The sequence below is a fragment of the Enoplosus armatus genome, chromosome 5 (genome assembly GCF_043641665.1).
Source record: "Enoplosus armatus isolate fEnoArm2 chromosome 5, fEnoArm2.hap1, whole genome shotgun sequence".
Taxonomy (NCBI): domain Eukaryota; kingdom Metazoa; phylum Chordata; class Actinopteri; order Centrarchiformes; family Enoplosidae; genus Enoplosus; species Enoplosus armatus.
Genome location: NC_092184.1, coordinates 11680553 through 11824731, shown reverse-complemented (window position 1 = coordinate 11824731; position 144179 = coordinate 11680553). Strand labels below are relative to the sequence as shown.

The following is a 144179-nucleotide window of genomic DNA, read 5'->3' as shown; positions in this document are numbered from 1 at the left end:
GTCCTCTCTACTATACCACTTCTAGTCTATTAAGCTAATGGTTTGAACTTTAATCAGAAATGTGTTTTTCCTGCTGATCAAAACATGTAATCTTTATCAATATTTCTCTGTTAATGTATAACGGTCATTGAGTCATGGTTCGCTGCTGCCGAGTCAACAGATGAACAGCACCTCTGATATAAACGTATTTCAACGTTTCCGTTTTTGATAGGAAAAAATTGGCCAATATAAATTGGTCGGGCTCTACTCGAAATAAAATTAGTGTATAATTTAGGGTATTATTGAATCATAAATCTTAAAATATTGCTGATATAGCAGCAGCAGACCCACCTTTAAGACTACACCCATGGTAGCACTTACATCTCATTTCTTTAAAAAATAAAATAAAATAAACCCTGAATGCTTGCAAAGTAGCTCTCTGAACATGCTTGTTGTTCATGTGGGGGAGTTGTACCTCCTGTTCAGTTTGAATGTACTTATTGTAAGATTTGGACAAAAGCCAAATGAATGTAATATAATAGTGATATTGCTCAACCATGCCAACACAAAAAGGTTATTTATTTTTGCTGTAATGGCTCTTATCGCTGCAGAAGACTGAGCACTGACCTGCGCCAACCTTTGTTTCATTTCCTGTCATCTCTTTACTGTCAGTTATCGAATGAAGGCGAAAAATAATACTGATTTTTAAAAATCTTTTTTGGTTTGGTCTGGTTTATTGACAATATTTTAGAAGATTGAACAATTAAGTCCTGGATTTCTTTCCATCGTTGTCGTTGTAAAACTACAGTGACAAAATACACAATGCTTCTTAAAAGTAAATATTTGTAAACCTGTAAGTACAAATAGGTTTATTATCTCTCTGTATGCCCTGTCAGATATTACAGGGAGCATCCTGAAACCGACTCTCGCCGGCTCAAACCAGCCGTCCGGTCAGCAGCCAGAGAAGCTGGTGTCAGATGACCTTGACTCCTCCCTGGCCAACCTTGTCGGCAGTGAGTATTATGCTTTGCTTTCAGCCGCACTAATTAAAGCACGTGTTCATTTATGCACAAACTGACAAAATATTTGGGGATAGACATCTAACGCTTGCCCCATGAATTTTCCTTTTTAGACCTCGGCATTGGGAACGGCACGATGAAGAAGTAAGTGATGGATCAGCGCTTTACGCCCACTCCGCTGTACAGAAACAGCTTTGTGCTCTCAGGGCAGTTACAAGCTGGTGCTAACATCAACTGTCTTAATCCACAGTGACATCCACTGGAGCCAGCCAGGGGAGAAGAGGATGACCGGCGGCACCAACTGGCAGCCCAAAGCGGCGCCGACCACGACCTGGAACCCCGTTTCCATGGTGACACACACAGACTTTTCACTGTAGTGCTCATGATTTCTGCTTCTGCTGTATTCCTGTCGTATTTTACTGCCAAATAATAAGCAGTGCTCTGCTTCTTTGTACATATTATTATTATTATTATTATTAGTAGTAATTTGTGACGAACTATTAACTGGCCTGTTTGTGTCTCTTCAGCCACCGTCAATCATGGCCTTCCCTGCCACCACACCCACAGGCATGATGGGATATGGCATGGTCAGTATTATGGCAGTATATACAGTATGCACAGATCTAGTAGCATTTTAGAACAGGCTGTGTAGCTTCTGTTTGGTCCTTTTTTTGAAGTAAAACAGTGAATCAGATATTAAAGTGTGAATGTTGCTGGAACAGTTCATGTCAGGTAAATTCCTTTTTGTCTTCAACCTGCTCCTAATTATTTAGAGAATTAATTAAATGCACCTAAACTGGGTCAAGTGAGCTGTTGTTTTGCCGTTATGAATATTCTCTCAAGTTTTATAAATGAACTGAAGGGTGGAGAATTCTCAATAGTTTTTGTTTAAAGTCATTGAGCTTGTGGTCTTGAGATGCATATGTGATCAGTCTTCATATTGACTTGTGTGTAACGTCTAATAGTCGCCTATGCTGTGTAAATTGTGTAGAATAAAAGCCAGTATGTGTATAATTTGAACATTTTTGAGTTGGGTGCCCTCCAGTGGATGTTTAAAAATTAAAAGAATAACAGATAAAGCTGAAACAGAAAAAGAATCTGCAACCATTTTAAATGCCAAATTTTGCTGCTTCTCAACTGTGTCTCTTAGTCTATTATACATTGAATATATTTCGTTTTTTGAATGTTCATGCAGCAAAACGAGCAATTTAGATATGTTATCTTGAGGAATCACTATTTTCTGGTGTCTTACACACCAATTAATTGATCAATAAATCAAAAAATAATCAGCAGATTAACCAATAATGAAAATTGTTTTTGGTTGCAACCCTAGTCACATAGGAATTCTACACATAGTGGCCTTTATATTTGTAAAGCAAATGACTGAAATACACGTACTCTCCTCTCTGTGCAACATGCTACAGCCTCCACAAATGGGCTCTATGGGGATGATGAATCCACCCACCATGATGTACTCCCAGCCAGTGATGAGGCCACCCAACCCCTTCGGCTCTGTGTCTAGTGCTCAGGTGGGTGCACTGCAGTCTGACAACTCCACCGAGCTGATGCACAATGAAGTCAGTATCTATTTACACAGTTATCAGGTTGAGTAAATAGGTGTGTCCATTGTGCTGTGACGTGTACCATGTTTAGTCACTGTGTAAGCTTTGTTGTCGGTGTGAATACGGCTGAAGATGATGACAGTTTTAACAATGGACCCTTCACTCTCTTGAAAGGGACAAAACTGTGAATCATCTCCCTTGTTTTGACTCCCTGTTTTTCCCCCAACAACTCCTTTTTATTAACCCTTCTTTCATACATCACAGCTTCTCCAAACTAATCTCATCCCTCCTTCAGTCTCTGTACTGACTCTCTGACTTCTCCTCTGGTCCTCCTACTTCCTGTATTTCTTCCTGAAATAGCCCTCCGCAGCCTCTAGTCCTTCCAGCCAGAGTCCTCTCCGAGCCCCTGGACAGGACCCGTTTGCACACCTCTCTCTCAAGGATTTCTTGTAGAGCATCTCTTTAGGTACAGCATGCTCTTTGCTTGCGGGTGCTCCTGCATGCCCAATAATACTGTAATACCCTTTTTATTTATTTATTTATTTATTTTTTTATCCTTACATACTTGATGTCTTCTCCTTCTGATTAAATGCTACATGTACTTTTCTCATTTATTGTTTTATCATGACCTTTTGTTCCTTGGATGTCTTGCTTGTTTTGACAGATTTATCGCGTCTTTGACATAGCCAGACTCATTCTGATCCTTTGTTCTTCCACTGTCATCACATATTGCTCAAACCTGCTTTCTCTGAACCTTGTTGCCATTGGTGAAATTAACTAATTGACAGTTCGCTAAGCTCTGTCCCCTTAAGATTCTGTTGCTACTCCTGTCAAGCTTTCGGGTGTCACGCGGCCACATGCAGTTCACAATAATGACAGCAATTTTGCCAACGATATTCACAGTAATTTTTAAAACAATGGGACACAAGTGTAGATAGAAGTAGTCTTCTCATTTTTAACCACCAACTGTCGATTTTGCTGGCTTAAATGAAAATTGATAGTCTACATTCTAGCTGAATATGTACTGTTTTCAGTAAGTATGATGAGGAAAAATGTGAGATCAGACTGTTATTTAACTGTTTGGCTGCTTATTAGATTATATGTTTGTTTTTTTCAAACCTTATGTTCTCACTTTTAACTTTCCAAGAGAAAAGGCTGTTAGGAGAACTAACCAATGCGTTTGACAAATGTATCTCTAACTTGGATAACGTTGGCTGGGGGTTTCAGGAGGAAACGTCCTCAGATCCAGTAGACAGAGCAGCTAACATTAGCCTAAATTCTGTTAGCATCCAGGACTAGCTTCCATACAGTAGGGAAAAATGAAATACTGCACAGTGGATAGAATTGTGAACAGTTTTTTTTGTTGTTGTTGATGTTTTTACGCTTCCTTTAATCCCACAAAATAATGTAGTCAGTTGATGTGCTCCTTGGCCTTGTAAGTAATGCTAGGTTGCTACTGTTGGTAGTAAGCTAGCTAGCCAGACATGCTAACACACTGCTAAATCCTAAATTCCTTATACTTGTGTTTTTGGTTTTAAAAGGCTAAAAAGAACACACTCTGACCAGTATCGCTCTTACTACAGCCCTGTTATCACCACTTCAACCTAAATTCAAAGCTTGACAGATGTGCCGTTACTGGCTATGGTTGCTAAGGCTATGATTGGACTGTGCCGTTCTGGGGAAGGGTTTAGCGAACAGTCAATTGACTTGTTATTAATTTCTATTCACATTTTTTAGCCTTTCACTAATATTGCCTGTTGCCTTTCTTGCAGATGCAGTTCATGTAATTTGAAGAAAAGTGTCTCTCGGAAGATGAAGCACTTAGCAGCAAAGCTTTGTCCTCGTTGCAGTCTAACTCTTCAGAGAAACATTCACACACCCCCAAATACAGACATGTCAAGAACACAATGGTGCAACGGCTGTCAGAAACCATGGTAACCATGTCCAAATGACGTTTGGCGATAGCTCACACCCATTATTCTGTAACTTGTCCGAGACGTCGAGTGATGCTGCTGTCTAAACCCCCATAAAGAGGATTCCTTATCCATTTTACAGTGTAATCTGTAAAGATAGTTATGGGTGCTGAGAAACTTTGATGTTATGTATTTGGACATACTGTGGTTGGATGTAAAGGCTTGATGTTCAGCTGGGAGGGGGTGGAAGGAAAAAGGAGAGCAGTCCTTCCCTTTCTTGATCCGACCATCAGTCATCCATTCCCTACAGTTATTTAACTGTCACTAAGTAGTGATGCTAATGGCGTTTACACCTGTTTAGTTTTTGTCTTTTTTACCGTGTTTACAGTAGACATTCCTTGTGTGTTGTTTGTATTTATTTATGATTATTGGTTTTAAGATTGGGGGGGAAAAATAATGTAAAATCTACAGTACATTGAACACCTGTGGGAGTGCTTCAGCATTAAACAAGGATCTCAGACTATCATTGAGAGGTAGAGTTAAAAAAAATAGCTATTATATAAATTACACCTATTAAGCGGAATGATAGAGCACTAAATATTCTATGAGTTTTGTGTTAAGAAATTTTTTTACTAGATGAAAGATTTCACAATCTCCGTTGTACTTAAAGTGCAGGGGTTAGAGTACGAGTCAGTTAACAGTATATAGTCGATTCTGTGCCTAGGGTTTTTTGCAATGGATCAGTTTCCTGTCTAGTTGAAAAAACACTTCATCCACAAATCTGAAGCGTCGCACTGGGTGGTGGGCTCCATTTGCTTTAAGCTTGGCATGCCATTGACTCACTGACCGTATTCAAGGCTGCCTTTACTCTGAATGTGAAAGAGTTGTCTTCATGTTGCACACATCTTTCCACACTAGTTCCTCAGCGGGAGTTGGGGTGGGGGTGGGGGTTTGAGAGGACAGAGTGTGTCTGCTTGCTGGTTAGCCATTGCTACGCTAATGGGGGGAAAAGGGTCACAGATTTGATGTAAATTAATTGTATAAAAGATTCAGAGGACCAGGGTGGAGGGGAGGAGCGCTGTTGATCGGTGCTCTGTGTATATAAAAACTGACTGTTCTTTGAGTTCAAAAGTGAAAGATGTATGAAATATGAAAGCAATTCAATCAAATTTGACTCTACCTAAGTTTGATTCAGGATATTCTCTGCGTTTGTCTTCGCAGATATTTTCTTTATGTAATTAGAACGTGTAGCAGACAATGACTGAAGTCTTTTCTTTCTTTTACAAATAAAGAGCAGCTTCCACAAACGATTGTTTATGTATTTCTTGAATTCTAACTGTCAGCAGTGTGGCATAAATACAGATGTGATATATTACTAGATTATTACTAGATTAAAATAATTGCTGCCTGTGTAAGACACTTTTTTTCATTGTATGTATGTAGTACAGTGGTTTCCAAATTAAAAGTGTCCTAAAATAAATCTGAGAGGCAAAAATGAGCGTTTAGCCCCCTGTTGACCCCAAGTTTCTCCCCTTTGATGTTCATTTTGTAAATCTTTCCAGGAATATACATTGTCCCTGGTTTGCTGCAGCAATTAGATTAAATATTGAGATTTTAATCACCAAATAGATGAAATACTGTAGGTTTTAAAACTTCTAACACAGGGCCTGTCTTCAAGACAGACTCAAGATCGGGTAGTAACCCTGGACCCACCTTAAGAATCTCATTGTTTCAGTTGGTAGTATGCTTTAGTGGTGCACATTCACAGACAAAGTTTCAGTTAATCACACAACCACAAACCAGTTGCCAAAAAGTGAATGTGAGGTTTGTGAGGACCCCTGGAGGACTGGGGCCCCGGGCCAGATGCCTGCTTTGCTGAGGGGGATCACAAGATGATCAAATGAGAAAACAATGATTTTTTTTTTCTGTGTTCTCAAATAGACATTGCCTTATTTTAATTGGTCACAATCTAAAATGATGATTCAGTATAACCCAGAGTTCTCATGTCTTCCAACCACATTAACTGTTAAAATCAGCATAATCTATGGTTCTTCATGGTAGACAAAGACGTCTTAATACAAGAATTTAGAGGTATTCCTCATAGAGTTCATGATACAAACTGGTCCCCTAAGATATCCCAGAGCGGATTTTCCAGTTTCTGTCACATTCTGGTTTCTGTCTGAGCTGATCAACAACAAACCAGGAGGAAATCAGGTGTTTAAAAAAAACAACTCTGACGTGTTATTTGTATTGTGTATTGTGAGCATGTAATAGCTGCTCGAGATGCTCCAGGTTCTCCGGGCCTGCCTGTGGGGATGTTCACACCCTTTAGTCAAACACACTGATGATGTCAACCTGTGGAAACTGAGGACACCTGCTGGACGCTGCCTGCCACTACAGCACAGACGACGTACCTCAGTTTGATTTTAAAAAAAATACAAACCTTTAATTTAATTAAGTTCATAAGCGTCTACACCAGCCTGAAATCAAAACCTGGACACAGTGAAAGAGGCATTAAACTTTTCAGCTGGCTACTGCTGCACATGTCGGGTCCTCCCTCCTCATCCTCTCAGACTGAGTCCGCCCTCCTCTCCTCGGCTGCGGTCCGAGGAGTCCAGCGCATCCGGCGGCGGCGGCAGCAGCAGCAGCAGACCTGTGCTGGAGGTAAACACTTTTACTCTTTTACTTTTTCACCTTGGTGTCTTTTTTTTTAAAGCGACACGTCCGAAAGGGAGGACAGCCTGCAGGCGTCCTGTAGGTCAAGCGACATGTTAAATACTTGTAAATGATACCTGAAGACAAGTTGTCCCCAGCGCCTGAGAGTAAAGAGAAGGACGGAAGTGGCACACTGAGTCTTTAAAGGTAAACTTATGTCACTTTCATTAACGTTTGCTGACATTATAACGTATTCAGAAAAACAATAGTGTGGGTTTAGTTTGCTTTATAGAAAAACAACATGTAGACCAATACACATTTTCAGCAGTGTCCTGCTGCTTGTTCATTTTTTATCTCTGAATCTAAAGTTAAACACATGACTAAAGGTATCATTTACTGCCAATTACTGTATAGCAAAGTCAACGTGTTGTTGCTTTCAAAAAATAAATGTTCAGACAGTCAGTGAGTTTGTCTATAGAGCTATTTTCTTACCTGCTGTGTCAACAACCAGCTCCCTAAATAAACATGTGAGAGGAGCTCACAAGATAGATTTCAATACTTTATGGTGCAGAACTAGTGGTGGAAGAAGTACTCGGATCCTTTACTGAAGTACCCATGCAGCAATCAATCAATCACAAGTAAAAATCCTGCATTCAAAATTCTGCTGAAGTAAAATACAGAAGTATTATCAGAAAAATACGCTTAGTAAGTAAGTATATACTGCAAATAAGTAAGAAAGTGTCACAAGTAAAAGTATTTGTTCTGCAGTAAAGTTATTGTGATTGATATTTACAGTAAATGTGTAAGCAGCATTTTACTGTTGTTGCTGGTTAAAGTGGAGATAGTCTAACATACTTTATACAGTCAGGTTGTTTCGTCGAGTGGTTTCCATTCTCGGGGTCATGCAACTCCCAAGGATCCCCCTGATCAATTCTGTTAATAATGTAGTAAAAAAGTACAATATTTTCTTCTGAAATGTAGTCAAGTAGAAGTATAAAGTAGGATAAATTGGATACGGTCAAGTAAAGTACAGTTACCTCAAAATTTTACTTTAGTACAGTTCCTGAGTAAATCTACTTGCTTTGTACGGCTGTGCAGAAGCTGCAGAATTGTTGAAACAGATGTTTCTGATTTAAATGGCCGCTGTCTTTAATCAGATGCCTGTTACTGTTACTATTTACTGAGCAACAGGCCACTTCACTTCTCCTTGGCATAAACAAGGTTGTAAAGTAACACTGAACAAAAACATGGCTTTTTGGGATGTGACTATGTGAATTTGTTGCTATGTGATATGTCTGGCGGCGACAGACCCAGCTGTTTGCTGCCACCGAGTGTCTCCACACCTGCCCGCTGAGAGAAGCAGGAGGAGGAGGAACCATGATCGACCTGAGCCACCTGACGGAGGAGGAGCAGGGGGTGATAATGACGGTGCTGAGGAGGGACGCCGAACTGAAGAAGGCTGAGGAGGAGAGAATCAGGTAGAAATATATGCGTCTCCTCTGTCAGGCAGTCAAAAGAAACCCTTGAACAATTGTTTTTCAAGGAAGTAAATGTTTCAGATGTTGACAGCATCCCACTCGGGTTATTTTACATGAGCAGAAATGTCATGTTATTCAGCTAATGTCATTTTAATGATTTAATAAGTCCTGTTTTGTGAGAAGAGGCCTTTGTGGGACAGTAAACACTTGTCTGGCCATAATGGGATAACACAATAACAGCTTGTCTGGATACAGACGCTGCCTCTATTCTCGCTGAGAAGCCTTAATGTGAGGATGGGCAATTAGATTACAGCCAGTCCACCCATGGGAGAGGATCATGCTGCTCTGACAGACAGGAATAGAAACCCTTAAAGGCCGCGATGATGAGAGGCACCTCACCTGTGAACAGCCTGATGACCACACAGTTTAATTTGGCAACGTGAATCCTGAAGCCGCCTCCTCTCAGCTTGATATCAAAGAAAAATGTTAAATGTTGCAGCTTAAACTTAAAATCAGTTGTTTCTAAGCCATCCGTTGAACCTTTGGGAGGGGTCAAACATTCCTCACAGTGTATATTCAAGGCTTGTTAAGACAAACAAGAGGCCTCGTATCTTTTCTGACCTTTCCCATCTGCTGAAACAAAAGGAGGAACTTCTTCTTTCCCAATCAAAATGCATTCATGCGTTGAAACTAACAAAAGAGAACACCCAAACGTACCCTCTTTGAAGATGTGTTTCATTTCATTTTCAAGAGTCAAGAATGTCATGAAACAATGTGCTTTTCATGGAGTTTAATGGAGTTGGTTGGCCAACTTTTTTTATCAGCGAGAGGCTGAATGCTCGCTGTGTCTCGCCCAGTCTAGTGTAAAAGGATTAAGCCAACAGCCTGTAATAATGTGCTACCCTTTTTTCACATGACCGCCGTGGTTCTCCATCAAGAGGAAAGATGAGTTGGTTGTTTTAAGTTGCAGGAATTTCTTTTTTTTTTTTTCTTCTTTGATTCAATTTTAACTTGATGGAAATGTTTTCTGAATTCCCTCCTTTAAGACAGATCATGTGCGACTGTTATATAAAGCTGATAATGAAGTCTGGCGTCAATCGGTGACGCAGACGAAATATAATATAATAAGAAATTATATTAAAGGGCTATATTTTAATTCTTGGACTCCACCAGTGTAGCTTTGCATGATTTACAGTTCAAGTCCTTATTTATCTTATCCCGGCCCTTTATGCATCCCCTCAGTTCACCGTCTGGCTGAAACAAGTCGTTTTAGACTGAACAACCTCCAAAAAGAGTAGTCCTGAGCAGAGCGGTCGAATAACTTAGACAGACTGAGCGGGTGGATGAGTGTCCCTGTACTTGATGGCCGTGCTGTGCCTGGAGCAGATGACCTGCTGGGGGCGTGGCTGAGTATGGTGACTATATAGTTGTGACATCACAACCTTATGGAAGTGCTGACGGTTTGTTTAAAGTCACAGTTTCTGAATATGGGCTGTGTGCATTTCTCCGTGGACTGAGCGTTTTGATACTTTCACAGTATTTATCACCTAGACCTGCTTTATAATCAAAAGAGACATGGAGATCTCACTTTCTACAATGTGGGACCTTTAAGCAGCAGAACAGAATAAAGTTCAAAATAGAATAAAATGTGACAACCGAGAAGAGAATCGCAGAATCATAGGAAACCTGATGGACCTCATCTCCTCAGGTACATTGTATCAGCATTTCTAAGCTTTGAAATCCCTGATGAACTGCATCTTGTACATATTAAATTAGAGCATTTAGTATCACCAGCTGAGCAGAAATGTCTTCGTGCATATGGCGGGAACAACTTCAAAAACACCCTGTTGTGGTTTGTCTCCTCTTCGTCTGCCCTTGGTTTTGTATTTCACCTCATATTTAGAGATTAGTGCTGCTCAATATGAATTCAAACGGTGTCAGATTCTCCATTCAGTGCAGCTTAAAGTAAGCTTGTATTTGTTCATTCACAAGAGAGTGTCTTTTTATGTCTCTGTAGTCACTGGGCTGGAGAGGTTCAATGTCGTGTGTGTTCTTAATAACTTCTAATGAATGACAATGGATGACAATACAGAAAGACCTCTTGACTGAAGCATGTGTACACGTCTCCTTTGTGTTTCCCCTCCAGCAAACTGGAGAAAATACTGAACAGTGGCTCACAGTCTGACACCAAGCGGAAGTACCTGACCGGAGAATGGTTTTACGAAGCCAAGTCTCGCAGACACATGGACAAGATCCACGGCTCGGAAATCATCCTGGCCTCCATGAAACCGAGGAAAGCTGGTTTAGGTGTGTTAGTTCTACACTTTTGATAAAGGGCTTGTTATTTGTGACCTCTCCTGCTCTGTGATTCTGTCACAGACTTTATTTTTTCACCTGTTATCCAGCAGCAGATTATGTAGTCAGAGGTATTTTCATGGTCCCTCAGACGTCTACTGTCTGGCCAGAGGGATGAAATGTTTTCATCGGGCGAAACCAAAGTTTAAACCCAACCTTTTCACAGACTTCGCTGGCCACTGCAGATGTCTGCACAGTGGCCTTGGTGTATCTTACAGAGGAGAAGAAGATCAGAGTAAAGCGGCACAGTTTGTGAAAATATTGGTTTTAAACTGTGGTTTCGCCCCAGGCAACATTTTATCCTTCGGGGCAGAACGTTGATAACTGTGGGATCACAAAAATACCTGCTGCGTACAGGTGAAAATATAACCATATGATTTTCCCTCCAAAGTTTGCAGAGGGATCACCATGTGACTGAATCACAGAGTTATAGCCGGAGTGCTAAGGTAAAAAAATGGGGCTAGGAAAGAATTCAACCTAAACATCTGCCCAAAATCAAAATAATACAGCATTTTAAAGCTGGCTGATATGATTGTACAGTGTTGTTGTTCATAAAACCCTGTAAACTCAGCTCCTTTCCCCTTTCTGCTGCAGAGGGGTCGCTAAGAATTGAAAGATCCAAGACGCCCAGCAGCCGAGGTTCAGACATTGTAGCTCCACCAAAACCTGCCAGATTTTTGGAAGCACAACAGCCACAGGAGATCAAGTACACAATCCTCTCTTATTCATAAATTTACCCACGTTTTGTTATTTTCATGTTCTTATTCAGCCTGCCGCCGCGTTGACTCGGTTCAATGTGCTCTGAGAAACAGTCATAACTTTCATTGGCCTTACACATATCTCACTGCTCTTAAGTCATTCTTGTGTGGGTGTTTCCACTCTTAAATCTCATAATGAAGGTTGACCTATCACAATCAACCACCTACTCTATAAATCCCCTCCAGGCTGCCTCTCTGTGTGCCAATACAGATTACATTCATTAATTTGATCCATTTGAAAAGTTCCCTCTCTCTCTCTCTCTCTCTCTCTCTCTCTCTCTCTCTCTCTCTCTCTCTCTCTCTCTCTCTCTCTCTCTCTCTCTCTCTCTCTCATTGTATATTTGTGTATGTGCAGTGTGTGTGGTGTAATGTGACTCAGCCTGTGTAAACATAGGTGGTGCTAACTGGGAGCATGTCTGTTTTATAGCCCAGCAGCAGCTAACTGCTCACAACATTGCAGGATGTGGTCTGACAGAAGGTAAACAGGCCGACAGTCTAACTCAATAGCACTCTGAGCTTAATTACCCTTAATGAGAAGTTGTTGCTCTCAGGTGGAATACCAGTAGTTTCTTACCTATTGGCAAACAACACAAAAACGTACATTTGAGTAACTTTGTGCCACAGCTGAGACATATTGAACACCCTTCTATTACGTGGTGGGTCAATATTTGACTTGGCCAAGCTTCTGTACTTGTGCAAGGGGCTACACAACATACAATACACTCAAGAATGACACATGCACATACATTTGAAATGCAATCAATAAATGAATTAAAGAGTTGCTCTCCTGTAATATGAATCCTCTCATTCAGCCACAACCTACCAGATATTATCTTATGGAGCGTTCTCTCGTACTTTTGTGGAGTTCCTTTGATATTTTGGTTGTTTCGGTTGAGTAGACATCTTTCTCTTTGATATCAGCGTTATATATGAGTCAGTGAGCCTCAGTCATGCACACTACAGTATACTTAAAAAACACAGACTTTGTGGCTGAGATGTTTTTGCAACAGGCACATCATGTTAAAATGCACTTCACCTGTGTAACCTCGTCTGATGCTTTATCTTATATTTCTTTTAGATTCTCTAATTTCTAATTTCTCTTTTAAATGTAACTAAACATTTCACTTGTTTTTCTCCACAGTGATGCTGAAAAAGAAAATCTAAATTCAGCGGCCTGCTCTCCAAGAACGGTACGCATATGTGTTACAAAACAGCCCTTTTCAGTACTTTTTGTTCAGTTCTTTTCTTTGGGGAATCTTGTTACTGTAAAATTACAGATATTGTAATATAAAACATTAATTATAGTAATTTTCCTTCAAGCCAAGGCACAACCCTTTCAACCGTGCTTCCCTTATTGTTGTTGAGCCACCTGAAAACAATAATGACATGTCAACCAGTCGCGACCAGGAGTCATCTGAGACAGGTTTGAATTGAAATTTAAAACAGACAAACAGATTTGTGAAATAGAGATTGACCACATGATGATTGTACTAAAATAAATTTGCAAAGATGATAATCTGTCATCTAGACTGAGCCTTTCTTCTGTGTTTCCCTCAGAGCCCATATCTCCACTGAAGAGCCACCCAGCAGGAGAAGCCAGTCAGACTTCAGGGGGCTCGGTCACATCCGAGGGCTCCTCTCTAGGTTTTAGGCCGGTGCCAAAGAAGAGGACATTTCTTTCAAGACGTACTTCCAGTCAGTCAGAAAGCAATAGCCCAGGGTTAGATGCTCAGGTGGGGTCGGCGGGGGTTGTTCCTGCCCCAAGACAGAGCCTCCAGGGAGGGTCCAATGGGAGCTCTAACCAGTCCTACCCGACGGGCCAAGATGAAATGCCTCAGAAAAGTGTAGTATCTAATAAAGTATCTCAGTCTGCTCTGCCATCCAAATCTCTATATGAAAACTCCCAGGAGCCACTCTGTGATGTATCTCAGGTTTTGTCTCGTCTGCAGAGAGAAAGAAGCCCACCTTCTATAACAAGAGACAGGTCGGTGGATGATTCCTACAGTGACCCGAACATCAACAACTAAACTCTCTTATACTTCCACTGCAACTCACATCCTGTTCAATTTCAGACCAGCCACGTACACCAGGAGTGATGCGTCCACTGACAGAGAAATCCCGCAGAACAGTGATGTCAGAAATGGTCAGACCCAAAGAGAACGTGCAGAGGTGAACGCTGTCATCCTGCCCCCCGGCAGCATTCAGGATTCAGACAGAGAAAACAGCGTGGGAACAGCAACGAGGCCGGAAGAGCTGAGTTTCACCCAAAGCACTGTGGGTGAGTTCAGTAACAAGAAATAACTTGTAGTTAAAAGTATCTCCTCTACAACATTTTGGCATAAAGCTAGAGAAAGCACTCGCTGATTCACATGTTGTTCCACTAAAATCTTAATAATCTGTATATTAATTATATTGTACATGTGCTGGTTTTGATGTCAGTGCAGCAGTTTGTCTCTGAGCTGTACTGCGTTTTTAACCGAGTGAGCAACACAACTCTTTGGATGGCAATGTTGGCTGGTCAGTCCAACACTTTGGTCCAGACTGAAATATCCCAACAGCTACTAGACGGACTGGTACAAAATTTGGTACGTTTGGTAATCCAAACTAATCTCTTTTCATAACTTTCTTTTCAGATGCAGATCCTCCAGTTTCTTATGATCTCAACTTCATTGATAAGTCCAATCAGAAAACGCAGAAGAAAACAAATCAGAAAGATGTGTTTAAATTATCCACTCAGACCACCAGTCCTACTGGTGATGAGGACTCCATTGCGAAGGTGCTGGACTGGTTTAGCCGCAGCACAGACAGCAGTGACTGGCTAAATACAGAAGACAGTCCAGAGGCCACAAAGAGCTCAGACAAACACGTAGAAATCAGCAAATTAAGAGATGAAGATTCATTAAGAAAAGATGCTGGGGATATTATAAGGGATGGAAGGAAGGAAACTCTAGAAATGAAGAGAACTCACTTACAAAGACAGACCAATGAGGCTAAAGAGTTAAGGGCAACTGACAGAATAGGCAACAAGGAACTAACAGAAACACAAAAGTTGAACAAGGAGAGAGTGCAGTCACAGCAAGTTAAAGATAATAACAATGAAAGCCAACCACCCCAAATCTCTCATCTGAAGTCATTCTGGGAGAAAAGCAACACAGGCCCTAAAATACTTATCAGCAAATCAATCACACCCAGCGACAAAGGACAAAAACCTGCTCACCTCTCGGCAGAGAAAGACGAGGAGAACAAACGCCACAGAGTGTCTGATATGGCCTCTGTGCCTGGAATACACAATGGGAAGGGGAGATATGATAACTTCGCCTCAAATCATGGGTATGAAATAGAACAACAGCTGGTAATCAGTCCACAGAAAGATGCTGGAGACAATGTTCGCTTAAATAATAACCAGGGGGTAGACAGTCTGGTGATGAATACTTATGACCCAACATACAACTCAGATTATTTAAAGTTAGCAGCCAGTCCCCAAGTAGCTGACAGAGGAGGTTCAGACACTGAGATTTTATGTGTAACCAGACTTAGTCCACAGCAAAGGACACCCATCAAGTCCAGACTGAGTCTGGAGTCTGAAAGCGTCTCCTTAAACAAACCAAATCCACAACCTGACAGTATTTCCCAATCTACAGAAACCCAACTGCAAGGCGAGCTGTCCAAGCAGCTGGATACAGATCTCCAAACAAGGGACATACCAGACTCTGAGAAGCTCTATTTGTCCAGAAACAGCCTGTATAGGGACTACAAGCAAGGTGGGAACGATATACAAATTACCCCCAAAACACATGTGCGTAGAAGTTCAAGTGAAGATGTAAGGAGGAGGGACAATGAGGATAAAAGCGTGCTATCAAGCATGTCTCCTAAACAAAAGGAGGGTATGTCTAATAAAGACAGAAGTAACAGTCCTCACTCAAACAGACAAGGTTTGCCACATCTAGAAAGTACTGCAGAGAGGATAAAGCAGCTCAAATCTTTCTGGGAGCAGGAGAGGAACAATCCCATGTTTTACAATGGAAAACCTAAAGCTCTTGGGGATGGTAAAGTCACTCGTGGAGCAAATCCGGTAAAACTGAATACAAGATTTACAAAGTCGGAGTACGACCTGAGGTCAATTGGAAATGATTCAGGCAGCGATGAGGAAGACTCTGAGAGAAATCATCAACATTTTACTGTTCTTCCTTTGAATCAGAGGATAGAAAAGTTGTCTCCTAGCCTGGGCACGAGCCGAACACAATTTAACACTCTGCGTGACTTCTGGGACGAGGCCACGACAGATATGAAGGGATCATTTTCCTTTGACAAACCCAAAAGCCCCAAAAGGAAAGAGCCATTAAGTTCCCAGCTTCCATCTCAGGAGTTAAAATGTGGTGACCCTGAGATTTACCGCGCATATACTGCTTTTGAGAAAACAAGACCAGCTGTCATGAAATCATCTCCTTCTCCTCAGAATCGATCAAAGTCACCTCATGATAGACAGACCGGGTCAAGAGCAACAAATGACAGCAAAAACAACCTGTCTAATTATACGACAGCTGAGTCAGGCCAGCAGAGAGAGTCCAAAAGGAGCTCAAAAGACTCAAATAGAGAGGAGAAATCCATGAAACCACAAACCAGTTCACGAAAAGAGACTCGTTCTCCTAAGAGCAGAAAAGACAGCTTCAGCAATTCGAGCAGTCGTGGAAATTCTATGCGTCGTGCCACCAGCATGTTCGCTCTGAGTGCTCATGATGAAAAAGATCAAAGCCAGCTGAAAATTGATGTGAGTCCTGTCCACTCCCAGAGCCGAAAGCAGAGGCAGAGCCCCGAAAAAGTGCAGAGAAGATCATCCGAAGAGGCAGAGACCATGACACCACGTGCACGGGCTTATGTTCCCAGAGACTACCGGCATTACCTGGGCATGACAGATAACACCAGCGTCCACACCTCCCTTGCCCCGGCTGTGAAGGACGAGGGGTCAGAGGGCAAGTCTGGGTATGGATTTGACCTGGGTGGGCCGGTGAGGGCCAGCACTCCAATGAGCTCAGAGGAGCGTTACAGCAGGAAGGGCAGCAAGACAAGTCTGCACCCTCTGTGGGCAAACTACAGCAGTTCAGACACAGGTCCAGAGTCGTCTGTGAGCAGCACGTCAGAAACCTGGTCCAACTCGAGGAACAGTTCAAACCGTGAGCACCAACTCCAGTTTTTAACAGTATAATAAAAGATCCTTTTAATGAAATTCAAAGCGAAAAATGATCTCTCAGGATACAATTTGCTTGTCAACATGCTATTCCTGCTACCATAACCAGCTAATATTTGAATGTGAGCTATTGCTAACTGCAATTTTCATCTAAACAAATCATAGTCATGTCTCTATGTCTGAAAGTACCTGTCCTCTTCTCCTCAAAACAAGTGAGGTAAAGGTTTTGAACATGGAAGTTCCCACTCTTAAAATAAATATGATAAAAATTTAAAATAGAATAAAAACAACGTTTTGCATAGCAGGAAGTAATTTTTTAAAGAATTAATGAACTGATAGATCTCCTATATCGTCAACATTTAACAGAAATGTGTTTTTTTCAGTTTCATATATACATAGTTCTTACAATGTATTGAAAATCAAGCAGTTTTTGAAGCAGTGGAACTCCTGCTGTTTGCAGACTCATTATTATCACTCTGGGTTGTCTCCAGCAGTATCCTTGATATCATGTCCGTGTCGGGTTATCTGTGTTGGCAGAAGCAAATCTCCGTAAATACTGTGTGCTCCTGCGGTCAGCTGCCGATGTTTGATTAGTGGGCTGGGCGATACATGGCTGTAACTTTACTGACACCACAGAGATAGAAACAATGTTTCACCAACTTACAACTTAAGCAGTTTTCTCATTTGCACATTTGATGCACTGTTGTTTGGTAATTGGAATTTTATGTTAATAAATGTAGACAGGTCAGGGAAAAATCATGCTATTTTGCTAATAGATTTATAAAAGAGCAATCAAATGTTAATGGCAACACAAATTAGAGACATATGCACACTATGTATTACAAAACGTACCATTCTTTGTCTGTATTATCTTTCAGTCCCTACTTCCATACTGTTTGTACAATCATGAATCATTTTCATTTGGGTGTATTGATTATAAGGAGGGCTGCAGTGATTAGTCGATGAATCCATTGGTCAATCAAAAGAAAATGAATCTCCAAAAATGCCAAACATTTGCTGGTTCCAGCTTCTCAGATAAGAGAACTTGCTGTTTTTCTTGGTCTTGCAATAAAGTAAATTTAATATCTTCAAAACAAGACATTTAATGATGTCTCCTTGTGCTCTGGGATATTGTGATGGACATTTTTCACAGGTTTCTGATGTTTTATAGACCAAAAGATTAACTTAATCTTCATATGAATCAATCATGAAAATAATTGTTAGTTGCAAGTATAGACACAAGTTCTGTGAGCAATAGACTTGATTTAGTAAAATAATCTCTGCATTCAGATCACATTAAAGCTCAAAATACAAACTTAAAACACAGACTCAATCCTCTGTTAAACAGCTTTTTCTCTCCAATACGTACTGTAGGTGAGAATGATGACGAGGGCCAAAACCCTGTAAGGAAAGCATTGAGGCGAGCAGAAGCACGGCCTAAAAATCTGGCTAAAAGTCTGGAGGACATCACAGTGTCCTCACCACGTGAGCATGTCCTCAACTTCCAAGTCAAACTGTCCACATACACAGATCACTTTGGGTGACGTTGATTTCTTTCAATTGTTTCTCATAGGACAAGAAAGAAGGCAAGACCCAACTGCTGACATTAGACGCATCACTGATGGTAAGAATTGCCTGATCCTTTTCAGTATGGATATTTATTTAGTGTCAAATTAGTCAAGATTTTGTGTTTTCTGCTTCCTTATCAACCTCTCTTTAGTGTCATCCATCCCATTACCCTCCTCATCCTTATTTTCGGATCCAGAGCACCTGAAGAAGATGAGCAAATCCGTTCCTTCGTTCTCACAGAAGGAGGTAAAACCACCCCTTCATGCTTTAGTCCATTAGGTCAAACCCTGCTCTGTATCCCTGTGCACGGAGCTTTCTGTGCCTCCTGTTTGTGTTTCAGGACGTCCACAGAGACACTGACTCCAACTGCGAGGACAGTTACCACAGAGGAAGACTAGTAACGGGCAACTCTTTGGCTAACCTCACCACCTCCTCTGGCATGGCATCTGTGTCGTCTGTATGTTCACACACAGCAGCAGGCATCGCTTACGCATGAGCATGCTTCACATTCAAACACTGCTGTTTTAAACTGCACCGCTTGTTGGCCTTTAAGCTTAAACTGTGATTGTTGACGGTAACCCATAATATGTTTTTTTATTAGGAGTAGTAGTATCACTGTCATGCCCTTCTCAGTCTCTAAGAGTTTAAAGTGGTGCTAATTAGCTCTGTCCTTGACATCTTCTTCTCGGAGACAGATTAGATTTTAAATTGTCCAATAAAAAAAATGTATGTAATGATTACAGTTATGATTGATAATGTAAAATGTTTGCCTACTTGTTTGTGTGTGCTCCTAGCTCAGTGGAAGTGTGATGACCATGTACAGCGGGGACTTTGGGAACGTGGAGGTTCAGGGAAACATCCAGTTCTCCATCAACTACATTCAGAGACTCAGAGAGTTTCACATCTTTGTGGCTGTGTGTCGAGACTTGGCTGCAGTCGACCCAAAGAGGGGCCGCTCAGATCCGTGAGTACTGTACCTTTTACAATCAACATTTATACACTGTATGTAGTGTTTATTCTCTGTTAAATAAGATGAATGACTGTTTATGTGTTTGAAATGAAGAACCACTGAAAGATAATTAACATGCACTCTAGTATGCCGGTTTTGAGTCTCATCCTGGTTTTGATCATAGTCAGGATGTTTGAACGGAAACATTTTTATAGCAGTTTTTTTTGCTTTTTAAAGGTATGTCAAAAGCTATCTGGTTCCTGACAAAGCTAATCTGGGAAAGAGGAAAACATCAGTAAAAAAGAAGACCCTAAATCCAACTTTCAACGAGATCCTCAGAGTAAGAATCCACAGATATAATGCCAGTAGTACTAAACATACACAGACACTTTCCCACACTGTAGCGCTTACTTGGCTTGCATGACAATCAACAAACAAAGACAATTTGCTCTTCCCTGTCCTCACAGTATCGAGTTCGCATGGAGTACCTCAGAACCCAGACGCTCATTCTCTCCGTTTGGCATAACGACACCTTTGGCAGGAACAGTTTCTTGGGCGAGGTAGACGTAGACCTCTCCAAGTGGGACTTTGACCACACCCAGATGAACTACTTAGCCCTGAAAGCAAGGGTAAGAAGTTCAACACACACAGGCTGCTTTATGAGTTGTTTTCTAATCAAATAGTAGCGGGATATCTAAGAATGTGGTCAGCCTGCTCGTTTCCCCAGTGTCTATTTGAGCTGGTTGTATCACATGCACTGAAGTTATTGTATAACCTGTGTACAAAAGAATTTCGGAGCTTCATGGTGGATTTTGGATCTACTGTTTATGTAATGCATACTCTGTAAAACGTTTCAGACTACGCTCACTCTAGCGCCATCAAATGGTCGAGGAGAGATGAGAGTAGCCATACGTTTCCTGCCACAGATCATCCACAGTGAAGGTCTGGACACGTTTTTTTGTATTATTTAAACAGAAAAGTTTTCTCCAATCCCACCTGTTCTATAGACTATAGCTTCCATAAATATTTTGTATATTTTGTAATTTCTTCTCCAAAGGATTTGCTAAGGAGGGTCCAAACACCGGAGAGATTCACATTTGGGTGAAAGAATGCAAGAACCTGCCTCTAATCAGGGCCACCATTGACCCATATGTTAAGTGGTACGCACAAAACATCCATCTCAGTTACAGAAATAATTCAGCATTTTGGAAAATACACTTATTCACTTTCTTGCCAAGAGTTAGACGAGAAAATAGATATCACTGTCATGTCTGTGCGCTAAATATGAAGCTACAGCTAGCAGCAGGTTAGCTTAGCTTAGCATAGAGATTGGAAACGGGGGAAACAGCTAGCCTGGCTCTGCCCAAAGGTAAGAATATCACCTGCCAGCACCAAAGCTCACTAATTAATACGTTATATCTCATTAATTTAATATGTAGTGAGCTTTAGAGGTGCTGGTAGGAGGATTTTGTTGCCTTCGGACAGAGCCAGGCTAACGTTAGCTGTTTCCAGTCTTCATTCTGAGCGAAGCTAACCCTTTCCTGGCTGTAACGTCAGTATCATATTGTTCAGACAGTACACTGTGTCAATCAACATGTTTCCTTTTCCCACTCATCTGAAGCTTTGTGCTGCCAGACACGAGCAGGAAGAGTCGCCAGAAGACACGCATGCTGCGGAGGACGACAGACCCGGCGTTTAACCACACGATGGTGTACGATGGCATCACAGAGGCTGATCTGGCAGAAGCCTGCGTGGAGCTCACTGTCTGGGACCGAGACAGGCTAGCCAGCACCCTGCTGGGGGGCCTGAGGCTTGGAGCTGGAACAGGTACTGGTGGGAGAGGTCCATGTCATTTCAAAATATACAAACTGATACTGACTGACTGAAGTGAATATTTGCCTCTGAAATACAGGGGAATAGAAGTATAAAGTGGCAGAAAATGGTACAACTAGAAAGTAAAGTACAAGTACCGCAACATTTGAGTAAATTAGTTGCACGTAGTTACTTTACGCCACTGCAGGTTACCAGTGAATAAACACGTTTTTAATGGTTGTATTTGTCTGCATGTCTCCCTATAGGTAGAAGTTATGGAGCAGAGGTGTACTGGATGGACTCAACTCCCTATGAGGTGGCCCTATGGGAGCGCATGAAGGCCACCCCAAATGAATGGGTTGAGGACGTACTCCCGATAAGAATGCTGAGCTCTGCCAAAACTGCTTTCAAATAAGTAATAAGTATAAGTATAATAAGTTTACCAAACTGCCACACTGCAAAGACAGTATATTTTTGGAGGTAAAAAACAGTGCATTGATTTAAATTCAGTCGGGAAAAGTTTTCTATGGATTTCAAAAATCAAATCAGTGTCTTTAGAGTAGAGTGAAAATTGGAATGAACCATGTGGCTGTAATTTTACAGCAACCTAACAAAGCAATGTCCTAAAAAGGGTGGCATTGTGAGCACTTTGGGATCTCTGTTGAAACAGTTAGAAATAATGTTAGAATAACACCTCTGGAGAGCGAGTTGTGTATAAATCCAGAGACTGGCACAGCTGTGAGCTTTTGTTCGGGAAGGAAATAGAAATTTAAGACACCTGCTGGTATCCAGTATGCGTTGGCTTTTGCCTTTTTAAGGGTGTTCAAACAAGAATGTCACCAGACAAAAAGCAGCACTGCGGCACACAGGGAAATGTAATCAAGAAACCACCCATCGATCACACTACAATAAACCTGGGCTACATATAACAAAGAAGCAAAATACAAAAAACACAGGCAAGTCTGGCAGAGCATCTGTTGATAGGCAAGTATAGCTTCAATTCATATCCACACAAAGCATTTTCTTGATTACATTTCCCTATTTACCACAGTTGTACCAGAATCTGGATTTATATTCTTTAACACTATATACAGCATGTCTAAGGTCCACCATTTTATTTTCTAAAGTATTTTGTTAGTTGCCCCAATGTGCAACACATGTGCAACTCCATAAATATCCCATGAACCAAATTGTTAAGATATAACCTCAGTTAGGCTAATATTGACCAACATCAACAGAAAGAGATGTGATAGCAAACAGTAGTAACTTTACTTTGAAATAGAAAAAGAACATTATTTTACATGATCTTACATCAGAATTTCGATTTGAGTGAGTGGGTGATCTCTTTGAATGTCAGTACTTTTAATTTCTGGCATTTTTTACATTCTGGTTCTTTAGCATTTATTTATTTTTTATCCCAGTACCTTAAAGATTTGGCCTTTGGTCCGTACTCCATTAAATAACTTAACTTTGATGTGTCCTTTGTTAAGCAATACGAAGACACTGGGTAATGTATTTGTCATTGCACTGGACCTTTAAGAAAACTATTTTATGCCACCTCAAACTGCCCCAAACGGCATTTTAGTCACTTAAGCGGTTGTATCTTCTGAAAACCTCATCAACAAATTTTGACAGTATTGTTATGAATCTAATTGAATTTGACAGCATATCCAACATGTGATGAAATGTTGCACTTAATTATGTTAAGCACAAATGGGATTAAAGAAATTAAATGCAGAGCATCTTTCATATGTCTTTTTAATCGTTTTGCAAATTCTGATAGATGTCAGTGGTAGCCCGGAGGTTAACCCACATTCTGAATAACATGCTGGTTATTGACGGGAAAGTGGCAGCTCCAGGTCAAAATCTTTGAGAGGCGAAGGGACTCTCTCTCTCTCAACAAATAGTTGACATGACAGACAATTACAGCCGCCACAGGGATGCTGAAGCAGCTCGGGGATGATGCACTTGAGTGAGAAAGGAAGACAAGAAGCATCAAGACTTTTCATGGTATCACGCTACATGTTTCTACTATTAAATGTTTCATATTTAAATTGGCCCACAGGGTTCTGTTGTCTGTGTAAGTAGTCCAACTAAGACAACTTTGTAAAACTGGTCTGCACACCTCATTGTCTTAGCCCACTCATTCTGGAGCACGGCAGGTAGAGCTGGGTAGGAGGTTCAATCCCCTGCTCTCCCAGCCCTCAACCTGTCCACATGTGGAAGTGTCCTTGGGCAAGACACTGAAACCTAAGTTGCTCCCAATGGAGGCCAGCATCTTGCATGGCAGCTCTGTCACCATCTGTGTGTTAATGTGTGTGTGTGTGTGAATGAGACCAATCTGTAAATTACTTTGGGAACCATTAAGGTTGAAAAATTACATTTAAGTGAAGTCCATTTACCTGAGCAGCTCGGTTCATTCGGTCACTGGTAATAGCTGTTCAATAAGTAGCTCTGTTTTCAATAATAGAGTGGGTGGAATATTTGGGATGCACTATTCAGTTAGACGCAATTTAATTTGGTGCATGTTGTGAAATGTATTCGGCCATTTACATTTTTATTTTTTGTATAACATATCTTTATTGATTTTGAACATGGTGCGTCACTTTCCAGAATGGAAAGGTTGGTAAATGTCAAATTTAAGAATTTATGTTATCAGGTCTTAATTCCAAAAATGTAAGAAACGGATCCCATATTTTAGGAAAGATAAGACTTTTTGTTTGATTGTGTAGGTATGCCTTTCTTACTCTACAAAGTCTTGTATGTATTTAAAAATAACCATTTTAAATTGGAAATGGAAAAAGATGAGGGACTCAGCTGTAAATCTTTCCATTTATACTGGCCACCAAATAACAAAAAGGTGTAAGAGGAAACTTTTCAGACAAAAGAGTAACATGAGCTGGGCCTCAACATCAAAACAAGCGGAACTTAGATGTCAAAGGGTCGCTGTCATGAGATGAATGTAGGAAAAAGTACACACCCATTGATACTTTGTATGTGTGAACAACTGTAGACTTATACATTTATACAAGTATACCGCTTTACAACATACTGTATTTGGGTTTATATAACACACTTTTCATACAATTTACAAGAAAAAACCTGAATATTCTCTAAGATTATAAAGCCGTACATTTACCTTAAAAACAAACTGTGAAAAATAGTGGGTGTTTTCTGTCAAGGACCCATGAATGGTCTTAAGACCATGAATGTCTGTTCAAAATGTTGTGCCAAACCATCTGGTAGATGTTTAGATATACTCCTGAATAAGTGATCATTTTAAACTGCAGTTGGCACAAGATAAAAACCCAAAGGATCATCATTAGGATTCATGGTTTCCACAAATTTCCTCAAAGAAACACAATATTTTGGAGATAATGTCAGATCATTCCAGCAGTAGCCTACTTTTTACTTTTTAGCCATGTTATTTCCAGATTGAAATATCTCAATGACTATTGGACCGATTGCCATCAAAATTTGCACACACAATTGTGATGGCCAGGGGGATCAAGCCTACTGACTTTGGGGATCCCCAGATGTTTACTGTAGTGTCACCATCAGGCTGACATTTTTGGTTTTGTGTGGAATTTCTCAACAACCATTGGATGGATTGCCATCAAATGTGATACCAATATTCAAGGTCCCTAGAGGCAAAATTTTAATGACTGTTGACCCTCTGACTTCTCATCAAGTTTTCAATTACCCAGTGAAATATCACAACATCTATCTGATGGATTTGGGCAAAACAGAAATTCATGGCTCCCAGACCCTGTCCCCTGGGCAAACCCCCCCCCCCCCCAAAGCTATGGGTCCTATTGAGCTCAGACACTTGAATAGTGACAAACAAACTGAAACTGTTTGTTTACAAATGCAACTTTATTTACAGCTTAATTAACTCAAAACAGCAGACAGACACAGAGTATTAGTTGTGAACATAGTGGGTTAAGGTCTTAAAACTTATATAGATTTTGACTTGACAAGGTTTCTCTATGAGAGGACGTCAAGATTGGGTAAAAAGATTGTGCTTTAGTGGTGGATATTACAAAACAAATTTGTAATCAATGAAATATACCAAAAAAGTAAATGACACACAGATACCTGGAGCTTTTGAGACTGTCTTGTCTATACAGTGCAGTATATTAAAGTTATTAGTCACCTACCTTAATAATATATTTTAATGTAATTCAAAGTAATTCATCAAAACCAGCAGAAAAGTATAGCAAATACAGTTGTTTTGTATCCAACTTGACTTTTATCAGCCAGTTTTTCATCATTTACACCAATCTTTTAGTTTTCTGTGGCTCACCCCATAAAATAAAAGACAGTCAAAGTTTAAAGTTTAATGGTGTTTTATCAAAGAATAAAGCATGAATACTTTCTTCATCATTCTTATTAAAAATATTTTGATAGTACACCATTTATAACTGACTACAAAAGATGACACCATTCATTTAATACTTAATTATTAAAAGTAACTAACTTAATTATAATACACTACAAACAACACAATAAACAATTATTGTACATATCCTGTGCCCTCATCTCCACATTGATAAACTATGTGATTCACAATGATTACAAAGTTGCAAGCCTAGATTACTGTAGACCACCTTGTTATAATGCTGTTTTTGAAATGGAAAAGCTAAATAGTAGTTGGACAGTATAATATTTCTGACTATTGTTTCTCATGGCCTGTTTTAATATATCTGCGGCATATCGACCATGCTTTGTAGATGATGAACTATTAACCTGGCAGATTGGGAGATAGTTGAAGGGACTCCACTCTAAGTCGGGGGATGTTACTGAATGATTGGTTTTCTCCGTCTGATGTACAACGCAAAGTAAACAGCCATGGCCACGAGGAGAATAGCTAGGATGACGATGCAGACGATTACTGCCACTACAGGGCTGCTGTAGTTCTCAGATGGCATATCTGTGTGAACAGGGAAGAAGAAAAGCATGAAGATATTAGACAATATTTCATGGGTATATTAATTAATGTTGTTAATGACTGACTGAGCAAATGAGCCAGAAATGAGTCCATTGAAGACAAATTTCCTGCTCTTAACATTTCATTGGTCCAGGCCATAACAGTACATTCAAAATGTCACATTGAATGCAGATTCTTACCATACGAAGCAGAGAATGTCTGAGCTTCTACTGAAAAATTAAACAAAAACTATGGTCAGTAATCAACAGGATTAATTTGTTCTATAATTGATAAAATTAACTAATGAAATTAATAATTTGACATTTTGGGAAATGCGCTTATTCGCTTTCTTGCCAAGAGCTGGATAAGAAGACTGACGCGGCTCTCATGTATGTATGCTAAATATGAAGCTACCACCAGTAGTCAGCTTAGCTTAGCATAGAGGCTGGCAACATGGGGAAGCAGCTAGCTTGGCTTTGTCCAAAAGTTTAAAAAGTCCACCAATCAGCACCTCTAAAGCTCAATAATCAGCACCATAGCCATATCTCCTTTGTTTAATTCGTACAAAAGTGTAAAATTGACAATTTATGGTTTTCCTGTCTCCAGTCTTTATGCTAAGCTAAGCTAACCGGCTGCTGGCTGAAGCTTCATATGTTGCATACAGACTTGAGACTGGTGTCAATCTTCTCATCTAATTCCTAATATGAAAGTGACCACGGTTAAGTTTGAGTGTCCTCCCGAGAAAAACAACAGCATATGTCATTTCAGCATCATGACGATGAAAGTGTCATTTGAACCCAAATCATGATCTTTCCCTGAACCTAACCAAGTCGTTTTTGTGTATAAACCTAACCAAACCTGAACCATAGCATTGTCACATCTTAAAACAGACTTATTTGTAACAGTTTTGAAAGGCACCGCTAGGGGCGTCACATCAGAAAACACTTCTATGTGTCGTTCTAGGGGGCGATGAACAACGTATTCTGTTGTTTCATTTGGAGGACTTTATATCGGCCCTATATGAAGTTATTCATCAGGTTTCTCTTAGCAAGAATCCCCACTCCGATTGAATCAACTGAGCAAATCAAAATTTGCACATTTTAAGGTAATATTGTTTAGTTTAGCATTTCTATCTTTATTCACCATGTAAAATGTCATTGTGATGGGATGTAGGGATGTCTTTGTTTGTTATATGTTGCCCTAAAGACGCACCACTGCTCTGTTTTCCCACAACAATGGCCGGCGAGGTGACTGTAGCGTTGGCCAACACCTCCTCGGCTTCTCTCTTTCTTCTTCCACTTCCACAGTCCTGTTCAAAATAAATAAAGACAATCAAAACCCATTTGTGATATCTTAAAATTATGTTAGGACTCTTAAAGGAACTCTACTCACAGGCAATAATCTGCTACATGAGGACACCTCACAGAGTCTGGTGATGCAGTGCAGGTAGAAAGTGGAAATTGTCTGGTTTTTGTGCTCCACAAATCTGAAGGCCTCAAAGGAGAAGTGTGCCTTCTGAGACTCCCCATTGAGCTCCACCTTAGTTTGTGCATCACGTGTACACCTTGGGTAAAAAAAGAGACAGGTGGTGTGACTGCACATGTGGAAGTACAAAGAGCCAGCTTGGAGTTGAGTGAGTGAGTGAAAGGTGGTATATACTGTTACATACATGCAACTCACCCTACAAAAAGGTCATAATAGGTTTTGAGCATGGGATACGGACTTGTTGTGGCGTAGCATCTGTCCAGCAGCACGTTGAACCTTCGAGGACAGACAGGTGGATTTTAAGTGTCTCTTCTTATTAATGTAACTTATGGTTTACCATAAACTGTCAAAACTTAAATACCTCTCTGTTAGATTGGTAGCCTTAACCGCAACATAAATCTTGGTCTTCAGGTTGAGTCCTGTTTGTGGGATAGTAAGCATCTCTTTGTACTGTTCGTCCTGTGCCACAGAAAAGTAAGAACAAAATAAAGTTTAAAAAATGTTAGAAAAATACTCTCTGTCCATATTCTAAAAGCTAGAGCAGGTCTTACTTTGTAGAGCTGCATGCTGAGTGTGCTGATGAAGCTACCATTGTTGTCTCTTATGGCAAGATTCACACCTGATCTGTATTAAATGAAAAGAAATTCATAGTATAATTATTAGAAACCTGGATGAATCAAAATGCAGCTCCGTCCTGCTCATTTCACATACAGGTGTAGGTGTTATTTTGGGTGTCACATGACATACTCACACGCCCAGTTCAGTGTTGTTCAGGAGGTACTGCATCGGGTAGAGGCAGGAGAACTTGTACAGGATCTGCGGGCGATAGGTGATCATACCTGCAGAGGGGTCTATTGACGTAACGGTGCCAGAGATGTTGACGTACTGGACATTTGAGAAGTCAGAAAAATCTCCACTCCCAACCTGACTGGTTATCTATCAAAAAACAAACATATATTTCACTGAAATCAGTTAAAATTAGTTTTTCAGTTTATTCTTTGATGCAGGAATATAGATATAGTCACTTTCCAATCCTTGGGTGTACCAAAAGCAAACTTTTACCACATGGCACTATAGATTCAGTTATATATATAATATAGGCTATTGTGAAGAATACCTGAAAGTTATTATTGCAGGATGAGACAGAGCTATCATTTATGGGGAATCTGAATTTTAAGACGGGCGGGTCAACGCTCCAGTCAGCAGCCCCAAAACACTCAGGTGTGTTGAACTGATTATTGAGGACCATCAGCGTCTCATTGTAAAGAGCTTGGTACACTGGGCAAAGGTAGATGCTCAGGTCCATATGCTCGGTGCCACAGACCACAGTTATGTCCGAGTTTTCTGGGGAGATAAAAAGGGAGGATGTAAACCAAACTGTGATGGAAGTGTTAAAAATAATAGTAACTAAAGAATGTATCAAAGAAAATGCCACAAACCTGGAGGTCTGTTTGTATCGCTAACAATGCAAGCATCTGGTATCTGGGCCTCTGTCCTCAGAATGAGGCCAAGCTGGCACACAAGGATTGCCAGCCACATTGTGTTGAGTGCGGATCTGTGAGAAAACAGCAAAACAATGGGAACCAAAGTATTCGCCATCTTCTTTCAAGAGGAAAGTGCTTTGAAAGGAAACTTTTCAAAAATTGCCAAATCTCTGGCGTCAAAGACAACAGGAAAAAGCCTACAAAGGTACTTAGAGTTACTTAAGCCCATTATGCAACATACAGTAAGCAGTCACTTAAAAGAAAAAGGAAAGACATGCTTCATGTGTTTGTGATTTATGCAGTTATTTTCAGAAAAAAACGTTCCTTGACATGAAATTAGTAACATTCTTCAATTCAGTTGCACCTTTGAAAGACATCTTTCAAGACACAATTAAAGAAAAGACTAGTTGTACTTCCTCATAGACATATCCTGCATTTTGCATATCAAGAAAAATAGAAATAAACTGGCATTATTGATCAGATAAAGACCCTCAAATTATATCTCATGTGTCAGGTTTGATTTAAAGACGCAATGAATGCAGAAACAAAATTATTGTATTTGTAAACATTTTTCTCCACTGTTGATAAAGTAAGAAAAGTAAAAAACAATTACTTTAACCAATTTAAACATTTTCATTAAAGTATAGTCTTTTTCATACAATATATAACCTAAAGTATTAAAATACTTGGAATAACAGGTGATGAAGTTATTCTAGGGACTCACCTGTATGTCTTCATTTTGCGTCTTGCTGTCAGCCACCAGATCTCTCCATTTATACTGTTCCACAGGGGCGTGTGAGGGAAGGTCTCAGACAATACGGCAACATGAGCTGGGCCTCTAGGACCTTTTTTTCTGTATATTTAACATACGTTCTGAATTTGAATAACAATTCCTCTAAAATAACTTCTTCACACAGTTCAAGATATCAGCTTCAGTTCACCTTCTGTTGATTGTATCTGGTAGATTTTGAAGCTTCTTTGGATCCACAGCTCTCTGCCACAGGGAGTTTTACTGGTACTAAGTAATGGTGTGTGATAATAACACGTTCGTTTCTACATATATACATATGAGAAGTGGAATTGGTCTTCAGAAAATGGTAGAATAGGGCTTCAGAATTAATGTGTCACTTCACAAATACCCTAGTTGAGGATTTCATAATCAGCATTTACCATTATTGTATTACATTTCTGTTTATATCTATTAATCTGAAATGATTAGCCATACTTTCTGGATTCAAATGTTGACATTTAAATACATTTCAAGTGATTAAAAAAAGTATGTACAGAGTGTTTCCAGTGATTCCCAGCCTGTTTTTGGTCTTATTTGTTAGTTTGAAATGATCAATCTTCCTGCCATATGTATTATTAATGTGATGGTATTGATCTCTGCAGGGAGGATTTATTTTAGGATTTATTTATCCTCAATGAGGTCAGACAGAAAACCCCACTACAGGAGGTGGTAGCTGGTCAGCATGTTAGACAGACGGATATTGAAACTGGGGGCTTTTCCTTGAGAGATGAATGAGTTCCCTCATAAGTCACGGCATTTAAAACTAATAATTTGTTTCTTGGATATACTAAAGACAAAATAGTGTAATGGGGGTAATAATGGGGTAAGGGAACAGGGATGTTTATCGGCAGGGCATCAGGATTGATTCTGACTCTGTCTCCTCTTGTTTCCACATTTACAGCAGTCAGCTTTAAACTTCCAGTAATGCATTAGCACTCATCTCACATTTGGTCTTAAAATATAACTTTATATGTAAGATAATGCAAGTTTAATGGGTGGTAATGATGCCGTGCAAAGGAAAAACACTTGATTGCTTTCTTGAGTATGGGCAGGGAAAGCGTCGCATAGGAAACCATAATGTATACACACAAACAATGTTTTATTTTTCATTGGCCTAAGAAAGAGCAGGATCAGTGATCTGATCTCAAGTGTTCTCTTTTGAGATCTTATGATGTGATAAGAGTCTCATTATTGTTCTTCAGAGTACGAGTTTTGTTAATGGATCAGTTTTTGTTATGGCCTCAGGCTGTAAACTGTAAATAGAACATTTCTGTGTTGTTTTGTACAGTGTACAAATAAAAGACACACCTATCTGAGAGAAATCCAAAGTCTTTTGTGAAGCATCAAGACACGAAAGGGACTCCTGAGTAACTCGGGTCCCCACAGAACAGCATCACAATACACCGTGAGGATACAGCCTGAAAAAGGTGCCTGTTGGATTACTGTAGACGTATCCAGTGTCAAATGCCAATTTTAATCTCTCCTTTGTTGTCTATATAAGCATTTGTCTGCAAGCCATGCCATCAGTGTTACTGAGGGCACATGTCTTCAAAACTTGAACCCAAAAGCAGTAAATGTGGTCACCCTTGGGAAATAATAACACTAACCTGGTAAAGGCCAGTGGCAGATTTAGGTCATGACCCATGACTAAAAACACAGATGTTCTTTATTAAGCAGGAGTGGATACAGTTCTTTTAAATTCTTAAAAAAAAATCAAAATTATGATGACTCATGACTCAGCCTGAACGTGAAAACTGATGATTGATTCATGATTATATGATTATATAACTTTGATTTTGAGAGTGTTGAAGTTTGAGGATGAACTTAAAAGACTTAATAAAATAATTAATATTTCTTTATTAACAATGAATGGATTATTAATATAATTATTTACATACTTGTCTGTGAAAGGGAATTATCTCCCAACACAGCAATTACCTGCAGATCTATGGAGCTTCATAGCGTTTGTCTCATTGTTTTGCTTTTTCTTATCAGCGTCGTTTTTTGGTCTCTTGATCTTAGATTATTTCCAGAAGTTCAAGAATGAAGTTTGATGCTCAAATTTGGGATTTGACGTGTGCTTGAGGCTTGTTAAGTCAAGTATAACTTAACTTGAACACAGACAATGTGTCTTTCTTTTTAATGAATGCATTTGAAACTTTCAGTAATGATGCATTCTCCCCCACAAGAATCTCTGGACAAACATTTAGAAAAGAGGGATCTTGGTGTGTATATTGTTAAACTCATCAGCACAAACAGCCACATCTGTGCAATGTGACTCTCACGGTAGTGTTTGGGTAATGGCTGAGCTTTACTTTATCAACATGCATCCCTTACACTTTGCAACAATGCCAGACCACTGTGCATAACACTCTCATGTGTCCATGAATGTGAGAAATGTGAGGAATAATAGATTTCATATACTCTCAGTGGGAACAAAGGCATCTATGGATGTTTACATTGAAACAAGAATGACGGTCAATGTCTCAGAGGACAAAACAAGTGTCATGTGTATCTCTATAGGCTTGTGACAGTAACGAGTCATTATACATCCACTGAAGGGGCCTCCAGGGAGCATTACAGTGAAAAATACAGTTCATTAACAGCCTAAGTTACATAACACAAGGACACAGTGAACAGCCAGTGTTTTCATAAAATCTTACATTTTTAATCATGTTTTTGTTGCCACTCTAAACAATGAGTTGTCAGCACTTGATTTCAGCCTTACAGCCTGTGCAGGCATGAAAGAACCGGATAATTCAAAAGTTGACAATCAAGGATAGTTGACATCTTGAGTGCCAAAATAAAAGATGATGTCCACCCTTCTCGTTACAGTTTATCTGATCTTCCTGCCTTTTCACTATCAAACCTGCTAACTACATCCACTCCAAAAGCTCAAAATTGAATGTGAAATATGCTTAATGAATGGTTTTACCCCACAATGCTTTAAAATAAATGACGATGAACACTTTGTTTTCTATTATGTGTTACATGTTATTGCTCTCAATTATATTGTCTATATTTTTTCTTTTCTATTATTCTATTCTATTCTATTCTATGTGTGTACATTTTATTTGTACACATTGTGTGTATCTATCTTATCTTTTCCTGCCTTCCATTTTTTGCGTTGCACCTTCACAGGGTCAAATTAACCGGAAAGTATTGCTGTATTGAAAGTAAAGAATTGTTTAGTTTAATCTTACGATCGATCTCTTTTCAACAGCAGCTACTGACTGTAATTTGACCGTGCTGTACGCTGAGTCACACTGTCATGGCATGCAACACCTGAGCAGTATCATCAACATGTTATGACAGCAACATAGGAGGAGCCCCTTTTTAAAAAAAGTCACATCAGGACACAACTGTTGCATGTAGTGTACTGTAAAAGGTAAACCAATCCCACGGTTCGTTATAAAACTGATCTGTGACCCACTTGTTCACTTGTTTTTTTGTTTTTTTTTAGGGAATCCACCCTAATCTCAGTATCTGTTCTCACATTAATATTTGGTGTTGCACTACAGACCGTGTGTTTTAGAGGTATTACGTTACGTTTCAGCGTCCTTGATGCTTATAAAATGACACTGAGCTTTAACCTGACGTTTACAGGTGTGGTTAAGCTTTTCCTCTCTGCTTGTACTTGCACTAACTGCAAAGAGTATACAGTACTTGAACTGTCCTTCTTCAGTGGTGGAAGAAGTGTAAAATATAGGCTGCTCCATTACAAGTAATGCATTCAAAATCTTATTTACTTAAAGTTTTAGAAGTAGTATTCATATTACAGCTGAATGACTCTCTCACTCTCAGAGTGCAGGATATGCAGTATTATGGGATTGCCTTGACTGATTCACATGTAAGCAGAATTTTAATCTTGTGTTTGGTCGAAGTGAAGCTAATTTTAACTACTTCACTGTTGGGTACCGCAAGATAATGATACATCATATATTATAAACTCACCATATATATTACATCCAAGATCTTTATCTGCAAAGTGACAATAGCTGTCAGATAAATATGGTGGAGTAAAAAGTGCAATATTTCCCTTTGAAATGTAGTAAAGCAGAAGTATCAAGTAGCAGAAAATAGAATATCTTACTCGAGTATTACTTGTTACTTTCCACCACTGTTGACTGCACTCAGTTACATATATATATATATATATATATATATATATATATACACACACACACACACACACACACATACATACATATATATATATAACATAAACTCAGTTATATGGATACATTAGTTGTACAGTATTGTTGTACTGTGGGGCTGCAACAAATGATAATTATTATCATTATCGATTCAGGAATCAGGCTCTAGACTGTACAGGTATATACAGTCTGTATGACTACATGCATTAGCCTGTAACTTATATCAATCCAGCTAAAAACAGGGACAACAAAGCTGAACAAAGGTAGAAGTAAAAATAAACATATAACTATAATTTACATACAAGTTGGTGAGAAAAAGTGTATAGATATATATAAAAAACAACAATGACCAACAACATACAATGTCTATATACAAGTCAAATGTTTCTGTAAATTATAAACAAATACAAATAGTGCAATGGAATAAATTTTGAATGGGTAATGTAATAGATTACTTTATATAGCCTACATGAAGTGGGTGGGTATACATGTATACTTGTCTATATACAGCATGCAGATTTATATTTGACAATGATGGATGAGTAGCCTGCATTGTCCTTATTAAACTTAAACAAGTGACATTTTCAGTGCAGGACTTTTTCTTGTAATGGGGTATTTTTGTGTATTATATACTTACGATAGAAGTACTTTTTCCAGTCATTGCTAGAAGCCACTTTAATGTAATGTATCATCACCATAATCTCGGTAGCAACTGCTGCAGAAATCTACCAAGAGTATTTTTAATTGGACCATTTATGGAGGCAGTGGGATTGATGGAAGGTGATTGGCCAGCATCGCTCCTCCTGCGTTCTAGAGTGTTCGGAGGGGGAATGTTGTGGAGGAGGCGCGGCCGCTCCCACACACTGACAGCGGAGATCAGGGACCGGTCACTCTGAGAGTCACTCAGGGCGAAGCCTGCCTGCTGTATTAAAAACAACCATTTTCACGATAAGCCGATAAAACGACATATTCTGAATTTAACAGAGGTGAGTATAGCTAGGTGAAAATGTATTGTAGTAACTTTTAATGCTCAAGAACTGCAAGAACGTTACATTTAGCTAATTAACGTTACGTAAATTAATCGTTCGACAACTTCATCAGTGTTGACGGCTGCTACATTTACGTTAATAATGAGGCAAACATTTAAGCTAGCTAACAATGTTTGCAGTCGGCATGCATTTGCTATTATTCAAACACAGCTGCACGTCGTAATTTACACCAACTTCTCTTATTAACTGATGCTGTGAGCTAACTTTGTGTGAAATAGCTTATATTTGGCATTTGTTAAACATGGAAGTTATATTGAGAGTGGCTAACAACAAGTATGAAATGATGCTGCGAACGACCTGTTTCCTCTCTGCGAGATCGCACTCGCGAGCCTCAGTCTGATCTGGCAGTTGGTTTGTTTGAAAAGTTGCTAATATGCGTAGAAGTGATGCACATTTGTAGAAGGGGTTATGTAACGCCTTGCAAATTGCGTGCAAGTTTCAAGGAAAGGTCCAGAAAGTTGTCAGCCTCTTAACGTTTGAGGTGACACGCCCTCTTGTACACTGGGGCTGCTGTTGACAGCTAGGCTAATGTTGGAGCACAGCATGCTGTACTCTTGTTGTTCAGTGGCTGTCAAACTTTTTCTTTCATAACCACCTTTTAGTTAAAAGAATCACCTCCCCAAACCCCAAACCAAATTCCTTTTTAACAACCATATAAACAATATGGGGGAAACTACTGTAGTAACAACAGGATGAATTGTATTAACCATATCTAGAACATGAACTTGCGTGTTTCTCTCTAGTTTGTGCAAATTGAAAATGCAAGTTAGATTTAGCACAAACCGACACACAAGGAACTTTAGAGCAAGGTATGTTTACTCATATTTCTGATTTGATTCACGTTTTGGCTTGATGAGCTGTTTTTCTTTTCTTTTCTTCCCAGTCAAAAAACAATTATTTTTATTATCAACTTATCAAATCATCATTTAGACTATATCAAGAGTTGAAATTAACTCATCACAAGTTCCCAAATTGATGCCGACTAATTGCTGACTAATTTGCATTTTGCTAACCTGAAGTCTTTTTTTTATCATCCGAGCATAGATCTTTTTTTACCCCATCATGTGCCCCCCACCCCCACCCAGTGTGAGAGCCATTTTCTAGGTTAGTACCTCCCATGTGGCTTAACATTAGGCTAGCATTACAGTATATTGATGATGCTGCTGTAGCAACAGTAAACATTGGGCCTGTTCCAATGAGTTACTGCATACTGAGTCGTCATGATGACTTGGTTGCAGAGTGAAACTAGGAACAAATCTTTATTTCATTAGCTCATTTTCCAGATTTGATATGGTTTTACTCAGATAACTAGTAAACCCAGCTCTAGTTCCACCTCTGAATCGCTGCCCATTTCTCCGATTGTTCAAATTCAAACAATATTTAATTGAATATTATATAATAAAACTGCAATGTCCCAGAGTTGGCATATTCAAACGCTTAACTGATAATCAGAGTAGTAGATGAATAGTTTTTTGTTGATAAACTTATCAATTAAACATGTAACAATTCAGGTCTATGATAAAATAATAAGGAAATTCATCAAAATGGCAATTCAGTCTGATTAACAGGCTACAGTAAGCCGGCTCCCTGTTGTTGCCACAATAAAGACAGCCGTTTCCAAGCTGTCAAAAGTGAAGAGGCTTGAAAACAGGTGCTGTGGACATTCACTTCACTGAGACAAGTTTGTTTCCACTTACATTTGAGCAGCTCAGACTCTGATAATAGCCTCATTGCCCCATCCTACAACTGTGTATCGTGGTAGCCACCCGCAGTGCTTAGAGAGGACTTCCACTACTCATCTGTCATATACCCAGATTTTCAGTTTAGTGCCAAAATAAGATTAACAGCTGATCATTTTCATATTCTCAGGAATCATGTCTAAGGGACCAGCAGTCGGCATTGACCTGGGCACTACCTACTCCTGCGTGGGAGTGTTTCAGCACGGCAAAGTTGAGATCATTGCCAATGACCAGGGAAACAGGACAACACCCAGTTATGTTGCCTTCACCGACACAGAGAGGCTGATTGGCGATGCAGCCAAGAATCAGGTGGCCTTGAACCCCAACAACACAGTATTCGGTATGAAGCATTTTTCCAGGCAAATCAAGTATGATTCGTTAACTTTGATGTTTCTGCTTATTTATTGCATCTTTTATCGCCCTGCAGATGCAAAGCGTCTCATTGGACGTCGGTTTGATGACAGCGTTGTGCAGTCAGACATGAAACACTGGCCATTTACCGTCATTAATGATGCTTCACGCCCCAAAGTAAAAGTGGAGTACAAGGGTGAGACCAAGACCTTCTACCCAGAGGAGATCTCCTCCATGGTGCTAATTAAAATGAAGGAGATTGCAGAGGCGTACCTTGGGAAGGTACAAATAATATCATAAAAACTGTACATTTAATCTTGAGAATGACATTAATGACCCATTAAAGGCTGTAACTTTCAACTGTTTCCTTGCAGACTGTAACAAATGCTGTAGTGACTGTGCCTGCCTACTTCAATGACTCTCAGCGCCAGGCAACCAAAGACGCAGGGACCATTTCTGGGCTTAATGTCCTTCGTATCATCAACGAACCAACTGCTGCAGCTATTGCTTATGGCCTAGACAAAAAGGTAAAATAAGTCTTACACTACAAGATACAGTTTTTAGTTTTAAGGTTTCTATTGTACTCAGTAGTCGTGAGCAGTCTCACTTACCTTTTTAAGGGTCTTGAAAGTTTGTTACAGTTTTATGTTTATTTTGGGTCTCTAAAGTAATGTAGACTTTTAATGTGAGGAAAAAAGTCCAAATGTGCCTGCTGTAAGTGAATTAAATAATTTCATATTACAGGTTGGATCTGAAAGAAACGTTCTCATCTTTGACCTGGGTGGTGGCACATTTGACGTCTCCATCTTGACTATTGAAGATGGCATCTTTGAGGTCAAGTCCACAGCAGGCGACACACACTTGGGTGGAGAAGACTTTGACAACCGCATGGTCAACCACTTCATCTCCGAGTTCAAACGCAAGTACAAGAAAGACATCAGCGACAATAAGAGGGCGGTGCGTCGTCTGCGCACGGCGTGTGAGAGGGCTAAGCGCACTTTGTCATCCAGCACTCAGGCCAGCATTGAAATCGATTCTCTATACGAGGGGATCGACTTCTACACCTCAATCACCAGGGCCCGATTTGAGGAGCTGAACGCAGACTTGTTCCGGGGAACCCTGGAGCCTGTGGAAAAGGCTCTACGGGATGCCAAGATGGACAAGGCCCAAGTCCACGACATTGTCTTGGTGGGAGGCTCCACTCGTATTCCAAAGATCCAGAAGCTGCTGCAGGACTTTTTCAATGGGAAGGAGCTCAATAAGAGCATTAACCCTGATGAAGCAGTGGCCTATGGTGCAGGTATAGCCTCTTTATGTTCACAAATGTAGCACTGCACTGATAAAAAATCCTGACACGGAGATTGAACTCAAAATCCACCCATTTGTTCTGCAGCTGTGCAGGCAGCCATCCTGTCAGGCGACAAATCGGAGAATGTGCAGGACCTGCTGCTGCTGGATGTGACCCCCTTGTCTCTGGGCATCGAGACTGCTGGAGGAGTCATGACTGTTCTCATCAAGAGGAACACCACTATCCCAACAAAGCAGACCCAGACTTTTACCACCTACTCAGACAACCAGCCTGGTGTGCTCATTCAGGTATGCACAGCATCTTTTTCCCCCCTGTATTTACCTAAAAGGAACATTTAATTATTTCCGAGAATGTCTTAAATTTAAAATAAATCTTTATTGATGGGTTGACCTAACATTATATCTGCAGGTGTTTGAGGGTGAAAGGGCCATGACCAAAGACAACAACCTTTTGGGGAAATTTGAGCTGACTGGAATCCCCCCCGCACCCCGAGGGGTTCCTCAGATTGAGGTGACCTTTGATATTGACGCCAACGGCATCATGAATGTGTCTGCGGCCGACAAGAGCACCGGGAAGGAGAACAAGATCACGATCACCAACGACAAAGGTAACCTGAAGAAGCACTTTAGCGCTGTATCTTAATTGTGAAATTTGACGCATGATCCACAGCCTTGTGTTCATTTGAAATAAAATCCATCCAGGTCGCCTGAGCAAGGAGGACATTGAGCGTATGGTCCAGGAAGCAGACAAGTACAAGGCTGAGGATGATGTGCAGAGAGAGAAGGTGGCTGCAAAGAATGGTTTAGAGTCTTACGCCTTCAATATGAAGTCCACTGTGGAGGACGAGAAGCTGAAGGGCAAGATCAGCGACGATGACAAACAGAAGATTGTGGACAAGTGTAACGAGGTCATCAGTTGGCTGGATAGAAACCAGGTATGAATCAGAGGGATTGTCCAGTTTTGTGGCAGCATCGGTGTTAGAATTAGAAGGCCAGCTTCAGATTGACACTTTAATCTCCTGAATTTCTCTCTTTTCTCAGTCTGCAGAAAAAGATGAGTTTGAGCATCAGCAGAAGGAGTTGGAGAAGGTGTGTAACCCCATAATGACCAAACTGTACCAGAGTGCAGGGGGGATGCCGGGGGAAATGCCAGGCGGCTTCCCCGGAGCTGGCGGTGCTCCTGGAGGAGGAGCGTCCTCCGGCCCCACCATCGAGGAGGTCGACTAAACTGGAGGTTAACTTGTATGAGCTTGTTCTCTTTCCTATTTGACGTTGGTGTGAAGGGTGATCACAGTCGTAATAACACAGAGTTATCTCAATTGTTCTACTCTAGAACCGTTAACCGCGCCTCTTTTGGGATTGTTTTGATCATTTTTGTATATCAGGCTTAAGGCAATACTGGGGGTTTTTCTGGGAGGCGGCTATGTTGCATTCAGTTAAACCAGTTAATGTTTGCGTTACCACGGTGTGTGTTTTTCTTTCTGAGCTGGTCATGTGGTCGATGTTGCTCAACACTTAACATGACACTAAATAAAAGATTCTTTTGAATTTCGACTTGTCGTTCATTTTTTCATTGCTTTAATTAAAACAGTTACCATGACATCTTATTCTAATATTGTTTTTTAGGTATTACAGTATATATATTAAATATAACATGTGCTATACTACACACATCATTTTTTTCAGAAATGCTCCAGAAATGTTAAGTGGATTTGTATGATGTTGAGTTCAGAATGATTAGTGTAGTTGTCTGAAAACTGTACTACTACAAACTTTAATACTTAGATCTGTCATCAACATGTTTCTATCTAACAGGAGATTTTTGTCACTATAATTTTGTTGTGGTTTTAAAATGACAAATGAATTTGCTGATCCCAAGTACCAGGAGCTTTATTAATGTAGAGGGACAACACAGACAACAAATGCATTCTTTTGTTCTCATTTATTTTGCTTATTCATGCATGTTTAGGTTAACAGGAAGTGGTTGGGTATTGGTTCCTCTTGGCCATATATTATGCTTGATGTGTTTGTGTGTGTTGAAGTCTTTGGCAGGTCAGCGTGAGTTAGAGTTTCTTGGGCATTCATGCATCCGGTAGGCACACATGTAGAAGATACCTGGAAGAGAATAATCAGGTTATTTAGAAAAGAATATGAACATGAGATCGAATTTCTTTGGTTAGTGTTGTAGGATGCTGACCTGAGAAGAATGTGAGCACCACTGCCACCCAGCCCATTATATAGGACCAGGAGAATCGCCAGCTGCCATAGCGTTTACCGTAGTAGTTCACTGTCACTCCTGTGTAGACAGCCATGGCCAGCAACACAAAGAAGCCTGCACGAGAGATAAAAGCAGGTTTAACTGACGGAGGGCCTCACTACATCAGAGAGGCTTGCGTGTAGCTGCGGCCGAGGGGCTTACAGGAGATGAAGAAGAGGATGCCGGCTGCAAATGTCTTGTCAAACCCGTCGAAGGAGGAGTAGTGGATGAAGGCCATGACGCCGATGACAATGCCGATGAAACAAGCCAGCAGGGAAAGGATCATGAAGGCACGGGTGGCATCCCAGTAAGCTGTGGGTGAGAGGAGACGAGGAGAGTCTGAGACCTGAGAGACCAGACTTACAAGTACTACTTACTTGTCAAGTACTAAAGGAAGAATTCAGGATCTTTTTTCTACACCAAACTCATATAGTGTTGGTATGTTTCATTTTCACAGTTATTCATGCTTTTCTGCAGCTCTAGCCTGCCGTCTAGTGTTTGTCTGAAAATGAAACCCTTTTTTACCTTAAGCATGTGCTGCATGAAAGAACAAACTATTCCTTAAAAGTCACAAAAATAACCTTCATACGTCTGTGTAGAAATCTCTTAACACAGCACCAATGCAAAAAACGGAAACATCTGGGTTTTTTTTTTTTTTTTTTAAAGATTTCTTGATAACATTCACATGACGGTGACATAATTTCCAACGTCTTTGCACTTGAATCTCAGCCATATTTTACCAAACAGCGCCCCCCCCCCCCCCAAAGGGAAGTAACCCCAGTGTTGCTCAGGGTAAGTGCCGAGGTCACGGACTGATTGTTAGCAAACTAATAAATATAAATGAGGATCTGCCTGCCTGCCTGTCTGCACATGCAGTGGAAGACACCCTCTTACCGATGCTGTCTGTGTGTGTCATGCATTTCCCGGGCACACAGTACCGCCACAGGCCCTGGTGCATGTAATTGCTGGAGTGACGGTACTGCATCCAGTAGTCAGTTGCCGTGGAGACAATGAGGAGTATGTTCCCGACTCCGGCACAGAACAACCCACCTCCCATGAAGCTGTACATCCTGCCAAAAAGCACTGACTGACACACGGAGAGAAAACAGAGCAGGTCAGGGCCTCGCCAAATTTGGCCCCTGCTATACCAATTATAGCAGGTACTTCCTGTCACAGCATGGGGCAGCACTGGATATGAATAAAACAATTTCTAAATGCATTCAGCAGGATGCCACAAATGTTAAGCTGGAGCTAGACAGATCTGATTATAGAAACATTACTCGTTAGGCAGTAACACAGAGAGGAAACTCAGCCAGCTCAGTCTGACAGGTCATTAACCTCTAACACTCGCAGACTGAGAGGTGGCTCCATCAAACACATGTTGTGCATTTCCCAAACCCAAAGAAATGTATTTTAAATTCTAATTAAGACCACCAGATTTCCAAAGACACTTAACATGTGCGGCTGAACTATGGGGGATGGGGGTGTATAAAATGATGCAAAACACATCTAGAATATTCGTTTCAATTTGATTCAATGGTTCATCCATAAAAAAAATGGCATCTTGGGTTTAAAAAGTGGTGTTTTCCCCCATTTTAAAGCTACTTAAATGTAACAGGTTGACTACCAAATATAGCAATGAAGAAACATAACTTTTTTATCTTTTTTAAATACAAAATATTACACAGGTATGCATACACTATTTCACACATCTTGTTTTGATATTAGTGACCTACCTTTACCTTTTTTCCCTCAGAAAAAGCCAGAGATTCCAATATTTCGGGTTGTCAAAGCACAGAGGAGCCCAATATTGCCCAGGGTGGCAGGAAAGTTTTGTTTGTGTGTAGGAAACCAAGCGAACAAACGGGCTGATGGAACAATGGAGCGTGCTGAGCCACAACCAATCACAGGGGATGAGTTTTGTGTTTTAGGGAATCTGCTGAAAATACAAAACTGTTAAAGCGCTGCGCACATCTCGGTAATACTGATGACACGGGACTTTTCATTCAAAACGCTGCACAACCGCACACAGTAACCTCACGGCCTGCAACAGGCTTACCCACAGCCAGGGCTGGAAAAGTTCATTTAACAGAGATTATTTTAAGTGGTGAAAAATGTATAAAACGAAGCCATTTGTCGATTTGAATTATGTTTCAGTTGATGTGTTTTGGGTAAATCCTTTTAAAGGATTATTATGCTGATGGAAAAGCAACATTATTTCCGGTGAATATCAGGTAATTCCTGCCTTTAAATATAATTCTCTGGTCCGCCTTGTATACAAATTACAATTCAAGATGTGCAATGTGCTCTTTTACATAAAATCAATCCAACATTTTTTTTTCAGGCATGTGGCAGAAATGATGAAGGCACTCTAGCAACTGCACTCACTGCAGTGTGCTTTAAATGCCCTCCCATCCCTCATCATCACAGAGGAAAGACAAACTGAAGGGTTAGTCATTAGTCTTACATTTAGTCTCGTATTTTCAAGTTCCCACCATTTAAATTGCCACACAGCCGGTGGAATTTATTTAACCACAGATGAAAAATCGCTCAGACATTTATGAAATGAAACACATGTAACAGTGAACTTGAACACAAGCGACAGCATAAATTCATAGGACAAGATGCATACAGTTAACTTGGCAGAACAGAGTACGATGAGCTGGTAGGTGGGTGGCTAATTGTTGTGGGTTTGGACAGTTTGGGTGAAGAAGCTGCAATAAAAATGATGTATCTTTGTTGTTGTTATCTTGTAGAGAGAGTAGGAGTTGAAAGAGAGAGTTATGACTGAGAACTTAGTATTTCATTTGCTCTCTTGATGGTGTAACTGTTGCAGCATACTGTACATGAAGAGATGCTGCTCTTGAAAGAGTCAGCGAGGAATAGTAGAGGAGTTTTGTTTGTTTGTTGTCTGATTTACATTTAAGAGCAGAGTTACTCCTAAGAAGTCTGGTGTATTTGCTTTTTCAAGCTGTTGGTTTTACTTTAAAACCATCATCAGCTCATAAATAGCAGGTGTGTCCGCTGGTTCCTCGGTTGCATTAATAAGAATCAACTTCAGAGTCCAAATATGTTGAAACATACAAGGAATACATACAGTGTACTCAACATACTTAAACACAGTGCAGAGGACACATTTACAGGACAATACAGACAATCAAGCATACAGACAGGAATGTTGGACAAACTTTCTACAGTTTACAGTTACGATGAAATGTATGTACAGAGTATAGTGTATGTACACAGTCTGCTAAGACAATTAAAGGATATTATGTACAATTAGGCTGATTATGTCACAGGCCTAAACTGTAAGATGGACCATCAGCACGATGCTCTCAACATCATGTAAACAACCTCAGTTCCTTGGAAGCTTCCTCTCTTGGTGATTTGCACTAACTCAAAGGTGCTAAGTGCAGCACCTTTGAGTCGTAGAGGATTTACTGATGACCAACAACGTCCAGTTACACTGCATGTCTCAGATATGACCACTAGATGGGGCCTTATATTTACTCTTGCAGCAAAGATCTTCTCTCATATGATAAGGTTTGAGGAATCACAGCAATAATTCTCCTTTAAATGACGATTGTTCTCTTACCCCAAATAGGTTCTCTTTTATCATTGTCATAATATTATACTGTCATGCCTTATTCATGGGCTTCAGCTAATGACATTTTGTGATCCTGGGATTGTCCATGTTTAGTCTTGGTTTCTTTAATTCAGTATTGGTCAGGTTTGTATTCATAATCTATTCTCCAGTAGTTTTACCTTCACCTTACAGAGTTTACGATCTTAATCATTAGCATGATTGTTGTCCATCATATTATGTGGATTTTAAAGTCACTCTCTGTTCAAAAGTATGCATGGGTTCTTGTCACTTTTTGACACTAGAAGGCTGTTGTGAGATTCAAGAAGAAGAGGGAAAGTTTCTCTTCAGTTTAAGACGTGTACATACGGACTGATTTTGCTCGTACATCACAAGTTGTGGAAACTTGAGTGCACAAACACTGAGAATGGGCGTCTTAGTGAAGTAGGAGACATCCTGTGTCCACAAGTGAAACTTTATTGAAAAATATTTGCATGTTCTTAATTTCTGGCTTTTTTAATGAAGGAGAAGTAATAAATGTCATTTTAAGGGTTAGGGTTAGGGTCTTAAAACGTGTCTGGAGGGGATCTTTGACATAATGTTTGAGAAAACAAGTTTCTATAGCAGACGAAAATAAATCTTGATCTTGATCCATTTGTGGACACACGTGAAGCGGCCTCAGTAGCAGACTGAGGTTGGTCAAGCTGAGCCGTATGTGCGGGGGGGAGTGTTTAAACCACAGAGACCCTAATCCATGCAACAGGCCTAAAAGCATAAAATTGTAGAACCCCTCTAAATTGCATAACTCCTTCAAATTGCATCGGATTACCATTATCCTCCGAGCCTGGTGGGACCCACTGGGTATTTGCCAAAGGCAGTGGAGTCCAACTCACTTTCCACATCATCCGACTGCCTCCCTGCCAAAATACTGTAGTGAACCAAACAGATCTGCACACGAGGCGCATGCAGCAGATGAAGGTGCAGACATGAAGAAAGCCTTTTTATATCCCATCGCTGACACATCTCAGCAGTCGTACAGTGAGATGAAGGTTACTTTCTCTCATTAAGCCGCATTCACGCACATGCCTTCTCTCACAATACTGCAATCTGAATGAAGAAGGCATCAAATCACACACACAGCATCTTGTATCAGAGAAGTGACTGGAACATGAGATAAAGAACTCAGAGTTCATTCAGACCTCGGTGGCATTTGGCTCTGATGGAAAAAAATAAATAGATCTAATTTGTGTTCTTTTTGTCCCTCTTTCTCTCTGTCTGTTCTCGATGTCCTGGAAAGGCATCTGAATCCAACACACATACTGTCCATCTAGTTTCCTGTCACAAAGACAGATCTTTTGTTCACTTCACTGCTCAAATGGACAACATTTATACTGCAAGATATCTAAAAAAGTATGTGTCAGTATTTCCCAGTACAAATTCTGAGACACGATTCAATAACATTATTTCTATCAACATATCAAGAGTCATGCTAGCAGCTCTGTGAGGCTGCACTTAGCATGGTGCTTTGGCATAGCTGTGCGTTGTGCTAAATGCTAACGTCAGCATGCTAACATGAGCACAATGCTAACATGCGGATGTTTAGCGGGTATATTTACCGTGTTCACCATGTTAGTTTTGTGTGTTTGCATGCTTATTAGCTCTAAACACAAAGGCTATTGGGATTTTTTAAAATAAGATAATCCTTTATTAATCCCTCAGCAGGGAAAGTATTTGGTCATTGCATAATTTGTGTAGTCATTTGCGCGCTCATTTTTGGCCTCATTTATCACCTTCATTCCATTAGTCTGGTCCTGTGTGTACCCCTCACACTCTCATATGGATCACTTGAATTGAACACACTTTTATTTTTGATCATAAGAGATGTGGATATACTTCGGGTTACGATGCGTTATCTTTGAGATCCCTTGAACGTATTTTACAGGATAACAGACTGTTTCGCTGTAGAATTGTTGATGATACTGCTGATGTCATCCAGTTCATAAAAACTCAGCCTTGGGGATCTTCATAGATGTCTTCTTCAACATTAAACCTTTACAAGGTGTTTGCTGCAAGAAGGGAGAAGGCAAAATATATAATGTGATATTAAACTGAGAGCTATTTTTTTCTACTTTTTTTCTCCATGACAACTCCACGGCTCCATAGGTCATACACCAATTGGACAAAATTAAATGACCTGATGATGGCACTAGATAAGATCACCAAAGTTATTACAGTTCAGGGGGACATGAACGTCTGGACCAAATTTCATAAATAGTTTTTGAGATATTTCAGTCTGAACCAAAGTAAACCAACCGGCATTGCCATCAATTGAGGCTAGCATGGCTAAAAATACTTTAGCTAACCTTCTGTGATAGTCAGTGTAATTCATACCTGGACAGAAGCATTTTTTGTAATAAATTTTTTATTGGTCAGTTTAAAAATCTTGACAGAACTAACACACTGGTGATCTACAGGGATACCACAGTACACAGTCACACAGAGATGAGAGATAAAAACAGTAACACACACAAACACTACACACATGCACTGACACACACACTCACACACACACACACACACACACTCACACACACACACGATGGTTTATTAACACATTTTCTGCTTCATGTCTTCTCCAGTCTTTCGTCAAACACACACATCATCATGGTTTCATGGTCAGGAGTAAACAGAAGATACATTCATTAATCTGCTGTACAATATTGTAATAGTTACACTTACTTCCCACTGCCTAAAAATACTGTATCTTTTACACCCCAGATCCTTTATCAGTAATATATCTGATCACATCTTTAAAAAATTGCAAATATGTCTATATACATGGAGAAAGGGTGAAGCAAATCACACAAAACAAATCATTAAGATAAAATAAAAAATAGTTTGTGAAAAGGCAGATGGCTAGCCTTGACTCTTTCCCTTTAGTCTTCAGATACCACAAGTCGATGGTTCACAAAGACAGGAAATAAAGGAGAATGTCAGGTCATGTAATTGGCGTCTGTCTACATGAGGTTCTGGAAGAAAACAAACACAACACAGAGAGGAATGGGGCGGTGCAGAGGATGGAGAGAGAGTACCGTTTATATACAGGTTATATACAGAAACATTTGTTAAACAGTATAGAGCCTGACTGAATTGTTGTAGGCCGATAGTGATATCAATATTTTAGGGATATTTTTTTTTCACATGAACAAATAATATGAGGAAACATTTTTATGTGGGTACCTTTAATTTTGTTATTTGTTTCTTAAATTGTGACCAAGATATGTTCTGATGGGGACATTTATCGTTGAAAAAATGAACTTGTCAATGTTCTCTGCAGTCATCTGTCAGTTTTTATGCACATTTTCAATTTGAGCATAAAAAAAAACGAAAATTCCCAAAAATATATATATCTCAAAAAAGCTATTTTGGTGATGAAAACAAAATATGACAAAGTGCAATGTAAACTCAGAGAATAAACCATGATAAGCATGTGAGTTAAACATCCACTGAAGCTTCCGCTCCACTGGGGAGATGAAAAATGGTGGCAGACAAAAACATCAGATCTCACGTGGAGCGATGAGGAGACAGTAACTCCTAATGTTTGCATGACGGTAGTGGACGAAAACGTGCAATCATTTACATTTTCTGTTGCCGATTTTTTGGAAATTCAGTTCAAATTTGTGCTACATTTGGATGGAAACTTGACCTATGTCATGGTTCTGCTCTGCAATTTCTTGTTACTTATCGGCTGACATATACAGTATGCTGATATACATCGGTGAACAGCAAAAACTGTCTGATAATATTTGCGGTGCCAAATATAGGTCAGACTCTAATGCAGTATTCATGTAATTCTGCTGTATTGTGCAGCTGACATTCTAAATCTATTTTCTAAATGAAAGAAAATGTTTTAAAAATACATTAAATTAAATAAAGTAAATTAATTAAATTATGCTTTTGTTTGACAAGCCCATTAAAAAAATACACCAGGTAAAATGACAAATATTATCTCAAAAACAGATGCCAAACCATCATTTAAAAGAGCTTTTAAAGTGATGCTGAACATACTGAGCATATGGATCAATAGAGATGAAATGTAGTTTGTGAAGTTATTATTAATATTTTGATCTTTTTCTCAGTTGTGAAAACTTAACGTCACCGGCCTCTTTGAAATCAAGCTTGTTACAGTTTCCACCGTCTGTCATTGAGCAAACTACAAAGGTTTCATAGCCACCTTTCAAGCCAACAGGAAGTGAGCTTCATGCTCAAAAGACTTTTGGGAGGAGTGCAGTATCACTTGAATTATTTATTTCATCTTTATCTATTAAAACATACATGTTCTTTTTCGTGTGCATACTGTACATTTGCACACAAGAAAACTTGGGGAGAGTTTTTAACAGCACCCCAAATAATCTTGCAGTTCCTTATTTTGTATCAGGAGATTTGTTGTTAGATAATTACTCTGCACCCAAACTTCTGCCATCCACTGTCTCAGGAAGCCGACAAGCAGCTCAAAATGCCCTCAGTTACTGTTGAACTAACTGTGACCCACATTATGCAGACACAATGTCTGTTCAGCAATTCCTACTGTAAGTCTAGAAATACCTCATCTCTCCTCCGACCAGCGGTGGAGGGTCGTGAAAAGACTCCTCCGCCCAGGGACCCGCAGCCTGACATCTGGACGTTGGGCAGGAAGCTGGACTGTCCATATGGGATTACATTTTCATCTGCAGATGACAAACAAATCACTCAAAGTTACAGCTGTATCTATATAGGTTAAACCCTAAGTGATGGAGCAGACTGAAAATAGACCCCCCGCTACTAAAAGCAGGGCTACTACTACGGGATAATAAGTGTACATTCACTGGTGGCAGTTGGTTCTTTCTAAGCTCAGAGGGATTTGTATGAAGTATAACAATAATAACACACGTCTATTTGGGTTCCAGCTGTTGAGGCAAAAGGCATGCACTGTTGGGACAGAAATTGTTCTTTTATCATCCATTGACAGAATGATGCTACAGAGGTGAGTATCACGTATTGTACTTACCCTGTGATGACCACTTTGTAGGTCCTCTCCTCTGGGGTGAGAAATGTTCTCCCTTCTTCTGAATAGTAGGTGAGTTGCTCCCCTCTTTTCTTTCACTGTCTGTTCGGCTGCGGCTCAAAACATCAGCCAAGAGCTGCAGGGAGTCATCTGTTGCGGGAGGGGCGGGTGGAGGGGGAAGTTCTGCATATAATTGATCAATGGAGATTAATAATCTACAGACAGAAATACGGCTTTAAAGCAAAAGTTCGACATTTTAGAAAATTCGTTTATTTGCTTTCTTGCCGAGAGTCAGATGAGAAGCTTGATACCACTTTCATGCCTGTGCGTAAAATATGAAGCTAAAGCTAGCGGTCTGTTAGCTTAGCTTAGCTTAAAGACCGGAAACAGAGAAACAGCTAGCCTGGGTCTGTCCAAAAGTAACAAAATCTGCCAATCAGCACTTGTTAGCTTGTTTGTTTTGTCCATACAAAAGATGCAGTGTAAAAGTGACTGCTGGACGTTTTACGGGGGGTTATGCGCCCAGCTATTTCTTGACCAGTTGCCAGGCAACAAGTAGAGACTCCAGACAGGATGTTACTGGTCCAGGCCAAGAAAGAGCCCGTAAAGCTCTCTGCAAAATAGCAAAAAGGCGTATTTCCCAAAATGTCAAACTTTAATAGTCTTTGACATCAGCTACACCACCACTTTTAGAAATTATTAGACCGGAAATAATGCAAGCTGAATTCTTTCTCATTGAAGAGGTCTACAGCCATGTTAGCGGCTCTGTGAGGTTGTACTCAGCACTCTAAAATGCTCACAATGACAATGCTACCATGCTGATGTTTAGTACATCTTAGTGTTGCTAACATTTGCTAATCGGCACAAAAAGACAGTACAGCTGAGGCTGATGAGAATGTCATTAGTTTTGCAGGTATCTGGTCATAAAACAAAGTAAAATTTTGATCTGATGATGGCGTTAGATAAAAAGTCAAGAGATTACCGAAGTTATTACAATTAAGCCTGTGGGGGACATGAATATGTGTACAACATTTCATGGCAATGCATCCATTAGTTTTTGAGTTATTTCAGTGACGGACTACCAGACCAACATTGCCATCCATAGAGCCACGCAGCTATTGTGGTTTAAAAAAAGTCAAACGTTTTTTCCCCCAAACTAAAACAGACGTTAGATGTGTTACAAACAGTGTGTCATACCTGCTTGGCTGTGTAGCTCTCGCCTGGGTTGTCCATCCTTGGGAGTTTTCTTCTTACTCCTGGATCTGTGTGCCTGGGCTGCGGGGCTCGACTCGGCAGCAGGAGCCGGAGATTGTCCTGACAAGAAAGCACACTGATGTCATCCTCAGGAAACTTGAGAGGAAACTAAAGAACACTGAGCTGCACTTTGACTAAATGCGACATGATTTTCATGTGCAAATACTTTCTGTTAGGTAACACCATAAACTAAATTATATATGACACTGTGTGGTTGTGCACTGCCTCATGGGAAGTCACTTCCAAAGTTGTGAGGCATTAAACTGAATTGGAACTGACCTTTGCCGAGGCTTTCTCCCTTGAAATCTTCTGCCCATTGGCGGGTGTGGTACACCTCACCAGCATCCCTGGCCTTGGTGTTGGTAAACAGATCTGGGTTGGACTGGGAGACCTGGGAGCCCAACTGGTGACGGGCCAAGAGGTCAAAGTGCTGCAGCCGTGGACTGCCGCTGGGCTTGTGTGTGTCCCGCTGGGGGGAAGACATCAGTGTTGCTGTGCAGGATGGCTCGTCTGGTTTGGAGGGCATGCTGGAGAGTTCCTCCCTGGAAGTGTCCATCAGGTAGGTTCTGGCAGGCAGCGGAGGACACCAGTCGTCATCTTCCTCCTCGGAGCTAGAGGACGGACAATGAGTAACGGCAGCATGAGTATGAGTGTCTCAGAGGGAAACACTAAACACGTGAAACCTACTTACATATAATTAATGTGAGTAAAACAACACTAAGTGTCTACAGACATGCTAGCAGCTCTGTCAGGCTACAGTACTGCTTTGAGCTAAATGCTAACATGAATGTCTTACATGTTCAACATCTTAGTTTAGCACGTTAATTAGCACTTAACACAGAAGTACAGCTGAATGATAATATCATTACTTTTTCAGCTATTTGGACAAATAAAAAATTTGACCTGATGACGGCGTTAAATTACAAGTTAAGGGATCACGAAAAGGTATAACAAATGGCAATCCATCCAAAAGCTGTTGAGACATTTCTCTAAAAATCCCACAAATGTCAACCTTTCACTCAAGTGAAAGGGATTCATCCTCTGGGGGCCATGAATGTCTGTACCAAATTCCATGCCAATGCATCTGGATGGACAAGCAAACACTGCCATCTATAGAGACATACCGCTAACATGGCTGAAAATATTACATGTAAGAAAAAATATGTAGAGATAAGAAGAGACAGAATTCTTGAAAAAATTATCTAATTCATATGAAAAAGGGAATCAAGATAGAGTTAGAGAGAAGAAGAACCACCTCCGTGATTTCTGTTGTCACTTCAGTGCCGTCAGGGCTAATTTAATGATGGACGTGCCATTGAAAATGGAAAGTACTAATCCAGACTGTCAGATGGTGGCTAATGTCATTACAAAAGACACGGCACAGTCAGAACGGCCCTCCCCGTTATGTCCGCAATCTAATCTGTCAGAACTAGTTAGATGAGACGCCCTCCCTCTGTAACCCCAAAGCACAATCTACTCACTGCCTGCAGACACTAACTGTTGTTAATTTGAAAACTCCCCAGACTCCAAACTTCACCGAAGTTTTGTTTGACAGCCTTGGAAGAGTTACAGGGCAGGTTTGATAGCCATCTGCCTTAACTCTGTCTGTCATGTAGGCGAAGTCAGAGGTCTGGATGCTAATAATAAACTGAATGAGTGAATATTCGACAGTGCAAAAAGCAATTGTGTTTTTGAAGGAGGAAAAAAGGGGCCTTGATGTACAGCTTAAAAAGTATTTCAGATTGTCGTGATAAGTCTCACCTGTGTTGCTCCTCTTCTTTGCCCGTCTTTGTACGGCCTCTGTCTTTGTTGGCAGGAAGAGGCAGCGACAAAACGTCCACCCAGGTGAGAGGAGTTGACTTGGACGAGGACCCAATGGACCTCTGCTTTACCAGTTTGTCTATAAAGACAAAAGCACAACATGTCATATAGTGTACAATGTGTAATCACTGTGGACCCTTTAAACGATAAATATGCCCAATGAAATACCCGCCTTCTTTCTCTGCCTGAAGGATGTTTCTTTTTGTTGACTAGCTTTTTCAGAGTCAAGAGCATCTTCCCTAGATTTCTGCATGTGAAACTGATTGAGTACTTAGCATCTGCATTTATTTACATTCTTAATTAATGTATGTTTCTTTTCACATCTTAAGGCAAGGCAAGTTTATTACAGCACCTTTCAACAAAAAGGCAATTCAAAGTGCTCATAAAGCAAAACATATTGTCTGTTTTCATCAAATAATGCCAAGCAAATATTCTCAATAGCATGTAAAAAATTATATAATTAAATAAGCCCGTACAATGTGATATTTTTCCTGTTGCCATATTGTATGTACTATACTGTTTGGTCTCTCTAGAGTGGAGGCATTGTACTATGAGTGCTAATGCTGGTTTCAAAGAGGAGAAAGCAGAAGAAAGCTGAGCAACGTCTCTCATAATTGAACAAATCTGTTTCCATTGGCCTTAATCAAATCTTCATTATCAATATGTCAACATTATCACCTGAATTATTTAGATGTTTCTGCAATTTTCTGGCATTTCCCGTTTTATATTGTGTAAAGAAAATCCTTTTGCATTTTTCAATTCTGGTGTCTGGTGCTTACTGTGGTTGTATTAATAATTTGAAACTGCTGTATATATTCATGAGAATCAATTCTTTGAGAGGCAATATTTGAATTCACAACACGGCCATAATAATGTTTGACAGGCAGAAAAACTGTGTATCAACAGGCATCAAATGCAGTCTCAGTCAACCGTAAAACCACTGTTTGAAATCGTTGTACAAGGCATACTAAACTGCAGGTAACCACGGTAACAGTACTCAAGTTCACGCCACATTACACGGTAACTCCCGGATAAAACTAACTTGGCTTGAACTGACTATAAACTTAAAATATGGATAAAAAAGTTGACACAGCTCCATGTTTTCCCTTGTAAAGTTGCCATTATAAAAGAAATGCAATTACACAGACAAGCTGCATCAGAGCAGGTGAGATGTAATCACATTTCGTCCCTGTTTTATGAAATTAAAAATGGATTATAGAGGCAGAAAAAACTCTCACCGTTGCTTTTCTTGGTGTACTGGAGCTTGGCATATTCAGACCCAGACTGACCAGATTGGATGGTCCACTGGTCCAGGTCCTGCTCCAGACCCACAAGGCCACTGTTTGACAGTATTGGGTTGCTGCTGTACGGGTCTGGACCCTGGTTGTAGGACGCACTGGAGTAGGTGTCGTAGTACGCCAGCAGGTCGTCCTCGGCAGCTGTGTTGATGGTGCTGTAGATGGGACTGTCGTTGGATGCCGTGCTGTGTTTCTCTGACTGATTCGGGTAGTTGATGATACCAACTGCTGAACAGACAATTATCTATTCAGTATTTTGAATGAGTTATTTCACTTAACATTCAAAGTCAGTGAGAGCTCTTACTGTTATAATATCTGTCTGAGTCCAGTTTGCCGGAGCAGCAGTTGACAGACTCTTTGCTGTTATGAGCAAGGTTCGGAGTGGGCCAGGAGTCGGCCAACCAGGGGTAGTTGCCCATATTTGATCCTAACAAGCCAGGCCTGGAAAGATAGGTGAGATAATTTTTTTTTTTTACACAAAATACACAGTGGAAAATATTATCTGAATCAAATCATAATCTTGATTTTACCCTCCATTGATGATTCCAGATCCTTCACTGTGAGCAAAACCAACTGGAAGAAGAAGAGGCTCTTAGTTATAAATCTTGTTTTACAGCAGAAAGGATAAAGTTTCTGACTGTTTCCAAAAGATTTACCGGAGGGTGAATACATTTTGAACTCAATTACGCTCCTTTCCAAATAAACAGTTTGCCCCTCACGGGGTTTAAGAGTGCAGATTTTAATTCATATTTCATAGATACACTGACCTACATGTACTAAGATAAAAATATAAAATGCAGATGTCATTTGATGAATCGATGAAGCTGTGTCTTGCTTCTACTGCTGTATCTACAGTATATAGTATATAGAATCCATACTAAAATGCGAAACAATACAATCTTTAGTCATTAGTATGGCAGTGATAGTCACTGTGAGGTACTTATGGGGAAATCAAACAGCATCTTATCTTTGGGATGTCCATTGAGTATTTATGAACACGAACAAATATCTCTCAAGTCAGAAAACAACTGATGTGTTTATGTGCTTATGTGCCAAAGGGCATATTCTAAAATAAACTGCATGTTGTGATTACTGTTTACATATGCTTCAGTGTGTCTTCAGTGTTTTCCTTTATTACTGCCTTGAAAAACTTGCCCAGTGGGGATAAATACATTTTAATTAACTGAATGTGCAGTGAAAGTACATGCGTCGCTTTGTGAAATATAAAGTAAAATTGAAAACATTCATCACTGCTGGAGATATCGCTGGCAGCCTATTGAGAACTTTGTCACTGTCACGTGTTGAAAACCGAATCTGACGGTTTGCTGTACAACAACTGAAGCCTTTTATTCTCTGTAATTTCTCCTTTTCATGAACAATAGATATATAACGAATAAGATGTGACAGAGTGCATCTGAAGGTGTCTGAAAATCATTCGTTTCTGCTTTCTATAGTTCATTATTTAAGGATCAATCTCCCTGACATCAAAAATATCCAAAAATGATATATTCCAGTTAATACTCTGAACACCCAACACCAGTCATGATGCTAAAAAAAAAGATTGACTAGTCAAAGCTTTTCCCTCTTACCTGCTGGTGTGTATGCGAAGGATGTGGTATAGTGTCCCAGCTGCTTCCTCCTGCGGTGTCGACAGTACAGCCAACCACTGAAGCCCATCAGCACCAACCACGCAGCCACGCCCAGTCCTGCGATGAAGGCCGGCTGGCGGACGACGCTTGTGATCTGCTCTGATATGCTGAGGTTGCCGCCTTTCTTCACAGGCGTCAAAGTCTTGTCCAGTGGGAGAGCTGAAAGAAAGGTTGTTAAGTTAAAGAAAAAGTGACCTGTTAGCATCTTAATTGTGACTTTTTATGCCATCCTGTATCATTACGTAACAACAATCTAGTGACAGTTTAAAGGAATAGTTTGACATTTTGAGAAATATGCTTATCAATACCACTCTTACATGGGTTAGTTCAATATGAACCGACAGATGGTTAGCTTAGCTTAGCATAAAGCCTGGAAACAGCTAGCCTGATTCTGTCCAAAGGTAAGAAAAGCTCTAAAGCTCACTAATTAACACATTATATTCTGGTTTTTTTTTATCTGTACAAACACTGAAGTGTAAAAATGACAATGTAGACATGCTGTTAGGCGGATTTTTTTTACCTTTATGCTAAGCCAAGCTAATCGCTAACAGGCTGTGGCTTCATGTTTCGTGTAGAGACATGAGAGCGGTATCTATATTTTCATTTAACTCTCTGCAAGAAAGTGAATAAGCGTATTTCCCAAAAAGTAAAAAAAAAGAGTATAAAGTGGAGAGGAAACACCTCCTCTAACACTTGTCTGGATAACTGGCTCAGTAGCTGACAAGATGTTTTTACTTTACGTCACCAAATAACACCAAACGTGTTATTCATTATCACGACTCAATAAATGCTGACCTATAAAATGCAGTTTTAAACTTTTCTGCTTCACTGTGTTTTCACACTCAAACATCAGTGTTGATGAGGCCACACACAGCCTTCACCTGTGGTATACTGAGCCCACTGAGAGTGCATCTTGCCATATTTCTCAATGTGTAGTAGCTGTAACAGTCTGAGTGACTCACTGAGAAGCAGGCTGACAGGTGGGCTTTGAGCGCCCACACCCAGGCTGGTGACAGCAGCCACCGAGACAGTGTAGCGGACATCAGGCAGCAGGCCTGTCAGCAGGATGGACAGAACCGCTCCGTCTACTGTTCGGTTTATCTGGTTCTCCTGCTCCATGCTGCTTCCCAGACCCACACACCACACCTGATCGACATCAGACATGGGGGGTTGATGATTAAATCTTAAAACATGCAAACAATGTAGACATTAATTTACCATGCACACGCTGTGACAAGATGTGGCCTGTTCATCTGTCTGATAATAAGACGGACTGATAAAAGCCTGGGTGCTTTTCATTTTTTGGCACTGAAGCTTTATCTGGTGGAGAATGACGGCAAAGATACAGCAGAGATGAAAGAGAAAGAGGTGTCAGAGCAATGACAGTTAAAAGCCAGATTTAAAATCCTGATGTTGCAAATATATGAGCCTTTAGGCATTCAGTTTATGTTGGACGTGTTACTCTCCCATGACAACATGCAAGTTGGATTTATGTTCTTTATAATCCTGCAGTGGAGGAAATATTCAAATTTATTTAGGTAATTTGCAACACCACAGTGTTTAAATACTCTATAGTAAGTAAGAGTCCTGCTTTCAAATTTTTTCTCACATCAAAGCGATCCAATGTTACCATTTTTTTAAAGTTTTTTTTTACTGTTAATTATTTGTAAGATGTCAGAAATAGTGACAAATGTTTATAAGAAGTTCAGAGAGCTCAAAGTCATATTTTCAAAAGCTATAAATAATCAGAAATTTTCATTTTCTTTACTTGATAAATAAAAGACTCATTTAGTGCTGAAATGATTTATCAATGAATCAAGTAAATGGACAGAGAGTTGATAAACTACACATTTTATCTTATTTTTAAAGGTATTTTGGCTACTGTGGCCAAGTGACCATTATGGAAAAATAATGCTAAAATGCTAAAATTGTATTGTTCGGTATTATATTGTAGATGTTGCACAAGTCATGAAGTCAGCATCATCGGTCAACTCAAAAGTTAAGTAGTCTCGATTTGAACTTACAAAATGAACTAGTTAAAGTTTCAAAATAAATTACTCATGCAGAATGTTGAGGTCGAGGTGTCGCTAATATCAACAGCTCTGTATACTGATGGGTAATTTAATGATTTACAAATTATTATATTTTAAAATATTTAAATATTTATTTAAAATATAAAATAAAATATTTTTTGAAAATGAGCATACTGTTTATTTTGAATCTAAAATCTTTATCCGCAACTTGTAAATATTGTTGTAAATAAATGTGGTAGAGTAAAAAGTACAGTACACACATTTTAGTTACCTTTTTACCTCTTGTATAATCTGCATAATGTACAATCAATCAACTTTTTATTCATTCAAGTTTTTGTGATGAAAACACTCCAAGAGTTGTGATGTATCCTGTAATACCCTACCACCGATCCAACAATTAATTTTTAACATTTAAGCCATGGGAGGCTTGTACAAAACAGATTTCAGCAAATTGAATGTCTAAGGGGATTAAGTGTGATCCTTGCCTTCGGCTGATGAGCCTGCACATACCAAAGGAATTTCATGATCAGACTTGTGTGGTCTTCTCATAACTTTCTACATGCAGACGCAGATGGGAAGAATAAATCAAAACAAAAGAACTGTGTGTCCCCCCCCCCCCCCCCCCCCCCCCCCGGAATAGCAGCCTGATGATTAGTAATCAGCGTTGTGCTCATGCTCAGAGACAGATAATCAGAACTCAATGTTTTTTCACAGAGCAAACAGATGACAGGGACAGTCAGCGTTCAGCCGAGAATCTGATGACAAAATTGAGACTCTTTGGGCGGCAGCAGCGCATGCACTGGCAGTAGATAAGAGGCAACGAGTAATTACTAATTGTTAATTAGAATCAGTGTTTTTCATAAGTATCAGTACAACACTGAGTAATGACTGCATGAAAATACAAACATCATGAATTCAAAGAACAATTTGTTCCACTTTGTTTTTGGAGTCTGTGGCTGCGTCACTGATCTTAAAAGCAGAAATAAACATCAGAGAATAAGGCAAACAGTCAGGTATTGTCTCAGGAGTCAGGTGTAGTCATATGTAGTCTCACCTTGTACTCCCGAATGATGCCACTCTGAGTATTATGAGGTGGAGGCTCCCAGGACACACTGATACTGGAGCTGTTGGTGAGCTGAACCACTGATACAGCCTGTGGAGGTGCACTTAAAACTGCAGACAGAGATAAGGAGGAAAGTTATATTTGTGTTATTATTCTTATTATTATTAACTGATATCAGTGTTATGGCAACGCTCGATTTTACAGGTCCGTAATTTCCAGATAACTTCCTAATAATGTCCTAGAAGTTTCCTTGAGAGAACTTTAATTTGCTCCTATCTGTCGGGAAAATAGGAATGTCCTTGAAAGAAAGGCTCAGTTTTAATCCAATACTCATTCATTATTTATTTATTATTTGCGTGCACTGACTAACTGACACAAGGCTTTCCCAATTACGCTAGTGTACCAACTGAACACTGTCTCTGTATAACTTCCTAAATTACATGTTTATTTCAAGGAAACATTTTGGAAATTAATAAGACAGTATTTGGAAATGATGGACCATAAACTGAAGTGTTACCTACCTTTCTTTTATTGTATATGTATTTTTCATTTATTTTTATAACTGTACTTGAAATCCTTGTATTTAAAGGCTGTTTTAAAGCATTTATTTGCCTTATGTAAAGTCCTTTAAATTGTTTTACAGTGTTCAAAGGAATATTTTGACATTTTGGGAAATACACTTTCCCACTAACCCACTTTCTGGCAGCGAATTAGATGAGAAGATCGATATCTCTCTCATAGCTGTAAATACAAAGGTAGAGCCTGAGCTAGTTAGCATAGCTTAGCATAGAGACTGTAATACTGTAAACAGCTAGTTTGTCCAAACGTATCAATATCAACCCACCAGCACCTCTAGAGCTCACTAATTAAGTGTAAAACACAAAACGCTGTTTCACGGGGGATTATTGGCCAGAGTCTCAGCTGACTGTCTGGCAAACTCACAAAGTCACTGCACCCAGCCAAGAAAAAGTTCAGCACATGACCCCCATAAATGACAACTTGACGTTTTTAGACTTTTTGTAGCATCAAACCAACAAGATATAATGTATTCATTAATGAGCTCTAGAGGAGCTGTTATCTGGATTTCTTAACCTTTGGACAGAGCCAGGCTAGCTGTTTCCTCCTGTTTCCAGTCTCTATGCAAAGCAATGTTAACCAGCTGCTGGCTGCAGTTTCATATTTACCGTACAGACATGAGAGTGGAACCTATACTATCATGTAATTGAGTAAACATATTTCCGAAAATACTGAACTACTTTAACCTTTAAGAACCATAATATGAACTGTTACTCTAACACTTGTTCAGCTTTGCTTGATAATTACAGCGAATAATAATTACTGCTATTGACAGAGTTACTGATAAGCCTTTCTTACCCTCCTCAGGCGTACGCAGCAGAACCATGAGGCTGTCATGTCCCTGCAACTCATTAAAGTAAGGGCGTATCTTGACCTCATATTCTGTACTGCTGTGCAGATCTACTAAGATGGCGCTATGGTCAGACGTGGCCTCCACATCCTGGACCAACCAGGAGCTGCCGATGGTCCGGTAAAATATACGATAACCCTGAATGTACCGAGACTGAAGGGCGACCTGAAAAACGTTGGCGAGACAAAAAACAAGAAAATACAGAAACAGAATTCCACATTTATATCAGTAATCAAAAGCAGAACAAGCTGTGTTTGAACTTCAAGTTAATCTGTTTGTGTCACGTAATGTTTGGAGGAGTTTTTGAAGTTAATGTTCAGAGATTAGCGTGTCCTCCACACTTCGCAAGCCGACTTTGAAGAGTAGGCTTTTTCATCAGCCAAGTGTTCAACTCACAGTCCAAGAAATCTTGGCGCTGGTAGGAGACAGAACCACGGGCTTCTGCAGGTAGACAGACACCTCTCCTAACTCCCTCTGCACCTGTCTGTGGTCCACACCCTGTTCTGTAGGACTTCCATCTGAAATAACAAAGACACCCACTCAGTCCGGGCCAAAAAAACTGCTGAATAGCAGCTATTCAGCAAAAGAAAAAACAGAAAAGCTTTCTGATGAATTCAACATTGCTCAGGGCAGAAGAGCATCACACTGAGAAAGCAATTAGTTTTGAGACGATTTTTTTCTGAACTATGTAGCACATTATCTTGGTGCCAGCCTAACATTCAGTATCTCTAATTTCTTGCTTTAAGAATATAAACTAAAATCAAGATGGTACAGTAGGACTCATATTATGCTAAAGTATAATGAGAAAAAGATGAGTTTTGCTTGTAGAACTCACCCTGCGTCCTGACAGGCTCAGAGATCGGGCTGGGGTCGCTGAGGCCGTAAGAGTTGACTGCTCGGACAATAAAGAGATAAACAGTGTTGGGGAAGAGTCCGACAACCGTGTGCCTCTCCTGCTTGACGTGGTCCGCCACCGTTTGCCAGGTGCTGCCCACGGATTGGCTGATGGGAAAAAAAGTGATATTTTGTCCTTAGAAAACATTTAATTATCTCAAAATATCCATCAAATTTCTTGTGCTCATGGTTTAACTATACCAATATTGTGAGATGAAACGAGTGAATTTGATCATGATTTAATTATTTAAGGATTTTGGGGAAAGTCAGATGTTTGCCGGCTTTAAAAGAATGTTGATTGTTAAACATACAGATGTCTATAAAGTGCAGTTTCAATAGGCACATGTGCTGCCCTCTGTGTGAACATTTATCATAAAATCCTGTTATCTTGAGAGCACAGCTCCATTATCCTGTTATCTTGAGATAACAGGGTAATGGGTTTGATCACAACTCTTGGCCCGTTGCTGATAGCACAGACGGATGGAAGTGGAACAGGCAACATCAGAGACAGAGATCTAACTTTAACATATTGGGTAAATCACATGTAATATAGCAACTACAGTTACTTTTATTAAGTTATGAAAACATTTGTTAACAAAGAGTGATATCTCAAGGTAATGACATACATTTGATGGGATTAAGGCTGCAACTAAAGACTAAAGAGATTTCCACTATTCAATTAATCTGTTGATTAACTGACTGTTTGGTCAGAAAATGCTCATAACAATTTCCCAGAGCACAAAGTGGCAGTCAACCAAGAGTCCAAAACCCAAAGATATTACATTTGCATGTCAGTCAATCCTCACAGGCCGGAAACAGAAACACTTTGTCTTGATACATGACTCAAACACACAATGCACAATTGCTGGCGATTAATTTACTGTCAAACGACTATTTGACTAATCAGCTTACCGTTTCATCATTGGTTGGGATCTTAAAGCAACAGTTTGACATTTTGGGAAATGCAAAGATCGACACCACTCTCATATCTGTCTGTTAAATATGAAGGTACAACCAGCAGCCAGTTAGCTTAGCTTAGCATAAAGACTGGAAACAGGGGGAAACAGCTAGCCTAGCTCTGTCCAAAGGTAACAAAATCCATCTACCAGCACCTCAAAAGCTAATTACCATGTTTTCACTTGGTTGTACAACAATTACAGTGTAAAGATGACAATCTGTGATTTCCCCCAGTCTTTATGCTAAGCTAAGCTAATCATCTCCTGGCTGTAGCTTTATATTCAACGGACAGATCAAAGACACAAAGCCATCTAAACACAATCATCTGTTGAATGAATGAACACGACTGAATGAATGAATGTATCAGCTCCTTCTTGGATCCATGAGTTTCTGTGCATCTAAAAACACATGGCTATGTCTCAGCTTGCGGACAGAACAAAGACGAGTTTTATTTCTCCTTTTTTATTGCAGTGGGTTATAACGGCAGCTTCTGAATGGGTCCAGCGAGGATACAACAGTCCGATACTGTGCAGGGACGCGGACAATCAAACAGCATGAGCACAATTTAACATTTTCCTCAACTCTGTGGAGGAGAAAATGGCGAGGTAATTACAATAAGCATACTACAGGGTTTTCCTGTCATCAATGTTTTCTCCTCTGCCACCTTCCTCACCAAATGTTCTCCAGAGGAACAGTTTTTTTCCATTTAAATAGAGCTTTTTAAAAAGAACCTGCATCTGTAAATGGGTTCAGAGTGGAAACTACAGCGGCTGCTTTTACATGAATCCATTCAGATTTCTTCTGTTATATATAAGAAGGGTTACTATAACAGAAAAAATATTGGTTTGTACTTCTTTTTTGTTCCTCAGAGGCCTGAAAACAAACATTTCCAAGCAATTTGTTTGGTGGTGGAGCGTGCAACAGTGAGTGGATCTTCATCACTCTGCGTGCAAGTCTGCCACACTTAGATTTCTTTCCACCCGGAGATGACTGTGTTTATGTCTGTACACTTGGTCTGCACCCTCTCTCCTGCTTCTGTAATGAGTGAACTGGGCTAGCATCCCCTCCTTTGGTTGCCCCAGGACAGGACAGAGCTGCCAAGCTGACCACTGCAGTAATTGCCTCCTCTTTCACTCACTGTCTGTCTCACTAAAGCCTCTCTGGTTGGTTGTTGTTGGAGCTTCTCTCCTCGGGATGCCAAGGCTAAATACTGATGCAGCGAGTGTCACGGTTTCACTTCAGGAACGTCACTTAATGGGACTGTCTCTCCCTCAGGCAGAGATGAGTCACTGCCGAAGTCTAATGACTCTAAATGAAGAAGACTTCATTATCTGGAAACAGTCCGAATACTAACGGAATAAAACAGAAACTGAGAGAGTGTGAATACAGACTAAACTTTAATAGACGTAAAATGAGCGTGTATACATAATAATAATAATAATAATAATAATAATAATTAATGCTTTTTTTCAGTGTTGGTTCACTAAAAGCTACCAAGGCTAGCTAACTAGCAGGCCAACCAGTCAAACAAATGTTGCTGCTGGATAGGTGGCTTTATCACTAATGTTAAATGTAGCACAACATGGACTGTGAAAACGGTTGTATATTGTCTTCTGTCGCTCAAGAGGAGGAGGAGGAAATTATTCAGACGTGGGTGTTCACCAATCATGAAGGGTCTAATGATTTTACAAGGTTTGTTTTTGGAGCTTGATGCATATTTAGGACTAAATATCAGGATACTTTGGCTTCTGCTGCATTTTTTCTTTCCCCAAACTTTTAGTTAGAAGTGGAAGTCATAAATAGCCTCCAGCATTTACAGCTGTACAGAAGTTTGAACTTTAACTAGTTACTTTTAGAGATTATTTTAAAATGTTATTGTTATGTAACTTAGAAAGCCATTGATGGTCTTGCTCCATTTTCCATTAGTGACCTTTTGACCCCATATGTACCTGTTCATAATCTGAAGTCTTTGTAATAGGATGTCAGCTTTTATTTTATGTACTTAAATGTATCTTTATTTCCCTCATTCTGCATCTTATCTGATCTTATTGTGTGATTTTATTGGTGCTTGTGTTATGATGTGTTGTCTTATACTTGCGCCTCTACTGGGTTTTTGTTTTTAATGTTGTGCAGCACCTTGCAACCTTGTTAGGAAAGGTGCTACATAAACAAAGATTATTATTGTTATTCATCTCAACTGCAATTAACATGATAAACAAGCAGAGAAGGACTTGTACTCCAACACATACTGTACTGTACTTGCACTTTGCCACTTCCTGTTTTTAATTCAATCTGTATACCTCTGCTTTATGTGCACTCAGTGTTTTTACTTGTGAGCCATGTCAAAGACAAATTTCCATTGTCTTGTGAGAGACAATAACGTTTTTTCTTTTTCCGACATTAAGTGACATGTTTAATCAGGTGGCCATATTAGAGAAATGTCAGCATTTAATGATACTCAGAGAGAAGCTTCTAGTGCTCGTCAGAATAAAAGGCCATGTTTGACCTACAGTACATCTGCAAACTAAAAAACATCACAATAAACTCAAATCAGTCACGAGCCTTGAAAAGTGACTCAAGTGGTACTCAAGAACATACTTGACTACAGCAACGTGAATAAGACTTCCACTTTTATGTATCAGGGTGTCGCTGCGTACCTGAAAGCCTCAATAATGTAGGAGGTGACAGCGGCCCCGCCTTCATGTGGATTGGACTGCCAGGTGAGGGTGACGGTGTTTTTGGTCACCTCCGTCACCACAGGTTTCTGCGGAGGCCCTGGAAGCTGGATGAACTCAGAAGCTCTGGATACTGAAGAAGCTCCATCTCCTGTTACAGAAACAGGAAGATAGCTCTCTTATACAACAATAGATGGATTCTGAGTGGAGTTTGTCCTCTTATGGTTACAGACTCTTATGAAGAACATTGGCAGCAGGAGTGAGTAGTTTCTTGAGCACGGAGGTGTAGTGTGAGAGTGACAGAGTGTGAAGTGTAACAGAGAGACAGAGTGTGAGTGTGAGTGGTGCGAGTACCTCTGACAGTCAACATCCCACTCCAGCTCGACTCCCCTGTGGCGCTGGATACCACGCACGTGTACATCCCCGAGTCTGTGTCCTGTTAAACAGCAGTCAACATTTGAGATCCCAAAAGAAAAGAGCAGAGGGAACAAATGCTGTAGGCAAGTTTTTAATTTTTGAAGGATGGTTTGGATCTATTTAGATGACTGAAAGAAGCTTTGGATGAAGGAGCAAAATCCTGTTTTTACTTATTATATTCTCAATCTGTCCGGCAGAATGTACGTTTAGTGCAAGTACTGTGCTTACTGCACACACACAATCTGAGTTACTTCCATATTATGTTACGCTTCATGTTTTACTCCACTACATTTACACGACAGGTATAAGTGCTAGTTACGTTACAGATTTCGATTCAACATATAAAACCTGTTATCATTGTATTCATTAAATTACCCAAAGGTATATAAAGTAGCATAATGTAGTATGTTCACCTCTATCTTATTACAACAAAGTTATTTCCATGAAACTTCAAGTAACAAGGCGTTACAAGGTGTAAACAGCGCTGATATATATTATGACCTCATAAAATTGATATGGCAAACTGCGTATTTACACATCAAGCAGTTACAGAGCAACATTATCATTCATTTGGAGTCGTGTTTCTGGTCACCTGATGAATGGAAGTCCAATATTCCCTCTCTTTTCACTCTGTTTTTGGTCTCTGCCAACTACTGGGAGAAATGTCTGGCTATATTTAGCTACTAAATGCTCCACTATGTTCCCCAGCTAGTCGCTAACTGAGTCTGCCTGCTGTTTTTTCACTGAAAACAGCTGCCTGATGCTGATGAGAGCCGGAACATTGTGGGCCATAAAACCTAAACAATGAGACATCAAAGAGCTCTGAAAAGCTGAGGGGGACTGCAGTCGGGTGATGATTCTATGTGGGTTTGTTACTGCAAGCAACACCTAAAAATATTGATTATAGCAGCTTTATATAAAGGATCTGAATGCGTCTTTGATCACTGTTGTCTAGCTTGCCATCATGCTTAAATCCAAATGTAATCCACGCGTACCTAAACTATGATATTCTCACTCAGCCTGTCGTCACCTCAACCTCAGCAGCTCTAAAAGCTTAAACCATGAGGCACCACACGCCACACTCTCTCCTGTACCTGCTCTCCTGTTTACATTATGAACTGTATACGCCTGCATGCTTCACTGACACTCTTGGTGTTCGCCCCAGCCCTGTCCTGGCCGACAGCCACTCTGCTGGAACCATCATCAGACCATATGAGATCATCCACCGCAGTGTTGACCTCTGGCTGACAGACAGCGCAGCGTGTGGGCAGGTGAACTTCCTTAGATGACTCCCAACTACCGCTGAAATATTGATGGCGGGTTGGGGCATCAGCAGGGTAAATATTTTTAGTCCCTCACTCGTCATCTCCATTTCCCCTCTTTTTTTTCCTCTCTTGTCATCCCCTTGATGCCACACTAATGCATCTCTTCTGTTCCATTGAGCACATTGGCATGGCAGATTTCCCCCGCCTCAGTGGTGCACTGGACCAAACCTTAATTCTCCAAGTTTGCTGAGCACCACAGCCGGAGAAACAGGATGAGAGAGGAAGTGAATAAGCATAGTCCGGGCAGGAGGTTTAATTAAAAGCCAGTTAGATGATTAATCATCTATCGCCAGTGATTTAACGGAAATGATGCAGCTTTTGCTCCATCCTGCGTGCACTCACTGACCTCCAGGTGGGGTTATAGCACAAAGGGGCTACTGACTGCTCCTCCATCAAAGCAGAACACATTAGCATTTACAAACAAGCGCCTTCATTAACATTACAATTACACACCGCATGAGCACATAATTGCGCTGGAGAGATATGCACTGCCTTGGAGAGATTGGTCTTTGAAACTCAGCCTCACCTTAATTTTATAAACCAAAACGGAATTTATAATGGAATAGGAAAAAAAAAAGAAATGCGCTGCGGAGAAAGTGAAAGAAGGTCAGAGATCAGACAGAAATGTTTACAGTATTCTGTGCAGTTGTTCCTTTAACGCCTTTCAAAACTCGTCCTTTTCATGCCCCTTCCTATGAATGACACTCACTTAACACACACACACACACACCTTTATGTCTGTGATTTGCAAAGTGCCATTCTCCATCAAGGTCAGTCGAGGTTTATTTCCCTGAAGTCTCTCTCCATCCTTCTCCCATGAAATCTTGACGGAGGGCCCTCCGATTACACGGCAGTACAGCTGCGTCATGGCACCCTGAGATACAGTCTGATTGGCCGGGCCTTGGCGAATAATCGGCGGGACACGACCTGAAGGACCTATCAGTTAGAGGGGAGACAAGGCAGAATATTATGTTAGGGAGGGGTGTCATCTCTCTGATTATATACTACAGTTATTAGTTACTACAGTGGAGAAAAAAAACCTGTATGGAAGGCATACAAAAGGCCTATAGAAAATAAGTTGCCAGCAAAACACTTTAGATGCTCAGTAGGCAGAAAACAACAGGCTGCATAAAGAGCAAAAAAAATCTTAAATCTGGCCCTTACAAGCCGCCTGGAAGAACATTAAGCCTGACATTCATTGCTCCTCCGGCATGGGGTCGCTAACTGTGTTCTTTCTCTGTCTTTATGAGCCTCATTGTTATGCACCTACTTAGTTATTAATATGTTTGCACCTCATTAGCTGATAGTGCAGAATAAAGAATAAACTTCCCCCAGCTTGAAACATGACTGCGTGGACTAAAGTCTCACCTCCCTCCACCTCCAGCAGCGCCTTGGTCAACACACTCCCTGCTACACTGATGGCCTGGCAGATGTAGAAACCAGAGTCCTCGGGGTGGACGTCGGTGATGGTCAGTTCTCCGCTCATGGAGACGGAGTAACGGCCAGACTGTGATGGCGGCTGGCCGGGGAACAACAACATCTAAACACACAAACAGACAGCAGAACTGAAAACGCACATAAGTCTAAGGCTACAGTGTGTCTGTTTTTCAATAATCACTTAATCATTAAGTCTAGAAAACGTCAGGAAACAGCGGAAGAAAGGCAAAATCCTCGCATTTGAGAAGATGTTTGACTTTTTTGTTTGATAAATGACAAAATATTGTTGGCTCCATCACTGTTAACACTTTAGGGATGCGATTATTTTCATTACTGATTAATCTGTGTATTATTTTCTCTGTCTATATATCTACTGTCATTATGTTCTGTCAGAAAATAGTAAAATAAATGTCCATCACAATGTCCCAGAGTCAATTTACTAGCATAGAAGACAAAGAAAGCCAGCAAATATTAACATTTGAGAAGCTGGCGAACGATTAATCAATATCAAAAATTGGCGATTAATTTTCTATTGATCAACTAATTGATTAATTGATTAAACCATCCAGGGCATAGCCAAACAACATGAGTCACCATCTGACATTAGCGTGTTAGGATGCTAACATTTGCTTATTACCAAAGACAAAGCACAGCTGAGGCTGACCGTAAGGTCATAAAAGTACTGAACTAATTGAAATTTTGACCTGATGAAGGTGCTAAATCAAAAGTGAATGGACACGAATGTCCGTATCAACCTGGCACCATGGTGGTGCTAGAGGAAAACTCGGGGGATCACCAGAGTCACTAGGAACCATCATTGTCTTCACAGCACGTTGTGTCAATTCACCCAAAAGTTGGATTTATTAGATACCTCAGACCAAAGTGTTGGACAGACCGACATGGTGGCCACTAGCATGCTTAAATAAAGGTAAAAATGGAAGAGATGGTTTGTTTTGGTGTTGTTTGGGATGATGCCCACTAACCGATGTTTTATAGCTGTCCCATTCTGTTTTTCTGTAAGTGAGATGGATGTGAACAAGGGGGGAAGGGATGCACGTCAATCCATTCAGCCATCCATTTCATTCCTCTAAGAGGCTTAGACTTCAGTGGAGGGACCAAGGTTATAAGGCTACAGATAATCCCCCAAATACAGCAAAAAGCTCTACAAACAGGCAAGCCATGCTTCAACCATCCTGCAGACTGAAGCTTATTCACAAAATCTGTAGCCAAACCTCCTGTTTGCTCTCCAACTAGCTTCTAACAACATCTGAAGCTGCTCCTCCAAGTCAGTGATCCCAGCTGCTGTTGAGCAACAGGGTATTTATAGTTGGGTACAATGCGGAAGGAGGACAGTGTTTGTCTGCAGGTTTGCCCTGAAGAAGCAGTTTCCACACCTGGTGTACTTCCTGCCCACCCCCCCCCTCATCACTACTCTCTTACACTACGGTCACAAAACAGGAGAAATATTCCTCGCCAACGCAATACCGCAATGCCTTCCAACACTTTGTCTCTAGTCATATCTCTGAGCCAAATGCAAATGTTCTGCACTCTTTTGTTCGCCTCTCGCTTAGAAAAAATGTGTCTCAAAGAGTGTGGGCAACCCAACAAAGAGAAAAGTGTCAGAAAAAAGTATGATTAAATCATAAGACAAAACCTGTTCATGTTGCGGTGAGTCTTTCTCGCCTTTAGAACAAAGAAGGTGTGAAACCTTGCTTGTTGATATATGACAAATAATACAGGATGAGTAAGGTTTAGAAAAATCTCCAAATCACACATAAATAACAACCTGAGCTTGTTGGAGAGCAGAAGTGCTCATCCAGTAAACAGGACTTCACTGTTCTGGATGTCTCTGCTGCTGCAATATTCAGCTTCAGAGCATCTCTTGTTCCCTGCTCCAGCCTCTTACCTGGCTGCCCTCTTTCTGCCAGAAGATGGCAGGTGGAGGGTTTCCTGTGGTGCCGCATTGGAAGGTGATGCTCCTCCCCTGGGTGGCAATCTGGTCTCGGGGCTTCGTGGCAATCTGAGGTGGTACTAGAAGAGGAGAAGGAGTGTGACCGTCCATTAAAAGCCTTGTTTCTGCATGAAAACGTGTCAAACTCTCTATTTCCATTGTGCAATCAACACCTGATCTTTTAAACAGCTGTGGAAGAAATATTAATTTCCTTTGCTTAAAAGTACCAGTACAACAATGTACAAGTCCTGCATTCAAAATCCTACTAACAGTACCGAAGTATAAGTAAAAGTACTCAAAAATGTCACCTGTGACTGATCTTGTATATTATATATCTATAATGTCATCTATGTTTAATACTGAGCCATTGTGTGAAATATTTGATCATTTCACCTCTTTGGGCTGCAAACAGTTCAAATTCAAATTGAACCATCAGTTTAGAGGGGAAATCAGTGTTTGGTAGAACTGCTAACAACTCACAGACATCTGAGCTACAACCAAATGCTGCTTTTTTGCAAGAGGTCACAAGCCTCTATATATCTATAATGATATTGAATGTTCAAAGATCATCATATGTTTTACTTTGTAAAATCTTAATCTCAAAACTAGCAACAATCGCCGTCAGATAAATGAGTAAAACATACAGTGATTGTTGATCATGTAAAGTACCTCAAAACTGTACTTAAGTGCGGCTCTTGAGTGAATGTACTCAGGTACTTTCCCCCACTGCTTTTAACCCTGATATGTATCAATGAAGCACTCATCAGCGCTTAACAAGCAGGAATTAAGAGCTGTCTCTTTAACCTTCGAAGCTTTTTGATCTGACGCTACACTCTCATCGCCCTATCATCTTTAATGAGAGACATCACCTCGGTGTCCTCTGAAAAAAAACAAAAACAAATCATCACGTCGCACGGCAGCGCTGTTCAGATGACATTTACTCAGTTATTTCGGGAAAGGTCTGGGCAGGGCTGCCAATTTCCAGCTCGGGTCAGATCATTGCGTTCGCCACATCATCACACCCTCTGTAGATTTACACTGACCACCGCCTTCTACCTCCCGTCTGAATAATTGACTCATGCTTCCCGTCAGATGAGAAGCTTCTCCAGCCTGGACTCTACAAATCTCTGCACGGCGCATATGCACAGTCACACACACACACACACACACACACACACACACTAGAGCATACAAACACATATCTGGCTCAATACACGAGAGATCTGAGTCATCTGTGTTGTGTCTTAATGTTCTCACTAAGAGCATGTTCCCAAAAACAGAAGACGTCTCACGCTCATCAACATATAAGTGTGTTGATTATGTTTCTGTGAATTTTATTTTGTTGAGATGCTGTAATGTCTTCAAACAAATCTGATGTGTTAGTCTCATGTTGTCTCGTGACTGACTGAGCATTTTATACATATTTTGTCATTTTAGACAGCTCTTACTGTGGGTTGTCTTTAAGGCAGCATTTTGGGTTATTTCTAGAAAGTGATCTTTATTTATGATTTTATAATTTCTATTATAATTTTGATCGCGTATTTTGTGTTAATGCTGTCGGTCTGGTGGTAAATAGAATGAACAAGCTACATATAGACTGTCTGGGAGAGAAGATATTTTTAGTGGAGTATAGAGCCTTGGGTTTCTTTTCCCATTTGGAGAAAAAATGGTGCCTTTTGTGGCACTCTAAATGGACTTTGTATCTGATTTACTGTCTATCTGCTGTTTTTGGATTTTATCTGATCAGACTGCTCAACACCCACATTTGAAAACCATATCTGAGTGGATTAATCTCTACTTTCTGGCAGACAATATGGACAGGGTTTCTCGGATTGTTTTGTTTGCCTAAGTCATTGTCAGTGTAGATATTACTTATGTTACTTGTGTTATATTCATCATGGATACAACAGATGTTATACAGGCTGGTTACGTAAAGAGGTTATCATTATTTGACACTGCTTGGTTGAAAAAACTGTGTGTTTCTTTAACACATCATTTACATGGTGGTTATGTTTGTTTGTCAAAAATATCAATAAAAATAAAGAAGTCCAGCTGTGGTTTGCACATTTTGTTCTGAAAGTAGTAGAGGTGAACTTAACCTTTCCTTTTGTGCAAATCTTTCTCCTGTTTATTTTCTGTGAGGGAGTCAGGGTTAGTTGTCTGTATTTTTGTTCACATATTTCTTTTGGTAGGTTAGTTTGGTTCCTGCACCTCAAATTAAATATTTGTCTTATGAGGTCTGATTTGGGTTCTTAAATTTTTTATCTCAAAAAGGTTTTCCTGGTTAAATAAAGGTTAAATAACACACACACACACACATACATATAAGTCTATATACAGTATGTGTACATATATATATATATATATATATATATATATATATATATATATATATATATATATATATATATATATATATATATATATATATATATATATATATATACATATATTTATATATATATATTAAAAGATGGAAGAAAATGTTATATGTTATATGTTATAAAATTATAATAGTAAAATCAACACATGAGATGCTACTACAACTACTACCACTACTACTAATACTAGTATTATTACTTAAAGGGGCACTCCACTCATCTTATACATAACATTAGTATAGCTATGAGGAGTAATAATCAGCCTTTGAAACAGTTGTATGAAGTCTTCTGCAGCTCTGGATCAGTAACCTGGAAACCAGATGAATCTGCGAGCGCATGTTTTATTTGCTCTGGCAGATACGTCCGGCCCCCCTCCCGTTCAGACAGATTTCCATTCGGCCTGATTCAGGTCGGGCCGATCACTACCATTTATCTACTTTGGGGTGGGTTTAAGCACCCTGTAGGCATTTTTCGTAAACAATAAAGATGGCTGCCGCTGATGTGGACGGTTCTGAATCCACTACTGCGTCGAGTTCACGTTACATTCAAATGGTAAGTGTTGGCTTTTAAATCATGTCATGCCAGAAGCCATGTGAATTGGATGCTAGCTACCTAGCCTAGCAGCCTACTGCTATTTCACATGTTTCGTTGTTGTGATAGGGTGTAGCGCCCAGAGGCATTTTGGTCTGCACCCATTTATAATTATTATGGAAATCGAAAATGAACCGAGAGGTTCCAGACTAATTTGCATTTGCGAAATGGTCTGGCAATGCCAGGCTACACGATCACCTTTGTCAAGTCTGAAAAACTAACCCCAATTACATCATAGTGATGTCATCAGGGTTATTTTGACCTGACTTATTTCAAAGTGAAGACCAAGACTTCCACTGAGTTGTAATTAAAAACCTTGCAGCTGCATTTTGAACTACTATAGCTGCAAATGAGAGAGGGATTTACATGGAGTCACAGTATCCTGACACACTCCCCTCTACACAGCAGATGTGTGTTTGATAGGCGTCCTTAATCTGCAGTACATTAAGACACTGTGTCTGAGGCTTACTTAATGCCTGACTGCAGCAACAGGCATGTTGACAACAACTCAGAGCCTAATGGAGGAACTTATTTACACCATTAGGCATTGATTATTGGTTTAAAAACCATTAAGAGTACCATACAGAAAACAGCAAAAAATAAATAAGCATAACACAAATGCCTTTTATTTTTAGAGAAGAATTAGATGGAGAGTGAACTTACTGAACGTGCCGACTGGAATGATGATAGGGTTTGAAACATGATGGAGGAAGATGGAAAATTAATGAGATGGATGAAACGCTGAGCTACAAAACAAAACCGGTGATAGCGCGGAGAAGCGCCAAAAAGGAAAAAAAAATTAAAAAAGAAGCTGAGTGAATGGAAAACTGCTCGGTTTGGATTTCATTTACACTGATAGAAGCATTAGTGGATGAAGTCGTCTGAGACTATTTAAACCAAGACACGGAGAGAGAGAAAGAGGCGAGAGGAAGGAGATAAAGAGACAGGAAGAGAGAGGGAGAGAATCATGTCTTATTAATACTGGGACTGCTCTCTGGCACTGAGTTACACCACACATCTACTAAACATCTGTCAAATGGCGTAATCCATACGGTTTAGCATAAGCTCCTGGCAGCACCGCTGGACAGGGACTCACAACGATACACTGATACAAAAACACAGAGCATTGGACAGGAAATGGGAATTTGCATCATACTGTTACCATGTGGCTGTATGTTACCTTATGCATGACCATGGCTCTAAGTATGAGAGCTTTTTTACGCATGCCTAAGCATGTGTTTATGTGTGTGTGTTGATATACAATATGCATGATGTGTTTCTTACCGTGGACCTGCAACATTGCTGAGGCCTCTGTCTTGCCCACACTGTTCTCAGATGTGCAGGTATACGTCCCTTCATCCTGCTCTTTCACGCGGAACAAACGGAGGCTGTTGCCGTTGCGGATTTCAAACCTGGAAATGAGAAAAAGAGAGATAATGAAAGATCTAACAGAGAAAAAAATACCATACCAATCCACACAAAGCGGAGAAAATCTGCCAGTGGTATTAGATAATGTCATTTCTTTCCTTGTCAATCAACCTGTTGCAGGAATTTTCTTCCAATCAGGTGACATTATCTTGAAACAAAATGAATAATGTGCCTTATCTGCCTTAGATAGTGTCTCTGGATCCAGGAGGGTTCAGGAAACAAGTGAGATTATTTTAACCCATTGAAAGGTTTTTCACTTGATTTAGGAAAAACAGCATTCTATTTCTTGAAAGTAGATTAAATATGAAGCTAAGATGGACTTTGCAGAGCAGAACTATTGTTTGTAACCAAATACGACCGCAGTACCGAAAGCTAATTCAGCTGTCTTTGTCTATGCAATGACTGAATGATGAAATCAGTCTGACTTTATTACAGAGACTCATAAACCATGGAAGCAATTAAAGATCAAAGATGAAGGACAAACATGAAAAATAAAAATTACCTGTTCTCAAAGTGGACAAATAAACTACACTGGAGTCTCTGTGACTCTGTTGTATTGTGTATTTTGTGCAGGGTTTGACAGGATTAAACAGTATAACTGATCTTTACTTTGCCTGATCCATTTTTTTGGCATTAACTCTGATGTAAATGTCAGCACCACAATGGGACAATATACTCAACAGCAGAGCAGCACTGCAGAGAGAAAATAAAACAGAATCATCTGCATTAAATAAATAACTAAATGACAGAACATCTATAATGTATAACTTCAGCCCAACATATAGTGTAAAACAGCATGTTACACCCTACATACATAAAACTGTGAAACTGTAAAAAGTGATTAGCTCTATGTAAGTGTTTTATAGAATTAAGTTTTAGAGTAATATAATGTTGAAAAGTGGGATAAAATGTAATGATTCAATAAGCTAAGCTAAATATACATTATATTGAGTTTAGATGGTAAAAAGGATGAAACTGGTCACAGGAGGATTCTGCCAACTAATGAATCCTCTTCAGTCTCCTCCATTTGTGAATTTATATTAGCAGACAGATAGAACGACATGAATTTATGAAGTTGAGGATGTTTTCTGGGTCACATGTGTTAATAATCCAATACACCACTCGTCTCTGGTGAAGCTGAACTTCTTCTTCAGCCTCGTAAGGTGCTACATCGCCAGTCTGACTCTCTATTAGTCTGTGCTCATGTCCGTCACTCTCACCTCCCGCGGGGAAGCTCCCCTTCCTCTCTGCGCCATCGGACAGTGGGGGCGGGGTCTCCGTGGACCTCACACAGGAAGTCGACGGTCTCTTCCTCCATGACCACCTGGTTCACCGGCCTTCGTACCAGCACAGGACGTTCTGCAGGTTTCAAAACATGTCCAGTTTATGTTCTTCAAAGGACTTCATGCCGCTACGCGAACAGTTACTGCATAAGTATCAGAAACTCACCGTACACCACCAGCTCTGCAGGGTCGCTGTCCCTCTCTCCAACCATATTTGTGCCCACACAAACGTACATGCCAGCATCGTTCTTCCTGGTGTGAGAAATCATCAGCTTGCCCCCACGCATCTGAAAAACAATGTAGTGACAGCTCATGAGATTATACCTCAGATTTTACACATGAGAGGAGAGAAAAAAAGTGAACAGAATCAGAGACGTTTTCTAGTCCATAGAAAACCAAGGTGTCTGAATAATGGTCTATTGAAACTATTGTTATTGTGAATGGGCATCTCTGCCTTTCTCCTGGACTGCTAAATGTTGAAATCAATGATGAATTTATAAAGAAGCTCTGAAGAAAAAAGTTTAGTTTAAAAAACAAAGTCTTCCATTTAATGTTTTAGATTATATTTACTGTTTGGCCATGTATCACAAGAGTAAGAGAAACAACACAACAGAATTTACCCAAAATTAAAGGCTAACCTCTTATAATCCTTAAAATGTAATTACGGTGATATTCTATATTTTGTTATTGTCAAACAATCACTTGAAAAGACCAAAACCGACAATCAGGTTGTCAGTCAGGTTGTCTCTCATTACTTTCTCACATCCTGTCAGCCACAAGGCCATTTGTTCCTACTGAAGGCATGCAGGTAAATCTAACATGACACATGCTTTCATTTTTAAAAAAGGCTAAATAATTTCCTAATACAGCTGTGAACTGTAGTTTGCTTTAACAGGCATAAATGGTGCATTTGTTTGGGACTATTTTCAGTCATGGATTCATACACATTTGGTGCTCTAGTGAGAATTTATGGCATTCATTCTTTTGCAGATTTTCTGGAAATTCAGGATTAAATTTGCACTAAAAACTTGACTGCACAACATGGAGGGTCCATCAGGGTTTAAGAGATTACACTGCTGTGTTTGTACATCCTATTTATTTTGAAATGGGAGCTTGACTTCTTCAGTCCTTGTTTGGTGTTTGTGTTGAACTCACAGAGATGCGCTCATCCTTGGTGCTGACTCGGACGTTGTTGCGTTTCCAGGACACGGTGGGCTCAGGGTGACCACGCGGAGGCACACACTCTAACACAGCAGGCTCGCCAGCAGCCACCACCACATCGCTCGGGGCCTGCCGGAAATCATCTCTCAGGACTGAGAAGAGAACACAAAGAAATCTAATTAGCTTCAGAAGCCCTGTCTGTCTGATGTATTTAAAACAAAGGCTGGAAATCAGACCCACAGATCGGTGAGCAGCAGCACAGACACATGACCACCATCATCAAAAGAAGCACCAATTTGTCTTGGATATGATTTAGACTTGTTTTCTTGAGTGACACATCTTCTTGCTGAGGGTTGGCTGAAAACAAGCTTATTGAGAGAAAGTCGATTATTGTGTTTGCATGTGCATGACTGCTCAAATCCCTGGCAACGTCCTTGTTAGACTGTGCTCTGTTTTAATGTTTTCCCAGGCCTGTGTCCTACTCTGCTGTCTCTCCTGTCAGAGCAGATGAATAATGCACATCTCTCAGTCCAACATGGAGTAAACAAATAACAGCGCATTCATAATTTAGCCCATGTGTGAGGGAGAAAAAGTGGCCTGTGCATTAATGAAAGGATTGTGTCTCTGATTCCAAACGCTATATCACAAACTCTCTGACTCAAATAAAATCAGCTCTGAGCAAGAAAAGCCTATCCTCGTGTCACCCCTGAAGTTTGCACTCCCGCCACCCTGCGGATGACGACAGGATGAGATGACTTTGACTGGGCGACCTTTGATATCTTCTAATCTTCTGCTGAGATTGACAGATGAAAGACTCAGTGTGAACTGTGAACTGGAGCCTTCTCATGAGACCTCTTGTACAATGGAAACTCATACTCGGATGCTGACAGGCTCACATTTTCAAACACACACATACACACTCGTCATGTTGGACCACATCCTGTAGCTACAGCCTGCAGCCTTTTTCTCAACCAAAGTGTATTATTCCAGCATAATCAATCAATACAATCTCCTTTTACACTTTCATGAATATTTTAGCGCTCTTTCACAGACACAAAGATGAAAGATCATCTGCTTTTCTGTCAATCTACAATCCATGGAAACAGACTAGCATTAACCTCACATAAACCCCACCCCTGAAAACCAATCATCCAATCATAGCTCAGCAACTGAACTGTAAATAGGCTCGGCAGACCTGTCAAGTCAAGAGTTTAGCATTTACAAACCATTCTCGAGAAAAAGTGTAACGACTGGATTAAACTGTGAGTTTATTTGCTCTAACGTGCTGCAAACGTTAGCATGTCCAGCAAACTACTGGCGTACTTACTTATAGCCTAGCGTTACTTTCAAAGGAAAGGGCATGTTATTGGTTAACTAAATAGTTTGTGGGGTTCCAGGTTACGTTATGAAAAGTGGGGGCTAAGATGCTACAATATCAGAGTTTAGCAGAGTTTAGAGTAATGGTGACCAGACGTTCCAGTTTGTCCGGAATTGTCCCGGTTTCAAGCTGGGTGTCCCGAGTCCCGACAAATATCTGTAAAACACTAAAATGTTTGCACTAATAAAAAAAAATAATAACAATATAATAACAATATTATACTTATATTCAGCGCTAACATAGACATTTCTCGTGTTCTCTCCCATTCGTTATTGCCTAAAAACATAAAGCCTGTCTAACTTCAACACTGATTTGTCTGTATGTGTGTCAATCAATCAATGTGTTGTTGTCGAGGCTGTTGCTAGGCTATGAGTCAGTATAGAGTCATACTGACAGAACCTGTCAGTATGCTTCCTCCTTCCTTCGTAAAGTAATGCAAGCTATAGTTATAATCTGCTAGTGACAGTTGTCATTTTAGCCTGAAAAATCTGCGGCCATTGGCTAGAAATGAGAAGTCTGCTTTTATTGATTTCTGTTAGACACTTGTTAAACCATAGACCCATTGTTTAAAAAAGCGATATCACTGTAAACAGCTTATTCGCCTTGCTAGAACAGAAAGCTTGACAGGCGTAGCAACAGTGAATGATCAATTTGCGTAATCTCAGTTAGTCTTTACTCATTAGGATTTAGTGACATTATTGAAATCCTCCTTAAATCAACTTAACTAAGCACTTAGTTCATTTTAAGCCAATCACTAAATCTATGCCACATTAATTATCCACCAGTATGCCTGACAGGTCTGTGTCAACATGGCAGCCCAGGCCTTTAATACAGCATCAATATTCAAACCCACTGGGTGTGAAAAAAAAATCTCATCTGAAATGTCTATATCAGAGCTATTTAAAGACGGAAAATAATTCCTCACTCTATTTCGACAGCCATGATTGTCTTGGGTAAACGGCTATGAATATTCCAAAACTTCAAGCGGCAGGCAATTTTCCCTCAGGTCTGAAGTGGACATCAGTCAATCCGTACATTATACTCCCTTCTCTTTAACTTGCTCCATGATATGAGTTAATCAATCACACATCGGCCCCCTTAAACTGAACTTCATTGAAATTAAGTGGAAGTTTACTCTCTTCTCCGAGTGGGAGAATGAGATTTTTTCTTTTCTTTTTTTAATGCCATGACATTTAGGCTAAGGGAAAGTGATGAAGACTCATTCAGAACATCTAACCTCTTTGGCGTTATTAAATTTCTCATTACGCTGCAGTGATATTTTAATTATTATTCATAGTCAAACGTCGTAATACATCTCAGAGCAGGTGATTATGTGACAACAGAGGAGGACCTTCACCGACCAAGGATTCGGGGGGGCTTGTTGGTATATATAGTGTGCACATCTGCCACAGAGAAGTAAAACACCCTAAAGATCCTCACAAAATAGGACAATTAAGGAGCCTTTGCAGGAGATGTAGCAACGGGTGGACTATAACCAGTAGGCACTCACACTCCTCCCAAAGGTCTGTTCACCAAATAACCCCGACCCTGTTCACTTGGCTGCCTGTTTCAAATGCTTTGCAGAGCTGAAGGGCTAATTGAAAGCACTGCATTATTTTTAGACCTCCGTCTGTAAGGCCTGGTTAGATGGGTGCACAGAGACCTTTGTTTCACTGCCATGGTGACTGAAGTGAAAAAGTTATGGGCAGGGAGCTAATCCCCAAACTGCACACACACACACACACACACACACACACACACACACACAGATACAAATACACACAGACACAAACACACATGCACGCACACACCTTTAGCATTTGAAACCCAGAGTCCCTGGGCACAGACTCCCAGAAAGTGGGACATTTGAGGGTTGAAACACATGCCAGAGAGCAGAATATATTCCTGACATCACTACCCCCAAAACACTGTGCAACTGGAGCTCCAGAATTTTCTTTGAAGCTGTGTTCAAGTTAATGTGATCCTTCCTTGCTCTGACTTTAAAGCCTGCCACGCCAAACACAGTTTCCCACGGATGTTTGTATGTGATGATGATCCTACCAGAGAATCAGCCAATCTCCTCAGAGCTACTGTCCCTAACTTAACTTCTCAGAGATAATACGACTAGGTCTGCCAACTAATCTCCTAAACCAGGCCCCGCGATCTCGCCTCCGTCCATCCACACTGGGCTAAGGCAGGGAGCGTGGCTACTGCAGGGCAGCTGAGGTTTGACCCTGCCTCTGCAGAGACAAATCCTCACATTCCCCAAGGCACTTCCTGTGAGCTTAAATAATGGCAAAGCTGGGCCAAATGACTTCCAGCGATTTCATCATTATTTCTGTGAGAGCGCTCATTCATTTTCATAACTTTAATATTTCAGGGATATACAGATTAGGAGATTTAATCTCTCCGAGAATATTCATCACTTGATTTTTAAGTGACATTTATCTCTATAATATAGTGTTCAGCAGAGAGGAGCTCTAGGACTGCAGAAAGGCCATCTGTTAGTGTTTTGGAAAAATGAACAGAGGGAGGAACGGAGATTAATCGCAAGAAAATGGTGTGTATGGCATTCCCACTTTCTATTGCATGTACAGGGCTGATAAATGTATATTGTTGATTTAATCTACAACCAAGCAGCCGCAGAGCAACTAAGTCCACCGACCATTTACATACCCAGTAAGTTGAAAGACATATGATGGGCGAGTGTGACAGAAAAAAAAAGCTTTTGTACTGAACACGAGGTGACAGGGAGTGTGGGAAGCAGGCAGAGCTGACAGCGTGGGCCCAGACAGATGTGTGAATGGCTACCAGGCTCCGTGTTTTCACGGCTGACAGGTAGGAGGGTGGACAGAGAGGTTAAAGGACAGCGGAAGTGCACATTTATGCAAGCCTGAGACGACCCGCTGCCTGGCTCCTATTGTTCTTTTATTTCGGAGAGCAGTAAACCCGTTAGGGAGGTGGTCTAATCCCATTGCCATGATACTGCCCTGTCACAGCTAATGGAGGTTGTGCCTACAGAGAAGAGAGATTGCTTTAATCCATCCATTGTCTGATTGTGTTGATGGAGGATGAGAAAGGACTCCGGGGCAAATAGTCTTTATGGAGGAACTCGTGGCTATAAATTCCTCCACTTTGCAAAACTGTGATGATGTTTGAATTACCAACAGACATTGCATACAGACAACATATTTTGCATTGTTAGCGAGGCTTGACAGTACTCATATAAACCATAGCAATGGTGATTCGCACAATTTCAGAGTCAAATTTAGGCACAGACAATTTTCCTGCATCCAAGTACAGATACATTGTAAAGTACACATATAAACCGTATTCATTAGGGATGATATATATCTGATGTAGGGCTGCAACTAAATATTATTTTCATTATTGGTTAATCTGCCGATCTATAAAATGTGAAAAAATTCGGAAAAATGCTCATCACAATTTCCTGGAGCCCAAAGTGACGTCTTCAAATTGCTTCTTTTGTCCAACCAACAGTGCAAAGACTCTTCATTTACTATCATGAATGACAAAGAAAAGCAGCACATCCTTACATTTAAGAAGCTGGGACCAACAAATGTTTGACATTTTAGCTTGAAGACGATGAATCGATTATCAAAATTGTTGGCGATTCATTTTCTTTGGATCGACTAATCAATTAATCAACGCAGCTCTAATGTGAGGACTCCGCCCAGTGAAAAGAGAACGTAGAACAGAAGAAGCCAAGAAACAAGCTGCAACCAGAAGTTTGATTCCGTCATAATCCCTCATCAGGAGTAAGAGGAACATCTGGCTCTAAAGCCTTTAAAACAAGTTTTATTTTTTATTTGTCCTACTTTATTCTAATCCTTCCCCACCATGTGACCATCTCCTCGTTGAGACAGGCAGACATTCACATTCATCGTTTGGAAATAGACACTACTACCCCCCCCCGCCCCTTTCTTGCTTTCTTTTAAAGCCAAAAAACACTGTTTGGAAGAATGGAGGAATAGATTTCAGTCCACTCCCACTGTCTCATTATTCTGGTTTTTCAACAGCTAGTCAAGTCAGCCGGTCACTGGCAGCTTACAGTAACACGGGAAGGAAAAAAGACAGAATAATGACTGCTGCTGGCATTTCCGAGCAAAGCAAGCTCCTCACTAGAAGGTGCTCTAGAAGGGAGCAACAGCAGCTATACAAAGAACACAACTTGTGGACCTCGGGGTGCGCAAAATGCATTTGAGCAGAAAAAGCATTACCTCAATTGTAGCTGTGCAGCAAACAGGGACTGACTGGCTGTACAGAACAAGGAAATCTATCTTAGTTCTTGAATCCTTTTTATGTTTTGACACAAACCTCCATGACTCAGAGGTGAAGTCAGCATTTGTCTCCACTATATTTTCTTCTATTTAATGTGATACAAATGCATTTCCTCATTATTCCCGATTGTGATGAAGGCAATCTGCGCGAGTTATGCTACAGGTGTCTTCCCTTTCCTCAAGAGCTTTTTGGGAAATAAAAGATGTGGGAAAACAACCTGTCACATCTTAAACTGGTTATTGTGATCATACCTCTGCCGTCTACTACCAAGAGATGGGAAAACAACCTGAACAAGTGGCGTGTTAGCTAAAATGTTGTAGTTCAGGGGCGGGTTTTGCTGTTCACAGCACCAACAATCAAGCTAGACTAAATGAATGGTCTTCCACAGGTCAGGAACAGTACTGCAGCTGTATTACATTTATAAATACAACATTAGTGGCCAATCATGATGCTTTATTTTTATTAGAGTTGATCAAGAAAAAATGCAAAAAATCCACTGGTTCCAGCTTCTCATTCTCATGCAGCTGTTGTTTTGTCAATATCTTTGGGACAAAACAAGATATTTGAATCCGTACACTTGGACAATCGAGCTAAACTAAATTTGTGGCTATAACAACGATGTGTTGAGTGTAAATCGAAAAGGGATTGTTCCTGTCAGAAATGGCAGTGACTTGGTTGTGGTGTGGTTGTGTCCCACCTTCTTTTAAAAAAACATACCCAAGCTTATTACTGTGGAAGTACTGATAAGCCCAGGAGCTTTTTAGATTATTCAGTGCTTCAACGTCGGTGGCAACACAGTCAGTATGATAACATTAATCAAATTAAGACGTGACTGTTTGTGTTCATCATTCTTTTCCCAAAAATCTCTAGGAACGGGGAAACATGTGTAGCAAAGCCCCAAAGTTGGACTATTGTCTCTGGGCTGCATGTAAAGAAACATACCAGGTGTGATTCGATCAGGTTTTGTGTGTCTGTTTCTTTTATACTTGCAGGGGTATAACATAGTAACTAGCTAACTGTCAAGTTTAGCAAACCACAATGTAAAGGAAACAAAGAAGAAATCAGGAAATGGACATCAACTTCACAGTGTAAACAAACCACAACATTTCACGTGAAACAAACGTGAAATAACTTGGATTTATCAACGTTAATGGACTGGACAATGACAAGATGAGATATGACATGTCTTAAGAATTGTATATGCTCTTCTGGAAGATCACTTGCTGAAATGTCCCCAAACCCAGAAAGAAAAAATGTAGAAAACTTCCCGATATGACGTTGGATCAACCAATGAGCTTGCTTGACACGCAGGTTCACACAATGCGTTTGAGATTTGGGAGGTGTGTGCATTGGCTCCTCTTCATGCCTCTGCGATCTACTGTCGCCCATAACACCATTTTATATGTATCTCAGCAGAAGCTATTCGAGCTAACTCTCGCAGAAGTTCAGTGAAAAGAATGAGCGGAAGTTGTGCCCATAATTCACACAAAGTATCCTGGGGCTAAGAAATGCGTGGCTGGAGTGAGTGAAGTGCAAATCTGTAAGTGCACTGCAGAGAAAAGTCTTAGTCATGCAGCACAATACATTATGCATCATTCACTGGCAAATTAATGTGTAATTAATGTGGTTAAAACCAAGTTAATGTCAGCACTCCTGCTCCCGTACTGAGACGTACTGTACTAACTGTCGAACAGATGCATTGGTATTAATTACTGCTCAGTGGGAGTTTTAAAGCCCTTCCTCCTCCCACCTGTTGTCCCTCAGACTTCTGCCTCCCACACAGCCACCAATAACACACACACACACACATTTCTGCAAAACCACCAGCTTAAAATTGGCCTCTCATTAACACTGCACACTCCCCCCTGCCAGAGCTAATTGGGTCACTACTTACCCCACAGTCAGCACAACCTCACACAGAGGGGAGGGGGGAAGTCTGAGACCACCACCATGCTTCCTTAGCATATGCCCTCGCTAGCCAGAGGCAGTGAGATTAGAACAAAACAGCCACTTATTAATACTGTTAGTCACTCAGTGCCTGCAGGTGAGTCACCCCTCTACCAATATGACTGTACAGTAATCTCCAGCTGCACCCAATGCTAGATTTCATTATCAACAATTTAAAAGAGGCAATATGACAGTAAACGCATCATGTCTTCTCCCAGCTTGGATATTTGCATTCGTTGCAGCTGTTTATGGTTCCCTATATACGTTATATGCGAGGAGGCTGTCCCTATTTTAGGACACACAGATGAGGTCAGCCAGCCGTGAGCACTTACACACACTGCCAGTAAGGAAGTCTCAATATGGTGGAAGATAAGACTACGCTCAAATTGCTGTTTTGTGTGTGTTATTTTTAACGAGGGCAGTCCGACCTTGTTAATCTGTTATGCGCCTTCCCCTAATCAACCCACTGACTAATCCATTTCCTCATGCCAAAGAGAGCTGCAGTTCAGCCCAGGGCCGAGCCACACTGGCACAATTAAGAAGGAAGGAAGACAATGGCACGTGTCCTGGACCGAGGAGGGAAAATAATAGACACGGTTCCTAGTGGGAGTTTTTTTTTTTACTTCAGTGCACTTTCACAAAGATAGGAGAAAGCTCACACTCCCCTGCTGCTACTCTTCAGCAGCAGGCAACACGTCTGTACAAAGAAAACACAGCGATACATCCATGCTCACGCACATGATCTTATTGTTGCACGCAGAGCAGACTCTCAGGTGATGTGATTATAATCTGGTTGCCATAGAGAAGGTCTGCACAGGTCAGTGACAGCATATTTTTTGTAGACCTGATCAAGCAAAAATGCCAAAATTTCACAGGTTCCAGTTTATACTTTTGGTCAGACAAAATAAGACACTGAAGGCATCACCTGGACTCATCAAAATGGGAATTCTTCACTATTTTCTGACATTTTATAGACAAAACGGTAAAGAGATTAAATGATAATAAAAAAAAAATATATATATATATGAAGGCCAGGCCGCCATTTTTCAACCTGGGTGTTATCCCAGTCCATTACTCACGATAGCATTTTATTCACCACCTCCATCATAAAGATTTGGGAAACTCAGACTCTGGCAAGAAAGATGGCAATCGAAGCACAACCCTCCGACAGCTTTCCAAAATACACAAATCATCTCAAACACTTGTCATTGAGTCTGACTGACAGTAAACACAGAAAGTAGTCCCATGGAAATCCCTGGAGCTGTTGTAGTGAGCTGCATAGCATAACGGATAAACTATGTTTTTTCTGTTAAATTGAAGTGTTGAAGTGTTTAAAGTGTTTTGAATGTTGTGGGAGGCTTGCACTCCTTTACCGATAGACGCAAGTTAACATGAGGTCAGGGATGGTACCAGAAACATGACACTGACAAATATCTAATGAGAATTTGTCACATCATGGCCGATACCCAATCTTCTTACTATGGTCAGTATCTGCAGCAATACCAGTCATGACCAATATTTATTATGGACAAAAATATGAGAATGAGGTGCACCTGGTCTGGCCCTGTGCCAGCATCAGAGGAGAGAGGCATCTGGTATGGGGACTGCTGGCTGTTGTGTTTTGACTTTGTGGTTTTGTGGTAGTCTTGATTTAGTGTCTTGGTTGTTCATATGTCTTTATGTTAATAAATCCCATGGATTTGGTTGCTTTAAAGGTGTTTCTCTGTGGTTGATTTGGGTCAGTGGTGGAGTGTTAGTTCGCCCCACAAGGCTGCCTAACACTAGCTAGTTCAACGATAGCTAAAAAGTTTAAATTCACTGTGCTGACTCCTCTCACGCTGCAATTAAACACTTGACGCCAAAAAAACCAAAGGGCTAAAGACAAAATACATTATTGTCACAGTGGCCTAAAATTAGAAAGAAATCCATTATCCATTAGGATATTATTTAATTGAATGAAAGACATATGATGAATGAATTTATCTCCACTCACACCAACATCTTTTTAGGGGTTGCTTCCTGCAGTCTGGTTACTTCATATCATTATTTTTAAAACCAGCCAACTCTCCGGTGGACCTCCATAAAGCTGCCAGACGGCTACAAAAAGATCTGGGACACAATCTGCGTACACACATCAACATATAGTGCAAACAAAAAAAAATGTGCAGATAAACACACACACACTTTCAGGACTATGATCAATAACATAGAGCCTTACTGGCAACATCAAGCGAAGCATTACGACTAATGGCCTCTCCCAGGTAGTTGCGGGCCACACAGGTGTAGACGCCCTCGTCTGGTTTGCTCCGGCGTCCGTGTACGATGCGCAGGAAGAAGAGGGAGCCGCTGGGCAGGAGCATGCGGTGAGAGCGGGGGTCGTCTCTGTCTGTCTCCACCCGCTCACCATCCTTATACCACTCTATACTGGGAGTGGGTCGGCCCTCTGCCTTGCAGTTGAGGGTGGCAGGCTCCCCCTTGGAGACGATCAAATCCGAGGGGTCCTCCGCAATCCGAGGTGCGCTGTCTTCAAACCGTGTCCTGGACCCTGTGAAGTGGAGATGAGGGCAGATGTTATCTAGCCATCTGACCACCGACCATTCATGAAAACATGTAAGCTCTTTGTGAGACAGCAGCAAATCCATCTGAAAGGCATGAATATCTTCCTTTAGACATGCTGGCTGTGTGTTGGATAAATTTGTGTGTAGCGAAGCAGCAAATCATGGGTAATCTACTTTTGAAGGTTGACTCTGAATTCAAGGTAAGACCTCACCTTTTCAGAAAACATCAATTGGCCTTTCAGATCACTAAATTTGATATCTATTTTCTCTTGCTATATTCTGAAAATAGCGAAATACAGTAGCCCCATGTTGCCTAATGGTAAAGAGAACATATTGCGTGTATATATAGCAGAGCATTTTCACAGAAGACACCACCTGCACAGAGGATGCAATCACCCATGTGATATGGTAATGGCCAATCTCTGTGTCAATCAGGATTGCTGCAGAAGTGGAGATGATAGTTGGTGGAAAGCTGGGCATAAGACAGACGGATCTATGTATTTAAGGGGAGAAAGACCCAAGTTGAGAGAATGAGCAAGGCAGAGAGATATAGATAACTCCCACATCCCTCTCTCTGGGGATCCATTACTATCTTCCCTTGACTGTGAGGGAAAGGCACACTGCTTCAAGTCCTATGGTAAGCTTTTAGAGCAAGACCAAATGTCTCTAACAGTGTGTTACAGTTAGAAAAATGAATAATTAAAAATGCCGCTGCTTTTAGTTTGGCTCTGAGGAACAGATGGTCTCTCCCTCACTCTCAAAAAAAAAAAAAAGAAAATGAAATGGTCACTGTGCCACTGATTATTGTTCTGCTCTGTCTGAGGCATTATTTTCAGCACATAATCTAGACTGCATGAAAATCCTCCATTATCATTGGAGAGGAGCAGTCAGGAGTAACCTAATGACACACATGTTGTTGCACATGCTGCTGTTACATTACACTTAAATCTGAGGCATCAGGATAAACCCTCCCTTTTCAGCTGTAAGCAGATTTATGTCTTTTCATGAACTGATTTGATCCATGCAGGGCCTGGAGTCGCCATCATGGTATAAACCTGAAGTAAACATCTAAAGAGCGATCTGAGCGCTCTCAGCTAACACCCCGGGGTCAGAAACCAGGACAGCTCAAAACACTAATGCAGGATGTGGATGAATACTAATCGAGACATTAAAATGTGCCGTCAGTCCTGACAAAAACACACACTTTGTTTACAATAACTAATCCTTTAAGATCTTATCACATCTGTATGGTATCTGTGAGGACTACATGATGACACATCTGACTGCGTTTGTCCACAGAAAATTTCGATTTTAAAGAAGTGTCTCCAGAGCCCAGTGGTGTCCTGGCGGTGAACCGTGTTTTTAAAGCACGCAAAAGGGATTCACTGGCAGTTCCAAATCCCAACTCGTGTAATACAGTTACATCACTCTGAGATCTTCCCTCCTGTCATAACTGGATTTTATCACAAAAACAAATACTGCGAGAGAGTTGACCTCTTAAAAGATTACTCAGGCAGTTTAATGCTGCATTTCCAAGTGCAAAAGAAAAAAAATGTGCAGATACACACACACACACACACACACACTTTAAGGACTATGATCAATAACATGAAGCACAAGGTTTCTGTTGTAAATTTAAGGTCTCCAAACCCAAGCCGAGGTAACCCTCATGACATCACTGTGACGTCGTAGTGACCTGACATAGCTCCTCCAAAGCCTCACAAGACATTAGACAGCTGTTGTCACAGTCTGAGTAGTACTACTCATGGCTACTGAGCTGATCTTTATGTGTGAAATCAGTTTAACTGTGATTAAATTTCACATTTTTAGCTCCATAAAACAAATAAAAACAGAAATCTTTGGTACAAGACAGAACCTCCAGATCTGATTCTCTGACTTCACTTTAAAGTTCAAAAAGTAAATCAAATTAAATATTTGGGTTCATGGATTGACTCACTTCCATAGCACACAATGATCATGTTATGCTCATCTAAAACTAACATTTTTAAAGTTGTAAAAATAGATTTTTTTGGCAGTTTGGGGGGCAACAAAACAAGCTGTAATCATTTAGAGACGTGTTTTTGTCCACCCGATGAATGTCAGTCCAATATTCACTCTCTGTTTTTGGTCTCCACCAACTCCTGAGAGAAATATTTGGCTATTTAGCTGCTAGATGCTCCACTATGTTTTTTTTTTCTGTCTGCTGCGGCTGGAAACAATGCTAATGACAGCGTTGAAACTGAGCCAAAACAGTAAAGTTGTGCGCCATAAAAACCATAACAATGAGCTGAAAGACACTAAAACTCTCTGTGGAGCTCGTGGTAATTATCCCTGGATTCATCACTACGAGCGACCCCTTTTCACATTACACATCCAGTGTGAACATGAAAAAGTTATCAGTGCAGCTTTAATGTAATGTAAGAGGAACACTCATTCCTCGGAGGGACTTAAAAGTTTTACTAGCTCATATTTTTAATAATGTATGAGATTGTTTTAATTAGTGTGGCTGTGTGTGTGAGTGTGTTGACCTCAATGAGAATCCCTGAATAAATAAAGTTCAACTAACTAATAATGTATAAAATTATTTGTAGACTTTTATAGTCATTGATTACTCCGATCAGTTCATTTTTATGGTGCCCAAACTCTCCAGAGAAAATGAACTTCATGTTAAGGGCTTTTATTTTTATATTCCGACAAATTACGTTATGTTTACTCACAGGAATACAAGCTAAACTCAGCGGTTACCTCATCATTCCAACCACCCAACAAAACCATCAGTCTGCCATTAACAACGCCATTAACCATTAACGATGGATGATTTTAATCCTTTTATTATACACATTTATAGCAGCTGTAGTCGATGTTCCCTTTCCTCTGTTTATGAGACCCAGCCGTCCTTGTACTCGGTGTCCTGGTCGCTTTCAGTTGGTTTGAATGGCATGAATGTCACCATGACAAATTCCCGCATATTCATTTTATTTGGTGGATGAATATTTTTATGAGACACAAAATATCAAAAGGAATTTTAATGCAACTATGCAGACACAATCCAGTTGAGAATTAAAAATGTATCAGGAACACAGGTATGGGGGTTATTAATGAGGGTTCATGGGCACAGCTGCAACTATCATGCAACAGAGTCAACGTGGCACGATCCAGATGTATTACAGAGAACACAATCTTGTCAAAAGCAGAACAGCAAACAGCTCCAAGTGGCCACAGTGACAAGCATCAACGCGCTCCTGTGACAAGTGTGCAATCAGTGAAAAGTCCACGCCACCTTGAGCACGACAGCAACACATTTTCTTTGTGGGAAAGAATATTTTCCCAGTAATGTCGGCTTCATGACAGGAAGATTGCGGTGCAGTGGTTGAAAGCACCTTTCAGCAAAAAGAAAACTCAGCCCCGCTTGTGACACAGAAAAATAAACGTCACAGGTGATAATGGGGACCTCAGTGAAGGTATGTTTTTTGTCGGATCATAAACGCGGCCCATTAGAGCTCACAGTAGCTCATGTAGTGCATGTGGGAATTTAGAGTTTGACTTGATTTGTGTGAAAAATATTAATCTGGGGCATTCTGGTGTGAAATCACTTTCAAGTTTACAATGAACAAGTAGGGAAGGATATCGGCTACTCATGTAGTAGAGTTTCAGAAGAAATTACATAAACTCAGGAAAAGATGTTTCACAAACTGCTGCTTCAGTTCATTTAAGCAGTTGCCACGATTCACAAAATTCACAGCTTTGATTGACATCATGCAGCAAATCAGGACAATATTTTCAATTTACTGTATATTTAACTTTACAAAAGTATTATTATGCAGACTTCAGAATAAGAGATTGGAGTTATGTCTGACAGCTTGGTTTCTCAGCAGCAAGTAAAACACAAAGGCAGCGTTTTACAAAAAACAAATACAGCTCGATGTGTTTAGAAAAATAACAGGAGGAGAAACAATCCCAGCGCTGCACTGAAAAAAAGAGAGCCAAGATAATCCATAAGAGTGAATGGCAGCCAACCTTGAGCTGTCGTCCAACACGGAGGGGCTTTGTGAATGAGAGTGTGCCGGCTTCATGCAAGGTTATCACTCTTTAGTACACTCTCAAGGCTATGCTGTGTACAAATGAATGTGTCACAGACTTTTCATGGAGAAATACAGTAAATGTAACAGCTCTGCTCGTGTGATACGTGCTGAAATTGAAGCTGATATTTTGTATTTTAATCTGCCAAATGAAAAGCTTCAGTCTATCTATTGGTGGTGTTAATTCTACATTTTAATCTTTGTTTCTTCTTTCTTTTTTTTCTTTCATGTTGTTATAGGTGAGGTCCCTTACAATATTTATCATATTTATTTATGGATCCTCTCATTTGTAGGCCTACAGTATATGTCGATGTAGATCAGGGCTTTGTACATTTAAGGTGTTCTTGTTAAAATACATTTATCTTGTTGATATGAATGATTTTGAAATATTGCGATTGCTTTTTTTTTTTCAATTTTTAGATTTCCTGATTTTGCTGATCTAATGTGCTTAGAGTTTCTTATTGTGAACCTACTTTCCATAACATTGGTACATTTACTATGTTCACAATTGGAAAAACTCTGTATTGCGTTTGTTTTTATATTTGAATAGTTCATTGACTTTAAATCTGCTAAAGTAATTGATTTTTTGGCCACTTGGTGTAAAACAAGTCCTAAACACAACATTGACACATCATCACCTTTTAAGTTGACATGGCGAACCTGTTAGAAAACTAGTTACTTATTTACACATCTAGCAGTTACAGAGCAACATTATCATTAATTTGGAGTCGTGTTTCTGTCCACCTGACGAATGTAAGTCCAATATTCACTCTTGTTTTAGCTGTTTGGTCTCTGCCACCTCCTGAGGGAAATATCTGGCTCTTTAGCTGCTAAATACTCCACTATGCTCACCAGCTAGTCGCTAACTTTCTGCCATTTGGTGCTGAGCAGGTAGTGAACTTTGAGTTTTTAGAGCTTATTCACTGAAAACAGCTGCCTGCTGCAGCCAGAAATGACACTATGAGAGTGATGAGCGTGAACAAAAACAGTTAAGTTGCTGCTGGATGGCTCAACAATGAGCTGAAACTCAGGATAAAGTTCCTTGACACACAGCTGCAGATTCAGGTGATAATTCTCATCACTAAGAGCGACTGCTTTCACATTGTCATTAGATACATTGGTTTTATAAAAAATACTAAAAATACTATAGCTGCGTACCAGCATCCTCTGATTGGCTGAGAGCCTACAGCCTATGTACTGTATGTATGGTGTTGTCTATATAAACTTTACCTGATGAAGGTCTGAGGAAGTTCATGAACAAAGTGAGTAAGTGATGGACGATGTGAAGGATTCTTTGCTCTCTTTTCAGTGGTATTAATAGAATTAGAGCTACAGACTTAACTCATTATGATCTGATCGTGTGTGTGTGAGGATGATTAGATGTGGTAATTGCCATGATTGCATCTAATCTGTGAGAATTTCTTCATTTATTCACAAAGCGAATGAAAAAAAATCCAGCAACTGCAGTCAAATGAAAGCCCATTAGTGCCGCACGCAGCTCTGATAGACAACTTATCGCATTGGTCCTAATTGCAAACTCAGACGCACGCCCACATGTTTGCTCGTGGCGTCTCCTGCATTTCTACCTCATCGAACACACACAGTTAGCAGGGTAAGAGCCGTGGGGGTGATCAAGATCACGTCTTGAAAACCCTGTTCATTCAGGCTATATTCTGCATTTCTTGGCTCCTAGCTGTGACATTGCATAACGAGGGCAGCTTTCATTAATTAGTATTTCTTAATATTAACCTTGCATCCTCCCCGGGGGCAGAAGTGTACTGCTGTCATGCTAATGTGTGAAAACAACAAAGCCGAAGAGGGGACGTCTCTGTTTTGCTTCAGATCTCGGTGCCTTTTAGCGACAGCCAGGCTCGCAGCGAAACACATACAAGAAGCTAGACCTGTCTGAGCTCACAGCTTGATATCTGGTGGAAAAACACAACTATCTACCTGTTAGGCAGACTGCTCAGAGACTTACTTTACATGCTAGTTAAAGTGAGACAGTAGCAGAAGGCTGGCAGCTTGTCTGTGGGGCTGGTGGCTGTCTGCTGAGATTCACTGGTGTCTTTTTCAATTTCAATTAATTTACATACTTAAAAAGGCCAAAAACATTCAAGGAGTTCTTGTGACATTGCCAAGTAATCTCTGTGCGAGGGAGATAATGTGCCACAGCATTTACTACGTTTCAAAGCAGAGAAGTCAGGTTTGAATTTCTTCTGGCAACAGTCTGGGCTTTCTGAGCCTTTGTTTGGCAACTGTCCTCCTCACCCGTAATCTAATCTCTAAATGATGTCATCACCAACTGTACCAGAAGTGGGACATCATCAACGTCCGGCGACATGACTCAAGCCTGTGGCACACAGTGGTTTCATCATCCACAGTCGTTTCATCAAAAGGGACTGTGAGGGGATTTAGTCAGCCTTCAGCCATATTTGTCACCAAGTAATGAGCCGGAGGACAGAGTGGACACAAATCACCAGCTAAGGGTTGTTTAGCATCGATTAGTTCCACACTGAGCACGCCAACAGCTGAGTCTGAATGCAGCTCAAGATAACTGAGATTTCAATGAGGTGTATTAGGGTCCACACTGATGGCATTTTAATTGGGATTCGGTCTGTGTGTGAGACAGAGCTGCTGTGTTAAATCAAGCGCAATTTGTGAAGGGGGCTGTTGTTGTTTTTGCTCGCAATCACACAGAGGATTGAGAAAACACGCACACAAAACCCCCACCACACGTCTTCAGAGACATTATTGTCTGGACACACCAACACAAACAAAACAAATCTCGCTTCAACTCATACAAATTTTATTTCCTTTATGTAAAATAAATTCTACCAGTGGGGTATTTGTCTAAACATGGCTCCCGCAGAGGTCATGAAGCCCGTTTGAATCCTCCTCTTTCAAGTATTTCTATGAAAATGCTCATCACCCTACGGGAACGTGCAGAATAATAGAGGTGGGAATGAGAGAAAATACCCACTCCAGATTAATGGATGTAGGCAGATGGTGTGGGTGTTGAAAAGTGCCCTTAATGTTGAGAGGTGGCCCCGGTTTATAATGATGAAGCAGGGCGAGTGGCACAAGGAGCCCAGGATTCATAGTAAAATTATAGTACATCATCGAGATGTAAAATAGCTAGGCTGATATACTTAGATATACCGGTATTATTGCAGTACTGAAATGTAATGTTATGTTTGAGTTTGAGTAGAAACATCACATTGTTTATCCACAAGAAAAGATGGACAAGACTATTTTTCTTTAAAGCTGTCAATATTTTTATATTAACAATGGATCACATGACTTCTTGTATGTGAAAGGGGTCGCTCATAATGACAATCTCACAAAGAATCATCGCCCGACACTGCAGTTACCCTCAGCTCTACGAAGCATTTTAGCGTCTTTCAGCTCGTTTTGGTTTTACAGCCTGAGACTTCTGTTTTGGTTCTCTTTACCTGCTTTTAGCAGCGTCGTTTTCAGCAGCAGCAGGCAGCTGTTTTCATTGAAAAAGCTCTAAAAAACCCACTGCATGCTACCTGCTCAACACCAAACAGCAGACAAACAAAGTTAGTGACTAGCTAGCGAACATTTAGCTGCGTAAGAGCCAGATGCTTTCTCAAGAGTTGGTGGAGACCAAAAACTAAAAGTAGAGTGAATATTGGAGTTACATCATCAGTTGGACACAAACACAACTCCAGATTAATGATAATGTTGCTAATGTATCTGCTGGATGTGTAGATAGGCAACTGTGCTAACAAGTTAGCCATATCAATTAAAAAGCTGACAATATGTCAGTGTTGTGTTTACAGCTTGTTTCCACCAAGTTGCAGGTTTTAAAACACATTTAAAAGGTGCCCTTTGTTTTCTTGTAAACAAACAAAAGTTATGTTTATATTCAGTGTTTCTCACCAGAACGTATATGTATTTTTGGGGCCTAACAAACATGTTGAGTGCATTTCAGTGCTTGTGGAACATTTGAAAAGTCAACTTTAAATTTTGCTGGAGGTCTTCCTCTGGCACGTTAAGGCTACCAACTCTCAATCAGCAGTACAGCATGAATGAAACCACCAGCAGGACGTAAATCACCCCTCTATGTACTCGTGCACAATACTAACAAAACAGGGACCCACTCACATTGCAAAACATTGCTCCACAGCGCTACTAGTGGACAAAAACTCCACAGGGTACCTTTAAGGGATCCTATCAAAAATGTTGTGTGTGTTATGTGTTTGTGTAAATAAATTAACATCAGCCAATATGTTTTTAGATTATTTAAACTCAAATATCAATATAAGCATTGGCCTCAAAAACAGCACCAGTCGGGCTCTGGTGTAAAATATGACTGTAGTGCACTGCATCAGTGAAGACTTCTCGGTTTAATTTCATTTCATATCCACAGAGTTAAATTCAATTCAATTTGCTAAAAGATTAAAACTGAAACACACCATTCAGACCTCTGATACATAATCAACTACAATGTACTGTAATATCTCTAGAGAATGAAAACAAAACATCTGCACTCTCATGAATTGAGTCCTGCTTTTATTTGGGGTTTGGATTATGGCTCAGAAATTTAAACTGTTATTAGAGCGATGGTTAAAACATATAATCCCTTTCTCAAAAGGTAATCAAAATGAGCTTTTAAAAGCATTTTTAATGATATGTGTGCATCCTCAAAAATATTTTCTTTTGGGGGGGGGGGGGGGGGGGGGCTTGTCAGACTGTGACACTGTCCCTGAGAGTTTATGAGCTCACAGCTGAACTAGAAGTGAGAGTTAAATGGTTTCACTTTGGCCACAGTGGAGCCTCTTCTGACCTCTCCTGCTGCCTAATGGCCTCCCTGTGTGGCCACCTCAGTGCTCTGGAGGACACTGGCTGAGAAAATGTGCATCTTCTTGGCATTCACCCGTGGTATTTAAATATGGTAAATTAATGCGTGTGTGACATTTCCCTTCTATAATTCATTTTGTTGGGAGGATACGCTCAGCTCCCACAGCTGTCTGGGAAACGTGTTTGAAATCCAGCTAAACACAACATTTACATCCATCTGGAGGGACAGAAAACACGATAAGACAAGTCAAATACACTGTGAGGCAGTCACGCCATATGGGCTTTGAGAGTGTGTGTGTGTGTGTGTGTGTGTGAGAGAGAGAGAGAGAAGAAACACCTTTAAAATAAATTCCTGCTTATTATATTAATATTATATTAATATTTTACCTGATGTGATGGTGATGAATGAGACAGTCACAAGTAGTAAATTTCCAAAGTTCATCTCCACACTCTCCCGGTGTCAAGTCCTCCGGAGTCTGCAGCCTCGTGACGGTTAGATCAAACCTCCAGTCATAAAATCGCCCAGATTTGACTAAAAGCAGGTAAACTGAGCCGGTTTGGACGCCTGAGCCTCAACTGGAATATTTCAAGAGAGTAAAATCATCCCAAAAAAACTTTGATGTCACTCCCAGAAAGCCATGACAGCAGCAGGATGATGATCAGCAGCAGCGGCGGCGGCGGCAGCAGCAGCAGCAGCAGCACCGCCCCGGAGAAACCCAATAACAAAACTCAGCAGCAGCACTTCTTCATCCCCGCATGGTCACACACACACAAGAGATGCCCTGCTGCTGCTCAAAACAACAAAAAAGAGGAGGTTTAACTATATATAGCCCGGTCATAAATAAAATAACTCCTCTCTCTCTCTGTCTTCTGCTCTGGTCAGGTCAGTTGCGGGTTTGAGCGAAGATGAAGCGCTGCACATGCCGAGCTGAGCTGCGCACCGCCTGCGATCCGCACCAAATCCTCGCCAACCTCCAGGAGCCCCTGTTTTAAAGAGACAGAGACATCTGCCTCCTGTGTGTGTGTGTGTGTGTGTGTGTGTGTAATCTCTAGCTACACAAGGACAAAAAAAGTCCTCACAAAACAGTGGAATTAGATAAATTGTAGAATATTTTCTGGGGACATTATTTAAGTTATAGGCATTAAAATGAGCCTTGGATTTTGGGTTAGTGTTTTAGGTCGTGAATAAAATTGATTTTAAGGTTGGAAGTTGGATTTGGGTCTAAAATCTTATGTTTGAGCAAGTAAAAGAGTCCTTATATATATATATATATATATATATATATATATATATATATATATGATACTGTCAGCTCTATTACTTAAATTGAAATGAGCCTTGGGTTTGGGGTTGGGGTAGTGAATGTCCAACTTTGGAAAAATTCACTCTTTTGTTTATCTTAAAGTAGTAAAACTCGTGCACACACGAACACAGTAAACTGTGATGAGGGGTCACAAGTTCACAGTGTTTCATTTCAAGTGGTCAAGAAGGTTGGAAACTTCTCACTGGGTTAGAGGTTACAAGTTATAATAAAGATTTCAGGTTAAAGTTAAGGCTGCGAATAGATTTAATTTCAAGTTTTAGGGTTGGAAGTCTAAAATCTTTTGTTCTAGTAAAATAACACCCACAAAGTCAAACAGGGATACTTAGCAATCATTGAAAACACTTAAAATTATTCAAGCAAATCAAATGAGGGAACCCTGAATGTACAGTAAGTCAGAGCATGGTAATAAACGGACTGCACATATATAGGGCTTTTTTTACCTGGAGCACTTATCATGGCAGCTTCCATGCAATGTTTATATGTGTAAATGTGTTGTTTTTACCTACATTTTTGTCGCTTTTCATAGTCTTGATTCAAAGGGAAGACCAGAAATAGTGTCAGTGAGGTAAACAGTATAATGATACAACCTATAATATCTCTTCTATACTTTCTTAATCTTGTTTTTTAGTGTCCTTTTCCTTCATAAACCACCAATTTAAACCTTTAAAAACCCAAATTCTGAATTCTCATATCTCTCTTCAGCCACTAGTAGTAGTGTTCACTATGTAGTATCGGTCGCTGCTTCTACAAGATATTGTTCCTCACACTGTATATTTTCCCATGTCAATGTCTTGTGTATCTCATGACCTAGTAACACTTACAATACTGCTCATACATTATCCCCAAATGTTCCCTTTTCCTAACACTCCCAGAGTGTGATCCTTATTCTTCTTTCCACACAGTCTCTTGCATGATTGTTGGACATTGTTGAAGTGTTGTTGAAGCGTCTAATGATAGAAGATGTCGTATACTGTACAGATTATAAAGCCTGCTGAGGCAACTATGTGATTTTGTGCTGTATAAATAAACTTGTCTTGACGCTGATGACTCCCGTTTATAATAATCACACTGCAAAGCAATATTGACACCTCAACACAACCATCATCACTTTCTCAGTTTCACCATCATTGTCACCATTGTCACTGTTGCTGATGACAATGGAGAGCGCTAACTGTGCATGCTAACGTTCGTCCTGCAGTCCTGCTGTTTAGCATCCACTCTGATTTATTAAGCAGCTGTTGTTTCACACCCACTCCTCCACAATCTGGCCCCGCTGGAGCCTCTGGTGCCAGGCCGGTCTTCCTCTCGGGGGGGTGGGTTTGTGGACACACACAGCTCCCGGGGGGGTATGAGCTCTGTTTCACTCACTCCCCCTCCTCCAGCACAGACCAGACCGGTTCCTCTGTGCCGTTGCTTCCTCTACCTCCACCTCATTGTCTCCATGTCAGGCTGTGAGAGCACAACATGATGGAGAGTGACTTTTGGACGGTCAGATGCCTGCTCTCCTTTGTCCCCCTTGAATTGGACTAGAAATTGGGCAACAGAAGAGGAGTCCAGATGTCTGTTGTGAGGCGTGACACAAAGAGGGGCCCACAATGGCTTCAATCTCAGCATTAGTGGAAGTGTGCAGCTTATTTAGGGCCACAAAGGCTAAATGGGTATAAAATAGAGGCATCTCAACAGGAGAGTGGCTGGAGTCTTGGAGTTGTCAGATGGGAATGGTGGTCTCATTTTCAACTGAAAACCTCAAAGAAGTCGTCAGGTGATACTCTGATATCACTTTATGTGATCTGATATCACACAATTGTTTTTCAGAGTGCTCCAGTTCTCTCTTTCTTTCAAAAGGGCACCATAACTCTCTTGTTTCCGCTGTTTCTTTCCTCCTTTAAAATTTGATTTTATAGAGTGAGAGTGTGTAAACTTTGAATATTTTTAAGAATCAGTCTGTTGTCCAACTTTAGTCAAGGTGTCACAAGTGAATCTGGTGTCATTAAATAATCAATCGAATCTTCACAATCGAGGGAATTCCTAGCATTTGGACAGGAAACCCAGCATGTTTGCAGCATTTTAATTAAAGGAGCAGATGTTGTCTATCAATCAGAGTCTAATATTGTGCCTATAATGCATAGAAGAGCCCAGTCTTTACATTCATTCACTAAACACCATTTCAAAGGAATAGTTTCACATCTTGGGACATACATGTAGCTCCAAATTAAACAGCAAAGAAGTGTCCGTTTGTCCATGCCCTCTAGAACAACACATAGAAGTGTTTTCTGATATTAGCAGGACAACATCATTTATCTGTGCCTTTCAAAACCATTGCAGATCTGTTTTATGATTAAAAGATTAGGGAAAGATCATGTTTTGGATTAAAATCAGTACTTCGTTAAAGTTTGGGGACCTTTGTCTCCATGGTTAAAATAATAAATACGTGGTTGAGGATCGGGGATAATCATGCTCATGCTTTAAAAAGAACAATGTTGACTGTTAGTTGGAAACAGGAAATGAACAGCGCTCTCCTGAGTTAAAGTCCGATGTTTTGTTGACCCATCCATCCATTCGTCGTTGTATAATAACGTCACTTGACTTCCTCCTTTGCTCTCGTAATAATCACGATGACCGTTATAGGGTCTTTGTCACTTGAATGTAAACAGATGTGGTTTTGGGTGCAGTTACTGACTGATGCTGTCGTTCCTCTTGGGTAGGACAGCGTCTGTATCCACTTTCTTACCGAGAGTTAGATGAAAAGATTGAATATCTGTCCATTAAATGTGAAGTTGAATACAGGAGACAGTTAGCTTAGCTTAGCATAAAGACTGGAAACAGGGGAAAACAGCTAACCCAGCTCTGTCCAAAGATAGTCCACCTAGTAGCACCTCTAAAGCTCTTTATAAATTATAGCATGTTGTATTCATACAAAAAGTGTCAAAACGACAAGTTGTGGTTGCATTGTGTGCTGGACTATTTCTTGGCCCGGGAGCAGTGACTTCCTGGAATTTCTCGGCAAGAAGCAAATACGCATATTTCACAAAATGTCAAACAATTCCTTAAAGAATATGTATTTCTAAAGCATTGTGAACACCAGATCTTTTTTTTGTGTGTCTTTTCCCCCTTTTTCTGCACGTGTCTGAGTTTTAGGATTTAACAGGATTTAAGGTGATACTTGGTATTTCTCTCTGCTTGCTGTAGGTAGGTTAGTGTGTGTTGACAGTGCAGGGAGGTACAGATGGTGGGATGTGGCAGTCTGTCTGACTGCAGTGAAGAATGTGAGATTCAGCTGTCGGCCTCTGGCCCCCCGGCTCTGACCTTATGTGTCTCTGATCACCGTCTGGCTCCATCTCATTATGACAAACTCCATATTGCTTTACTCTCACAGTGCAGCCGCAACAATCACTGAACAAAACACTCCCAAATATGTCAAAAAAGGCACTCGTGGCTGTGATAAAAGTAGGGATTCCTCTCAGGAGATGCATTTGTCCCGAATTAAGCTCCTGTTATGTCTCTTTACATGGTCGAGGGTCTTTGCTGTTGACCTGCTAAGATACCTTGTCGGCAGATTTCATTAGTCACAGGAGCAGGGTTTGTGTTTCCCTGTGGTGTATGTGTGTGTGTGTGTGAGCATGTGTGTGTGTGAGCAAGTGCAAAGGACCTTCACATAGCCAGAAGGGCTTCAGAGTTTATTTATAGGCTGAGTGTCACAGCAGTGCAGGGCCAACAGCAGCAAGTCATTTACATCCAATGCACCAGAATGCGAAGGTAAGCAGCTACAACATTCGCTGCAACATTTGGCTTAAAGCCTCAGCTTTTTTTAAAGGCTCAGCTTTTTTTTTTTTTTTATGTTTCGGGACCCTTGCCAGCAGAGGGAGCAATACATGGCAACATGGCTCCTCTTTTGTCATGCTCTTAAATGGCGTTGTCACATTGTCTAAGAGGAGATTGTACTGAGCTGTGCACAGAGCCGGAGGAGCCCTGGAGGAGCACTGACTCCTGCTGCATCTGATGAACCGATATAATGAGCCTATAAGATGCTGCTTACAGTACACTGTGTGATGAATGGCACAGCTCCTCTCAACTCATTTGACTTTTTATCCCCGAATGTAGATTTGTGCTCTCAAGGCAATTTCCACAGTGGAGGGAAAGTAGTTCCAGAAGTGCCAGAAGTGTTTTCTTCTACAACATTCAGATCTGCTTCCTCACATCTTTGGAAATGCCTAAATATTGTGCTTTACAAGTTTGGAGGCCAATTTCGGCCAGAAAAAAATTCGACTTTTCATCTAATAATTTTCACATTTTATCTCATAATTTTTCACTTATATGTCAAAATGTTGTAAATGTTTTAATTTTGACTGTCTCTCATAATTTTGACGTTTCATCTTACTACTATCTACTTATCTACTACTATCTACTTTGTAAATCTGAATTAGACTTTTTATGTTATTATACAGACTTGTATAAATGTTTAATTTATTATCTCACACTTTTGACTTACAATAACCATTTTTAAAAAAATCTTTTTTTAACTTTCCATCATATTATTTTATTTTCCTGGCATAAATGGGCTTCCACAGTTAGGTTTAGTAATGTCAAAACTTCTTTAAATGCTTGTCTTTTTATGATGCAGTAAGCAGAAGCAGTGATATCAAACACAATAAATCATAAATTACTTATGCATATATACATATTCAAAAATTTCCACCTTTCGTTTCTGTCAAGTTAGGTTGATCTGTCAACATCCCGCTATGATACGTGGATTTGTAATTTATATAATGATAATATTTGTCATTTCGGACAGCTGTGTTTGCTGTCGATTGTATGGAACTTGTTGGAGTTGTTTTGGGAGAAAAATGCATTTTATGGGAAAGTAATTATCATGTAACTTGTTTTGTGGGATTGTGAAACACTGAGATGAGATGAGCTCCACTTAACAACTTCATCCAGTGATTCGGGTATATGCAGAAATGAAGGAAAGAAATGACTTCTCAGTTTCCACATTTTCTGCCGCTGATTGCTTGGTACAAATAGATCTCTCATGTAATTGGCACTTATGCTTGAGAGCCCATTTATCTATTCTGCAACATTACGTCACAGGACCTCGAGTAGTGCCTCTCCGCCATGTTTCTGTGGTGAAAATATCAGACATGTTTTGCATCTGCTACAGTTAAAACAGAGTTCATCTGCTGAGGTTGTGTCCTCATGTTTTGCATTTATACTAGGTATTATTATTAATCTGTGCAGCATGGAGTGTCTCCCACACGACAGCATGCAGACATTTTCAATGACCTTGTCCAACAATGCTTAAGAAAGGAAAATTGAAAAGATGGAATGGCAGAGGGGGATAATAGGATCCTTTTAGATTCAACACAGTGGTCAGAGCAGCGGCTGACTCCAGTAGAGGCTCAGGGGCGTCCTCTACTGGTTCGATGGCATAACTGCACATCTTTCCCGGGAGATATCAGGGCTGCACAAGTCAGCATAAGCGCTGATACAGGTTTTAAATTGAGTTTTAGCTTATAGGGTGGCCCCACAACATTATCTAACAGCAGGGAATATACAGTCTCTCTGAAACACAACATAACAAACTACAACACTGTTCACATTGACAAAACCAAGTGCATCAATACATATCAGTATGAAAACACCAACTAACCATTTTCATTATCGATTCAATTGATAGATTTTGTCCATGACATTTCAGAAAATAGTGAAAAATACAAAAATCACAATTTATCAAAGCCCAAACTGAAGTATTGATATTATTTGTTTGGTCTGAGCAACAATGTAAACCCAAAGGAACTCAGTTTAAAACCTCCCTGACCTGCCAGTGGGTCAGTCAGAATAAACTCATGCTGTGCAGCCAAACTTTGCTCAAACCCACTAAACTTGAATTTACATTCTAGTGAAGGTCCCGAATTTTCCAGAGATATACCAAATGGGGAAATGTGTATAGAATGATGAACAATACATCTATAATATTTCCATTGATTGGAAATGTGCAGCCACAATAACATGGAGACATGGGTTTGAACATTTAATTCTGACACAGATTCAATCAAAGTTGGAACAAGCTGATACATAACATGTATGAAACTCTCAGACAGTGTGGAAAAAGAGGATTTTTCCAAACTTAAAGCTTCTTAAGGAGAAACAAAAGGGGGGAACTCGAAAGAAAATCAGCATATATTCACATTTGGAAATCTGGAGCCAGTGAATCTTAATGAGTTTTCTGTCTGTGGACTCGTGAATTCAGCTCTCTGAGGCTGATTTAGGATGAATATCCAATACGTAGAGTTGAGTATTGTTTGAAAGTTTACAATATCTGTGCCAATATGATAGTACAACTTTCAGTATCAATACCAAAGCAGTAGAGCTGAAATGACTAGTCAATTAATTGATTACTTTTTCACAGAAGCAATTTTGATAATCGATTACCAGTTTCGAGAATTGACATTGTTAGCTCTATTTTTGCTGCTTGTTAACCCTTCAAACTTTGCTGGAGGTTCTGGTGGCTCCATCTTTACAAACTTGTGTTGTCAAATCAGTGTTGAAACTTTTTTTTATTGTAATGACGATTCCAACGTTTCTAAAACTACTGAAGGGGTCAAAACTCCTGCAACACTTGTAGTATAAAGAAACAACTTTATCATACAATAAGGTTCACGGCAATAAAGTTCTCTATACTGACTTTTTTCAATTCTCCATGCACCTTGGAAGTAGAATTTCCTGGCAATCCATTCAATAGTTGATGTGATCAGTCAGGTAAAAACAGATAAAAACATCTTTATTGTGTTTCCACCAAAACTCTTTATGAGTCTGTTGTCGTGTTGCTGGAGCAACATCTGTGTTGCATCATTGTGCCACAATATCTAGGATCATATCAACAGAAACACCTTTTTATACGTACGTATCAGATTTCTTTTCATTATCTCTCTCAGCTTGTTGCTAGAGGGCAAGTCAGAGCACCCTCTCCAGGCTGCAGTTATTAAAAAAACGAAGAAAGAGTCTTGTCTAAGATATACAATGACATCTGGCGAGGCTCAGCTGGGATTTCTCGTAGTTTGAACATCTTTTTATGCTCGTTTTTTTTTTTGCTGTTGTCTGTAAATCCTAATCCAGTTGGATTGTCTGCAGAAGAAAACATTTTGTTCTTACAGACACCGGGGTTCAGAAAAAAATCCTCTGAAAACAGCTGTTTCGTTTCAGGCTTTCTGTCGTGCTGAGCTACAAAACAGTTGTCATGTACAGTATCATGGGGAGAGAATAAAACAGATGCAATGCTAGCATGAGGCAAATTGGCAATTAAGATTAAATCAGAATCACTACTGTTTTTAGCCTTTGGAGAGAAAATGAACGAGGATGCTGCAGATTTACAGCTGATGATCTTGCTGAGTCACATTACAGCACAAGCAGAGCTGCATCATATCTTCCTGAAAATAAAAACATCTTTGACGCATATCTCTGGCTCAGACAAGGTCATCTTCATATTCCTTATGCTCGTCCAAATCGAATCTCCTCTGTAATGACAGTAAAGAGTGATAAATGACGGAGGGCCCATTACACAGAGGGCTCGTATCTCCAAACATGTGGCAGACACAAACAGCCTCTGAGATTATTCACCGGCCCTGACCGTCACAGGCCCCCCCCGCACAATATGAGCGTGTCAGTGTGACTCCTGAATTTTTAATGGAAATGTAGGAAGGAAGCAGTCAATGTCCAAACTAATGGCTCCGATTTCACAGCGAGGATTCTTCAAACTCTTGTCGCCCTGCAAACACCAATATTTCCATCACAATATTGCAAGAAAGCAAGGCTTTTGTAACAGAGAGAGAAATTAATTTAAAAGAATTCAATAACAAGATATGCAGGTAAAATGTGGATTTCATTCCAATTTACTTCAGAGGATAAGAAAGGATTCATGCTTTTATTTGTTTGGCATTTTGAAAAATGCAAATGCATATCTGTAATTTAAGTCTTCTGATGGCTCCTAACTTTGCAGATATTCCTGTTATTTTCCTGCTTCTGATGTTTTCATGTGAGTAGGCGTCAAAGTTTTCACATGCAGGGTAAATTCAAAGTGTCAGGCCTGGCTGTTGTATTCACCACGGGACACAATTTACTGAAGAGGTCACTGAAGTAGCTTCGGTCTACGTTGGTTGAGATTTGGTGTAGGTGGATTTTAATGTCATTCATGCAAATGTCAACCTGCACAATCTTTCACATCCTCCAAATAAACTATTATTATTACTTTTATTTATGCTTTTTCAAATGAAATGGCAGCGTGGTGAGTGGAGTTTGTCAGAAAAGCACTTATCAATGAAAACCAGCTTCTCTGTCAGCAAACTTAAACTAGGCCAAAGCTGCTTCACAGAAAAGTACAAAAAAACCCAGACGTGTTGCCAAAATCGTTTTTGGTGAGGGAAATCCAAATTAAGCATATGCAAAGAATATGACACAGCAGAACAGAACAAGTCAACAACATTACTTCTATTATCTGTGACACTAGACTGTTCTGTAAATGCGATTTTGCATGGATACAGAGAGCACTTCTGCTACCATATTTGCTGTGATGTCCTCTCAAGATGTTCTAGAAACATTCCTTTTCTAATTTAATTTTCCCCTTGAATTTCACATTTCACTCTATATGAGAAGCATAAACTAAAAATGTTCTGTATGTTCTGCACGTTTAAACACTGAATGTGAAATGTTCAAAGCCAAGACAGCATGTTGCTCACACTGTAGCTGCACTGTTACATCAGATGGAAACACTGTAGATGTATTGTGCCTCATTTTATACAATTCTCCCAAAATTCAGCCTGATTTATTTTGCATTTTTAGCCATGCTAGCAGCACTGAAACATCTCAACAACTATTGAATGGATTGCCAGGAAATTCTACTTCCAAGGTGCATGGAGAATTGAAAAAAGTCAGTATAGAGAACTTTATTGCCGTGAACCTTATTGTATGATAAAGTTGTTTCTTTATACTACAAGTGTTGCAGGAGTTTTGACCCCTTCAGTAGTTTTAGAAACGTTGGAATCGTCATTACAATAAAAAAAAGTTTCAACACTGATTTGACAACACAAGTTTGTAAAGATGGAGCCACCAGAACCTCCAGCAAAGTTTGAAGGGTTAACAAGCAGCAAAAATAGAGCTAACAATGTCAAGTCACAGGACCTTTCATGGCGATAAGGGGGTCCAATCACCTCAGTGTGTAATAACAATTTGAATTTAGACTGTTACACATATCATCATCCTCAGCCCCATCATTTTCTTTTTCCTCCATCTTTTTGGACTTGATTTTTGAGATTAAGATTATCTTTTGTAAGTAAGACTCTGAATATTTGGTGTTACCTTTCCATCCCTGGGTGACAGGGTAGGGAAGTCAGGATGTATTGATGGGCCGACTAACATTGTGGGTTATTGGGAATTTGGTTAGCAATGAGAAAAACATAGAATTATAGCAGCATTATCTTTTAACAAGCAGCAGAAATAAAATGCCTAATAACACGACCTTTCCACTGACATAAAGGATCCAATTACCTCAGTGTGAAATGATAATTTGAATTTAGACTATTGAACAGTTTAAGTGTTAATATCAGCATTTCTACCCTTCGCCCAATAATTTTACATTAAGGTTTAGATTCTTAAAAATATGTACAGACTTGATATATTGACATTAGGATCCTTTTCTGTGAGTAAAACTATGAACACATGTTAAACAGTAGTGCTGTCTAGAAACACGGTGCCTCAGTGTTGAAAACCCGTCAATTAACAACAAAGACACAGGTTTGATTCCCTGCTGTGGCCTTTTCTGTGAGGACATTGCATGCTCTCCCCACCACCATCTCTCTCACGTGGATTTCCTCTGGGTGTTTCCTCATTCTGTCCAAAGACATGCAGCCAGGTCAGGAGTGAAGCTGCCAACAGGTACAAGCATGAGCGTGAATGATTGTCTGTCAATCTGTATTAGCCCTGCGAGGGACTGCTGACCTGTTCACAGTTTTTTTACCTGCAGCCCACCCACTGCTGCACCCCCACCAACCCCTAAAAATGTTTTGTTTTTTTTTAAAGTAGAAAGCAGGTAGAGGTGATGAATAAAAGCAGAGAGACTGCACCGGCGCTTTAGGTGCAGACCACTAGATGGCACAAAAGAACCAATACATCTGAACTTTGTAGGGATACCAGTGATCCATCATTTTGTTGCAGTCAGACACTGTAAAATACAGTGGAGCAAAGTGCAACAAGGAGGAAATGGTCTCTACAAAGAAGTCCAGTCAGACTGTCAAGGCTGAGCTCATCTTCCACCATCTGGCAGTGAGATAACAGCATCTCCGCCGACTTTAACAATGAATGTATTCAGGAGGACTGCGGGGAGTGTTTTCCCTCGTATAGATAGCCGCTGAAAGTGACACAAATCAGAGAGATACTGTAGAAATCCACCACCGACACATGTCTCCAACCAAATGCCAGCCAGTGAAGATAAGACTCCTGTCACCTCAGTCGTAAATCATGTGCGCGCTGCACAGCAGTCAGTAACATTTTTTTGCTGATTTAATTTCTGAAATGTACCTGACCTACTGAAAATGTAGCTTATTGAAGGGGAACTGGGGGGTTGGAAAGGCCTGAACATGCAAGCTGTGCAGTTTCATGTTGGTGCTTCTTTCACACTTAAGCAATCAATTATTCACACATGGCAGTGACATCAAATTTCTAATGAACAAGTGTCCAAGATTTACACATTTTACACACACACAAGAAATGAAGAGGTTTATGGGGTGCAGACTGGGGACCTGCAGCCAGGGGCAGACTGGGATAATAATTCAGGCCAGGACTCTAACTTCAGTCTCAACAGACCAATACTGTCACTGTTTACTGTTTATGCCAGATACATATCTTTTAGTTTTATTACTACGCACAAAAACAACTCCAAAAGACCTCCAAAGTCGTTAAATACAGTCAAGTGTCTTAAGTTTCGAGAGTTAGTCAGTTGCACTTTCATAATTAAGGCAACAGAAATAAATATTCATATATTCTTTTGTGCACTTTCTTTGTTTTGCAGCTGATATTTCCTCAGATCTCCGACTGGACTACTTTCACCTGACAGAAAAGAGTATACAGGTCTTTATTTCCAATATTATTTCCATGCAGGCGCATCTCCTGCTTTCCTTCATAGCATGATTAAGTTTTGATGCCATTTACTGCCAGTTTATCAGGTCCTGCAATAAATCCTCCCTTCATGTCAGTTATAATATTCATATTTTTTTAAACTGTTAGAGAGGCTGTAGTTTGTGGCGCTGTTGAACTGTAGAGAGGTGTTCTGTTATTTAGCCAACCCTCATTGATGTTAATGGGGTGGTCAAAATAGTAGAAACACCTGTCAGTATAACGCACCACAAACTGCAGCCTCCATAACGATCACACAGCTGACTCAACACGTCTCTAAAACAGTTCCTACAAAAACCGAACATTATAACCGTCATGCAGGACTGTTGTCTTAGACTGAGTTAGTTTTAGTTCAGTGTACCTGCAACTGAGTAAATAGCAAGGACTCAAAATGTGTAATTTCCCAAGGAATTGTTTTTGTTAAATAATAAGCATTTAATTGCAGTATCAACACTGTTTTTCTCATTTGCTTTGTTAACCAGTAATAATACTGTATTCTATAACTATTAAGTAGGTACGCAGTAATTTCAAGTGTAATTTCCTCTTAAACACAAAGTTGGTACCTTTTTATTGCCTAAGGTCTTGTCTTCTTTCCTTGTATTTAGATATGCATCATGGGACCGGCACCTGGCAAGTATTTTATTAAAATCCTAATATGCTAAATAATTACACTGTAATTTGCACATTTATTAGACTGAGAGATACTGAGTCACATTTATTTTCAGTAAAAACTTAACCAGGTCGAACCTTAAAATCTGACAACCATAGAAGAAGACAGGGGACAGCAGGTCCCACAATATGAGAGCAACATAAATAAGTCAGGAGTTTAACTGCCTGTCAGACAGTAACTCTATTGAAGCAGATAAAGAAACAACAACACAGGATCTTCATGTCTGTCTTTGTGCGTCTGAAGGAGGGTTGGTGGCTTCATGCGTGTTCAACTGTGAACCTCGCCACACGCAGAGGTGCGGGCAATGCTCTCAGAAAACATATGAGCTTAATTCATGTAATAAATCCATTATATTCCATTAAAAATACAACACATCGACCCACCTACATTAATATTTCACCTGATGACCCATTTATTGTGAGCTGAGCCGGGACCTCAGACTTACATTACAATGTAAAACCCCACAGCAGCTCCCGTCGTCTTGTTTAAGTGGCTGCACAGTGTGTTCCTGCGAGTGTGTCCTTACCTGTGACACTTGTGTCTGCTCTGAATTAGACTTTGTAATAAACCAGGTAATGCATTATGATTGAGTTGACATTACATTTATAGAGCACTAAGTGTACGTGAGAGTTGTTCTGAGGGAGTTTTTCATTGTTTTAATCTTTCAAAACTATGTTTTTGGACTGTGCAGACATGGGGAGGACATGCAAACTCCCAGCTAGTCTTATAGTAACCTTAATTGAAGTTTATTGTGTTTTTTTCCACATTGTAAAGCTAACTTTAAATCTGTAAACAAATTGTGAACACTACAGTGTAACTTATTTTATTTATTTTTATGTTGGTTTGTTGTTTCTTTTCAATGCAACATGTCTGTTTACTTTCAGTGATATCAAAGTAAGTAAGGTCAGCTCCACAACAAATAAGACGAGGGGGAAACACATGATAGGTCGGAAGGTTGGTGGTGAATGTAATACAAATAAAACATATCTACAATATTTTCACTTCATGCAAGGCAAGAGCAAACAGGACAATAGCCAGCACAATACAAACATACAAAACCACCTCACATTGTTTTCATTCAGTATTCTGTTCAGATATTTGTTGGTGTATATTGAAATATATATACTTTTTTTTTTACATTACTTCAGTGACTTAGAGAGTTTTGTACTCACATTATTCCCTGGAGTGAGACGGGGGATTGACTTTTTGGTCCCCAAAAGGCCAGGGTCAGATCAGTCCACAAGACAAAAATAAACTAATAAACAAAGCATCCTACTTTTAAGTTGTTTGTCAAGATAATTGTCATAAAAACAAATAAGAAATAAGATAGTAGAGATAACCCAAACGCAAATTACAGACGTTTTTCTCCCACCGTCTGCTTATAAACACCCACATTATTGTAGGACTCTGCCTTTTGAACGAGACAATAAGTCGTTATTGGTAACTGTTTACCTGCCTAATAAAGGATCGATATTTGTTCATTGACGAGCTGCAGTGGAGGAGCTGCTACCTGCAGGGGGCGTCACCGAGCAGCTCCGGCAGGTGAACAAGCTCGTGCAGTTTTACTGTACTTCTGCTGCACGAGAAGGAGCGACACACACTCTCTCTCTCTCTCTCTCTCTCTCTCTCTCTCAGCCAGCATTAGTGAAGCGGGTTTAGTTTCAACATAGAAACGGCAGAAAATGGAAAAAAAACTGAATACTTTTTGAAGTATTTCTGTGGGTTTTCGAAGTGACGGAGCCGCCGGTGCTCTCTGAGATGTCAGCCGCGGTCAGTAGGCGGGATGTGGACAGGAGACGGAGCTTCACTTGCACGCGCTGTCCTCGCTGGTTTCTGTTAATTGCGACCTGAAGACAATTAAGCCGCAGTTGAGGAGCGACGAGAGCGTTTGGTGTCAACTTTAAAGAAGCTCCTGTCCGCTGGAGCTGCCGGTGGATGTGGCGCCATGGAGATAAAGAGAAGACTTCGAGCCGTGCTGATGTTCATATGGATATTTCAAGGTAAGCTAATTAACTCACTTGACGGGCATTAAGCCGCGTGCAGCCTGCGAGTGAAACCAGAGTCCATAGGCAGTTTGTTAGCATTTTGGAAAGGAATGAATATTTATTTCAAACGACATCTATAAGGAGAAATGTGTTTTATCCTGAAACTCAAGGCAGTACCTTCCTCTTAAAAGCGTTTCCTGTCATTAAACTCCACTTTTCAAGTCAAAAACAACAACACAAGTTCTCCTTTAACCAATTTATTCCACACAGGACAAGCTGGTGTGAGTTTTAAGAGTTAACTGTGATGATTTAAGTCAGTAAAGTACAATAGAATACAATAAATAAAAGTACCGTGTGTACTGTAGCTGTATGTGTAACGCCCCTAGAAAGGGGAAACATAGACGCAAGAAACAGACACGATGTTGCTGCCTTCAAGTCATCTGTATTACGACCGACCAATATATAGACATTGCATATTCAAACAACTTCTCTGCACTTATCACAAAACACTCCTTCTGTTCAACATGAAATAACATGCAAAATATTTAAATCAGAAATACATAGGCATACATGTCATTTTCAATTGTACAGCATAATACACACAGCATACAAATATTGCTGTTACTTTCACTTCTCAAACACATTGCTGTAGCCTTGACTTCTTAACTGTAACATATTTAACTATTCAACATGTAAATACAATATGAACAAAGAACCAGCTTTCTAGCTAAATCTACTAGCATGTCTCTATCGCTCAGCACTACATAGCAAGCATGCTAACCGGCACATTCCTTTGTTGTTGACATTAACGGAATTATCAGGAAAAAAACACAACAGTCTAACACACATTCCACCATCCATGGGTCCCTTACACCACATAAAATAAGCACGAGTGTTTGATAACATATTTCAACTGTTATGCTTACCTAGAAAGGGGAAACATAGACGCAAGAAACAGACACGATGTTGCTGCCTTCAAGTCATCTATATTACAACCGACCGGCAAGCTTAACATCTCTTTCAATGCTCACATTACATACTGTATATTCTTATATCCGTTGCACACTCCCCTTCACAACAGATGTCGTCCCGACATCAGAGCAAACATTACCATCAGATAAGGGACGTTTATGAACAGCCATCTAGCACATATCATGCTAATTGCTCTATTCTGTAACAGTTCACATGCAATTTGCGCACAAGCACTTTGCTTGATATAAAGTCCATCTTTGCATGAGGTATGTATGTATGTGTATGAACTCTAGGCCTCTCCAGCAGTTCACGTATATATGTTGTGTGTGTGTAGGAGCACTGAGCTTCTTCAACAGTCCATGAGTATGTGTAGTGTGTGCACATGAGCACTCTGCTTTTTCAAAAGTCCATGAGTGTGGGTGTGTGTATGTGTGTGTAAAAGTCTTCAGTGTACTTCCTTCAGTACCCAGGAACGACAGGCTGGTAAAACTGCTGTACCGGAGTCATCCATGAAGTTGTAGCTGGCATTGCTCCATAGCACACTGGTGGGTACCAACATCCGGAGTTGCTTTGAAGTCCCGCACTGTAATAAACTGGGTTGCCTGACTGGTTGTATGTGAAGATTCTTGGAGGTCGCCTCTCTCTCACAGGTCGATGAAATTCTGTTTCAGTGTCTCTGTTGTCTTCGTTTGGGACATTGTTGCCTCACACCTTGTGAGGGCCCTGTGGGTTCCCCGCCAGCATCCTCTCTATTTGTGTTTACCTGATGCTGCAGTACAGGAGGAGGCTGAACACTGGGCATGGGATAGTATCCACAGTCCTCATCCTCACTATCATCTTCATCTTCGTTCTGATGTGGTTCTTCTCTGTTTTTACTGGTCCGAGTTGTGATTTGTCTCTTTAACTTTGAAGGTTTTAGCTGGATCTCTAGCGGCAGATGATCACATGGCAAAAGGAGATTACGGTGTAGTGTCCTGCTTCCTTGCCCTTTACCTTGCTCCGGCAGTACTTCATATATGGGCATATCTTTTCCCACCTGACGAATGACTACTCTGAGCACTGAAAGATTTCAGCTCCTGCCCCGTAGGCCTCTTGTCTGACTGTTTGAACTGTATGACAGGACCGATGTTTGGGTCATCTCTTTGAGCTTGACATATGGCTGACCTTGCAAGAGGCGTAGGTATTTCCTCATCTCTCTCTGCACACGCCATAGCCATAACAGACCACACTGTGTTAGCATCTTGTGCTTCCAACTGTAGCTTGGACTGAAGGAGACAACATTTCCACTGTGCATTCATGCATCATTGTTTCTATGTCACAGGGCATTCTTGAAAGGCCATCGGCATCACAGTTCTCTTTGCCCGGACGATATATGTTTAAATGGAAATCCGCTAACTCAGCAACCCATCTACACCCGGTCGCATTGAGTTTGGCTGTTGACAGCATGTAGGTCAGCGGGTTGTTATCCGTGTACACAGTGCAAGATGAACTGATCAAGTAGTCTCGAAACCGTTCAGTAACGGCCCACTTTAAAGCGAGGAATTCTAATTTTCCTGAATGGAGGTGATAATTCTCCTCAGCTTTAGTCAGTGTACAAGACGCATAGGCTATCACACGTAGTTTCCCGTCCTGTTCCTGATACAACACTGCGCCCAAACCTTGATTTGAAGCATCGGTGTGCAAGATAAAGGGTTTGTTGAAATCTGGGAATCCAAGTATCCGTGGCTCAACCAGACAGTCAATCAGTTTTTCCAGGATTAGCTGGTGCTCGTCAGTCCATATAATCAGCTGATCAGACACAATCCGCCCCAGGTAGCGGACCTCACGCCTGAAGATTTCGCACTTACTGGGCTTCAGCTTTATTCCATGTTGTCGTAGCCGCTGGAGCACAGTCCTCACATCCTCCAAGTGGTCGTCGAATGATCTACTAAAGACCAGAGTGTCATCTAGATATGGGACACAGATCTCATCCCTCAAACCTACCAGACACTCTTCCATGCAGCGTTGGAGGGCAGCTGGGGCGTTCATTAGGCCGAAAGGGATCCTGATCCACTCGTAAAGGCCCCAGGGGGTAACAAAAGCAGTCAGGGGTCTGCTCTCTTTGGCCATGAAGCCCTGGTGATAGGCTTTCCCTTGGTCTAGGAGTGAAAACCAGGAATTTCCTCCAAGGCCATCCATGATGTCCTGCACTCTGGGAATAGGCTGTCGGTCAGGGAGAGTTTTTCTGTTCAGCTCGCGGAAATCAATGCACAGTCGTAAACTTCCATCTTTTTTTCGAACACAGACGACTGGCGACGCGTACGGTGAGTTTGATTTCTGAACCCAACCTTGTGCAATCAGATCATGCAAGTACTCTTTCATATCCCGGTACAATGGCCTAGGCACAGAAAGGTATGTTTTTGCAACTGGCTCAGTGTCTTTTAATGTTATACTGAGTTGCAGGTTTTCTATACAGCCAATGTCATCATCAGTTCTTGAAAAGGAGGCAGATTCCTCTCTTAACATCTGGTGGACTCTCTCTTTCTCTTGCTCACTGAGGGGACTCAGATTCACAGGCGGGTCCCATACATCTTCAACAGGTTGATCCGCTTTAGCCCCGATGTGATTCAGTGTAAGAGGTACAGGGCGAGACCCCTCTAGTATGGAGGCTGGGTACACTGCTTGAATGTGCTGGACAGTACCAATCACAGTCCTCCCTGCCAACACTATGTCATGGTCTGTAGGATTCTGCACACTTACAATGATAGATGGTTTGGTACCTTTATTCACTTTCACGAGTGTGTCACAGAATTCGAGCCCCTCTGTCCATCGGGGATTCACATCCTACTCAAAAATCAGTGTGATATCATCTTGTGGTGAATGCATACGCACCTGGCACTCAACTTGGACAGATGTGTGTTTGGGAATGCTGATCCTCTCCTTCTTTGTCTTAACAGTATACTCATTTGTTTGCTCAGCACTGATCTGGTCCACAAAGGCTTTTACTTGAGTTGACAATTTTCTCGATGCACAGCCCAATCATTGCACAAGCTGCATTCATACACTCAAGCAACAGTTCATCAGAGATGTTAGGCTGCTCAAGATACGGCTGGAGATCACGTTTTATGTTGTCACTCTGGAGGCCTGTTAACACGGTGTGAAGGAACATGTTCTGCACTAAGCCTGGGTCATATTTGAGACCTGACTCGGCTTCCTGCGAAGCAAACAAAATCTTCTGTCTCAGATCAAAGGCGCGGATAAGGAAGCTCTGTGGGGTTTCCTTGATGCCCTGAACCTCAGAGGTGAGTTGCTTATAGAGATCAGTTGCGCTCTTCTCCTGGTAATGTGAACGGAGAATACTTCTCAATGTTGGTAAAGTCAAGTTAGTTTTTCCCTCCAAATAGCTGCGGAGTTGCATACCGGGAGAAATTGCTCTTATCACTGCATCTACAATCTCAAGTTCTGGAAACCCTTTATTTAGTCCATGTTCTATTTGGCGGGCTAAACTTGAAAAGGTCAGCTTCTCCTTTTGTCCAGGCTCACCGATTTGGCCAGATATTTTAAAGTCCTTGTGCCATGGAGGAGGTGCATGACTGTGGGCGGTGCTATGTGCCGTGTTTTCGTTGGAAAACATTTTGTTTGTTCCTTTGTTCACTTGTTTATCATTCTCATTTGCTGTATTTGTACTTTCCAATCGAAGCTGCAAGGCCACAATCTCTTTCAATATCTTCTCTCGCTCTTGGTCCTTCCTAGTCTGTTCCTCATTTTCCAATCTTTCCTGTGAATTTACTTGTTCCTCTGTGTCATGTGGAGTAGCTGCCTGGAGCTCAGAAATTTTGTCTTGAAGATGGAGAAGGTAAGACATTCCCTTATCCTCAAGCTCCTCAAGCTCCTCTCTCTGTATGTGGTTTGAAATCAATGTCATGAGAGCAGTTTTACTCTTGCCAGTAACAAACTCAAACTTCAATCCGGCGATGGTTAGAAAGTCACAAATCTCCACTAAAATGTCTTTTGGGAGTATACACAGTTCTCTGATAATTTCCAGCTGTAGTTGTTCTACCTCTGATGAATCCATCTTTGTGGTCGAGCATGGGGATGAACCATATAAAGTGGTACCTTTAACCTTTTAGGTGTGGTAGCAGCTCTCCTGGTATGTAGAAACACCTCAGATTGCATGCACGTTGTCCTCAGGTTGTTAGGATTCCACTGTGGCTGGCTCACCATCTGCTCTCAATGTCTGGGTAGTTTATGGAGGATGGTGCGACGGTTGAGGCATCTACTTACTGCAGCAGCCGGTCACCGCACACTCATCCCAGCGGTGCCTCCAAAATGTAACGCCCCTAGAAAGGGGAAACATAGACGCAAGAAACAGACACGATGTTGCTGCCTTCAAGTCATCTATATTACGACCGACCGGCAAGCAACACGTGCCCTCTAGTGGACGGACCCAGAAGCAGGTGTAAACAGAGACCAGATTAATCAAATCCTGACTCCACTCTAGAGCAATGGATTACCAGTAAACTGACCTTAATTTAAATATATATATGGAGAATTACAAAACAAAAGGTATGTACTAAATAAACCTATTCAAGATATTAAAATAACTCCAGTGTCCTTTTTTTCTTTACATCTCTTTCAATGCTCACATTACATACTGTATATTCTTATATCCGTTACATATGACCTTTAACATTGGCTGCATGAACAGCAGATTTCACTTTGCTTTAAATCCTGAGTGAGTCTAAATGTATTTACATTGCATTACTCAGATTCATATTATTGGCAGTCAGGAGCAGCTATTAGCCTGCCCAAATGCCAAAGATGTGTCAGTCTGAGAAGCCCCCACCTCCTCCTCCTCCTCCTCCTTTCTTCCTTGAGCGAAATTTTGAATGCAAATGCAGGAAACAAGCACACTGACAATTCATGAAATATGTAATTTTTATTGCTGTGGCTGCTGCTGCTTGTGGTTTCACCAGAGGTCCCCTTTTAAGCATAGAGTAGTCTTCATCTTAAGAGGGCATAATGTAGTTGCATGGTTGAATGCTCTGAAATGAATTTCAAGGAAGTCAAATGTTGTTGTTTTTTTTGCTGTCTTTTGATGGTTATTGTCCCCTGTGAGGTTAAAAATAATATACAAGCACGAGTCTACCTGAAAGAGCAGGATGTCATTTTAATAATGCTGGACAAGACATCCCAGCTGTCACATTTTGGATCACCTGATGATTCAAAGTTCTGTATTTGCTTTTTACTGGGATGGCTTGTGTGCATGTAGTTTAGTGATGAATGCAGTGATAAACTGGTTACATACATTTCAAATAATAGGCAGAATAATTTGTCAATAATGACACAAATTTGCGCCAAATGTTTGACAAAAAGAAACATTTCCCATTAAATGTGTGGCGTAGCTTTTAGTAAACAGTGTTTGGACATAAAGAGAGTTTTTGTCTTATTTGTGTGTTAATTATCAGTTTGGACTATAAACATCTCATCTGGAGCCAAGGCTGAGACGCTATTCCTTCACACAATCACAAACAAACACAAAAATAATGACAGGATGCGTTAAATATGATTAATTGTCCTGTTTCTTGTCAACACATGTTCTGCATCATTCGGGCTCTCCTCAAAGAAGCCCTTTAGGCTCTTCTGACTTGTGCTGCTGCTGCATCATTTCTTAGCAGATGTTGGCTTTCCTCCAGTGTGGAAATCAGAGATTGTTACAGCTTGTGTCTTTTATGTCAGGATTTGTTTGGTTCAAACTCGGCTTCCACTGAGGAGCAGTGTAGGAAAAGACAATAAGGCTGACGATACATCCGTCTTCAACTTACTTTTGAGTGCTGAAATTCCTTAGAAAGTGTGTATGTTGTCCTTCAACAACACAAGAGGACACCTGGCTTAAAATCGGTGATGTTTTTATGGAAGCCGCTGTGGCGTGACGCGACATCTGTCGCCCTTTGATTCGGTGTAACTGCTAAATGCAATGAAACACATGAATTCAGTTTGCGGCTCACTGACGAGCAACTTCAGCCGCTTCCTGTTCTGATGATCGAATGGATTTATTTATTTGCATGATGGACTTCTTTTCACATTTCTGACAGCAGCTAAGCCCGTCGAAAAAAAACCCCAACCCTATCCTGCCTGTCAGAAACGTCATAATTAGTGAATCAAGAGAGCTGCAGCACAAAACTGTACTGCCCGTGTGTCTGTGCAGAGTAGACCCAGCTGGTACTGATGAAACAGAGCAGCTCATTGGCTTTACATCACAAGACCCGTAGCTAATTGGCTACTAAACGCTAATATGAATCTGTTAATACTTAGCTCTCTGCAGGATCCTTTCAGTTTGGATGATCTGAGATAGATTTTTTTTAGCAATAAATCACATTCTAGTTGTACCATACTGTGTGTGTCCATGCTGTGACACATTACCGCTGCCCATCAGATAGCTCAAATTGGCCTGAGGACAGTGACAAGGTGACTTGGCTCCAAGCAGTCTGAATGTGCCAACCTCACCCTCCCTCCCTCTTGTAAAAATGCCTTTCTCTTTGGCCCCCGGCTATTAAAATATTGTCATGTCCTCAGCTGATTGTGTCCAGTGACGGCTGGTTTGTAATGAGACGGGGAACCATCTTGGCTCTGGTGTAAGCTGATGTGTGCGAGCCAGCTATAACCCTTTTCACAGAATAACTCACAGAGCTTAGGGTAATTCTGATTATGTATCGCATGATTAACTAAACAAGAAATTAGTCGGTCAGGGTCCAGCGTTGAAACAAACAGCTAGGCGCTGCATGAGAATTAACTGTCAGTGCAAAGCTTTGGCCCGCTTCAGCAGCTACCAGAGTCATCTAGAGATCTGGAAGATATCTGGAGGAAGTCAAAGTCAAAGATTAAAACAAGCTGCCATTGAGTCTGTACTTCTAGAAACCAAAGTTTGCGTGCAATAGCCTGGTAAATACATACCTTTTTTGGAGCTTTCAGCCACACCTGGTGGCCTTCATCAGGAGATGGAGTTTGTCCTGTAGTAATAGAAATTATTTAGTTGTTATCACGTGATCTAGTGATGGATTTGTGCTCATTTATTGCTGCTGAACATTAAAGAATCAGGGCATTAAGTTCTACAAACTCTGATAACAGTATGTAACAGGGCTGTCACTTTTTCACAGAATCTAGTTTGATCGAATGAGAACCAACACCTTTTCCTCACACATCAAACTGCAAAGTCAATTATTACTCTTTGTATCGTCAATGTTTAATTCAGGTTATTTGCAAAAAAAACACGCCAGTGTAAAATCAAGGGGCCGAGCAGGACTGAGCAGTGGGACACACAATGCACAGCAAACCAGGAAGCACTAAAACCTTGGCTTAAGCGCTGGGTTTTTTATTCAAGTATCCAGGTCTTATAATGCATCCATGCAGAATTCAGTCCTGTCTAATTCTCAGTGAATTGTAGAGGAATTAAGTCCATAAATCTGTTTTTTTTTTATATTTTTGGGCGGTGGAGGATTGTTTTACTAATCAGGAGCTGCAGTGTGTGATTCCGCAGATACTTGCAGGTTGTTGAATGAGACTTTGCATTAGTTCACTTGTTCATTTAGTTTTTATTTGCTTCACATTGTTGTGAAGTCATTTTTCTCCTTTTCAAAGGTCACTTTTGTTTATTTTTAGTCTCGGTTTTGTTGTGAAAAATAGCTCATCAATGAAAATGTTTTGTCATAGTTTTTTGTTGACGACACCCTATAGGTCATGTTAATTTGTTCCAAAGCCCCTTGTACTACAGAACTAATGTATTCTGCTTTGGGGATGAAGAATCACACAGAGTTGTAAAGTTTACCAGAATCTCTTCTCAGAGAAAGAGCGTCAGTTTTCTCTCCTCCTTCAGGCTGATAATCTAAAAACATTCAAAGCGAACATGTTAGCCGTCATTCCTCCGTGTCGCCAGAACAATCTGCTGCTGAGAAAACATCCTGATGCTGTGCGTCCTCTGAGTCACTTCATTGGGCTGAATTTATCTTCTCTGACTCAAACTGGTAAATTGCCGCCAGTTTTGTGAACGGCTGCATTTGTTAGACTGACGCATACCTTAGTGTGGGTGCTTTGACGAAGGAGCCTAATTGACGACAGTCCGCTGTGTGTGCCGCGAACACACAGAAGACCCCCGTAGAGGGTACACACACTGATCGGAGGCAGAACGAGCCGGTGCTACCTAAAGGACTTTTAAAACTGGGTCAAATTAATTGGCTCGTGCTCGCCTCACAATAAAGAGGACAGCGATTTTTTTATGTTCCTGCACACAACAGCTGCCGCATGTTCAACTTCACACTACATGCAGTGACAGTTACAGTAGTGGAGGCTGACAGGTGTTGATTGGAGCTTTGCGTGTCGGCTCATTGAGCTAATATGACTTTGAGGCAGGTGATCAAAACAATCTGAATGTGCTGAGGGAACTTTGATGGATGTGTGACCACGTTAACACTGACACAACACAGATTTTTACTCTCTGTTACATAAACTCTGTTTCCCAGTGAATTAAGCTGCAATTGAGGTCTTTCTCATCCTCACTGTCACAGCAAAAAAGATGTATGTTTACATTATGTTTTTTTATATTATGCTATCATTACACACAAATGGTTTTGTTACAGTTGGCGGCTTGTGTTTTCTTTGCTGCTATAAAGGTAATATAATTATATTTTCGCCATGCACATTTTAGCTGATGCACATTAAATGAATGTTTCCCCCCGACATCAGACAGAAAAATATGGCACACAATGTTCACAAAAACTAATCAGCATTTTTCTTGCTGAATGGCTCACTTTGATGTCTGGTACTGTACCACATTAGTGATTTGCTATCCACTGCGCACTTTCAACGGCCCAATAACACTCACCGTCATGCTTATTCAGTAAAGAATAATTCAGACTGACTGTAAGGAACATGTGTATATCCAGAAGAAGAGGCATCATGGTGTAAACATCTCCATGACCATAAAATCTCTTTTTTTATACATGTTCTTTGTTTAAAGTTCTTTAAGGAGCAGGAGAGTCATCAATTCTGTCAATAACCCAGTCTAACCAATCTAAGTGTGATATGTTTATCAATACTAGTCCAACTAATGAGTTAAATTGTCTGGGAAACAATTGATTCAGGGAGGGTGTATTGGAAAAAGCAGTTAACCTATATATATAGAGAGAGAGAGCGAGAGAGGAGCAAGTACCTGTTTCCTAATGAGTTACACACTTACATCCATCCATCCATCCATTAGCTACACCTGCTTATCCTTTATGGAGAGGTGGCCTACACTCTGGACAGGGTGTCACAGGCTGACACATAAATACAGACAACCATTCACGCTCATTTTTGCAATTTAGAGCCACTAAATAACCTCACCTCCATGTTTTTGGACTGTGGAAGGAAACTGGAGCACCCACGCAGGCACGGGGACAATAGTTGTTTGTCTGTGGGGGCAGTAATGGAGCATCTGCAGCAGTAGTGGGAATATATTAGAGGAAGAAGAATCAGACATCTATACAGCTAAACCCCCAAATGAAACATTATGGTTAAACAAAAAGCACATTAAGGTCCCAGTTCCCGCCTAAACCTCTTACCCTAACTTTACATTTGTAGTGGTTGTGGCTCCCAAACCGCAAAATGTTGTGTTAACATCACTCAACAAATCTTGTATTAAGTTGTATAAAACAAGCTTTCTACAGTACGTTCACATGTGGTGTACTTGGATTTTGAAATTTCTTGAGGAAAGGGTTGCTCCTAGTCTCGGCCATGTTTTTTTCTAACAGCAGAATTATAAAAGGTACAATAGCAATTTTATACACTCCATCTGTAGTAAACCTTTAATATATTTATGTGAAGCAGGTCGTCCATTAATCCCCGGCTCCTCCTGTCCATGTGTGCATGAGGATTTGTCTTTGATCTCCAGAGTTTTCTGCACATTCATTAAATTACTTCGAACTTATTCAATCAAAAAAGTGTTAGAGATGGTCTCTTAAGATATATCATTTTTTTATTAGCCGTTTTCCAGTTTATCTGTGAGTTAGCAACTTGCTAATGTTAATGCAAAGCCCTCAAATATATTTTAAAACCTTATCTGTTAACATTTCACTAAATGTGTGTAAAAGATGTGCTTTTGGAGTTTATGGAACGGTCTTACAGTCATAAGTTTCTCTCCAGAGGGACATGGATTAGCTTTGTGACACCCGTGTGACAAGTTTTTACAAGTTAAGACACGTAGAAGCAAACAGTCACAATCAATTGGAGATGTGTGAAGAAAAATGAGTGTTTCATTTCAGGTGACAGCAGGAGAGAACACAAATACAATTATACAACTATTTCCAATGTTAACATTTGATTTTTCTTTTTGAAATAGATATGTGGTGTTTCTCTCCAGCTAAGGGCATTGACTGACTTCTGCTTTGCTATGTGTGATGCTCCAAAGTCTTCATGGTAGTGGTTTGTATTATCGTCTTTTAATCCCGGGGTTGCCGGTTCGATCCTGTCCTTGAGAACAACACTGAACATTGTAAAGCGCCCGTTAAGGTAGAAAAACGTGAAAATATAAATGCAGTCCATCCATTGGGAGACATGTTCAAGTCACAGGTGGCACGGGGACTGATAGTGTAAATAGGACCAGAAGGAAAATTCAAATCAACTCTATTACAATTAAAGAAAGACTTCATACTGTCTTGATAAAATGCAAAACCCTAGAGGGTGACTTCAGATGTGACAGGATGCGAAAATGTATTGTCTGTCAAAACGTACAGTATAGAGTACATACATGTATATACTGTACATACATAGTGCATACATCATTCTTCCTGAAGGTATTCCTTCATTTGGTGTTTTGTTGAAGGTGGTGGACGGTGCTGTCACTCCAAAATATAGTACAGGTGTTCAGTCAGGTTGACATCTGGTGAGCTTTGTTATGTCATAATGCATTTGAGGATTCAGTACACATGTATGGACGCATGCACATTTGTTATGTTTTCCACTAATTTATTACATTTTTCTTTCATTTTCCAGCCGTCTGTATACATCTTATAAATACACCATATATTTTTCAGTATTAGCTGTCATCAAGGGAAGCCCATATAGTGCCCGCTGAGTATTGAAATTATGCTTTAACTGTTGATTTAATGGTGAGTTACTGTTTCATGTGCACCATTATACAGCGTCACAAGGTTGGTTCCTCTCAAGTTCAGCTGGTTGAGCCTTCAGCTCTTCTTCTGAACCTTTTCCTTTTGAAGCTGGAAGCAGAAATGTAAAAGAAACAGCACAGGAAATTAAATGTACATTTACACTCAGAGGTTTCCTTTCAGAATGAAATAGTTCAAAATCAGTGGCAAGATTGAATGTAGGTGCATTAAGAAATGATACTGGATAATATATACAGAATACACAGAATCACAAGGGATAGATGCTCTCAGCATGAATCATTAGTAAACGTAAAGCTAGCAACCACAACTTATGTCAAGGACAGTCAGTGTTTCACCTCATTAACTCCCACTACTCACTGAAAAAGCAGTTGTATATTCCGTTAATTTAGTTGGTTAAATCCATCTTTGAACCTACCTGCAGGTTGTGACTTAGTCAAATACAAGTTGTGGTGTAATTACACTTAAATATTCAGTGCAGTGAGTCATAACGAAGTGCAGGCTGATTGAGCGAGTGGTAAAGCTCAGCTTGACCCGAGGTGTGTTTCACCTGTTGTCGCCTCTCCATCCACGCTCCATCTTCATGTGACTAATGATGTGACCGCTCCTGTTTGTCCAGCAGGGAGATGAGAGCTATCAGGACACTTTTCAATCTTCCCACTCTGCCAATTAGATCGTCATTTTGCTCTTTAGTCTTACCTCAGCTACGGTACCCTCACAGCATCTGAATCACAGGAGTTCTGCAAAGGGAAAAGCATCCAAATGAGGTGTGCTGCGTTTGTACTAGCTGCCGGTTTCCCCTGTTGATCGTAGCCCATAAATGATGCATCTCGGAGGAGTGTGTCATTTACACCCCAGGCGTAGGCGAGGGTCGTGATGATTTAGACCAGGTGCATCCTGGGAAAATGGCACACACTAATGAGGTACATTCCCTCTTTAAATGAGACCTTTGCTCTGGGTAGAAAGTCAGTGTGAACTTCAGAGACCAGGCATACAAACACACAACGCGAGGCCGCTAACTATCGTCTCCACCGGCATTTGATTTGCCAAGAGGCTTTTATCTTGAGGTTGGAAACAAAGAAATCCTATTAATGCTGGTATTTGTGGCTTGGTAAAGCAGTGATAACCTGCTGAAATTAATTTTCAGACAGTTTCTGTAATTCATCACAATTACTCTGTTCTTCTAACTGAAAAGCGGTGTCAAAACTGTGATTGCAAGAGGTTGTTACACAAAGACAGAGACAATACGACCTGTTTCATCAGCATTTTGTTTGCTTTTAGAGGAAGATTGATTTTCAAGGGTAAAATGCGTGAAAACTGCTGATCTGTAAAGAAAAAAAAATGCCTTTATTCTTTTGACTTTGTAGTGCAGGTAGGAACTGGGCTGTCTGGTGGCAGCAGATGAGTTTTGCACTAAGACGCTAGAAGATTACCGTCCTGTTCAGCTGTTAAAGTAAAGCAATAGAAGATGGGATTTTTTTTCCTGAGGTGTCATATGGTTGGATGGGTTTTCTGCCATGCTGTATTGGTGATAGGTTAGTTTTAAAATGGTAGGTGATAGCCCTGCGAAACTGGCGTTTTTTTATGTGCAAAAGGACAGAATTGGCGTGTTTTTGCAGCAGGACGGTTTTGTCCGAGCAGAGATGAGAGATTAGTATTCAGTGAGGAGTGAGAGGCATCCCTGCTCCTTTCTCCTGTTGCTCGACTGTCTCGCCAGATGGAGGGGAGGGTTGTTGTGGCCAGATTAATGCTGTCATCAGGTTGGAGGTGTAACCTGGCTTCACAGGCTTCAGGCGTGGTTGTGTGAGGCTAAAGAAGGTCCCTCAGGTCAATCCGATGGTGGCGAGGCAACTCAACCGCACAGGCTGTAGTTATTCCTCCTTACAGATTAAAACTGCATTACGCTGTGCCTCTGTAATGTTGCTCCCTCTCATGTAATGCACTCTTCAAAGAAAGCTTGCCTTTTTTATTTTCTTTTACTGTAAGCTTTCCTTCACATTTCATGACATTTGAATTATCAGGTTCTATATGTCTATATCTATAGGAGTGGTTTTGAGGTATTATATAGCAAAACTGATATAAAGCATAGTTCTCTTTTATTGGTCACAATAACCGTCCTCCTAAAGGCACTCTAAATATATAATATCAAAATCTTATCACATTTTTTATCCATGCTAGCGGCATGGCTCTATAGATGGCAGTGTTGGTTGATTGGCTGCTTTGGTTCGAGCTGAAATATCAACAACTTCAGAGTGAAATATGCAGACATCTATTGCATGGGTTGCCATGAATTTTGCTGTAGATATTCAGTGTCCCTGGTGAACACATTTTAATGACTGGTGACCCCTCACTTTTTATCTAGCGCCACCAGAAGGTTGACAAATGTCTGAACAGCAATGAGATGAATTGCCATGACATTAGAGGGAATCCTACTGACTTTGGTGATCCCCTTTGACTTTTTCTCTAGTACCATTACAAGGTAAACCCATCAGCTCAAAAGCCAATGCTTACGTTATGTCCGAATACCTGCAAAAAGACATCCACATCAACCTCTGCTGCACTTTAGCAAATGTCAGCTTGCTAACGCTAAAATAAGATGGTGAATATGGTGAATATGGTAAACATTACACCTGCTATACATCATATATATATACAGCAGAATTTCATGATTGTTTTCTCCTTCTTTGACCCCAGTCACAGAGTGGTCAGGTGACATGGTAAAGAGGTGGATCTTGATTTGTCCTCCTTGTTTACACTGATTGGTTCTTTGCAGATATAACCAAGTTTGAGAATGACTTTGGAGGAAGGGTCTTTTCTTATTTCACATTTTCGGGCCATTAATGGATACAAGTAAAAGCAAACCCACACAAAATCTTGATAATCATTTTTTTAACGATTTCTTTTACATAAAAAGTCAGATTATAATTTTAAGGTCATGATTTTCTGTGCTACCTCATGTATGTTGCACCAAATCCTCCAGCAATGGCCTTTGTTGTTTCCATAAATCCCCTCGCTTCGTTTTCTAGCCCTCAAGTGTTTATTGCAGCTGTAACATCAATTTAGTTTGTGGATCAAATTTTCGGTCCGTTTGGCCCCTCTGGTGGCGAGGCAATTGCCATTAGAATTAATACCTCAGGGTGTTGACGCTCAAAATAGAAACAACCCACCAAGCAGAATAGGAGGCCAAACTGTATTTTATAATCTCAGTGATCTGTCAAACCCTGGAATAATTGGCTCTTTGGGATGAGAATTGAAGCCGGGCAGAGTAATGACCTTACCATCACTTGAAGTGACACTCGTGTCTGTAAGCCTCTCCAGATGTCATTAGTATGACCAGGGAGGTTTGATAAGAGAAATTTCTTCTCACCATCATCTCTACTATTAGCCTTTCTGCAAGGACTGTAGTCCTGCCCAGGTGAGATTCATATTACAGAACATTAGTATTTGTTTTGACTTTGTGCACCAACAAGTTCAGGAGAAATGTATTGTATCTAAATTTCCCAGTCAGTGAGGAGCAGAACTATATTATGCATCGTTTCTGTCACACAAATCACAGAGAGGCTGATATTCAAGAGTTCAAACGAAGTATTTAGATCAAATAAAAAAAAAGGATTTGCATTTTGTATCAAACTGTGTTTTTCTACAGTTTACAGATTATGTGGAAGTTCAGTGAAATATAGTCAGTTATTTATCCTGCAGCTGTGTCTCATGTTGTCACTGACACTGAAATATTACTTTGCCTGGGCTTTCCTGCCATTCAGGGTCTGTGTCAGTGATTTCAAGAGCCGTTTTTTTTTTTATTCCAATCTCATCTAGAGCAGCCATGTCAGTGATTATCCCCTCTTGACCACATTTTTAATTTCTGCCTCAATTATCTGCTGCTTTCCAGTTGTGGGTGGTTTGTGTTTCAGTGCACTGACAAAGATTTGAGCAGCAGTCGTCCTACTTCCTGCAGCAAGAAGTGTTTGAGAGAGCTGATGAGTTTGACTGTGGAAGTTTTATTCAAACACAGGCGCATTAAATATAAAGCCAGCACAAATAGAACTCCTCCAATACCGTCTTTAACTGAATCCACGTGTAAATAAATTATTGTCATCATGACTGTTTTAGAGCCATTATCCTCACAATACACATCGAGCACTATTACAATACATCACATGTTAAATGAATGTGTTTGATTACTGAGGTGCTTACTCAACTAATTGTCCTTGTTTGCACTTGGGGCAACAAGTTAGACTGCACACCAGTACTATGGAGCTCCAAAAATATCAAATAAATGAATAATAATGTGAATAGATTGTGGAAATATTTATAAATTAAACAATAATTTGTGAAATAATATAAGATTATTTTCTTAGAAGTGTTTCATAGGACTTCATTTTATTGCAACAATTTTATTATAAAACGCCCTTTTTCAAAAGTCTGCTGTTATTTTATAATGCCATTTTTCCCAATAGCACTAATAATAGCTGGTTTAGTAACCATTAGTATACAACAGACATGGATCGTACAGAACATGAACATGTTTTTAACTCCACTGTAGTTTCTCTGGCACCATGTATACATAAAAGTCTGACTAAATCATTCGAAACGGTACTAACGCACAGTTTGCTTACACAATAACTGGGTGGCAAAGCTGTTTGAGTCATCATTAAATAATATATTTAGCAATCCTGAAATTAAATTAGCCTGACGTGTATCCAAAAACATGAAGTGCTTTGAGAGGCGCTTTCCTGTATCTCTGTCAACAAAGTGGCAGCAGGCTGTCATGCTTGAAGTTACATATATTAGGATCTATACAGCGGGTCTTACCTTATGTCTGTTTTTTTTTCAAGTGGGGAATTTGCTCATTTCTATTTCCAGCCCAGAGGTTGGTTGGTCCTCTAAATTGATCTGGCGAACACAGCTGCTTCTAAGAAACCTGCTCAGACCTGATAAGCCCAGTAACCATGGCACCTTTACCGGCAAAGCTCAGACATCAAATATGCTTCATTTCAGATGGAAAGGTGAAGTCATAAACTTGCTCAGGTATCAAGTCTGCCACTAAAATATAGAATTTATTCTGAAACTGGTGAGACATAGGAGAAGTGAATCAGCCCTGAAAACTGCTCCTTGCTGTGTACAGTAGCTACAGCCTGTTGTATTTAGCCTGTCTGTACTCTACAGGCAAGATATTTGAAGCATGCAACATGTCAGTCCCCACAACATGAGTTTAGTTTCAAAGTATTCCAGTAGTAGACCAATCAGCTTCTGCTAAGCTCGACATTTTTCAAACACCCACTGGAGTCAGAAAAACATAAAAGAAATCAAACTTTCTCCTAACTTGACAAATTCCTGTAAAACTTTACAGGCCATTATCTAGATGGAGTCCCATCGTCTAAATGTACACTACACAGTGTGTGTGGGTACTGTCGGGTAATAATTGTGGATGTCTGTATTTTTGTCGAGTTAAGTTCACAGAGAAGTGTTACCTGTAAAACAGCATTTTGCTACTGACATTTTCAAACCAACAGGAACCAATCTCAGTGAAATGAGCCAGGAGGTTTACTGATTGCGTCTGCCAAGTTAAATTCCAAACATGTTCTTCTTCTTGATCTTAGCTGAGGGACAAAATCTTCACAGAATAAAGTGAGATTTTAGTGGGAAGGAACTGACCTTGATGACCGCAAAAGGTGCCTGCAAACGTGATGCATCCAAAGTGTGTATGACATGTAACTTTACAAGTAACCCAAAACTTCCCAAAATATCATTTGGAATCTGTGAAACGATAAATCAACAATGCTGTCGTAGTCAATCACTGCGAGTGACTCTGCCATTTGATCTAATATTGATGAGTGCTGCTTTAATTGTTTAAGTCATTAATCAAGCAAAAAACTGCAACAGTTTGCTATTCAGACATCACCTTGTGTTCTGGAAAATTACGATTTATTTTGTGGCATGTGACTTAATACATTGTTATGCAGCCCTAGTATGAAAGCTATGTAGTAAAAGTGATGTTTTATTACATCTGATTGGATTTAATGTTCTCTCTCTTTGTATTTAGTTTTCGTTGTGAGTGGCGTGCTGTTAATTGTGTTTAATTGTGCTGTTAGGTATTTATATAATGCTTTCTGTTGGCACAGTGCGAAATACAATACAACTCAATGAGAGATATCATCTTAAATGTTGTTGTTTTGTAAATACAGATGGCGTGATTGTTGTCGTTCTTACAGTTAATTAAAGATCTGCCTGCAGACGAGGGAAGATAAAAGTGAAACATCTTTCACACCCTCTTTTTCAAAAGCAGTTTTAGAGTCACAACATTGACCGACAACAAAACGGAGATTAACGGCTGCTTTGAAGAGGTTGAAAGAATAAAACTTAATCGTCAGTTGCTTCAAATAACTTTTATCACAGAGATGTATTATTATTCAGCGTTAAGGCAAAAAATAGCTCTTTATGCCCTTAAAATTAGCAGTGCTCCATTTTCATATTGTAGCAAGTCACATGCAGTTCGTGATTAATCAATGATTCAGACTAAAACATCTCCTGGTTTTGCAGCATTTCATTATTCATCTGTTCTCCTCCACACTGAAACTGACTAATTACCCAAAAAAGGAACAAAGTGCGGACAGAGATCCTGCTGGAGTTTTCACTAAAATCCTGGACTGTCATTGTGCATTTAGATCCTCTAATCATTGCACTCGTGCGTCCCCACTGATTTCAAATGAGGAAATTAGTGAAACTGCTGCCGTCACAAAAATGATGGAGCTGCAATATTAAAGCTTTCCCCACAATACTGAAATCACAGAACTCAGTTGGGAAAGTCAAGTAAAATATAAAAGAGCATGTAAAGGTAAAGTTTCTGGGAAGATCTGTCATGGAATTAAATGATTCATTTAATTGCAGAGTTTTTAATCAATATGTAATTCATTTTAATATGTTTATCAAGGATGAATGAGCATTGACTCTTCAGGGTTGTCATTTTTCTTACCTCCAAAGTATGATTTGCATTAATTTCACCCTTTGAAGTACACATCATACTCTATCAGTAGTACAGTCTTCAGAGTTTGTTCCACTGCAGTCCTTCCCAGTCCCAGTTTTGCCCAAATGGATACAAAAATTATCTTCCATATTTGTTGCGTCATTGGTCTGTATCTTACCTGATATAATAAATATATTTCCATTTATGCTTCGCAAACATGTAGTACAGTATGAGTATAAAAGGGTTACAAATACATTAACACACATCAAACAGATCATCCAGTCCAGATTTCACGTCACACCCACATGAACAACAGTATTTTTAGCGCTTATTGAACTTGCTGATTTTAGTTGCACATGTCAAACAGTTAACCTTCCCACTTATAGACAGAGATATATTGTAGGGGACAAGATGGTCACAGCTATCTGTTTCATGAGAAACACCTGATGCAGTTAGGTGTAAACTTGCCCTGTCTGGAAAGGAATATCTGCAGGAGATGGTCCGTTTAAAATAGGAGAAGGTATAAAATATATTAAAAAAATAAAATAAAATGAAAACCTCTACCCAGTTACAGGTGTTTATACTTCCTTTACAGAGTTGGGTGGGGTGAGGGGAGCAGCAGCAGTTTGCTAACACTTACACCTAATTGGTTTATTTGAAGGTCTGGACAATGGTTTGTGCCCTCAGGAGCTCACTTGTTTCCTTGAAGTTTGTTTTCTTTGAAATGGCTTTAAAATTAGGCCGTTTTTCACCAGGTTAGTGTTTTCATTAACAAATGAATTGAATGAATGGGTTGTTGGCTGCATTTATGCATGTTTTGTTTGAAACTAGAACCACTTCGTGTTTTCTTGCTGGGAGATGTAGAGATGTCACAGATAGAGTTGATGAAAGTGTCTCTTTGAGTCCTTTGAAATTAAACCAGTAGGTGCTGCATTTCATAACATGCATATGCTGGAGCGCTATCCAAACGTCTGTTATGTTCTTCATGCTTTTGTGTGAGAAAAAAAAAGAGACCTAAACCTAAACTTACCTGAAACTGAAATAAAAAATCAGAAACAGTAAAACCGTTTTTTTCTTTTTTCAATTACTGCTTGTTTTATTCGATTCGATATTCTGTGATTGTATACAATATAGATTTTATTATAGCCGTGGCTGGAGGCATTACGTTTTTTGGTTGTCCATATGTCAGTATGAATGAATTGGTGACACTTTTGAATCAAAGGTCAAAGGTCACTGTGAATTCAAAATGATCTTGACAAACAAGAATTGATGCAGTAATGATGACAACATTTCACACAAATGTTTAATGGGAAAGTGATTACATTTTTTACCCAAAAGGTCAAAAGTCAACTTCATCATAATGTCCTGGAAAAACATTGTTTCACAGTTGTTCGGACAATGAATTGGTGACATTTTTGACTCAAAGGTCAAAGGTCATTGTGACCTCAAAATAGGTTAGTTATGTTGACTGGGATGACATAATGAGTAAACAACAACTAGCACAGTACGGGCTTTCCTCCATCCCGTTCATTCTGCCCTTCACTTCCTGCCTCATTCTGAATTTCAGTTGTTTTCTTCTGGCATTTTTAGATGCAAAGCCTCTCTATGAGCTGTAGGTGAAACTCACTCACAGGATCACGATTAGCTCGGCACGCTCCAATACTTTCTTTGCAGTCACGTGATTCTGATGACAAAAGCACCACAATTTGTGCAGCTATACTTCTATAAGAATCCATCTTCACATAGTACATCAAGTACAGTTGTACTTGTTTAGCCAATACATCCATGATAATCCTTCATTAATCAGTTTAACAATGTAGATTCACTTTATCCAAAAATATACTTTATACCTTTTATTGAAATCCCTCTAAGTATTCATTACATATATTATACGAGTCTGGACAGACATGGATGTAAACTGCAACTAGACTGGTTGGCGGAGGCGTAATTCTAGTTTGTTCTTCCCTTGAAGGAAGAGATTATCTATTTACAGCGAAGTCTGACTGAAAATCTTTAACCACCCTCGCAACCAGACATAGACTCGCTCACTACCATGTTTGTCTCTCTACTATAATGTGATTGTCTCAAAGGACAGTGGTCATGTTATGATGTCTTCTTGTGTACGACTTTTGTCTGTCCCATCTCCCTCCCTGCTAAAGCCAGCCTAGGCTGATAATAAGATTAGAGCGTAGAGGGGCAGCTTAGCGACCTGGCCTACGAAACTGATCGTTTATCTGTGAGGCTGCTGCAGAAAGACGTGACTGGGGAAAGGGGTCTCTGAGCAGAGAGTGGGTGTGAGGCTGCTGAGGTTAAAGGGCAACTGGTGCCATTCAGTCACTGCACAAATGTGTCTATAAAATGACCGGGTGCCTGGCTTTAATGGCCAGAGCAGAACACACACAAGAGTGCTGACATTTATCCGCAGAAACACCTCACAGCACACACACACACACACACACACACACACACACACACAACAACAACATCGAATGAAGCACAAAAACAAAATAAAATGTTTTGTTTTATGTGCGTACAAACACTCTGTTTACTTCTTCCATCCATAATCACCTCCTCCACAACAAACACAACTTTCGCCTCCATCAGTGGCCTCATCCATCCAAACTAATCAATGCTCTGTTGAACTGTGGCAGATTTAAAGGCTTAACCCCTTTGCTGCCAACTGTCCTCACAGATCTTAACAGAACCAGAGATTTACAGGAGGCACTCTTGATACGTATTGTGGAGCAAAAGCCACTCACAACAGTATGAAAACACTGTGATCATTGAGCTTCCGATGTTGATTTTAACTTTGATTACATGTATTTATGTGGTTGCAGCTGTAGAGTTATTGCAATGAGTGATGCCTTTTCTGCTAAAACAAACACCACCTATCAGGCTGTTCAACTAAAATGTTTTTATATATCATGTTAAGATTAATAACCAGATAATGCACTCAGAATAAGATGTTGCTGCACTTCATTTTATTTGTGTGATCAGTGTAGATATTAAATTATTACTAATAATATATACCTATTGTTGGTCAAACAAAAACACCAGTTTGAAACTTCACCCAGGGCACTTTTCACTATTTTCTTTTGTTTATAGATAACAAATAAAAAGAAAATAATCAGCAGACTAATGGATCATTAGTTGCAGCCCTGGATCAGTACTTGACCAAAACTGTATTGATGTTTGATTCCCAGCTCTAAGTTAAATGCTGTTTCAGATTGATAGTAAAAATCAGATGTACTTTATATTACTGTTAGCCAGACTGAAGAACACACTAATTTCATACATGTCACCCTTTTCTCTCTGGGCCTGCTCCTCACACTAAATGCCACTTGTCATTAAGAGAGCAGCTTTTTATCTATAAACGTATTGTAGAGAAAAGTAAAGTAGCTCAAGAGGATTACAGAAAACAAATCTCTGTCATATGTCTTTGACCATTACACAGAGACACCACACGGTCGGTCTCGGGGGAACAACTGTTCTCCATCTAATCCCAACATTGAAGGGAGCGCAGTTTATAATGCATTCACAAGCAGACCCTCGAGAGGCCTTAAAAGCCTCTCTCGCCTAATCTATCATGTCAGGGTGTGGGGAGCCATCGAATCCTTTTTACACTTTGATATAATCCATTTTGATTACAGTCCTCTCACCTCTCTTAAACTACTGCTGCTCTTAATTGTGGAGAAGAAGTCTCTGTTGTTTACCATCTCTTTTTCTCTCTCACTGTGTTTACATGTGTCTATCCGGCACCGTTTTATTAAATTCTCTTGGAAATAAAAAGTGTGAAAGATTTAAGGTTCGGCTAAAGTATATGCTCCATCACGTATTCTAATATGTCCATATTGTGTGTTTATGAGTGTATTTGTTATTTATTGGGAATCTGTCAGTGGTTGTAAAAAAAAAAAAAGCCTTATTCTGTGATCATTCTGTGAGAGCAATCTGCTCTTCAATCTGCTGTCAATTTAAAGGAAATGTTCAATTCTTTACATCTTTGGTGCCATTTTATAGTTTTGGACATCATTCCCATCAGTTTTGATAACAATTTACCCGTGAACATGGTGACGTCACTACAACAGAGTCTAACAGGCAACATGAGCTGTGAGATGATCACACAGGTTGTAAGCAAACCGTGTGTATGTGATTCCCAACATTTGCTACCAGGCAACTGGGGCTTCAACTGACGTTCATTTTTCTTAATAATCAATTAATCGTTGGTCAGGAAAAAGTCACAAAATAGTGGAAAATGCCCCATCACAATTTCCTAAAGCCGATGGTGATTTCTTCAAATTGACCAACAGTCAGAAACCCAAAGATGATAATTTTATAATCACACGAGACAAAAAAAGCAGCAGATTATTACAATTCACAAGATGGGATGAGGTAATGTTAAAAAAAAACAACGAATAATTAATTAATTTTCAAAATGGGTTTCTCTAATTCTCTGTAGATGTACTAATTGATTAATCAGCTAATTGTTTCAGCTTTAAATTCAACAAAATGCTGGATTATATGACTTTATAGGCTTTATTTGTGTCATAATTACCTTGAAATCTGTCTGTGCTGCATCTTTCCACATCACTAAAGTTAACAAGGTCATTAGTATGCGAGGTAATTTGTCACCCACTTGACCTCTCGATTGTGCTTCGTTCCTGTTACTGTTGGGGACTAAAAACCAGTTTGAGGGAGTTTAAGTGTTTCTTCAGGAGAGGTTTGGGAGATAAAAGGTCAAAGTTATATGAAATAACATACTAATGTTTGATTGGGAACCTCTGATCTAACGCACTTATTAGGAAGTGGAGCCCACATGCATTGTATAATTACAAAGCAAAACTGTTGAAAGGTAAATATCTCTGCCTACTCTATGGTAAGCACAGTTGGTCAAAATTAAACCAGGAACAGAATCTAAACCATTTACAGTGGACAGATCAGGCAGTTATTTAATGTGTGCCTTTGTAAGTATTATTCACCCACTCCCCTGAAGTGGGTGAATAAAATGTAATTATAACTGAGAGGAATGATGGCCAAAAGTATGAAAATAAATTTAAATTTTTACTTGAATTAAATGTAAAAATCGGAACAATGCAACATGTATGTTTACTTCTTCATAAATCCAGCAGTCAGAATGTCAACAAGCTCTTACAGGAACTGAAACTGAAACAACAGATATCAGCCAGCTCTTGGCAGCATATTGCGTTTGGTGACCGTCCTTCAACCGCAGGCCATGAGTTTAAGCCCCCCATGTTGGCAAACATCCTTCAACACGACACTGAATCTTTACCAGCTGCAGGGCTACTCTCCTGTTAACTGACCCTGCACTTAGACCTCGCTGTGAAAAGAAAATTTCCCTACAGGGATCAATAAAGTGTCACATTAGCACGGTAATGCTCAGCAGGGAAGTAAAGCAAGAGCGAAATTACCTGTACAAGTCACTGCGCCACATTAATCATGCCTGTGATTTGCGAGCGTGCCAAACAGACGACTACAACTCACTTCACTCAGTGGTAAAATGTCACACATGAACACTGCTGGCTGCTACAGCAGCAACTGCTGCACTGTGCAGCAGTAACTTCTGCTTGAATCTGCACAGCTGATGGACTGTAGCAGAGTCTTCTGTTGTAATTGATCAAACCTTTAATGACTTGCACATTTTTGTGAGTTTAAACAACCATACCAATCAAACAACATATTTTCTGTTTTATAAATCCACCGACTTGACAGCAGCAGGTCTTTTTAACAACAGGATCTTCACAGGGAAGCACTGTTAAGGATACGTTTATTTGTAATACCCTCATTCATTCCGTTTTTGGAGGTTTACCACAACTGTACAAATGGTTGCTCTTATGACGTCCTTTGCTGCCAAACTAAAGTCTAAACATTTCAGACATAAACTGATATCTGCAAAGATCTCACCTGGTTGGAAAATATATTTTCATGTCACTTCTTTTATTGCGTAAACACGCAGCTGCAGTTTTAGCTACAGTGTGAGTGTGTGTGTGTGTGTGTGTGTGTGCTGCACCATGTGCAATGTTAAGGGTGAAATGAGGACAAAGGTAAAGAAACTGTTAAAGGGTCAGTTCACCCAAATTAGCCTCTAAAATGTAAAATTATTATATTTAATATGAAAGTTACTCTGGTTGATCTACTGTCTACAGCTTTCATTGGGAACTATTTTCTAAAGTGAGGTGAGGACTGTCCACCGGGAATTCTTCCGAGGCTCCCGGTCAGCTGGTCGGCTTGGAGGGTCAGACCAGTGTTAGAAATACAAAATGAAATGGGTAAATGGAAGTGAAAACAAAATGTGGCAGCTACGGTCGCTCAGTCAGCCTCCCTGCCTGCTTTAGTATCATAACCTGATGGTGTGATCTCTGCCTGTCATTGCACGTGATCGGTTGCACACATGCATACACATCAACACAAAGTTCAGTCAGTGCGTGGAGCGCTCGTGGCCGAGCAGTGTGGAGAAGAAATGGACAGCACAGGAGAGAGAGAGAGAGAAAGAGAAAAGGTGGAGCTGAGAGGGAGCGCATTTAAAGGAGAAAAGCCCCGCAGGAAAGGGCAACTAAATGCTGCAAAATGACAGATTCAGAAACAAGGGACACGGTTAGTGCTTAAAATGAGAAAACACGGCAAGGCAAAAGGCAAATTTACTTTTGTTGCACATTTCATACCCAAAGGCAACCCAAAGAGCCTCACAGGGTAAACAGGCAAAAACACGACAACGACTCAAATGACAAAAACAATAAAAGCAAGCAAGCTAAAGCACACAGAGTAAAAACAATAAAAACAATAAAACAAATATCATCACATAATATCACAACTACCCTTCCTGAGTTGATTCCATGTTTCTCTGTAGGAAAGCAGGAAAGTAAAGACGTGTGGACTCTGTTCTGTCATGTGGAAGTGATCCAGTTACTCAGAGCTTCTTAATGATCAACACAAGTCCAGTCAGAGCTCTGAGGAAATGCCAGGTTCAAAACAAACACTTAATTGTGGAAGTGAAATTGACTAACTCTTGAAACTGAGGACACTGCTGTTTTTAACTATTTTGGTTACTGGCAAAATACAGTAAACAGATTCCCGGCCTGAATTATTATTATCACTCCGGCCCTGGTGAGGTCTGTGGGTTATCCAACATAGATGGGACAGCAAACGGTAAAATGATTAACACTGCGATAACTTTTCAGAGCAATAAATCATGTATCATAGTAAATTAAACCACTGTGCAGTGTTTTGGGGGTCTGATAAGATTTGAAACTCATTGTGATTTAGGTGTACTGACCCTTTAACGTGTCCTCGCAGGAAAGTGGAGAGCGGAGCAGCAGAAAGTGAACTGGGCTCAGGTGGGAGACATGAAGGGCTAAGTTATTTCCTCCAGTCTCAATAGGCTCTAAGCTGCCACTCTCACCTTTCTCCGGGCCCCTCAGTTGTTCTGTAGGTGGACATGTCACATGTGGGTGGACGGATGAGAGGGTCACTTGGGTTCGTCTGCATGTATCGGACATGTTGGATGTAATGTACAGTGGAAATGAAGGCCAGCAGGGATCTACTCTCGACCATGTCCTGAATACATGTTAAAATGGCATGCTATAATTAGGATTTAAATATTGATTTAGTCTATGTAATGGCTTGTGCACCAGGATATGTTAAATATTAATCACCTCATTTCTGTGCTTAAGGTAAAGATAGAGGTTGAGATGTAAGGTGTGGTGAACATGTACCTCATCGTAGTTTAAATTTAACTAAGACCTGATGTATTGTAGTGGATTCCCAAAAAATCTTTACCATGCCGTGTATTTTCTCAGTTTAAATTGCAAACAGATTCTGTAACTCTTTAGTATAACATAATTGGATTATGTTCCATGTAATTTTTGAATAGATATTTTAAAATGTTACTGAATCAGAAAGTTTTCTGCAGCATTTTTGGTGATTCGTTTTCAGGTTCATTTATTTTCTTTATTAAAACTGTTTGGAAAATATTCTGAATAAAGCAAATTCAGAATCAAAAGTTATGTACTATTTCATTAGACAGATATTTAAATCACCTCCCAATTTCATTTTTGGTTCACAGGACATCAGATTGATAAGCCATTTAAGGCTGCACTAATGTTTTTATATTAACAAATGATTATGTGTAACTCTGCAGCAACTCTTAGGGTCTTTCAGCTGCAACTTTGTTTTTAGTCTCATCACTTATATCAACTTTGTTTTCAGCCACAGGCAGCTGTTGAGCTGTAGACTACCTGCTCAGACTAGCTGATGAACGTTTGTTAGGTGACCAGAAAAACAACCTAAAATTAATTGAAATGTTGCCCCATTTCTGCTGGATGTGTCAATTGGCAACTAACACTTTCGTTGTATATTAACAATGAAAGGAGATAAAATGTCAAATCAGGTTTAAAGGTTTTGGGTACATTTTCTAAAAGCAGTAAAATAGCACTTGTAGGTTTGGTTTAATGTGTTTTTTTTTCACAAAACAAATGGCTCAATCCCTGAAAAGAACCGAATCATATTGATCAGTAACCTCAAAGTCAGTTATATGGATTGGATTTCACTTTATAAAATCTATACTTGGGCTTTGGGAGCAGCTCTGGCTGTGGGAAGTGGCACTGACTGATACTCTCAGTAGTATGGTTTTACACCAGGGCACATAGACCAAGAGTTAACCTTAGAGTTACTGGTGAACGTTTGATTCAGATCATCTCTTTTGGCACAGCCATCTGAGCCTTAAAGCTAAAGTTTGACATTATTGGAAATTTGATTATATTACATGTAACATATATATTAAGTTATTATATATGCTTATTTGCTTTCTGGGGGAGAGTTCGATGAGAAGATTGATACCACTCTCGTGACTGTACAGTAAATATGAAGCTACAGCCAGGGCATGGTTCGCTTAGCTTAGCATAAAGGCTGGAAACAGGGGGAAATGACTAGCCTGGCTCTGTCCTAAGGTGACAAAATCTGCCTCTGGGCACCTCTGAAGCTCAATAATTAACATATTTTATTTGTTTGTTTATGTTGTACAAGAACCGATGTGTAAAAACGACAATTGGGACTAAAGCTAGATCAGTTAATCGACCAGGCTGATATACTGGTACGCTGATATTGGTTTATATCTTATCTGTAAGTATCAAGAAATTGCTGTACAGAAATGCCAAATTATTTTTGAGGTGATAGAAACAGTGTTTCCCTGATGTAGTTTGTCCACCAATGAGCACTGACAAATTGAGTATATTATATCAATCATCATCCGTTAAAACAATTACTATTGGCCAATATATTGTTACATTTTTTTAAACTTTCAAAACATAGTTTTTGGTATCGGCCTCAAAAGTGCTATGGTCGGTCAGGCTGTGACAGAGCCAGTTTCCAGCCTTTATGCTAAGCTACGCTAACTACCTTGTGTTTAACGTACAGATATGAGAGTGGTATCGGCCTTCTCATCTAACTCTCGCCAAGAAAGAGAATAAGCGTGTTTGTCAAAATGTAGAAAATAAGCAGACATAAACACATACAACAGAGAACTGTCTCACTCTCCAGATGTTGAAATCCAAACTGCTCGTACCCTCCTCCTCTCTCATGATGAACTTGGGAAGCATTTGAGCATCTGATATTGTATACAGATTATAAGCCTCATCCTGTAATTCCTCTCTGATGAGAGCTCATGGAAATCTGAAATCAGATCACTCAACTTCTTAATTACAGTCTCACTGCATTAAGCCCTCCCTGTGTCCCACAGGCAGTGAAGTGGCGAGGCAGTCGAGGGGCCTCAGCCGGCGCGCTCGACCCTGGACTTGTGCTGCAGCGGCCCTATCAGCCCTCACTCTGTCACTCTGTCAGCACAGCTCGCCTCGTGCATTGGTAACACATGACAGATCTGGGAGATAAAACAGCCAACCCTCGCCCCGCTGCCACACTAATGGTTTATAAATATCTTCTTCAAAGACCCAAGACGGTGTGAGGGGTGGCAGGGTGGTTATGGGCTCTGTTGTGGTTGCAGACCCATATTAGCTCTCAGTTTGCCTTTCATTCCCTGCCACTAGGACCCAAGAGTTGGCTGAAAGGGCACTGTGGGACTTGTGATGGACAGCTGGGATGAAAAGGGCACTGGCATCCTCTAGTCCAAGTCAGACTGACCGACACAACACAACCACAAGACGACATCAACAACTTGTTGTTCAGCCGCTTCACTGTCAGACTTCAACTGTTTTTCTATAGCGCTAAATAAATTAATACCCATGCACACGTACAGATGTAAACCTTTACCCTAATTTATGTAATTCAAAGTTGGTCTACAATAAGAGCCTTTGTTTCTCCACGTAAATACCTACATCCTCTGTGTGTGGGGTATTTGCATGTGATCAAAGCCGCCTCAGCCCACTGCTCCCTTCTTGCCTCGCTGACTATAGAAACCTGCCTCTCCTTTTCCCAGTTTGTCGGTCTTGTGTTTCCTTTAGCTCCGAGGGCATTGTGGCTAAATGTGTTGGGTGTCAGAGCTATAAGAAGACATGTAAGGCATTCAGCATAAACACAAGCACGCATGCCTCTCCCGCTTTAACTGCATAATCATGCATGTAAGTAAACATTGTAAGGAGAGTGGAAGGACAAACGGCAAGCGTGTGAAGAGGTTAAAAAGGGTCCTTAGTGGCCGTAGTGGGCTCACACAAGCCACGCAATTATGCAATGAGTAAATGTGCGGTCTGAAAAGATGATTATCAGAGGTTGTGATGGGAGTAATCATATTTCTGATGATTTAATGTTCAGGAAATGAAGGTTATGAATAGTTGCAGCAGTGAGAAATTACACAGGCTTTTTTTTTTTTTACATTGATTGAGCCTCACAATATATCATGCAATGCTCACCTCAATCCTTTATATTTCGCTTGAGCCTTATCCTTTGGCTGAGACAATGGCGTGGCTAATACTGTGGCTGCAGTGAAAATGTAATAGTTCAATAATATTGTTGCCTTTGTGTTTCTATGGTGGATTTGTTAATGCAGGACACCTGTAACAAGTGCAGGGCTAGGATTGGTATTTTTAACTAACTAACAATGACCACTTGTATATGAGAGGTGGTCGCTAGTAGTGATTAAGAGAATTATCACCCGACTCTGAGGAGCTTTATAGCGACTTTGTTTTGGTTTTATGGCCCACGACTTACCCGTTTTCTCACCGGTGTTGTTTTCCAACTGCAGCTAAAAAAGCTCTGATGAATCCTCTGTAGGCTACTAGCTGGTGAACACAGTGGAGCATTTAGCAGATATTTCCCTCAAGAGTTTAACGTGATCAAAACAGAGTGAATATTGGACTTAACATTCACCAAGTGGCCAGAACCATGACTCTATGTGTCTGCTGGATGTTTAAATAAGCAACTTTTTGCTAACATTCGCCATATCAACTTTATATGGTGATAATTTGTCAGTTTTATGTTTACAGCTTGTTGCGTGGCCCACAAGTGGACAAAAATTAATTAATGCAGCTTTAAAGGATGTTTGTCAAGTCTGTCCTAAAACAATAGTCAGCTACTCGTATGTTTTTCCTCCTGTTCATACTGGCCATTAAGAGATCCTTTTTGTACTAAAAACACTGCAACTTTTGAAGATACTCAAACTTCAAAATAAGAAATGTTCAATACTCATTACTGACCTAGATGCTAATGTTTTAACTCTTCTTGTTTACTTTCATCAAAATATTTTTGCAGTCAGTGAGCACAGAAATCCTCCCACTAAATGGCACAGTCAACTGGTTCCAGTTCTGATTTAAGATGCCACTTTCCTGTCATGAGTGGGCCATCAGCTGTGACCTTAAGGTGACAGTGTAAAAAAAAAAAAAAAAACCGAATAATATTTAGGTGTCTGTTGTGTGTGTGTGTGTAGTTGTTTGTGTGCCTGAACTTGTGTGCCTGAGCATTTGATTTGTGCATGTAAGAGTGAGTTCTGCGGTGAGAACCAGGGGGAGGTTGTGGGAGTTTGGAGCCATGTGTGCGAGGAGAATCAATTTAAACACAATCAAAAGTTAAGAGGGATTAAAGCTACTGTGATGAGATAGCACACTCAAAATGGTTTAAAATAGCTGCAGAGATTACACTAATGTAATCCAATTTAAAGGAGCCTTCCCCAAATATTTATTATTGAAGCACCATCTGTTTGAAGCCTGTAGGGTCAGTCCAATATGCGGTTTTACACCAACAAGGCTATTTTGTTGTCCTACATTCCTCCCTGTCCTGTCTGTCAAAAAATTCAGGGAACAACCCAATTTTTATTTTGGCTCAGTCATAATCTTTGTTCGTGTTTGTCCTCGTTTAACGTCTATCTGGAACAATTTGCCACCAGTTCCTTACTTATGTCCCTTAATAAAAGCAAAACTCAAGGTCATAGACATTTCTTAACCAGCTAGACTAATGAACGATTATAATGAGGAAAAGAAATGTGATGCTTAAATAATTTATTATTATGTTTTCTGTTCTTGCATGGCTAGGCGTTTATGGGGTCATTTGAAGACTTTGTCATCACTGCACTGACACAGATCCCAACAAAACACGCTGTAGAGAGCAGACGAGCTCTGTTTCATGCACACCAGCTGTGTTACTAAGCATAAAACTCTTAAATTAATAATGTAGCTCGCATTGGACGATATATTCCATGAGAATAATAGACATGGATTTAATATCTTTGGTTGAAATTGTCTTTAGAAGGAAAAAGTCAGTGAGCAGGACTCCTTTATGCCAGTGTTCTTTTACAGAAAGCTGTAAATGAATATGTTGAAAGTTGATATTAGCATTTACACTACGTTACTACGTCAGTCTGTCAGGTAAAGAACTGGCATTCCTGTCTGTTCATTTTATCTATAAGTGGTTTCTAAATTAAGTTTAGTCAAAATGTCACATCAAGATACAGAGTTTCCCCCAGCAGAGGAGGTGCCCCGCCTCGTATAAAAGTGCCTCTGCTAATGTCAGAAGATTTCTTTTTATCCATGAGCAGCTTTCGGGTTATCCGTCCGTCCCGTTCTCGTGAACACGATATCTCAGGAACACCTGGAAGGAATTTCTTCAGATTTGACACAAACTTTCACTTGGACTCAAGGAATTGATTAGAATTTGGTGGTCAAAGGTCAAAATGGCCTTTTTGGCCATAATTTAAGAACTGATGACCTTATTTCACAGTTGGTTGGACAATGAATTGATGACACTTTTGACTCAAAGGTCAAAGGTCACTATGACCTCAAAAGACCTTGACAAACATGTTTTTGAACATAACTCAAGAATCGATACAGTAATTATGATAACATTTCACACGGATGTTTAATGGGATACAACGATGAAGTGATGAGATTTTTTTACCCAAAAGGTCAAAGGTCAACTTCACTGGGTTTTTTTTATTGTTTTATTTCAACACCATAGCTCAGGAATAGATGATAAGATTGTGACCATGTTTCACAGTTGGTCACACACTGAATAGGCGACACTTTTGACTCAAAGGTCAAAGGTCATAGTGACCTCAAAACAGGTTTTTAGCCATAATTTAAGAATGAATTGGGTGATTCCAGATATCACACACATGTTGACTGGGACGACACAATGAATAAACAGTAACTAGCACAGTACGGGCTTTCCTCTATCTTGTACATTCTGCCTTTCACTTCCTGCCTCATTCTGAATTTCGAGCGTCACCAGAATCCCGTGACTGCAAAGAACGTAATGGAGCGCGCCGAGCTAATCGTGACTCAGTGAGTGAGTGAGTGAGTTTCACATACAGCTCATAGAGAGGATTTGCATCTAAAAATGCCAGAAGAAAACAAAAGCACCACATTTTGAGTAGCTACACTCTATAGCTATATCTAAAAATACACTTTACACCTTTTATTCAATTCCTTCCAAGTAGTCACAACAGATGTTATACGAGTCTGGACAGATGTGGATGTAAACTGCAACTTGACTGGTTGGCGGATGCATACATATATACTTTTTTGATGCATGCCTGCTATGTATATTAATACTCTTTATACGCTCCCTTTTAATCATGGCATTGTACTTAAGCCGTCAGTGCTCTGCACACACTTTAGCTGCATGCTTGCTGCCACACCGCTCACCAGAAAGCTGTGCGGATACTTGGTGCTACTGGTGGAGCCGCTGCTGCTGTTCAGACAGCATTTCAACTCTCTGAATCTACCCTCCCCCTTATCGTCTTTCCCTCTCCCTGCTGTGCCGAATCCGGTGCTTCCCTGTGGAGAGTGATGAGGTCAGAGTCTAAACGCCGAACATTGCTCCTGTATATTTTCTATATTCACAATCTTTGACCTGAAGTCAATGCTTGAGACATCCTCAGCTTAAAGACATGTTGAAAACGTTGAAATGTGGAAAAGGTGTCATTTAGTTTAGTGCTGACCAAATGATCCTTTAGTGCTGATTAGTCAAT

At 40.3% G+C, this 144179-nt stretch overlaps 6 protein-coding genes across 8 annotated transcripts in view; 3 read left to right on the top strand and 3 right to left on the bottom strand.

Moving 5' to 3' along the window:
• picalmb (phosphatidylinositol binding clathrin assembly protein b) overlaps positions 1 to 3013 on the top strand; it is a 17026-nt gene extending 14013 nt beyond the window's left edge. The window contains exons 14-19 of one of the 3 annotated variants that reach the window (XM_070905284.1): positions 885 to 992; positions 1112 to 1142; positions 1249 to 1348; positions 1502 to 1585; positions 2423 to 2527; positions 2921 to 3013. In XM_070905284.1, coding sequence (XP_070761385.1) covers positions 885 to 992; positions 1112 to 1142; positions 1249 to 1348; positions 1502 to 1585; positions 2423 to 2527; positions 2921 to 3013 — 521 coding nt within the window. Of the gene's footprint in view, positions 1 to 875; positions 993 to 1111; positions 1143 to 1248; positions 1349 to 1501; positions 1586 to 2422; positions 2576 to 2920 lie in introns of all 3 variants that reach the window. The other 2 variants (XM_070905282.1, XM_070905283.1) reach the window with 2 other exon arrangements.
• A 15649-nt stretch (positions 3014 to 18662) lies between these two features.
• Positions 18663 to 21983, top strand: LOC139285144 (synaptotagmin-like protein 2). Its single transcript, XM_070905628.1, has 9 exons — positions 18663 to 18719; positions 18814 to 18930; positions 19268 to 19437; positions 19660 to 19762; positions 19890 to 20051; positions 20280 to 20364; positions 20480 to 20582; positions 21044 to 21249; positions 21501 to 21983. Exons 1-9 carry the CDS (start codon positions 18684 to 18686, stop codon positions 21647 to 21649), a joined length of 1131 nt encoding a protein of 376 aa, XP_070761729.1. The 5' UTR covers positions 18663 to 18683; the 3' UTR covers positions 21650 to 21983.
• Positions 21984 to 26033: 4050 nt separating this feature from the next.
• Positions 26034 to 29874, bottom strand: LOC139285804 (zona pellucida-like domain-containing protein 1). Its single transcript, XM_070906456.1, has 11 exons — positions 29858 to 29874; positions 29089 to 29204; positions 28767 to 28993; positions 28401 to 28585; positions 28201 to 28273; positions 28011 to 28108; positions 27845 to 27925; positions 27557 to 27728; positions 27377 to 27473; positions 26365 to 26394; positions 26034 to 26167 (listed from the first exon to the last, which is right to left on the bottom strand). The coding sequence occupies exons 1-11, from the start codon at positions 29869 to 29871 to the stop codon at positions 26034 to 26036; spliced, it is 1227 nt and encodes a 408-aa protein (XP_070762557.1). The 5' UTR covers positions 29872 to 29874.
• A 5076-nt stretch (positions 29875 to 34950) lies between these two features.
• On the top strand, positions 34951 to 40081 carry hspa8b (heat shock protein family A (Hsp70) member 8b). Its single transcript, XM_070906590.1, has 9 exons — positions 34951 to 35066; positions 36999 to 37208; positions 37296 to 37501; positions 37594 to 37746; positions 37964 to 38519; positions 38613 to 38815; positions 38937 to 39135; positions 39230 to 39462; positions 39569 to 40081. Exons 2-9 carry the CDS (start codon positions 37004 to 37006, stop codon positions 39752 to 39754), a joined length of 1941 nt encoding a protein of 646 aa, XP_070762691.1. The 5' UTR covers positions 34951 to 35066; positions 36999 to 37003; the 3' UTR covers positions 39755 to 40081.
• A 499-nt stretch (positions 40082 to 40580) lies between these two features.
• LOC139285653 (lens fiber membrane intrinsic protein-like) lies at positions 40581 to 41853 on the bottom strand. The gene is made up of 4 exons (XM_070906256.1): positions 41679 to 41853; positions 40947 to 41096; positions 40725 to 40859; positions 40581 to 40642 (listed from the first exon to the last, which is right to left on the bottom strand). Exons 1-4 carry the CDS (start codon positions 41851 to 41853, stop codon positions 40581 to 40583), a joined length of 522 nt encoding a protein of 173 aa, XP_070762357.1.
• A 3345-nt stretch (positions 41854 to 45198) lies between these two features.
• On the bottom strand, positions 45199 to 95988 carry LOC139285434 (roundabout homolog 2). The gene is made up of 27 exons (XM_070905999.1): positions 95934 to 95988; positions 86301 to 86627; positions 76450 to 76607; positions 75461 to 75581; positions 75232 to 75370; positions 73868 to 73995; positions 73247 to 73258; positions 69567 to 69691; positions 67592 to 67763; positions 66954 to 67159; positions 64836 to 64917; positions 64464 to 64632; positions 60791 to 60957; positions 60352 to 60473; positions 59904 to 60120; positions 58521 to 58639; positions 56396 to 56579; positions 55374 to 55592; positions 54315 to 54357; positions 54089 to 54225; positions 53725 to 54012; positions 52427 to 52565; positions 50945 to 51276; positions 50609 to 50725; positions 49415 to 49594; positions 48973 to 49094; positions 45199 to 45315 (listed from the first exon to the last, which is right to left on the bottom strand). Exons 1-27 carry the CDS (start codon positions 95986 to 95988, stop codon positions 45199 to 45201), a joined length of 4197 nt encoding a protein of 1398 aa, XP_070762100.1.
• Between the last annotated feature and the right edge of the window lie 48191 nt (positions 95989 to 144179).

What these genes read in the sequence shown, in the direction of transcription:
- LOC139285144 (XM_070905628.1), top strand. Translation starts at nt 18,684, where the DNA reads ATGAGCAAATCCGTTCCTTCGTTCTCACAGAAGGAG. An exon ending in CTTCGTTCTCACAGAAGGAG is followed by an intron (nt 18,720 to 18,813) that starts GTAAAACCACCC and finishes TTTGTGTTTCAG; the next exon opens with GACGTCCACAGAGACACTGA. An exon ending in GCATGGCATCTGTGTCGTCT is followed by an intron (nt 18,931 to 19,267) that starts GTATGTTCACAC and finishes GTGTGCTCCTAG; the next exon opens with CTCAGTGGAAGTGTGATGAC.
- LOC139285804 (XM_070906456.1), bottom strand. An exon ending in CGATACAAACAGACCTCCAG is followed by an intron (nt 28,994 to 29,088) that starts GTTTGTGGCATT and finishes TTATCTCCCCAG; the next exon opens with AAAACTCGGACATAACTGTG. An exon ending in GCTACCAATCTAACAGAGAG is followed by an intron (nt 27,926 to 28,010) that starts GTATTTAAGTTT and finishes CTGTCCTCGAAG; the next exon opens with GTTCAACGTGCTGCTGGACA.
- hspa8b (XM_070906590.1), top strand. Translation starts at nt 37,004, where the DNA reads ATGTCTAAGGGACCAGCAGTCGGCATTGACCTGGGCACTACCTACTCC. An exon ending in CCCCAACAACACAGTATTCG is followed by an intron (nt 37,209 to 37,295) that starts GTATGAAGCATT and finishes ATCGCCCTGCAG; the next exon opens with ATGCAAAGCGTCTCATTGGA. An exon ending in CTTATGGCCTAGACAAAAAG is followed by an intron (nt 37,747 to 37,963) that starts GTAAAATAAGTC and finishes TTCATATTACAG; the next exon opens with GTTGGATCTGAAAGAAACGT.
- LOC139285653 (XM_070906256.1), bottom strand. Translation starts at nt 41,853, where the DNA reads ATGTACAGCTTCATGGGAGGTGGGTTGTTCTGTGCCGGAGTCGGGAAC. An exon ending in CATCCTCTTCTTCATCTCCT is followed by an intron (nt 40,860 to 40,946) that starts GTAAGCCCCTCG and finishes TCTCTCGTGCAG; the next exon opens with GCTTCTTTGTGTTGCTGGCC. An exon ending in GGTGCTCACATTCTTCTCAG is followed by an intron (nt 40,643 to 40,724) that starts GTCAGCATCCTA and finishes ATTCTCTTCCAG; the next exon opens with GTATCTTCTACATGTGTGCC.
- LOC139285434 (XM_070905999.1), bottom strand. Translation starts at nt 95,988, where the DNA reads ATGAACTTTGGAAATTTACTACTTGTGACTGTCTCATTCATCACCATC. An exon ending in GGGGAGCTTCCCCGCGGGAG is followed by an intron (nt 73,996 to 75,231) that starts GTGAGAGTGACG and finishes TCTCATTTCCAG; the next exon opens with GTTTGAAATCCGCAACGGCA. An exon ending in GGCAGAAAGAGGGCAGCCAG is followed by an intron (nt 67,764 to 69,566) that starts GTAAGAGGCTGG and finishes TTGTGTGTTTAG; the next exon opens with ATGTTGTTGTTCCCCGGCCA.